This window comes from Pseudopodoces humilis, chromosome 19 (genome assembly GCF_049639895.1).
Source record: "Pseudopodoces humilis isolate 2021_Gansu_Grassland_sample_001 chromosome 19, ASM4963989v1, whole genome shotgun sequence".
NCBI classification, from domain to species: Eukaryota; Metazoa; Chordata; class Aves; order Passeriformes; family Paridae; genus Pseudopodoces; species Pseudopodoces humilis.
This window is the reverse complement of record NC_142218.1, coordinates 14019312-14161437: the sequence shown is the minus strand read 5'-3', so window position 1 is coordinate 14161437 and position 142126 is coordinate 14019312. Positions and strand designations below refer to the sequence as shown.

The 142126-nt window shown below is 46.0% G+C and overlaps 3 protein-coding genes and 1 long non-coding RNA gene across 15 annotated transcripts; 3 read left to right on the top strand and 1 right to left on the bottom strand.

The window, feature by feature from the left end:
• The first annotated feature begins 38147 nt into the window (after nt 1–38147).
• On the top strand, nt 38148–69668 carry PTPN1 (protein tyrosine phosphatase non-receptor type 1). The gene is made up of 9 exons (XM_005524875.3): nt 38148–38258; nt 59285–59375; nt 60983–61083; nt 62256–62354; nt 63834–63971; nt 64423–64632; nt 65051–65212; nt 65832–66067; nt 66563–69668. Exons 1-9 carry the CDS (start codon nt 38196–38198, stop codon nt 66765–66767), a joined length of 1305 nt encoding a protein of 434 aa, XP_005524932.2. The 5' UTR covers nt 38148–38195; the 3' UTR covers nt 66768–69668.
• A 502-nt stretch (nt 69669–70170) lies between these two features.
• Nucleotides 70171–111338, bottom strand: RIPOR3 (RIPOR family member 3). 9 transcript variants are annotated; one of them, XM_014254200.2, is made up of 24 exons: nt 111201–111336; nt 106086–106297; nt 105251–105564; nt 92966–93094; nt 89420–89566; nt 87232–87310; nt 86832–86855; nt 86644–86697; nt 85831–85980; nt 85335–85398; nt 84841–84884; nt 84099–84224; nt 82834–82979; nt 77783–77912; nt 76839–77420; nt 75838–75974; nt 75449–75581; nt 74899–75007; nt 73606–73770; nt 73291–73449; nt 72457–72659; nt 72112–72195; nt 71881–71971; nt 70171–71103 (listed from the first exon to the last, which is right to left on the bottom strand). In XM_014254200.2, the coding sequence occupies exons 4-24, from the start codon at nt 93064–93066 to the stop codon at nt 71006–71008; spliced, it is 2826 nt and encodes a 941-aa protein (XP_014109675.1). In that variant the 5' UTR covers nt 93067–93094; nt 105251–105564; nt 106086–106297; nt 111201–111336; the 3' UTR covers nt 70171–71005. The 9 variants fall into 9 exon arrangements, with proteins under 9 accessions (XP_014109675.1, XP_014109677.1, XP_014109679.1 ...); XM_014254202.2 differs by having other exon boundaries at nt 105360–105564; XM_014254204.2 differs by lacking the exon at nt 105251–105564.
• Nucleotides 105578–110570, top strand: LOC106628275 (uncharacterized). 3 transcript variants are annotated; one of them, XR_015774144.1, is made up of 4 exons: nt 105578–105726; nt 106606–106652; nt 109914–110126; nt 110226–110570. It is a non-coding gene; the product is annotated as an uncharacterized LOC106628275 (long non-coding RNA). The 3 variants fall into 3 exon arrangements; XR_001331586.2 differs by lacking the exon at nt 106606–106652 and adding an exon at nt 106515–106569; XR_001331587.2 differs by lacking the exon at nt 106606–106652.
• Nucleotides 111339–120717: 9379 nt separating the features above from the next.
• On the top strand, nt 120718–136815 carry PARD6B (par-6 family cell polarity regulator beta). 2 transcript variants are annotated; one of them, XM_014254247.2, is made up of 4 exons: nt 120718–120885; nt 125502–125724; nt 132300–133154; nt 134779–136815. In XM_014254247.2, exons 1-3 carry the CDS (start codon nt 120820–120822, stop codon nt 133127–133129), a joined length of 1119 nt encoding a protein of 372 aa, XP_014109722.1. In that variant the 5' UTR covers nt 120718–120819; the 3' UTR covers nt 133130–133154; nt 134779–136815. The 2 variants fall into 2 exon arrangements, with proteins under 2 accessions (XP_014109722.1, XP_005524930.1); XM_005524873.3 differs by having other exon boundaries at nt 132300–136815.
• The last annotated feature ends 5311 nt before the right edge of the window (nt 136816–142126 follow it).

The following is a 142126-nucleotide window of genomic DNA, read 5'->3' as shown; positions in this document are numbered from 1 at the left end:
AGGTGTTTCCACAGGCAGAGTGTGAGCACTGGGGAGGTGGAGGAGCTTTGGGTTTAACTGCCTTAACTCCTTGCACTCTGCAGCTGCAATAAAGGTACCTGGGCTCTGGATAACTGACCACAGAGTCACTGAGGAACTCTGGTGATCCCAGCACCAGAACCAGAGAACACCCAAACGTTCCTGCACAAGGATTCTCCACGAGGTTCTGGCACCATTTAGAGTCAGTAAATCCCCATGCAAAGCACAGCTGGAAACATCAGTGGGGACTTACAAAGTTCTGTTGCTCCAGGCACCACCAAGCTCTTTGCACACATTTGACTCCCTGCTGCCTTCAGGGTGGATGAACCCTCAGGGATGGACTCTCCACCCTCTCAGTGGAACATAACAGTTCTGGATGCCATGGGAAATCCAGGGAAATGGGCTTCAGAAAGTGGCCAGGCTCATGGCTTGTTCTGAAAAGCGTCTCCTTTCTGTGTTATCAAAAACATGCCCCTGGACGGGCCCAGGAGGGAATTTCCTCTGCTTGAACATTATATTCTGAGGTTATTTATTAAACACAGAGTATCTAGAGAGCTTTGCATCATAGCTGTCATTTTTATGTCCAATAGTTCCACTGTGAAATTAGTTTTTATTAAGATACAGAGTCACAAAACTTTTAGGGACTCTGTTCTGTCACGGAAAGTGATTCACCACTCTATCCGTACAGGCCATGACTCATTTGGGCTGGCTTTTATTATTATGAGTCTTATTTTAACAACTTGGCTATCCTTAATCCATTTGGGTTTGATTTGCCTGCCAAACTCATGCACGGGATAACTATAACCTGTCACACAGAGCACCCTCGTGTTGGGGGGGTTGGTTTTTATTTCAGCTTATTGAAAAATTACAGTGCATTTCTTCTCATTTTGTGTTTTCCATTTGACACATTATAGAAGTAAACATTATGTTGCATGTGCTTTTAAAAGAAAATTCTTTTTCTCATTTGCATTCAGAAAGAAAGTCACTTCACTGGAAGGTGCTCAGTGTTTCTGAGGTGCAGGGCCACAGGCTGGCATCGCACAGCAGCATTTCCCGAGCCCCTCTGGCACCGCAGATTTGCGTGCTGGCCCTCTGCAGCTGGAACCACACATCTGGGAGCCAGAATTAGAACCAGAAGTTGAGCAAGTTGTAGCTTCCCAGCTATGCAGCCAGAATTTCCAAAGTGACAGGATGTTGTGGTATCTCCCTGAAAGCTGTCCTCACCTTGCCGATGAATTACAGTTCCTGTAATTTTTGGCCACTTGGCATCACAGGATCCCATGATGTCAAACAGTTTCACCAAGAGAATCACAGTGGGATAACTCATCCTGGCTTGTGGGGGCTATGAAAAGCTTGTTAATCACTGGTTTACAGCGTGCATGTCAAAACATCTACTACAGCTGGGATTTGTGTGACTGGGCTTCTCCTTTACAAGAAGCTAAATATAGATTTAAATGCACTGGGTAATGTACTGAGCCGAAGTAAAAGTGTCCTGAATCAAAAATGGCAATGGAATTGGAAACATACAGTTGTTCCTACTGATCCAGTTGGATTTCTGTTCCTACTGGGCCAGTGAAAGGAACTGTAAAAGAGAAGTGGTGAGATGCAGGCTGCTCATATATTGCTTATAGCCTCATGGCAGGAGTTTGCACACATTATAAAAACTACAGAAGTTGGCATTCCTTTTGTTCTTTGGGGCTTTTTGGTTTTTCTTTGTTTGTTTGTTTGTTTTTAATGCTAAAAACTAGAAGAGGAAAGGGAAATGGTAAACTGTATATTTAATTATTTGTTTTAGCAAGGGTCTAACAGCCTGGTGTACCTGGTTCAGCACCTGCCTGCTCAGGGCAGTTTGTTATAAAAACTGGACTGTAGAGGTGTTTCTCTAAGCACCACACTGCTGTAACCAGCTGAGAATGGAGCTGCTCTGTGTGACACCACCAAAGAACTGCAGCAGCAGCCCAGTCTGCCTCTGTCCCCCCAGCTGCAGGAAGGGATGCCTGAACCAGGACAGGAATGGAACACCTCAGTAGTTCCATCATTTTGACAGTCTGCTTAGGAGCTGAAGCACTTTTCCACCAGGGCTTTGAAATCTGGGCCAGATGCCAGGTTAAGTTAACTGCAGTACCCAGCTCTTAAATCTGTTAAAATCTCAGCTTGTTAGATTTTGCATTTTTCCTCTGAGGAGTGCTGGTTCTGGGAGGAGATCTGGCAGCTCACCTGCAGGCTGGGAGCTGGCCCAGGGGAGTTTATCCTAAAGAAAGCAAGGTTTGCAGCACAGCACACAAACCCTTCCCTTCCCCTAACAAACCCAGCTCAGACTTCACGAGGTTTCCTGCTCTGGCCAAAGCAAGGCGTTTATACCATGGTTTATACCATAGTTTATACCATGGTTTATACAATAGTTTATACCATAGTTTATACCATGGTTTATACCATGGTTTATACCATAGCTTATACCATGGTTTATACCATAGTTTATACCATGGTTTATACCATAGCTTATACCATGGTTTATACCATAGCTTATACCATAGTTTATACCATGGTTTATACCGTAGTTTATACCATGGTTTATACCATAGTTTATACCATGGTTTATACCATAGTTTATACCATGGTTTATACCATGGTTTATACCATAGTTTATACCATGGTTTATACCATGGTTTATACCATGGTTTATACAATAGTTTATACCATGGTTTATACCATAGTTTATACCATGGTTTATACCATGGTTTATACAATAGTTTATACCATGGTTTATACCATAGTTTATACCATAGTTTATACCATAGTTTATACCATAGTTTATACCATGGTTTATACCATAGTTTATACCATGGTTTATACCATGGTTTATACAATAGTTTATACCATGGTTTATACCATGGTTTATACCATGGTTTATCCCATGGGCGTTCTCATTTTGTACAGAACAACAGCCAGACCATCAGGACTGAAGTGCTGGATGTCCCTTCTCGACAGGACATGGACATTGCAGAGTGGCACAGAACAGCTTGTGAAAATTCCTACAGACTTCCCAATGAAAACAGAATTTACAAAGAATCTTCTCGCTCTCAAGCACTCCAGGCAAGAGCATGGCATTATTCAGAGAGGAAACATACCCACAAACCAGACAAAGGGTACTGGCTTTAATCCTGCTCATGCTATAAACACCCCGTGGGACTTCAGAGAGATCATTTAAATCCAATTTTTATTCAGTTTGCTATGGATTTCTGTGACAGCCAGTATCTGTTTGATTTGTTGCTAGTTTGTGTGTTGTTTGCCTTTAAAAAACAAGTGACTGGGTCTGAAGAAATCCTGTGGAGGGAGTGAGAAATTGCTTCTCCCCTGGAGGAGCAATCGAGGCTGCTCGGGCCAGAGGCTTGCAGGGCAGAAGAAAGAACATGCCAGACAAATGGAGAGAGACAGGCACAGCAAGGAGCTGTGAGCCCACGGCTCCAGGAGCCCTGAGAGGGGCGATTGAGCAAGCACCAGGCTCAGAGGTGATGGGAAGACAGCAGAGGAGCTGCTGCCCAGGCTTGGGCAAGGAAACTCCTTTATAAGTTCTTTTATTTCTATTCTGTCTTAGCTAATTTGAAGTTTTCTTCGTTGAAAACGTTAAGCATTTTAATTTCTATTCCAACACAACTTGGCTTTTTTGGATTTGTTTTGTTCTGGCTAGTCTGGGTCACTTGGTAACAAGTTCAATGAAGTTATCACATTTCAGAGAGTGACTGGAAGGATTCATTGGTCCTTCAGTGATGTCTGAGCCCTGCAGATGGAAGAGCCTGGCTTCTCTGAACTCGGCCTCTGGCTGGCAGAGCTACAAACTCAGAATGCTGTTCCTTCTAAGAAGTATGAGATTGTACCATGATAAGAGTCTTCACTTTTAATTTCTGTTCTCTGAAACTGTTGGGTTTTGGTGCTGGTTTCAATTACTGAGATAACACGAAAAAGCTGCAATGAATTTCTGACAGAGCTGAGTGGAAGTGAGGACGAGGGTCTTGGCTTTTCAAAGCCTTCTCTCACTGCTCTGTTCTGCCTTGCTCTTGAAGCTGACTGAGAGGCTTGCCCAGAAATGGCCTGGAGCATCCAGCTTTGGCTGTCTTCTTTCCCTCAGTGACAGAGGGCATCATGGTAACAGACCCACCATGATTTTACAATCCAGACTGAAAAATGAAGCATTTGAAGAGCAGATCTCCAGCTGATGTTAACAAATGACTGCAGGCACTGGGGAGAAGCAGCAACTGTTCAGGGGGATGGAACTAAATCCTGGGAGATGATTCAGCTCTCCTTTTGCAGCTGCTATGTCAGATCACATGTTCAGGCTCCCTGGTGGCCCTAGGGTTATTCCTTATACAATTTCTGGAACACTTTTCCTTGGTTCTACATTATTATATAGAGATTTACCACAGCTTTCTTACAGGACACAGACAGACACAGCCTAGTTTATGCCACAGTCAAATAATGAAAGTAACTCAAAATTCACATTATGCTTACAAGAAAAGCCCATTGTGTTCCTCACTCATCTGGTGTGTAGGTCCTGTTATGATGTTTTTCAGGTGCTTTTTTAAAGACTGACCACTGTGAAGCAGGAAGCAAGGCAGCACTATGAAATCCCAGCAGGTTAGAGACTGCACAGAGCTGCTTCACCAGCTGCCACAGTTACTCGAAAATTGCTCAGTTTTCAAAGAACAAAGACTCATTTTCCCTGCAAAACACAGTGCAGTCATTTCCTCCCCTAGCTTTCCATGGAATTCCTGTAAACTCTTAGCTGTATAAAGTTCTTTTTCCAGCATAAGCAAACACTAGGGTAAAATTGCTTGTCTTGCCAATCAGTATGAAGACAGTATCAAAAATTCTAGCTCCTCAAATCTGCAAATATTTTTACAACATGAGAAGCAAAATCAGAGTGGAACTTCCAAAGAAATGCCCTGAGGAGAATTCAGCTGTATCCTTCCCTATCTTCACAAGAATCTTATCATGGCATTCACTACATTCCAGGTTCTTACACCACAAATGACCTGAGCTGATACTTGGAATATTTGACTCTTTATTCAGCAGCAGCCCTATTAAATGTAGCAGTGGTAATAAGTATGGCACCAGTGCAGAGCAATAAGAAGGCCACTGTAATTTCAAAAGCACAGACAAAGCAGCTGCTCATGGTCAATAGCAATCTCTCCACAGAAATAAACTTCACCCCTTGCTTTCAGATTAAAGATGTCTTGGATTCCTTATTCTCTTATTCAAGATGGAAGCAAAAATCCAACCCACCTCGATAAATTGAAAAATGAGCATCAGATAAAATTGGAACAACTTCTGTTTATTCTTTTATTTTTCTTGAACACCTTTAAATGTGGGCTTGATCCCCTTGCAGGAAAGGGAATGTTGAGACTGCCTGACAGGTGCTTTTGCCTGTTCCTCCTTCTTGCCTGTCTGTGTTCCCTGGGAGCCACCCACACACATCCTCCCTGCCAGCAGGTGCTTTAGGAAGGTGTGTCAGTCCCTGCCACTGCTGAATTCAGTACAAGCTCTGCAGATGGAAGTCCCACCAGAGCAGTGAACAGCCCTCGCTGTCAGCACAGCAATTAGGCTGTCAGGATTCTGATGTCTAACGCTTTTACACGATCATTAAATCCTTTGGCTCCTCCTTGCAGAAAATAAATGTTACTGTGAACAGTAAAACACATAGGAAAGTGTACCAGCCCAGGCAGAAGAATTTTCATTTCAGGGGGCATTGCTTTCCCCTGACTACAGCCTGCTGTTACCTGGTTCACCTTTCACTTCTAATTCAGTATTCCATTTCCTCTGCAGTTTAACAGACAAAGAGTCTTTAGGTCCCTCCACATTAAACCTTTCAGAAAAACTGTTTTGTGGTTTAGATTAGGGGAACAACAAACCAGGAGAAAACAAAGAGACCTGTATAAGGGCACAGCACACATTTGATATACATTTAATGTGCCACATCATGGATGGAGGTTACAGGCCAGTCTTGGATCATGAGACATTTTGTTAGGTCAGGAAAAAAACAGGAAAAAAAAAATTCTGTCTCAAAAAAGTTCCTGACATAAATCACAACATCCAGCATCTGATCTCTGTGTGGCCCACATGGACAATTCACCTTTGGGCTGGGAATTTCTGTGGCAGTGGCAGGCTCCTCCTGGCCAGGTGATTTGCCAGGTGCCTCCAGAGCTCAGCTGGAGGAGTGTGTGTGTTCTGTACAAGCACACTGCAGTACAGCTCTGTAAACACCTGCACAAACTGGGCACTGGGGACACAGCACCTCCTGCTAAGTGCTCCCTCCTGGCCACAGGGACTGCCACATGATGGAAAAGCCGTGGGACAGGGCCTGGCTGTGCCACCAGAATAAAGACACAGATCCCTGAACCTTATCCCCCTGCTGAGCTAAGGAAGGGCTCTGGCTCACAGCACGGTGCCTTCTGAGGGAGCACTCACCACAGCGAGGGCAAAGAGATAAAGGTGCCATCTGCTCTGCTAAGAAGTCTGAAAAAAACCTATTCATTTTTGTCTTGCATAAAAACACTCCCAAATCTCAAAGTCTGGCTTTTTTGGGTTTGTTTTGGGTTTTTGTTTTTGTTTTTTTCTAAATATCTGGACCAAAATGTCCATTCAGAGTGGAAATCTCAGTTCTGCAATTTCAGATGATGCACACACAATGATGTGTGATGCCAACCCATGGGAGAAGGAGGCTGTGTGAGAGGAGTAAAACTCCAAGGGGAGGAGCAGGAGCATCCTGTGTGACTGCACAGTCACCATGCCATCAGGGACTGCAAGGGACCCTTCCTGGAGAAGGGACATGGGGCAGGTTCCATCCAAAGCCACGTCTAGTGCAGCACTCTGCTCCCAGGCAAGTGGAGCAGCAGGAACTCACACTTGTGCTTCATCCATCCCAGCTGAGAAGTGGAATGAACGGATTGTACAGCACAGGGAAGATAAACACCAAGAGCAAACATTCCCCCCTCAACTCTGTCCCTCTCTGTCAACTAACAGGTTCCATGAAATGTTTCAGTCAGCAGGTCACCAAAATAAACAGGCATTTAAGCTAGAGCCTGATCCAACAGGATTTAGAGTAGTAAGTATTCATTACTACCCTTCTGTAACAGATCAGGACAATACCTTCCATTCTGGAAATACTTTAGATCAAAAAGTCAAAGCACCGAAGTTGATCCTCAGCCAGAGTGAGAAAACATTGCTGCAGTGAAGTCAATCGAGCTAAACCACTGGAGTGGTGGAAAATCTGGCCACAGCAAAGCTACAGCTGAATAAGATTATTTTTCTATACAAGCTCACTATCTTTTCCTAATAGAATCTTTTGGGATCACTATCTTTCCTAACAGGAAGAAACAATAGTTAAGGATCCAGTTGCAAAAGGAAACACACAAACTGATGAGCTGTTCTGTGGAGGTGGAACAGACCTTCATGTCTGATCTCTGACCTTCGCTTTCACTGCCTTCACTTCATGAAGTGCTGCTTCTTCCTCAAAAATATAAATATATTTATATAACAGTTTATATGTGTAAGATAGTCATACAGGCACACCTCTGCTTCAGCAGGCTGGGGAACAGATCTGGGCCCTGCCAACCAGCCTTTTTGTTCCTTTGAGCACTCTCCCAGTGCTTCTGAGTTGTGAGAATGTGATTCCTTCACGTCTGCTCTCCTTTCATCATTAATCTCTGGATATATTTACTGTTGACTCAGCCTTATATTTATCTTATTAAACATGGAGATCTATTTCTAAATTTAGACTTTCCCCCAAGCTGTTTTTCTCCCCTAGAAACTCCTTTCTTCTTCTCAGATCCTGGCAAGTCCTCTCAATAACTCTTCTCTCTGACTTTGCTGAGAATTTTCTGCTGTTGCATTGTGACTGAATTTATTGTTTGCACAACAGCAATAGCTGTGCATGTCAACAACCATAAACTCCAGGTGATAACATCTTCTCATTTCCAGGGGCTCCTGGTGAGCAGGAGGTGTTTGTCTGCAGCCCTGGGTCCATCCCTGCAGGCTGCTCAGTGTTTCTGTGTCACTGGGCTGCCACTGCAGCTGCCACCTGAGATTAGCTCCAAGCTGCTGATCACAAATACAGCAATTGAACCACTGGCACCTTCTTTGGGACTGGCTGCTCGCTGGCAAGGCTTGAATTTGGCATAAATATCTCAGAGAGAAGTTTCTTCACGGGAAACTCTGGGATCCTGTCCTTGGGCCTGATGCTGCTGTGGCACTGGGACATAAAATGACATAATATGATTTTCCACACATTTTGCTGGTGGAACAAACATTATTTGCACTTTCTAGGCTATTTCCTATGGCACACACGCTGGACCACCGTGGGTGCCCTAGGATGAAGCCTTTGGAAGGTCCTGTGCTTCAGAAAGAGTGGAGGACACCAAAGTACCAGCACGGGCCAAATCCTGACTGCAAGAACTTTCAGTGAGGCCAAACCTTACCCAGGAAGCTGAAACAGCTGTACCCTGGCATTTGCCTGCAATTATGCTCTGAGAAAAGCAGCATTCCAGGAGTCTGAAGTTGAACATTTTAAACTTTGGGAGACAGGGAGGCTGCAAAGTGGGCATAAAACTGAATTCGGTGTCACCACTGAGAGGGCTGCAGAAGGCTGGAATTGGCACGTGCTGCCCACTCCATAAATGTCCCCTGGCTCCTGCTTTGTCCCCTGGCTCCTGCTTTGTCCCCTGGCTCCTGCTTTGTCCCCTGGCTCCTGATTTCTTCCCTGGCTCCTGATTTCTTCCCTGGCTCAGTTTGAAGGCAAGACCTTCTATCTCTGTGCCAGGACTGAACCAGTGGATGCCATGCCTGACATGGAGGAACCCTCTGCTCCCACTGTCTCCAATGAGAAAGGAACCAACAACCCTAACCAGTAACACTGAAAAACTATGATGACAATTAAATTTAAATAAGCACAGTCTCAAGCATCAATTCATCCTTGTTTAAGGCAACTCTGGGTAAACAATTGGAGCATTTGGTAGGGAGCTGCAAGAAGGAGGAAAAACAAAAACCAAAACTAAAAAGCCAAAGCTGAAGAAGTTTTTTTTTAAAACAGCAATTTATAAGCACAAATTCTAATTAGTAAGAACCACAGAAAGCCTGAAGGAAAGGGCAAGGCAAATTCAACTGCTCCCAACAGAATCAGAAAAAAATCCATAGAATGCAGAGTGTCAGGTCTGGCTTTTGATTACATTTGCTGTTCTTGTTGTTTGCATCAGCTTGTTTTTAATTGCTGGTTGCTGCGTTACTGCGGCTTCAATGTGATTTCCCACAAACCAGGATTTCACCTAAAAGGCTTTCTAGCCAGGTGAGGGAGAAGGAATTCTATTAGACAAGACAGGAAGGGAACTATACCATTTTAAGGAAATACGCTTTCAGTAATTAAAGACAAATTAAGTATAATTTGTGTGTATGTAAAGGAGATGTTGAATAATATAAAGCTAAACTGTCTGAACCCATGTGTATAATAAGAAAGGCAGAGATCAGGGCTTTAGAGTGTTGGGAACTGTAGATATACATGATACAGATACACATGGATGTGTACATGCCAAATGTATTTAAGCACATACATGACAACACTTCAGAAACCTCTGCTGCTTTTTATTCTTTTATATTTCCTTAAATGCAGCTTCAAGTTGTAACAGTGCACAAAGTGGATCACATTGAAATATAGATAAATGAGAACAGAAAATTGAGAATATTGTTTTGAATCCCTGTTGCTTGCCATGGCTTTTAACACCAGCCTAAAGACAGTAAAACAAAAAGTTCTCCATTGCATCAGTAAGTCTGCTTATAGTCTCTCCATTATTGCAGCTGAATTTTCAGGAGTGACAGGAATTACGGAAGCAATTGTCAAAAAGGTAAAAACAAGACTCTGATTCCAGGCAGCTACAGAATGATGCAAACCCAGGAAACCACTTTTGTTCAGCTTCTAGTTTTGATCTATCTACCTTTTGATTTTTAAAATCCACCCCCTCACCCTTCCAAGTTTTGCATCCCATTTCATGTCAGCCCCCCAGGAGATTTTTTCATCCCATTTCCTATTGTTGTCCCCCCAGGAAATGCAGAGGGAGGGCAATATTATTCTGCAGGTGCTTATTCACACCTCTGTCTGCTTCTGAATCTCCAAATCAATCCCAGCTCTGCATTTTCCCAGCAGAATCAGTTCTGCTGTATCCCATCACATGCTCCCCTTCCCACAGCTCTCTGTGCTTTGGTTCCATTAATCCTCTCCACAGCAAGTGTTGCAATGAGGATGAACATAAAAAGTGAAAATCTCAGGAGTAGGGGAGAAGTGACCTTGCCCTAGATTCTGTTTCCCCCTTCTCTTTTCGTAAGAAAGTTCCCTGCTGGGACGCTCCTGAAGGAATGCCTGCCTCTCACTAAGCTGAGATTACCCCCAGGTAGGCCTGATCTGCTCCAGAGGGAAAAGCTTCTAACATGGCAAGTCCTGACTAGGTCCAGCCACTCACAAAACAAGACAGTAAATCAGCAGCATTTACAGCAGGGCTGTCATTCCCTGGGCAAGGACGCTGTGGATCATAAACCGCCCTGCTGGAGTCACAAACCACCATTTATATCCCAGAGACTGAGCAAACACAGCAACCTCAGAAATGTCAGTATCACTGTTTCTATCAACATCAATAAGAAATGCTTACAAGGACAAAAGTTAAATAAGCGATGTGAAAAATAATTGAATTGACTAAAGAATGCAGGCAGATGAGGAATGAAGACACACCACACATGACTCAAAGCTGATGGAAACAAATTAGTCAAACAAATACTTGCCAGTGGTATTCACCCAGCTCTTGGCCAGATACCTCACGATTTTGTTCTGTTTGGCAATATTTTAGTGTTTCTCTAAACGTGATCTCTCAGAAGTGTCCAGCTGGTTCCTGGACATAAACTGCTCTTGCAGCTCAGACTCCATCCTGCACGAGATCTGTCCAGCATGTGATGAGCACAGCAGGGACACATTTGCTCCTGCCAAGATGATGCACGTTCTGCCCACCTTCAGCCATTCTCACAGACCATTTCAAACTCCTTGGTCACACAGGTGGCCAGTGAGGGGTAGAGTGGCCTCTCCCACCATGTAAACATGGAAACCAACAGAAACTCTCGTGTTTCCTATAAGAAGTCCAGTCTTCATGAAAGAAAGATAATACTTAGAGTCAGTTTTTAAACTCCAGTCACAGAAGGTAAAGAACAAATCCCCATAATTGCCATCACTGAAATATCTTAAGGTTTTGAACCCAAATCAAAATATGATGAACCGGGCCCTTCCAATCAGAATGGGGGCTGGCTCCCCATATTTCATCCCTGCCTTGGCTACACCACCATGGGGCAAGAGCAAGTCTTGACACACATCTCATTCCCGTGGCTGTTTTGCTCTCCCTGCTGCCAGCAGGTCCAGGCATGGGTTGTTTCTTTGTGTACAAAGGGTGGTATTGATGGAAACAAACAGTTGAGGCTTGTGGGACAAGTTCTTCAGGTGGCTTATGGGAAGGTGCTTGGGATTTTCCCTGTTCCTCTTCCTCCTCATTGTTAGAACTGACTCCCAGTCTCAGCAGAATTTACTGAGAGACACTCCATCCCAGAAATTCTGACCCTGTGCCTACTGGAACTCAGGGGTGCCTTGTGACACTTATTATTGTTTATCCAGACATGGCTGATTTAGCAATTTAGACCAGATGTCCACTAAACAGGGTTTTCTCTTTCATCTTGTCAGGATTCTTCTCATTGTAATTTTTCTATCTGGAATTTCCACAGATTTAATTTCTCCTCCCCCAAACAAAACCTTTTGCATAATACATTATTTGTACCTTTAAATTGTTTTGCTGTAAATTCCAACCTCTAGTTTTATTAGTTTACACTGACATGACTCAAAGACAGAAAGGGCTATCCCTGTTGTGGTCTGACCCCTTATAAACCATGGGCCCTTTGATATCACCCCAGTAACATCTTAAGCTGTTTGGCCACAACATGCCTTTCAGAAGGGTTCCAGTGCTCCTCAGAGGACAAGTCATGGAGAATGCTCCCCTGTGTTTGACAGTTCCAAAGCTTTCAACACTCACTGCTAAAACCATATTTCTGTCTTAGACCTGGGTGACTGATTTAATCTTTTATTCAGTTCTTGTTTTAGTTTACTTCACATCATAAATATTCTACTACTGGTCCTTTTCCCCTCCAAATTCCTCTTGCACCCTGTTTGAAAAACAGGGGAGGAACATCCTCCAAGGCACCAGAGGTAGGTGAGCTCCAGCCAGCCCGGACTGTCAGCCCTTTGCTGGGCATCTCCAGCCTCGGGACACCACATCTGTCCAGCTGCTCACAGCCCCGTGCAGGCTCCTGGCTGTCCCTGAGCTGCAGCTGCAGCTCTGCTGTGAAACCCTGCCCCAGAGTTTGTCGGGAGGCAGCGGGAGCAGCAACCCCACTGCTGTGGGATGAAGCCTGGACATGCCCCAGGTGTGTGCAGGAGTGTCCCAAGGACACCCAGGACCCACCTGTCGGACCCACAAGTTGGATGATGTTTGACATGGCAATAGAATATTGTTTTCAAATAGAGCCCTTAGAAAATGCCCAGACAAACATTTCAAATTTTTTTTTTTAATGCTCCTACAAGGACTTCCATATCTCCTGCATTGCAGTCATTCTCAGTTATTAAATGATTCTTAATCATATACACACAGTTCTTTGGTGATAATATTTATTCTCTGGGAGTTAATTTGGAGTTCTTGTATGACATCATATATTCCAGCTGTAAAAGACAATAGACCGTGCCTTTCTCCTTCCTCTTTTTTTATGTGGACATGAGAAGTCTAAGGTCAGGTCCTCTAAGGAGAATTTGGCCTTTAATGTTTTTGTTTCAGACTCTGATTCCAATTATAGTTGTAGTTCCACCCAATCTGAGTATTTTTGTGTTTAAAGACAAGTTATGGGCTAAATTAATTTCTGGTTTAAATCAGTGTACATGCATTGGGATAAATTTGGTTCAGTGAAATAATGATGGCAAAGCAACTGAACCACATGATTTACTATGCTAAATACAAAGGCTGGATCTAACTGTTTCTCCCAATCCTTCATTCTAGACATGTGAAAGTAAGGAAATAAACAAAAGACCTGCCTGGCAGAAGAAACAGAGCTCTATCAGAGATGTCACATGCTGACTGCCAGGTGATTTTCATAGTCTTGGTATTTGCTTTTTCTGTTTGAAATACATGTAGAGTATGGTTGTCTTTGCCCTGATCCCCAGCAGATTATGTTAAATTATCCATATTTCTAATAAGCAATATAAATAATTAGGCAACAGTACATGACAAGAAAATTACATTTTGAGCTACTGCTGACATGCCTTTGGTGGTGTTGGCAGCAGCACATTATTGTGAAATGGAAATGAAGCTGAGGAGCCGCAGCAGTGCAGGGAGCACAGCGCGCTCGGTGCCAGGCAGCGCTGCCAGCGCGCATTTCCCGGGAGCCCAAAGTCCTGCCCAGCCCCAGCAGAGACACGGGCTGCCCAGGCAGGGACAGACAGACACAGCCACTCCTGTGACTGTCACTGGGCTGCTGGCAGCAGTGGGGGCTGCAGAGAACCGTGGACATGGGCTGGAGAGAGAGGGGTTCTCCTCTAAGCAGATGCTGCTCCTGCTTCAGCAGAGCGCTCCAGCTGCGCCCTGCCCAGGGCATCCTGCACTGTGCCCCCTGGAACGGGCACCAACACTCACACAGGGCCTGCCCCGAGCATCTGCCCTCACCACAGTGCATGAAATCTGAGAGATAAGTGCAGAGTGAGCCCTTGTTTCAGAAAGTTCTGTTCTGTTTTAAGCCACAAGGCTGCATTGTAAATAAATAATGAGGGCAAGCCAAGGCCATCACTACATGAGTAAAAGTGTATAGAACTGGGCCCTTCTACTCATGGCCTTACATAACCCCTCCCAAAAAACCTAACTAACCAAACAAACAAAAAGGAAAAATCAAAAACTAGAAGGAAAGTCATAACCAGTATGAGATCAAACACTGCAGCTGGCAGTCAGCAGGGCAGTGGACAATTACCCACAGCATGGCAGTCCTGCTTTCAATCACCAGCAGCCTTATGAATGCTGGCTGCAGTTATTGCACTCCCCAGACTGTCACAAATGTTGATCCTCCAAGTGTGGTCAGCAAATGGCCCAAGTCTTTCCTGCCCCCAGGACCAGAAGGGATGATGCAGCACAGAAGGTGTCTGTGAGATGTGACACGGCATTTTGTGCTTTCCTCTGCTAGGAAAACATCTCTCTGAGGCTTCCAAAAGGGCAGGAAAGGCTTCATTCACCTTTTCTCTGCACTGGTGTGAAAAGCAGGCCAGAGGGATCAGGCAGGGCCTGCCACAGAGGGACCCAGGCAGGGGAAGCAGCCCCAAGCCGTGGTGAGCAGCAGCAGCAGCAGCAGCGCTGGCCTGAGGCAGGGACAGGCTTCGTGTCGTTGCTGTTGTCAGGCACATTTACATGGCTCAGACACTATCACATCATGCTGACAAACTGTTCCAGTGGTTTTTGAGGAAAAACAAAAGCAAACCCTCCCCTGTGGAAGTGGGGGGGAGGAACTAGCTGATGCTTAAGGTCTCTTCCAACCCAAACTATTCTGTTTCTATGGAATTTCCTCATCTTAAGTGAAAGAACAGCTCAGGAGCTGCAGTCTTGCCTGCAGCTGAGTATTTCATAAGCAAGCCCCTCTGACAGACACCTTCAGGCATCCAGAACTTGCCAGCTTGGTACTTTTGTCTGTTCCAAATTATCTCTTCCACTGAATGTGCAAAAATGTATTCATCCCACAGGGACTAAGCAAGGCAGCAAAGACTTCAGGAGAACAGATTTGTTCCTTTTTCATCATTATCAGTTTCAATTCAGACCAAATAGACCAAGAATAAGATTATCATGGAGGAGATGAGTTCGTAACAGCCATTGTAACCCCCTGGTTGCACTGGGAAAAAAAATAGTTGTAGTGTTGTTGTTTTGGAAAGGCAGAGCCAGTCACTGCCTCACCAAACCACATGGATAACCCCAGCCACTGGTGGCAAGTTCTGGCTCCTGAGGCACGGGGAATGAGGCTTAGAACACAGCTCAAACAATATCCAGCAAAGTGTTAAAGTGGGACTGCCTTCCCATTCACCATCAAACTGAGAGGCTGCAGAGCCCAGCTCATTCCAGGTGCTTACCAATCATTTACCATTACTGTACCACAGTTTTCTCTGGCAGATGTTTTACTTCGCTTTGCCCCCACCTCTTCCCACCTCCAACAGATTTCCTCTTTGTCACAGAGAGCACAGTACCACCGGTTTCCAAGAATTAATGATTTATGTTAAACAAACAAGAGCATGTCACTGAAAATCTTATCAAAAGACCTGAAAAATTCCACGCACATGTCAGATTTTTGCCGAAATCTGCTTGAATGTGCTGGGCTTTTGGCATCAGGGCTGACCTTAGCCAGAAGTCACATGTAGCTGTCAGACTGCAGCAGCCTTCTGGAACACACTGCAAGCCTTGACATTTGGCACACTCTCACCTGAGTAGCCCCTGCCCAGTTTAAGGAGTGGCTGAGGGAGTGCACTTCATTCTGTTACAGCCAACTGATTACTAAATCTTATTTCCCAAACCAAATAAAAACAAACGTTTCATTTTCAAATCATTACCACAAGTGTCATGGCTTTCAGACCAATTTCACTGAGCTTTTGCTCTGATCATTGTGATTAATGCTCAGGACCTCGGCCACTGGCCTGAAGCTGAGCATAAGGAGAATCTAGTCTAAGCCTAGGATCAAGATCCTCACAGGCTTCAGTGATGTTTCACTGCACTCAGATGTGTGTGAGGTTTGAATCTTCTGTCTTTATCAATGCTCTCTATGAACAACACGCAGATTGAAACTGCTGTTCCACAGCTTCTACTTTCATCCCACTTTTAGAAGGCAAGAAATCTGTCATACACCTTCATAAAATTACTGTCATTTGAGGGTTTGTTTTTCTTTTAATCTGAGTCTGTGGCGAGGTTCAGGCAAAACAGGTCTAATGAATGCACGGCTTCCTCTGGTACTATTGACCGCTTGTCAGCACCCAGCACCCACAAATGTCATTTATTTACCTAGGAGGTGGCCTCCAGAGGGTTACATCAACACATGCTGTGCTAGATTATGGTGAACCTACGTCTCTGTGCTTATCTCTGGGGGAAGCTGACTCCTGGAATCACAAGCTGACACTGCCCCTCTCTAGTACAAGGTTCCTGTGTTGATACTGATGATTTCAGATTTTATGCCACATAAACATTTAGATTCTGAACAAATTTGGCCTTTTATTTTATTAAAAAACCCACATCACTATGAATTTCTCCTTTCAAATGCTTCAGTCCTCTTCTTAATTATTTCTGAATTCTGTGATTTTTTTCAGTCTAGAGCTAGACTTAGAAGGCTGATTTTATAATACAGACACCTTTAGCCTCTAGAAAGAGAAATGAGTCCAATTGTCTCATTCTGGCCCCAAAAGAGCTGTTCAATGAAGACTGCCATTTAGGCAGTAACTGCCTGTTGGATTAAAACTGATCAACTCCATACAAAAATGCTGTCCAGTCCATTACCAGGACTACTGAGCCACTTGTTCCCCAGCAGAAATTCTATATTTATTCTGTGAAAATCTTTTCCGTCTTAAAACTTTCATTGGAAATACTTATTTGTGAACCGAAACAGCTGAAATTGGAATAGGCAAGATTCCAAGCTGACCGTAAAACTGTCTTTAATTAAGAAATTGGTTGAACTCCAAATCCAGGGCATGTTCTTTGCATCAGAGACAAAAAAGAGGAACAGTTTTAAAGCCACATGCCTCTTGTGACAGATAAGCATTTCACTAGAAAGAGCAAAGCGCTTCCTTCCTTTGTTCTAATTTCAAACCAGAGCGATATTAAAAAAACTACCTGATCTGTAGCTCCTACACTGAGGTCATGATGAGAGCCTGTACCCAGTTTGTGACCTGAAAAGATGTCACACATGTACTCTTTAGTGAGCAGGAAACTGCCTGAGTGCTTCCTGTGGCTTTGAGCCTCAGATCACACTCTTGGCAATGGAGACAAGTTGCCTTTACATTATTTGGGGTTTTTTCCAGTCAGTGGCCTATTTTCTACAGCAGGGCAAGTGAGCAGCTTTACAGAGCTCCTGCACTGCAGTCAGAGGCACCATTACAGCTGCAGTGGGTGACAGCAGTGGGACAGCAGGGGTCAGAAATTCAATAGCACCTGTCACTGGTGTGCTTGCCCCACGTCCCCAGTGAGCTCAGACAATCTTTGGAAAGCTGATGCTGCCTTTGCACCACTGCTGTTGTTTCAAGGCAGCTGACCCAAGCCTGTACATGTCGCACTCATGCTCTGAGTTGGTGTAGACATACCCCCAGGGTTTGTTTGAATTAGCATCCCAGCCATGATTGCAGCTGAGTAAAGTCCAAGCACCTCGCACAGACGTGACCAAAAATCGTGCTGTGCTGGCTCTGGGGGCTGCAGTTACCCTGCCACAGCTCTACCTGCTGGTGACATCTGGGGCCAGGGACAGAGCAGCCCGGGCTGAGGGACTGCTGAAGCCAACTGCAACGTGGCCTGAGCAGAGAGGAAGGCTCAGCTGCTGAACGTGAGTGCTTACGGTGGGAGTTTAATCTCAGCAACAACCACCGTCCCAGTGCTCACAAACTGTTTGGATGTTTTTACTGGAAATAACCATGAAATATCCTTGGCAAGGTTTGCTACTCCTCATTTTCTCACGTTCAGAATACAATTTGAGAAGAACATCCCCATCCCATCCTTCCCTCTGCTCATAACTCAGTGCAAGAGCACTCACGTATCCTTGCATGTACAGCTCATTAACTCTGTCATTTACGGTGCTCTCCTGGCACCCCTGGAGCCCTTCTCCTTCCCTCTGGGAAATGCAGAGCACGAGGCCATGGCACAGCTCCCCAGGAAGGGCTGCACACCAAGCAGGGAGCAGTGCACACTACTCACAGCCTGCTCCATCAGGGCAAACTTAGGACACAGAACCTGCCTGGGTAGGGGTGGGAATTTTTGGCAGGTAACTAAGAATGAGCCAAACCAGTTTACAATGGGAAAGTAAATACAGTCAGAAAAGCAAAGAAAGGTTAGGTGCAGAGATATTAACTTCCTAACTTTTTGAGTCACATTCTAAAATATCCTTGGGGCTGAGAACTGCACCCCTTGCTATCCTCAGAGCCTCTCATTGCTCTACACTAAGATCCCACTCTCATATTATCCACTGTTGCTACCTCCCTAAGCCCCACATTCCCACCTCTCCAATTCTGTACTCCTTGTGTCTGAAGACAATTCCCACCTCACAGAGAAAGCAGGAATTCTCAGGCTATGAATCACAAATTCCATCTTTGGACAATAGTGTCCATTTAGTCCATAAGTCCCTGGGTGGAGGTGAACTCTGCCCTCCCTGCCAGGTGCAAGCTCAGCACAGGTGAGGCCACGGCCCCTTGCCCCCCTGGATCCCAAACATGGCCATTGCCAGCTATGGTTTAGGAGAAGAGCTGGGGGACTCTAGAAAATTCCTAGGGATCACATAACCCAAAAAGAATGTGATTTTACAATCTTTTTTACCAGTGGGGGAAGAATTTACTGGCACCAAGATTTGAACCCAGATGTTTTCATCAGGCACAGTTTTGTTTTTCTTTGCATTCAATCATGACACTGAGTACAGCCTACAGTTGTGTTAGATTAATGCACTTACAGGCAGCATTGCTTACACATTTTCATTTACTCTGCAATATGCATTTACTTAGTTCCAGCAGCACAACAATTCTCTCTGGCACCGGTTCAGCTTAACGGTTCAAAAAGACTCACATTTAGCTGATGGTAGATTTACAGCACAGTAATTTCTCCTGCCTTTCCCTTTATGTCAGCCCCACTGGTGGCCACATACAGAGGCATACAGATGTGCCTACACATGCAAAGATTTCTAAACTGGTCAGGTATTTAAAACTCAATAAAAATGAATTCTTGTTCCAAAATCCAGCAGCAGGCCAGAGTTAAGTAGATCTGATATACCAGAAAAAGAGGCAGTCAGGGGGATTACCCATACAAAGCTAAACACAAATTCTCTCAGTCCTGAGAGAATAAGCTTCAAATTCAATTTCTAAATGCACCCAGACTAAAAAATTTCCATAGGAAATCTTCTCGGGAACCCTTACTGAATAAGCATAAACCGACCAACTGAAAGACATTTAATGACCAAAGCAAGTTAATTCACAAGTGTCAGGAAAAAGATATGCAAATGCTTCATAGTTTTGCTTCAGCTAATAAAAAGTCAGGAAAAACATCTAAATAATTAAATATCTAAATAATTTTTTCTTTTTTTTCCTCACAGAACAGCAGAAAATTGTGTAGAATTCAACGTGCCTTTAAGAAATATAAAAGCAATGAAGAGAGCCAAGTGCAGGAAGCACAACTGCAGCTCCTGGAGAAAGCAGTTTGCCCTCCCAAAGCTGTGTTGTAAGCATAAGGTCACGGTGGATGTTGGCTCTGCAGTGAGACCTTCTGTTGCAGTTTTGCTGTGTGAAACATTAAACAGGCCCCCAGAGAGGGATCAACAGAAAAATGATTTTTTTATTGAGGAGCATGAAGATGATTGGAGTTGTTGCCCGCTTCTGTCACTGTCTGTACTGTGAGTCACGTGCTGTGACAGCAGCAAGTCAATTAGCAGGGCAATTAACAAAACCACTGGTGCAGAGCACCCTGCACCACGCTGCCAGGAGTGTCCTTGGAGGGGTGAGATGGACAACAAAGTAAAAGCGATCTTCATTTTAGAGAGCTGGGAACTCGTCTGCCTGAATTATCAAGCTGGACTTTGCACATGGTAGGATCCCAGTTTTAGCTCAGTTCTGCAGGAGGATGTTCCAGAGCAGGGAACTGCTGCACCAGGATTCCCTGGCATTCTGTGCAAGAGCTACAGCTCTGGATGCAGCACGGTGTGTGCAGTGCTGCCAATCCACCTTCATTTCTCAAAGATCCCGGGGATGTATAAAACTGTTCTGATGGCTTCCTCAAACTAGCTGCAACTAGTCTTTCGTGAGAGAAAAAAATAGGCCTTAATAAATCTAGTGTTTGTGCAGAAAATAACTTCTCTCTTCTTCAAGTTGTACCCTGGCTGCTTCCAGAACTGGTCTGTGCTTGTGCTAAATGCACTGAGAGCTAATAAAAACTGCCTTGGATTAGAAACAGGACTCTTTATTCAGCATTCCAAATGGAAACACTGAGATGACTGAACAGTTCATTTAGCATTTTGATTTCATTCAGAAGCATTGTTGCCATTGCACGCATTTATGAACTGGCAAAACCCTCCATCTCAGGATCCTACGATTGTGTTTTCTTTGCTGTTTCATCCACACCAGCAAAAATGATCTCTTCAATGCAAATATCCACAATATATAGTGGAAATGGAAGTGTCACCATTTGGGGTGAGCTCAGCTGGATCATGGCCTGCTCCCCACCACGCTGGGATACCCACGCTGTGGGTAGAGAGTCAAGGGAGTTTTCTTGAATTTAGTCTAGAACTGGACTTTCATTTTGCAAAAAGGCAGGTTTTTAGCCCTACTTTTTCATTTTCTGTTTATTGTAGCATCACCTCTGCCTGTAGACACTGAACACCCCTGTAGACAATCTCAACATTTCACGTTAAATTTTCCAAGCAATCAAAGCAGCCCATTTCTCCTCTCATTTATAGTGGTGTAAATGAGAGTGGCTTCAAAGTAGCAGCTGAAGCAATACATGCAGAAACACAGCAGAAGTGACTGGAAAACAATTCCCCACAATTTGTAACCGCTTGTAAACCAAGGAGTTCTCAATTTATACAGTTTAGAGTAGAAATCTTTGTCTCAACTCACAGCTCTGTCTCAAGTGACAGAAGCACTGCTTATACTTCCCCCATGGCAAAAAGCAACATAGGACTGGTGCTTTACCCCCAGGGAATTTTATCAGTCAGAATGGGTTTGTATTGATACAAACTAAAGCTCTGCTCCCACCCAGCACTGTCACACAGCTCTGATTTTCAGCTGTACAGCGACTCCTAACTCTGACTTACACAGTGCAGTGACCCTGTTTCAAGCAAAAGTTTGAACAAGTTTTCAATAAAGGCCCCCTCCACCCAGCATCCCTTGTTAGTCTCTTAGATAAACACTACACTGACATCTTGAAGAAAACCCCAAATGTTCATGTGTCAATAGAAAAAAATATTCATGTGTCAATATGCCAAGCCCAAATCAGGTGAGCAGTGGGCGTGCAGCCTGATTTCAGTAAAACCTGGGGAGTCTCAAACCACGTGCTCTAAACTACTGACATCTCCCATCTGTTCTGAGAGGCAGCTGCATTTTTCCCTCTCTCAAGGCTCACTATGTTGTAAGTCCCATTACTTGCACTTTGCATAGGCAAAACCCCCTATTACCACAATATTCCTCAATTACCATAATGATACATGTTGGAATTTGAGCACTGTGAGTTCACTTTGCAGCAAACCTCAAAGCACCCAGCTGCTCTGCTCTGCACTGCAAACCCTTGCCATGTTTTTTAAAATCACTTGGGGCTCAGTCAAATCTTCCCAATGCAGCACTCTGCTCATAATCATCCTACTTCTTAAACATTCCCTCCCTCCCAGCCCTGCCCTCCGCTATCTTCCCACAGGGGACACACCTGTACAGCTGAGATGGAAAAGCCAAGTGAACAATCATCCCATGGTGCCTGAGCTCCCAGGGTACAGCATGTGCAGCACTGCAGGGCTCACAGCTGACAGTGCTGCTTTGGGACACATTTGCTGATGAGGATGAATGAGTTTGTGTGTTTCCTCAAAAACTCCACATCCCATCAATCAGCACCTGAGAGGAGCGACCGGTCTGGCAATGATCCTGACACCCACTCCTCTCCTCAGCTTCTCCAAGAACATATTCCACAGAAGCGTGGAGTAATCCCATCAAGATCACCGGAATGCTCTGCTTGGGTACCTTTGGTGCTGATCTGGCTTAACACAGAGTTCAGCTTTTCATTCTGAAACAGCATCTGCCATCAGAAGGGGTTGGGAGGTTGCAACATATTTCAGGCATGTGGTCTAATCCATAAAGGTCTCATGTATAAAATTAGTTGGCAGTTTTAACCACTTTAGTGCTCCAAAGTCAGAAGACTGTTTTTTTCCGTTCATAATTAAAATAATCAGTGCAGTCCTCGATAAAACAAATTCACCTAATAAACAAGTATTCGCCTTTCAGTGTCTGTTTCCCTCAGGACAAACCTCGATATGCAGAGTTTACCTCTGAGTTCTACAGCAGCAGGAGGAGGTATAAGACAGGAATTGCTCCTTATCTCATTCATCATCTCATTATCAATGACATTTACATTTTTCAGTGGAGGTTGTTAAAGCAGGACACGTTAAATGCTTTGGCCTTTTGCAGGACCTGCCCAGCTAATTTTTGCACAGTTTGTTTGAGCACATAGGTATGTGAGGTCTGTGTGGTGATAAGAAATGAATGTTACACTGAGTGATCAAGGAAGGAAAGAATTCTACTTTGAGCGAGAGGAGGTGAAGCCAGGACGCAGTGACAGAGCCCAGGGTGGAGAAACTAAATTGCTTCTGCTGGGTCTCCATGGGCCCTGACTGGTCCCTGCAGGACATGGGCACACTGGGATCAAGCTCCTTTGGCTGTTCTGCTGCAGAATTCCATGCCCCACGGAGACTCGAGGAAATGATACCTAATCCTGATGTGAAGGTATCTGAAGATTCTGACAGAAGGCACATACAGAGGAATTTATCAGTCAAAACAACCCAAACTCTGTCTCCTTACATCATTTCATTTCTGCAGAGCCTTCCCCTTGATCATTCAGACTGATTGTTCCTCTTTACAGTGCAGTGACAAGAAAGGGAATACAGCTCCTGGACAATGCTGTATAGGTAACTCAGCCCTCTCTGAAGCCAGGGCAAGTGAAGTTTTACACCTGCCCTTGCAGGAGGCTTCTCTGGGGCTGATTACCTGACCTGTTACTCTCGTCAGGATCCAATTTCCAAACCACAGAGCATTCAGCAAGCAGCCATCAGTGCACACAGGTGTAATACACTCATTCTGAACACGGCAGCCTCAGCTTCATGGGGATTTTGCTAAATTTGTAAGAGATGCATTTGAAAAACAGAAATAATGCTACATACACTTTTAAGGACTCTGTCCCACTGATAGTGAGCAGCAAAAGGATAAATAATACCATGAGTATCTTTTACAAGTACAAATGATGAGACAATGTAGAGTTAATGAAATCTCAGTCAGCTATCTCTCTTAAAACATGTTGCAAACACTTGAATTTCTTCTTTTCCCAGCTCCACATTCTCTGAAGAATATTATAATTTATTGTCTCAAGCCATATTTGGTATTTAGTGCCTCAAGAAGCTTGTGAAAAAAGATCTGTTTGTTACATGAAAATGAAAACATGTTGTGGTTTCACCTCAATTTCTTTCCTTCTCCTCCACTTCTAAAGAGAAGAGACAATTTTAAGAAGCAGGAAAAGTAAACAACTCAGATATAAAAAATATACAAACACAAATACAAACAAAAACAACTCATAAGTTAGGAAAAAACTGGAACTTGTGCCTGGGGTAAAGCATGTAAAAAGTGGTGATTTATTCAAGGGCAGAATTTTGGCATTTTCTTTAGCTTCAAGTAAATAAATAAGACAAAGAAAAGTCTTTTCATCTGATTGTTTTGCAGTGCCTGGAGCTATGTACGTTGGACGCTGTTTGCAACTGTTTTCATTTAGGGATGAGTGAAGTGGTTCAATTAGAACATGAGCAGCTCTGAACCTTTGCTATGAATAAATCAGAGTATTTCTGGGAAGGTTCAAGGACGTCCAGTTAATTGTCATTATTTACCTCTTTGTAGTCATGTGTTGTGACACTGTCTGGATTCAAAAGTGCCACCATATAGTCCAGCCCTATTATATTCTGCTTAATTCCGCTGATCAAAACAGCTTGAATTGGTTGGGCCAGCAGCACGGAAATTTGGGGGAACTAACCCAAATAAAACACGAAGTTTTGAGTTCCACCCATTACAAAATTCCCACACCCACAACTGCGCCCTTTACTTCTGTGGGAAAGAAGGAGCTGTTGCAAGCTCTGAGGAGAGGAGCTTTGCATTGCTTGGAAAATTTAACATTTCACTGGAGCGGTGAAGGCCGGGCCTGCAGCAGGGCCTGTGAGGAGGGGAGAGGGGAGAGGGGAGAGGGGAGAGGGGTGTGAGGGGTGACAGGTGAGGGGTGTGAGGGGTGACAGGTGAGGGGTGACGGGTGAGGGGTGACGGGTGAGGGGTGTGAGGGGTGTGAGGGGTGTGAGGGGTGTGAGGGTGACAGGTGAGGGGTGTGAGGGGTGTGAGGGGTGTGAGGGGTGTGAGGGGTGTGAGGGGTGTGAGGGGTGTGAGGGGTGACAGGTGAGGGGTGAGGGGTGTGAGGGGTGACAGGTGAGGGGTGAGGGGTGTGAGGGGTGACAGGTGAGGGGTGAGGGGTGTGAGGGGTGACAGGTGAGGGGTGAGGGGTGTGAGGGGTGACAGGTGAGGGGTGACAGGTGAGGGGTGAGGGGTGACAGGTGAGGGGTGACAGGTGAGGGGTGACAGGTGAGGGGTGAGGGGTGAGGGGTGAGGGGTGAGGGAGGAACACCTGCAGGAGCCATGGGGGAGAAGGGGAGCAGCGCCCAGCCCCGGCCAGGAGAGCTTTGGCTCCTCAGGATTGCTCCCCAGGAAAGGCCTCCTGGTGGGGACACGAGCCAGGGCCACCTCCCTGCCAGGTGCCTGTCCCAGTGAGCCCAGGCAGGGCTGTCCTCTGCCCGGCCACCTGCTGGGACTGCTCCCCACATCGCCATAAGGTTCTCTGCTCCCTGCCCACTCACAGCCCTCTGTGAAGAACCATCCTCCGAGCTACGATGTCAAAACACAGAAAATTACAGCCCTGCTGACAGACAGGAGTGACTGCCAGCCCTCGTGGGGACCCCAATTTCTTCTGGTTCCCATGGGAGCCCTGAGACTGGCTGTCCCCACAGGAGCCAGTGCTGTCCCACAGCACACACACCAGCGGCCTCCAACACCTCCGACACCTCTGCACGGTTCTGTTTGCTGCTGGATTCTCCACGGGACAGCTGTGTCACACCACATGGGAGGAGATCCTCAGCCTCGAGAGCCCGAGGGGAGCTGGGATGGATGGAGAAGCTGCCGGGCCAAGGCAGCAAACATTCACTGCAGCCCCGTTTAATTTGCAGAAGAAGGTGCAGAAGCAAATGGTATCACTCCTTGCTTGAGGGACTGTTGCTCTCTTCATGATCATCCTTTTGTCATCTGAATTGGAAAAAAAAGGATCACAAAAGATCCTTTTCCTCCATTGTGCTGACTGATCAGATGGATACTGTAGAGCAGCACACGGTGCTCGTGTTTAAACCAGGCTTTTCCAGCTCACTGCTGCAGATCCTTCCCTGTGTCCTTAACTCTATTACAAATACTCCCAATTTCAAGACCATAGCTCGGGTGAGGGAGGCAAGTGCACAGTAAATGTGCATTATGCCTTAATTAGAGAATTTAATCACCTATGTGGAACAATGAGTTTTTATGTATCTTTGGATTTATCTGGCACGAAAAACGTATTTGTCACTTTACACAATGCTCAGGAAATCATGCTTTCTCTCTCTGAGATGCATGAATCCTTTCAAAGAAACATGTAAATACGTCCAAGAATACAGGTCTTTTTCTACAACAGGGTATTGTGCGTCTCTTGGGTGCCAAAATAGTTATAATTGTTACACTGCTGCCTACTGAGTGGAAGATTTAGAAGTGCACCTTTATATTCATGGAAGAGTAGCAGCAATTAGCAAAATTAATTTAGAAATGTGAATTCTTTTTAAGTCTGCATTACAGTGTCTTTTAATTATGAAACAGTAAAACATTTATTATAATACTCTGAGTGCACAGACATGTTCAATGCTGTTCTTTACTGTGCGTCATGAACAACTCTGAGCACTGCTAGACGTCCCAAAATTCATCAGTTCCTGGTTTTGCACATCAGAAGGGCCCAGCTGGCATGTTATGCCACATCATCCATCCGTGTAGCTTCCATATGTGGATTCCCTTATCCCTTATAAATTCAAGACTGTGCTCTGTTCTCCTGCCAAACCTAAGCAGCAGCTAACTTCTGAGGATGCTCTAGCCATTCTATTTACTCTTTCTGTGCAAGCAGCTGTTGAAAGCTCCAGATAATGCAACTGAAGGCAAGCAGGTACAGTACTGTCATAGAAGGAAAGATGATCTCCTCCATGCAAGGCTGGGCATTAGAGAGGGCATGGAAACCCACTGCGGTAACTAAACCTTCATACAGACAATGATGGTGAATCCTGATTTGAATTTTGATAATTGTGATCCCTCAGTTTTGCAAATGTACAGATAACAGAAGCGTATTGTCATGCAGAGATAAGGATATTATTTTAAAAATAAATGCATACTACGTTAGCTCACAGGAATGTTTATAATTTGGGATGTGTGGTCTGTTTCTGTTTCTGAGCACTAGACAGTAACTATTCCAGGCTCAGGCTTCTTCCACTTACTATATTTAGAATTTAGCAGCCACTTTGCACTGAATCACATCTTTCTTCCTTCATGTTTCTCCAGATCGTAGCCAGTTCTGACCCTGAAGTTTACACAAGATTTTTCCCGAATTGCTGTCCATGCTGTGAATCCCCACTGAAGCTCCTTGCAGTTCTATTAAGGAACACTGATAAATGTCCATTACCCAGCTGACTGAACATTACACGAGGATTCCTGGCTACAATGTCAGTTGAAAATCCATTCATTCATTCACTCCTTCCCAGCAGCATTCCTTGGCCTGGAGCCAGATGCCATTTGACGTCACGGCTCTAACCAGGAACATAATGTGCTGGCACTGGGACAAAACTTCTACTATGGAGAAAAAACAGCAACAAGTAGAAATTGATCACAGTGGCTGCAAAGAGGGAGTTTAGAGAATGAGGCTGAAGGCAAACCAGCAGAAATTTCCATTAACTATGTCAGGTCCAATATTTTGCTTTTGTTTTTCTGCACAGCACCTTCTTAGGTTACTACTCCAAAGCACCAATCTTATTAACACAGAAAGCACACTGCAGAAAGGTGTCCTAAAATACTTAATACTTTCCACTCTACTTTTTGCAGCACTTGCTGAAGTGCTCCAAAAGGTCTGTTCTTTCTTGCTTTTTCACTTCAAATTATTTGAAACACAATAATCCAAAGATTTATTTTTTGGTCTGCAATAGATTTGTATTTTAAAAAATCTGTGTTCTGTTTATTTGAGTTAAATATTAAACAGGTCTTTAAGTAGGGACTTTGCAGTGTTGGTACATAAAGCTCAGAAGGTGGTTTAAGGACAGAAAAACAATCTTGTCTCTTCATAACCATAATTAAGGTGCTGGGTAAAAAACAAAGACCAACAAGCTTCCAAACTAACTACTAAGCACAGAAATAAAATAATAATAAATATGAAAAAGACTAGGAAATATTTGAAGAGCAACAACTGCAGTGGGTGTTGCTGATACGAATTTAGAATGCCAGACTGACAACCACCAGAGTTCCATCACTGATACCCAGAGCTGTAGTGCTGCAGCCATTGACTTGTAAATGTTCATAGGAGAAATTTCCTGATCTGTCTATGAGTCCTATGGTAGTCTATCACAAAATTAATACTGGAAACAGATGTATATGATGGTTATTTAAAATGTAATCCTCAAGAAAATCTTCTGAAGATGTCCATCACCTTCCTGTTTGTTGGAGTTCTTGGGCTCTTCACAGAAAATTCTGAGTTTTAATTACTCTGGAATTTGAGGCTGCTCAGCCAATGCCACCAGACAGCTCTCTGAATTTCAGTGCCTCTTCAAGGACTCTGCTCCTGCTCACTTCAGGCTGGAAGCACATCTTGGGAAATGAGCTGTGCTCTTCCTCAATGTGAGGCTAAACTAGAATCATGAATGTCTCTCAGTTTCAGCAATTCCTTTTGGCCCAGGTCATCAGACTCACAGCATCAGTAAGTGGAGTGTCCAAACCCCTTTTCAGCTGAATATACCCAGTCATCAGGGACATATGAAGTGGAAAAAGTTCACAAACATTGTGTTTCATTGAAATCTGGAACTACTTAAGCTGAAATGAGACAAATCTGGACAATAGCATCCCCACTCTGCATGGAAAAAATGCCCTGCCCAAGCCCACATATTTGTTCCATGGAGAGTTTTAACTGGGGTGCCAGAGTCTAATCAACCTCTCAAACCTTATCTCATATCCAAGTAGCTGCTAATCAGCAGGAGCAATATGGGCACAGTTAATAATGACACCTGATAAAACTGAGCTGAAATAGCACTGGACAGTGTCTAGAGTGAAGTGCAAGCTACACCTACCCACACCTGTACATGGGTCAATGTCAGTGAGTTCTTGTCAGGTTACATTATCACTGAAAGATTATCCTGGCTTCAGAAATGGTAGTTTGAGTTAAAACCCCAAATGGACAAAATATTACCTATCAATTTGACATTAGTACATAATGACTAAATCAGAAGTAATTTTAGTTTTCTAATCACATAACATTTAAACCATAATTGTAACATTATTTTTTCCATCTCCTTTGTAAGTTGTTCTTATTGACTGCTCTTAGTTTGAGCAGTAAAGAGGATTTTGAAAGTAGCCACAGATTTATCTCTTAATTTGTAATGGATGCTCTGCTACCTTCATATCTCACTGAGCCACTTCTCTTTGACCAAAGCTTCGTTACTGAACATTTACCACTCTTTGGTCAACAGTAACTGCCCTCAGGCTCATATATCCATCCTTCTCCCATGCCTGGCTTTACTTTGATAAAATCTGCTTCACAAGAGATAAAAAAAATTTAAATATAAATATATATATATATATATTAAAAAAATATGACAATTATTCAATTCAATATTTTTCATACTTTTAAGCTCTAATGCAAAACTTTGATCTCACCTCAGCTGGATTTTGCCTGCCAACAGCTTGGATTCTCTCTAATCCCTAAAAAACTGCTGTATTGCAAAAGCAATTGGTTGGATGCCTCTTATGAAATCATTAATTTTACAAGTTCTATGATATTTTGAATAACTTATTTAATGGATTTCCCCTTGTTCATTATTTACTTGGGATCAATGGCTTATGTGCAGAATGTGCAAACCTAAACACAAACAAGCCCCAACTGCCTCATTGCCCCAAAACGCAGCTTTGGTTTTGGGTGTGCGCAGCCCCACCTAATCCAAGCAGGGACACGGTGCCAGAATTCCAGGCCATGGATCTCACATCCCAGGGCTCTGCTCATCTGGGCAGCACATGCAGGACAAGCAGGGTACAAACACTGCCCAGAGAGGAGGAGTGAAACCAAGATCATGCTCAAAGGCCAAAAGCCATTGGATGCAACCCCTGTTTGAACCACTTGAGGCTGGTCAGGAATAAATATCTGAGAAATATCCTGAAGCACCAAAATCTGGCTGCATTCCAAACTGGAACAAACTAAAGATCTCCCAAATCTTTTCCAAGAGGAGAACAGCTACACATAACCCTTATAACAGGCAAATCTCAAACAGCCAATTCTTTAAGACCCTGCTCTGAGACACAGGAGGCACAAGGCAAAGCTGGGACTGTCAGCACTGACCACTGGACCTCCCCATCTTCAGGAATGAGAGGGTCCCTCACATTCTCTTCCTTTGGCTACAAATTCCATCTGAGGCTCAGATGTTTTTTGTAAAAAGTACACATCCACAAGTGTTTTCAAAAAACAGTATTTCTAGACAAAGAATGCTGTGCTAAAACATTCCCAGCCAGTGCTCAATCCCTGTTCTTCCAAGCTCATTTACATATTTCTACTGTAGATAAGGAAACTAAAGCTTGAACCCCAGGCTGTTGTGATTCACTGAAGTGTTGCATGGTGGAATGAATTTCAGAGATGCTGCTTCACTGAAAAACAGCAATTTGTTGTAAAGACACCGCCTTTTCCTGCACTTCAAACTACGCTTTGGCAGCAGAGATTTTTCACTTCATAAAACAAGATGTTCTAATTGAAAGCATTGAAAATGCTTTGCTGTAGCAGAGATGAAGTCCCTTGTTCCATCTTAAAAGTTCCTTGTGGGGAAAAAAAAATAACAACAACAACAAAGCTAAAATGACCCTGAAAACAACAGTAAAATAGTATAGAAATTATCCTGTTGGGAACAAATCCTCTGTGGATAAAGATGGTTTCTGGTTTTTTAAAGGACCTTAGTCCCTAAAATACGTATTAGTTTTGGTTGCCATGCACACCTGCTCCCTGAGAGGTCACTGTGACCCATTCACATTGATCTACATGCAGATAGGAGCGAAATGTTGATATTTTGTAAGTGTTCCATGTTTTCACACACAATATCTTTCATAGGAACTAGAATAAATTGGTTTGGTTAAATTTTCTCCTATTTTATCAGCTACAAAAGAGAGATTAATTCCTGCTGGAAGGGTTTTCTTTCTAAAGAAAAGCTTGTGATTCAATTCTTTATCATGAGCACTCAGACAGCATTCATATGTGGCATGCCTGATGCCACAGACAGAGAAAGTAACTGATTTTTAAAGACACTGAACAGGCACAATCATTCTTGGATTGAATGAGAGCAGCTCTGAAAGCCAGTGGTGACAGGTCAGCAAAGAACACAAACCCTTAGATTCAATAAATCAGGTGTTAATAGGCTCAAAAGGAAAATTGCAGGTGAAATAGAACCATTTCCATTTCCATTCAGCATTAAGGGAGTTTGATGTCTGCGCTGAGAACACCGGACTCAGGCGGGAGGGTGGAAGCACAGAGCAGATAATTCATCTCAATCATCAGAGAGTGCACACCAGGAAGAGGTTTGGTTTGGGGTTTTTTTAGTACTTTATAATGTTAACAAAGACCTGAAAACTCTGTTTCTGTTTCACACCTTTCAGCAGGCATTTCCCAGGCTTTGCAGAACCAGATAACTGTCAGCAAATAATGACACAGTTGTTCTCCAATTTATATGACAATTGTTTCAGCTACCTGGCGGGCCAGGGAGAGCACCAGCAGCTCTCCACCACCACAGCTATGGATTGTGCAATTCTGTTGTCACTTGAGAAAACACTGGATAGAGCCAAGAGGATTTCAGAGGAGCCAATATGGGTTAAACCATTCCCTCCCCAGTCCCACCACCCTGCCCATTCTCCACCCCAACGCCTCCTCCTGCACACGCACAACTTCTCCCTTCTGTTTATTTTTTGTTTTAAACACTCTAAGCAGAAATTGACTTTGGCTGCTTTTCCTGAACTCTGAAGTGTTTGAGCAGATAAGATTCAGATAACCCATCAGAAGAAAGTTTCATAGGTCCCTCTTCTCCTGGCAGGTGGTCACCAAGGCCAGCCATGCACTCAGGTTTCTTTGCCCAGCTGAAGGATTTTTCTGTCTCATTTACTTTTCAAGTAAATTTACTTTTATCCAGATTTGAATTTTTTACAGTATCTCACTTGGAAAAAATGTTTCAGCTGAAAGATACTCGTTTATATACAATGCTGGGGAAATACAAAGTGTAAATCTCCCTGCTGCCATCCCAAATGTGGTAGTAGTTTCCCAAGCAGATTTAGTGAGCCCCTCAGACTCAGCAAAAGGGAGCTGATCTGAGCTCCTCTTCCTTTATGGGAAATAAATAAAGAGTGATAAAACTCTCAGAAGTACTAAGATGTGTCTCCAGAAATAACTGCTCTTTAGAGGACAGTGTAAAAATAGTTACATTTGTTTCAAGGAAATACTGGTTAAAATGGATAAGCTTTTATTTTCCTATCACTATTTTTTCCACTTAAAGACTTACCTGAAATGAGAATACTCGTAGACAAAAAGGAATTCAGGCTGTTCTTTCCACACAAGATATTTGTTATAACTACAATCTTACTTATGTTTGGCATGGATTTTGTCACCAATATAATAATACTAATACTACTAATTATTATTATTACTACTACTACTAAAAATAATAACATTTTAGAACAAAGTTTACTGCGGATCACTGAAATTGTAGAATTAGCTGGAGTGTCTCAGGATGGAGTCTTGAGTGGTAATACTGGTTTATGGTACTGATGTTAATCTTCTGCTCTCCTCCTGCCCCAGCATCAATGTGTTCTAGAAACATTGATATGTTATTCTAGATAAATTGATCAATATTCTAGAAATACTGTTTATGTGCCATGTAGTTCACTGTACTAGAGACCTGATCTTGCTTAAAACTAATCCAGAAAAAAAACTCCTTTTTTTGGGGGTGTGGTTTTTTGGTGGTAGTGATGGTGTTTTTGGGGGGATTTTGTTGTGTTTTTTTTAAATAGCTGTGTTCCCAACTCCATTCCCAAGTGCAGCTGCATAAACACAGTGGCTGGGAGAGCTGCAGGGGTGGGACACCACAGAAACCAGCAGCAGGTGGCAAAGGAGGTGAGGCTCAGTCGATATTACTGCCACACACTCGGATACCCAGCCTCAAGTGCACTCAGCAAATATAACTAGAACTCACTTTGCTGCAAGCTAAGGCTGCTGGCAGCAAGGAACTCAGGGAAGACTGCAAAACCCTGCAGGAATCCCAGGAAAATCTGCAGCTGGCTCGCTTGCCCTGACTGCCGTGCTGCGCTCACACCGAGGACACAACCCCTCAGTGGGAAACCCGTGCTGGAGCAGTAACTCACACCTGAGCTAATGCTCCCCTGCATTTGTAAAACCATCAGCCACACCTTGGAATGAAATGCAGACATTCCCTTGCACATTTGTATTTTGAGTGTGAAGGGGGAATATATTTCTGCTTGCCAGACCACAGATGTGCGGGCTGAGCACTCACCGTTCTGCAGCCCTGGGAAGCGGAGGTGAAGGCGACTCCAGACTCAGGGATGCTGTATCTGCTGCAAGGAAAAAGCATCATGTAAGGAAAGGGTTGCTGAAAACATTCTGTCATTAATCTAAAATACTGCATGAGGCATAAAACACTGACTGAAAGGCTGGGGGGAAATTACCTTACAATCATAAACACATGCACATCTCTCCCAACACTAGAGAGCACATCCCACCTGAGTCCCTTGTGACAGAGCCAACTGCATCTGGAAATCTTTATTTAGAAAACTAAACAATCTGACAAGATTTGAACACAAACTTCCTAAAGCCTAATGCTGTGGAACTAAAGCCAGATCTGCAAGTGTCATTTCATTCTATTATCACATTAGCCATAAAAAAAGTCTTCTTATTAGCTGCTACTTGACTTAAAAATCCTATGCACGAGTAAAATCCAGGCTGTGATCACCACGAGCAGTAAGGACTGGAGTGCCATCCAACGGTGAGACAGTCATTAGCAGCTCTGATTAAAGATTTCTGCCTCTACCTGCTCCTGCCACAGAAGGATATGAAACACCCTGCAAACCCATGGAGGCTCTAAAACATCAGCTGAAGGTGCCCAGTTATTTTTACTCTCCTTTAACAGAGGCAGTAAGCAGAGTTTTTGATATCCCAGTCTTGTTTACAGCATTCAGGTTATCCCATCCCAACCAGGACTTGTGTTTCTCAAAAGGTAAAGCCTGCCAGCTGACAGAGCAGCTGAGGAGTCACATATCCTGCCACTCCACTGCTTGTGTATTTGTGTATTTGCAACCTTCTCCATCAAGTTGCTTTGAACTGTGGAGGTTGAAGAGAGGATATTAAATGTAGGATTGAGTTTGGACAAGCACCTGCCCTTTTTATGAAATAGAAATAAATCACACAATCCAACCCTTTCCCCTGGATTCTCATTGTCATTTCAAGGGCCAGGCTCTAGTGGACAATTTGAAAATCAAAACCTCTGAATCAGACTACACTGGGATGAAAAAACAATGTACCTTAAGTTGCACAGGTTGGAATTATTTTGGGAAGGGACTACCTTCTTCTGTGCAAAGTGCAAGAAGGGTTGTGTCCTGAGACCACAGAACATTTTCATTTACCTAATCCTCCATTATTATATGGATCTAAGTCACCAGTAATACTTTTAATCTCTTCTGTGTTTTTTTTTTACTGCAACGCTTTGCAGATTTTGCAACTTTTAGTATTTTGTAAGGTAGATCATAAATTTCCTAAAGGCTGTTAGGAAATTTTTTGCTGCTCTGCATTTGTTTGGAGGCACAATTTGAGGATTAAATTTCTATTAAAGGGTGAACATGTTTGTAGGGCACAGATGTCTGATCCAAACAGCCCTTTTCAGGCCATATTTTTGGCTGGAATATATTTCAGACCTTCAACTCTACTGGGACAGGCACCCTAAAGCATGGAGCCAGTTGAGTCCAGCTCAGCATTGGGGTAAACAGGTATTGCCCTCTCTGGCTTCAGCTGGAGTTATAAACCCGGAGATTAATTTACCCTTTTTCCATTGCAAGGCAGGACTGGAAATGTCATGAAAATAGACCTTCCTGTAACAATTCCAATCCAGACATTCCTATTAGCTTTCCTATTCTATCCCAATCATCGTTAAATTGTGTCGTAAGATTTATATTTCTTTTAATTTGTACTGCTTCCTACTAAGGAGAAAATAGTTCAGAAGCCACCAAAGAAATCTTACAACACAAGCCAGACTATGCCAGGGCCAATTTTCCCTGCAGAAGCATTTCAGACTGAAATATTCTGCCAGTGGAAAAGTACATCTTCCCAGCGAGGAACGGAACGAAACAGTGTAAAACCTTGCAGGAGGAGCTGCGCCCGTCCGCCCCCGGCGCTGCTGCGGCACGGCCGGCGAGCGGGGCCGGGCTGCCTTCGCTCGCCGCGGCTCTCCCGATGGACGAGTGACACCAAGCGGCTCCTGCCAGTGCTACGGGCCCCGAGCCTGCCGCAGGGCTCCTTCTTCGGGGGCTCCTTCTTCGGGGGCTCCTTCTCTCGGGGGCTCCATCTCTCTGGGCTCCATCTCCCGGGGGCTCCTTCTCCCGGGGTTCCTTCTCTCCGGGGCTCCTTCTCTCCTGGGCTCCTTCTCCCGGTGCTCCATCTCCCTGGGCTCCATCTCTCTGGGCTCCATCTCTCTGGGCTCCTTCTCCCGGGGCTCCTTCTCCCTGGGCTCCATCTCCCTGGGCTCCATCTCCCTGGGCTCCATCTCCCTGGGCTCCATCTCTCTGGGCTCCATCTCCCTGGGCTCCATCTCCCTGGGCTCCATCTCTCTGGGCTCCATCTCTCTGGGCTCCTTCTCCCTGGGCTCCATCTCCCTGGGCTCCATCTCTCTGGGCTCCATCTCTCTGGGCTCCATCTCTCTGGGCTCCATCTCTCTGGGCTCCATCTCTCTGGGCTCCATCTCTCTGGGCTCCTTCTCCCTGGGCTCCATCTCCCTGGGCTCCATCTCTCTGGGCTCCATCTCTCTGGGCTCCTTCTCCCTGGGCTCCATCTCCCGGGGCTCCTCGCCGGAGCTCCTCCGGGCACAGCACACCGGCTGCGGTGTGCGGAGAGGGACCCCGGCCCTCGCACACCTGAGGGACCCCTCACACACCTGTGTAACCCCTCAGCCCCCACACACCTGAGGGATCCCCCCAACCCTCACACCTGAGGTACCACGAGCATAACGTCGTTCCCTGACACGTTGACCCCTGGCCTGGTGTGGAGTCCCAGTCCGACCTCTGATGTCGCATCTCCTTCTCCTCAATCTCATTTTTGCTCACCTGGCCCCTGGTCCCAGCCCAATGCTGCTGCCAGGCTGTCCCCGCTGTCCCCGCGGCCAGGCTGTCCCCTTGCCGTGTGGCACTGCCCGGCTCCTGTCCTTTGCCGTGTGGCACTGCCAGGCTCCTGTCCTTTGCCGTGTGGCATTGCCAGGCTCCTGTCCTTTGCCGTGTGGCACTGCCCGGCTCCTGTCCTTTGCCGTGTGGCATTGCCAGGCTCCTGTCCTTTGCCGTGTGGCATTGCTCGGCTCCTGTCCTTTGCCGTGTGGCACTGCCAGGCTCCTGTCCTTTGCCGTGTGGCATTGCTCGGCTCCTGTCCTTTGCCGTGTGGCATTGCCCGGCTCCTGTCCTTTGCCGTGTGGCACTGCCAGGCTCCTGTCCTTTGCCGTGTGGCACTGCCCGGCTCCTGTCCTTTGCCGTGTGGCACTGCCAGGCTCCTGTCCTTTGCCGTGTGGCACTGCCCGGCTCCTGTCCTTTGCCGTGTGGCACTGCCAGGCTCCTGTCCTTTGCCGTGTGGCACTGCCAGGCTCCTGTCCTTTGCCGTGTGGCACTGAAGCGACGTTGGCCCCTCACAGCTGCTGCTGTTCCCACGCTCATCAGGTCACAAAGGCCCAGCAAGCCCAACCCACGAACATCTCAATTTCCTCTCTAGGTTCGGGGTCTGAAGAGGTAAAGCTGTTCTGGGGGCCATAGAGATAAAGGTGTTATGCAGGAGTGTAACCACAAAGCTGGGAAAGGGTCTGGAGTGTCCTGTGAGGGGGCTGAGGGAGCTGGGAAAGCTCAGCCTGGAGCAAAGGAGGCTCAGGGGGCCCTTGTGGCTCTGCACAAGTCCCTGGCAGGAGGGGACAGCCAGGGGGGTTGGGCTCTGCTGCCAGGGAACAGGGACAGGAGGAGAGGGAACGGCCTCAGGCTGGGCCAGGGGAGCTCAGGGTGGACAGGAGCAGGAATTTCCCCATGGAAAGGGAGCTCAGGCCTTGGAACTGCCCAGGGGGGTTTGCAGTGCCCATCCCTGGAGGTGCCCCAGGAATTGCTGGAGGTGGCACTGAGTGCTCTGGGACAAGGTGGGCATCGGGCACAGCTGGGACTCCGTGGGCTGGGAGGGATTTTCCAACCCAAACGACTCTGTGATTCTATGATTTGGCATAAATTGGCATCCACATATTGTGAGGGTCCCAGTTTTCTAGCCCTAGATATCGTTGTATGTAAAAGAAAAGACAGAATTCTGTGGCACATGCATCAGTTTGCTGTGCTTCACCAAAATGAGAGTCACAGTGTGCGCCACTGCTGCAAATTGCTTCTTACTTATTTCATATGGGCATACACAGGTAAAAGCAAATATTTATAAAGTAATGTACCCACTCAAAAATTTCCAGTTATTTAGCAAAATCATTTATTGAACCAGACTGACACATTTAAAATGTTACTTGTCACACATATTGCCACTGTGATGGACAGAGATTTATGAAGAAATATGAGATACACTGATTTTCTAGGTTACTCTGTGAAATCTTCAGCCAAATATCAATTTACTTGGGATATTTATGTCTGTATGGTTGGAATATCTGGATTTCAAATCCAGGAGTAAGGACAGGGCTCTCTGAGATGCGTAGGCTACAACTCCATTTGGAAATTGATGGCCTTATGAAAAGGCTGAGGCAGAGTTGACAGCTTTACCTCCTGGGACAGGACTGTAACACCTGGATAGTAATGGCCATCCCAGAGTAGGAATGCAAGAGCCGAGAACAGACGATCAAACAGCATCCGGAGCTTGTTCATTTCCTTACATCAAAAGGTATGGGGCAACTGACACAAGTACATTTCATTCCGCGGACCGTAAGAGCGAAAACCCTGTCCATCCTCTGACTGCAGCAAGGTAGAATGTCTCGCCGGTCGCTAAGCGAGCCCACGACCGGCACCCTCTGCACAACCACATCTGGCAGTGCCACCGCTCCGCCGGCTGGCTCAGCCCCTTCCTCTGCACAACGCCGGGGCCGCGGGTGCTCCTGCCGGGGACCAACACGGGACTCGAGCCGCTCCCGGCGGCCACGAGAGGCCAGCCCGGGGCGGAGCGGCTCCGCTCCGCCGCGTCCTCACCATCGCCGGGGCCGGGTCGGGGTGGCGGGGGCTGGGGAGGCCGGGGGGCCCCGGGTCCGGCCCGCTGGTGGCCGGCACCAGCCGCGCTTCCCCGGCCCGGCCCCGGAGCCCCGACCCGGCCCCGCTTCCCCGGCCCTCCCCCGCTGCCCCGGCCCGGCCCCGCAGCCCCCGGCCCACAGGGCGGGCGCTGTCCCGCTCCCACCGCCCCGGACGTCGCGTCGCCGGGGCGGGTGCGCAGTTCCGGCGGCAGCGGAGGGCGGGGGGCGGGCCCAGGCGCGGGCTCGGCGGGGGCTGCAGCCGGAGCGGCGCGGGGGGCCAGGCCCCCGCCATGGAGATCGAGAAGGAGTTCCAGCGGCTCGACCAGGCCGCCAGCTGGGCCGCCATCTACCAGGTGAGGGGCAGCGCCCGGCCGGTCTGCCCCCGCGCCGGGCGGGGAGCGCTGCCTCCGGCTGCCTCCCTGTGCCTCCCTGTGTCTCCCGTGCCTCCCGTGCCTCCCTGTGCCTCCCGTGCCTCCCTGTGTCTCCCGTGCCTCCCTGTGCCCCCGCTCCCCGCGATGCCGCCGGTGATCCCCGAGGGCCAGCCCTGCCCTGCCCTGCCCTGCCCGGGCACCGCTGCCCGCCTCCCCCGCCTCAGGGACACAGGGAGCTGTCCCCGCTCCCCGCGGCGGGCGGGACCCCGGCCGGGCTGTCCCGGGAGGAGCTGCCCCGGAGGAGCTGCCCCGGAGGAAATGCCCCGGGGGGTCTGCCCCCGGAGGAGATGCCCCGGGAGGAGCTGCTCGAGCTGCCCCGGAGGAGCTGCCCCCGGAGGAAATGCCCCGGGGGATCTGCCCCCGGAGGAGATGCCCCGGGAGGAGCTGCCCCGGGAGGAGATGCCCCCGGAGGAGATGCCCCCGGAGGAGATGCCCCGGAGGATCTGTCCCGGAGGAGCTGCCCCGGGCACATCGGTCCGGGGGAGCTGCTCGAGCTGCCCCTCCCGAGCCGGGGGCAGCGAATCCATCGGATTTGTCTTTGGGTGGAACAGAAAAGCAGCGAAGGGGGCATCAAATGCATTTAGCTTTGCAGTCACCCTAATCATAGAACAGAGCCTGAAACAGCGTGTTAGCAGTACTTGTGGAACTGGAACTGGGTTTCTATTGTGCCGTTTGCTGCATTTAGATTTTTCTGTGATACTTAAAACAACCCTGTGACAAACGTGAATGCTTACAATAATATTTGATTTCTGGATCCAGCTTCACATACAAGCCACAGAAGTTAGTGCTTTTATCTTTAAAAGTTCTTCACAGCTTTATCTAAAACGAAGCTTAAGAGAAGCTGAAATACATGAATGACTGGGAGGATGTGTTCAGTCAGATCAGGCAGCGTTGCTGTAACATCCATTTGAATGTTTAAGCTGGTGTATTGCATAAATGAATGGCCTGAAGTTCATGTTTGCAATATAGACGTTGAGCTTCGCTTCTTTCAGTGTGAATTTCTCTGGCAATAGACCATTGAGAGAAGGAGTTGTATAAAAGTGAAATAAACGGACTTCAGTTTCAGAATCACAGCAGGCGAGTTTTAACAGTAATAGCTTGCAGCGTGAACATCTTCAGTTGTCTGGCATTTAGAGAATAAGCGTGAAATGTTAAGGCTGCTTTTCAGAAGGTCCATTTCCTACATTTCCCTTCCCTGCCGAGTGTCAGTGCTTGCTGACTGTATGAAAGTCATGTGGATATATGACGTTATGTTTTTGCTGAACTGTTCTGCATGATTTGGTGTGTTGCAGGCTTAGTGCTCAGGAAATGATTTTGGGTAATAGAGCTTTGTAATTCAAGTGGTACATTTCTACAGGTACAATTTAATTACAGCAGTGAAATATCTAGGTAGAATGAGAGAATGGCCCATTTTCAATGAGGGATCAGCATTCAGTGATATTTTTGTCCTGCTCTTTTTGAATGATATGACTCAGTGGCCTGCTCAAACTGTGGCACAGCAGGAGCTTTGACTGCGGACTAGAATTCAATTTAAAAAAGGACTAAAGTGATTCTTTGATTTGTATCCAACTATTGACAAGCGCAGGGAGTGGGTTTTTACTTATTTTTTTCCCCTGATTGATTAGTAGATATGTGCATCTATGTCATGAAATTCAGTTTCTCAACTGCATCCTGCTTTTAAATAAGCAGTTGGAAATGGCATCGTGGCAGGTCACGTCTGGAAGAACAGTGCACTCCTCTATAATCTGGGCTTTTGGTGTCTGAGCTGTGACATTAACAAAGCAGTTTTCCTGCAGCGCTGGTTTTTGCTTGAGGAGTGCAGTAAGTAGAACAATGTATGTGATTGGTGCAGAAAAGCATCCTCCCCCAGGGTAACTGGGGCTTCTGGCACCTCAGTGTAGCTGCTGAAATGCACAGCTGTTCAGCAGTGCTGCAGGTGAAGCAGACTGCAGCTCGCTCCTGTTCTTGTCTCAGTCTGTTATCTCCAGATACAGCACAGCATCTCCAGGAGGAATTGGCAGTAGACGGGGAGGTGTGGCTCAGGGGGACTTGTCTGGGTGCCACATGACTCGGAAGGGTTAAAATTGTCCGTGCTGCTTTTTTTTTTGGGCAAGCGGAAGCTGTGTTCAGCTATGATAGTACAGTTGTGAGAGAATAGAATTTAGGTTGCCTTCTTTATTCAGCAAAAATAATCCCAGGATGGGGACACAAGCATTTCAAAATGAAGACCTTGTTTAGGTGATTTTTTGACAATCATGTCTTGGGCACTGCACAGCAGTGGAACCATTCTCTGTACAGCTGGTCAGAACAGGGTGAGCAATGATGAAATTCTTCATGTTTTGACAGTCTGGGGTTTCTCTGAATGTTTGTTTGGTTTTTATTACCCATTTCTGTCCCTTACTTTCCTCTAGATTTACTTGCTACAAGAACTATGGACCATGAGATCCTGTGGAGGTTGTTCAGTGACCCAAGTGAGAAAAAGAACTGCTCAGGTTCCGACTGTTGCTTGTGTTTTAGAGAAACATAAGCATAAAAAAGGCACATTCAAATTCAAATCCTCTCCCATAAAACAGTAAGTTAGAGGAATGTGAGCTTTACCATGTGCTAACTGTGGTAAAGGTGGCAGCAGAAAGCAAATGCTTAGGGGTAGGTGAATGATATGCACCCTGCAGAACTGTCATTAGAAGTAGCTATTGGAATGAAAAGCATTCACTCTGGAGATGTCACAACAAAAAACCCATACCCCAAAGCTAAGGAAAGCACAGTGTAGGCTTTTAGAGCAGGGAGGAAAAGTAGATATTTGTCCAGAACATCAAAGCAACACTGGATTGCCACTTGCTCACAGTGAGTGCAATGCTGGATTTTCACAGTGGTTTTACAGGCAGAAGTCTTTCAGAAATTTAGGAGATATTTTAGTTTCTAGCTTCTTACACAGGGTGATAGAATGAGATACTATCTTAAAAACACAACCCTCAAATACAGGTAGAGTTGCTTCTTGTGTTTATATAAACCAGATATGTTGACTTTAGTTTGTTGGCCAATGATATTAACTTTGATGTGCTTATCAGGAGCAGTAAAAATACCTCTGAATTATTTACTGATGTACCATTCAACTGGGGATTCCATTCACTATGGATGGAGGATGACATCTGGGGACAGCTCATGCAGAGTTTTCCATGTGAAGGTAGCAAAACGAAATTAAAATGTGCACTCTTCTCTAGTTTTTATCTTTAGTGGAATATATAATAAGAAAGAACTGGATATCGTTTGGAAGTGATGTCCTGAAAACAGAACTGTCTCTCTCTGGAAAGCTGAATTGGAGTTGGAGTTGGGTTTGAGGCCTGTAAATAACTGTTCTCAGTTTCTTTATTAATTTTTGAGGGTCTTTAAACCAAATATTAATGTGAATGTTAGTTTTTCAAACCTCTCTAAGCTAAACTGAAACACTACAAATTATGAAAATGAATGAACTTCATTCAGATTATGGGAGGAAGATAGAAAGGTATTGTGGACATTTTGGATATCCCTCTGTCAAGAGGGAAAAGGCTTGGGAATTTTTTTAGGTATTCACTGTCTCTGGAAAAATATTTGTAGAATATGTGGATGGATTTTGATGCTGAAAGTAAACCGTGAAATGGTTGACCCTGAAGACTTGTAACAGTGTGGTTGTGTTGTGTATTGACAGTCAATGGACAGGAAGCTCTTCAAGAGGTGTTGGTTTATAAGCTGCAGCAGGAGTGCAGGCTGCAGTCTGGAAGCATTTGGGTTACTCCTTTGCTCAGCTGCTAAGCAGCAGATAAATTGTGGCTCGAACATGACTTTTTATAAATGAATCTTTGTGTTTTATTCTGCCAGTTCTAGCTGCAGGTCTCTGCATGCACTGCCTTGCCACTGCTTAATTTGTGCTCTGTTGATTCATTTGAGGCTCAGCATAATTGGCTCTGGTTGTGGAAAGCTGGTTTAGAAGTCAGGGTTGCAGGGAGGCTCTCTGTTCCTTCAGTAAGCTGAAGATACTCCGTGTTTTCCTGTGCTGTACGCTGAGTCCTCCCAGCCGTGTGCAGGGTTAGTGATGGAGAAGCAAAGTGTGTGTGGCTCACAAAGTCAGGATCCTCCTGAAAGCCAGAGCTGCTGTTCGGCTGCAGGTGATGCCACCTTTGTCCCCTGGGACGGGCTCAGGGCACTCTGTGACTGGGTTAGCTTTTGCTGCTGGCTTTTTCAGAGCAGCACCGCTTGTGTCTACTGCTGGCAGATTTGAGATTGGGTAAGTCCCATTTTGTACAGCTACTGAGCCACCTGCTCTTGCTTTTTCTGCAGAGTTTAAAATCTAAATACATGAACCCAGAACTTCTGTGATAGTCTAGCTGGGAGCAGAACATGGAAAAATAGAGCCTGTTTGCTTATCATTTGCTAAAAAAATTAGAAATCATACAATGTGCACAAAGTGCTCACCTGCTTCTGAGCATTTTTGGAAGGGTTTCATGGTGTTAGTGTTCTGAGCATTTTTGGAAGGGTTTCATGGTATTAGTGTGTTCTTCCACACGGTACCCTTGCCTCCTCTGGGTGCTGGAATCACACATGTATGGAGGGAAAGTGGTGAGGAGAAAGAGTGTTGGCCACATGCCAAATGATGGTAAATTCAAATAGAAATAGCCCTTGTAAGCAGAGAGTAAAATGTGGTAGTGGTAGACCAAATATTTTTCAAACTAAAATAACTTTCTAAATACACTGGGTAGGTTTGAAATAACAGTTCATCCTATAGTTAACTAAACATTAAAATTGAATGCTTTCCTGTAGTGCCTGCTTTGCAAATGGACTTTCTCCAAGGGGTCTCTTTAGCTGAGACTTCGTAAGATGTGGCTTACACTGAAATATCGCTGCTGCTTTCTTGTAAACATGAGAATTGCCAGGTTTGAAATCAGTGTCACTTGCATAACCCAGGTTTGGATTGTGAATTTAGCTTCATTAGGTACCTGAGGATGCTCAGTGATTCCTTACTCATTGCTCTCTGCGGTGTTCATAATGAACAGGGACTCCATCTGATCTCTGGGCTTGGATGTTTGCAGCGCTCACCATTGAGGTTTTCTGGGTTTTGGGTTTTTTTTAGTCATTGGTCAACATGTTTCATGTTGATCTGCAGAAGAGGTGTTTTTTTTTCTCTCTGGTGCCAGGAGACATGCCCTTGCTGGTTTGACTGGGAGAGGCACTTTGGTAGAGCATCCAAATGCCTTTGTGTGTTCACTTTGTAGATCGTGTAGTACAAATGCCAATTCATTTTCTACCAAAGCCTGTGAATTCAGATGTGCTTTTTCTCTCACCCACGCAGAATACAGCTAAGATTCAACAGCTTGCCTGTCATATTATACCAAGAAAAACTGGTAAAAGCGATTCTTGGAAATGCATGTGATTCTGCTAATAGTGATAGCTGATCTACTTTCAAATTGGGTTGCATTTTCTGCATTTAAGAAAGCAGGTTCATAGAAGAGTAGCAAAAAATTTCTATCCTGGTTGGGAAGGAAAATGAGCTGGCATAATATGAAACTTTTAGAAATGTTTTTAATTCTGTTTTTTCTTATTTTGAATTCTTTGAATGTACTCTTTCCATGTGTAAGTTGTCCCAGCTCTTGGTTGTTGTTTAGGAACATGTGGTTAAGGAGTCAAAAGTCACCTTTGGCACTGAGGGTGAAGATTTACCTGTTTCGCTCATGATGAAGAGATCATTTAGTCAGATTTACATTGTTTTGTGCAGCCTTTTTCTTCTCCTCAGAAGGTTAAAACAGTTTCTGCATCAACAGAAATAGAAAATAAGGCAACAATCCAGCAGGTTTTGCATTCTGCCAGTTTGGGCAATTGCAGAAAGACCTCTGTAGAGTTTAGGGGTGAGTGTGGAGCTGGGCAGACCTCGCTGCAGGCAGGGGAAACCCTCCCCACCCTCCCCTCTGGGCTGAAAGCTCTCTGTACTTCATGTACTAAAATAATTGCTAGTTCAAAATGCTACTCCAGAGTCCTATTGTGAACTTAAAGCAGCTATTATATCTGTGATCTCTCAGGTGCTTTTGCTTGTATCTGGAGTTCCCAGAATTTTATGCTGCTTCTGTCAAGTACTTGATTCGTCAAGTCCTTGATGCTGAGAGCCATCCTACAAAAGACACTCTGTTTCTCAGATTCTTTATATTTATATGGAACAAGTGTTCTACACATAGAGAGGAATGTTCTCATAACCTTCTTCCCTTGTGCACAGTTCAATGAGAATTGCTTGTTTATACCATTCCTGATCCCACAGTCACAGGTTACAGTAACATAAACAGCCTGACCTTTTAATGTGATGGCAGGAAGTAAAATGTGAAATCTATTTTAAAAATGCATCTTTGACTAAGGAAGAGTATACTTCCTTTTTCTGACTTGAAAAATAACCCATGCTCGTTCAGAAGATCTCAATTCCATTTTTATTCTGTGGGGACTGTTTTTTCCACTGTCTTCTGTACAGTCATTGCAGCTCCTTGTAGGACTAAACCTCTGCCATCCTCATGTGGGATTGTATCTCCTTCCTTAACATTTGCATAGCCATCAGTGACTAAAGATGGGGGCTACAGGAAAAACACAACTCTGACACCAGCAAGAGGTTTTAGTAAGAGGAACTTCTTTTGGAAAGAAGGAAAGGGTGGGTCATTGGAGCAAGAACTGGAAAAATACTACATAGCTTATTAAACAGCTAAAATACATATTGACACATTGGACAGAATTTCTGAATATTTCCAGAAGTGGAAGAGATATGGGGAATTTTATCTAGTAAAGGAGTGGGGGTGGACAGCTGCCCAGCTCTGGAAAATGTTTTTATTTTCTTCCTTAGGAGTTTAATTAAATTGCAAATCAACACTGTCACTTCTTTCTTAAACTTCTGCCAATGAAGGATTTTTCCCACTTAATAACAGTTGCTACCTGGAACTTCATGGGGGTCTGTGGGATGTCATGAACAAGAATTGTGTTTCATCCTGTACTGTTTTCATTGCCAGTACTGAAACCTTCTCAGAAGCATGTTTCCTGAGCAGAGCAGATGTGCCCTGGTGCTGTTTCGAAGCTCCTGCAGGGAATGTGTGCTGGGGAGCAGCAAAGCCCTTCCTGTGACCCCTGCACGTTCCCACCGAGCTGGGTGGCACTGGCAGAGCGCTGAGGACGCAGGGCTGGGCTTGCTGTGAGCGCTGGGCAGTGCTTCTGGCAGTCAGCAGGTTACCTGCCCGCTCATTAATGATTGCCCTTCCTTCTGCAGCCATCCCTGGTGAGTGCCAGCTCCTGAGACATGAAGCGGGAGAGCGTGTGGCAGCTGGCTGGTGCTGGGAGCAGCAGGGCACAGCAGGTGCTGGCCTGGGGAGAGGGAAGCTCTGATCCTTGGAGGTGCAGAGCCCACGGTGCTCAGCCCTTCTCTGGAAGGGCTCAGGAGCAGGGCTGTTTTCAGGGGCCCCCAGCTTCTGGAACTTCTCTGTCCTGTGTCCATCACACTCGCCTGGTGCCCAGTAGAGGTGAAAGATTGGAACAGGAGGTTGAAAATCTGTGAAGTCTTTAGAGCTGCTGAGTTGCTGGATTTATTAGCCCACGTGAGAGCATTAGTGGAGAGTTCTAATCTTACCAGTCTTTTTAGAGCCTGTCAGGAAGCAGACAGAGCAGAAAGGTTTCATGGAAACTACTGACTTAGGTCTTATTTGTCATTGATTTCATGTTTATAACTTGTGTAAAGCTGACCATCAGGAGCCTCCACTGGGAGCCAGGCCCATCAGACAAGGCTTTGCTTGGTCGCCCACACAATCCAGTGTACAGGATACTCCTCTGTGAGTGACTGGCTGACAGCAGGAAACTGCTTGTGTGCTGCTCTGCCTGCAGAGTTCTCAGCCACGTGAAATTTGGGTGGTAAAACTGATATGTGCTTATTATTGTCTTTCAAGAGTAGCTAAGTTAATATTGCTACCCAGTTAGGAGCAGGCACTCAAACATTTATTGCTTTCACATAATAACATGTACATCTTTTAGGTTTTCTTATACCAAAGTCTTCACTGACAATGTGTTCTGCATATTAAACTCTCTCTACAGGCAGAATTGTGTCTTGAAACACTTACAGAAGAATAATACAATGTAAAAAGCTTTGTGTGATTCTGATAGTTGTTAACCTTTATTTGTGGATCAGCGCTCAGAAGCCTTTGGTGTAGCTGTCCTTTGGGGGTGGGGAATGGAAAGGGATGTGATAAGGTGTGAAGGGTTTATTGAAAAATATTTATTGTGTTTCTTAGTGTTGTTTTTTCTGTAGGTGTTCCTGATCTGTTCCACATCTGTGAATGAGGATTTGGGTTAGACATCAAGTGATAAAGCATGTTTAGTCACAAGGGATGACTGGCTTTGGCTGGCAGGAAATGGAACACGGTGATGAGCTGTGGTGGGCTCGGTGCAGAGCTGCCTGGGCTGCCAAGGAGTGCTGTGTTTCTAGAGAGGATACTGCCCCTGCAAGATGTACAAGTTGTGAGGGTTGCTTGGCTTTGCTAAATCAACTGGTTTAGTTCTCAGAATTAATTATTTTAAGCTAGCAGGATGAGTGGATGTGTGAAGTGGCAACACTGTTTATCTCATCTGATCCACACAATGACTCTCTCTGCAGTCTGTTTCATTAGCATGGGGAGCATTCCCCAGTCCTTTGAAGGCCTGGCTTGTCAAGTTTTGCCGTCTTTTTCATGTGCTGGAGTGCAGAGTGCTAATCTGTCCTGCACAGGATGTGTGTGAGCCCTTACCTTGATTATGTGATGTCCCTGTTTAACACTGACATTTGTTTTTATAAACTCTCAGTTGCTTTCAGATGAGAAGATGTCCTGTACAGCTGGGCATGAAAGCTCTCTGTCCCCGTAGTGACACTTAAAACATCCTCTAAGAACACAGGATTGCTTCTTTCAGTGTCTTGAAGCATTGCTTTGCAGCTTGGAGAACTGAAAATACTGAATATATTTTAGCTTGTAAGGTCTGGCTGGTTTGGGGTTATGGGAGGGTTTGTCTTTATGCCAGTTCCCAGGCTTGTTTGCCATAGGTGGATTCTCTTACACATTTCCATCTCTGCTGTAAGTATTTAATGGTTAAGTTTCCTTTTCCAAAAAGCATATTGGCTTTTTCTCTCTGACCCTTAGAGCAGTTTACTGCTCTGGAAGTAGTTGCATAAACATTGTGCTTTTATGTGCAATTTCTGTTAAACCTTGGTGCAGAACAGAGGTGTCCAGGCATCCATCCTGCCCCAGAGCCAGGCAGGGGCTGGGCAGTCCCTGCTGTCCCCATCAGTGCCACCATGCCCGTGCAGGACACACCAGTCACCCCAAAACTGTGTTTGGGCCATGGACTGGGAGCTGAGCAGCTCGGGTTCAGAATGCTGTAAGGTTTAATATTAACCTCGCTTAGTTAGATTGCTTTCCTAAACAAATTAGACGGTCATGTGGAAAGCCAGGAGTATCCTAATTCTGCTTTATCTAACATCTGTTTTCAGCAGTACTGTTTGTTCTCAGCAGGTTTTTGTGTGCATTGCAGTAGCTTGGCAACCTGTAGGTTGCACCATTCAGTGAATTCAGTATGCTTTTAATCATCACTACGATTTTCCTTTCCAAATTTGAATATTCTAAGTACAGAGAAGTGGGCATGTGTGATTATAACTTCAACCTCCATGTTAAACAGATCCCAACAGAAACAAGCTGCTCATGCAAATTTGTGATCCAGCAAGTTCCTTCAATTGCTGTCCGAAAGTCTTTCTTAAGAAAAGATACTTTAAACTACTTTCTGGAAATGGTAGTTAAGCAGTTACAGCTAGTTCAAGTTCCCAAAGAGGGATTTGGGCAGTGTGCTGAGAACCAAAGCTGCTGAAAGCAGGGCTGGTTGCTGCTTCTGCTGCAGGAGCAAAGCTTGAGTTTGACCTTTCCCTGCATGCAGAGGCATGAACCTGCATTGTGCAATCCTGGTAATTGTACATTCTCTGTAAACTCTTGGAATCTTGTTAGGTTAGAAATGATAAAAAGCTTTTAGTAGCAGTGTAATGAGCTTGCTTTGGCAGAATGAATCTGTGGTTCCATTGCCTGTCTACTTTCCAATGGCCAGCATGGTGAAACACTCTTCTGCCATAGATTAGAACTTGCTGGAATTTGGTTTTATAGCCTTAATTATAGGGAAAAAACAGAATGTGGGGAGAGACCCACTTACATTATGGAGCTGGTACCTGTGTAATGTATGGTTCATCAGTTTGAATGCATGAGGATCCTTGATACTAAATAGATTGAGTTTTCCCTTTCACACATCTGGCTTAAAGACTGCATCTCAAGAGAGCCAGTGAAGCAACACACGCTACAAACACCTTCATGGGAGTGAGGTTTGCCACTGAATAAGATGTAGATGATGATATTTTTTTAATAGGTAAAGAAGGGTTCACAATTTCCTGTATAACAATTCTCCACTCCCTTTCTGGTGTGTTTTTGTTCTACATACAACCTTATAACTTGGAGAATTTTGATGGAATTTGTAGAAAGTTGGAAATATGGCTGATGCTTATCCCATAGTGTTTTAAATAGAAAAATAACATTGACATGATCTGAACATGTGGCCCTCTGTAGTCCTGGTGTGACTATTTCATTAATGTGTGTCTATACATGGGAAAGTCCAGTTTAGCTTTTAGATTCACGTTGGAGTACCCAGTGTGAATTAAAATTATTTATGCAGAAGGACACCCCTTAGCCTTGAGGGAAGAGAAATTTGCTTTAAATTCTGCCTTTGCTTGCTCAGTGTTTGAAAGTAATGAGCAGTTTACTTGTGTTAGAACCAAGACCTTTCTTTCTCTGAAGCAGCTGGGAGCTGGACCTTGTCTCTACCTTTCGAGGCAGGCTCCTCTGAGTGCTCCGGGTGCTTGGCATTGCCTTATCAAATGAGAATATTTGCCTTTATAAATGAATCATTTCAGAAAGAGTAGTGGGAGGTCTCTAAAGTCTGAATATTGTGCTGCATCTGGTGTGGTAGCAGCATTGTGCTGTGAAGGCTAATTTAGAAGGTTTTGGAGAGGGAAAAAAATCTTTGGGGCTCTTAGAATATGCAAACTAATTAGAGGTTACAGTGAACACAGCTGTTTCTGGCCAAGCTGACTAAGCTAGGAATTCAAATTACTATTTTTAGCCATCTTACAAGGTCTCTAGTTTTCAATGATACCCATGTTATTACTTCTAAAAATTACACTGTTGTGTATTTATCACCCTGACAATAAGCATTTTTAGTGCAACCAGTCCATTGCTTTTTAAATCAAACAAGGTGTTTGAAGTTCTGTGAGATATTGTGAAGATAGCTTCAAAATCACATTCTGGACTTGTTTCTTTTTTCTACTAAGCTTTGTTTGGAACTTTTTGCAAAGATTACTGGATGAGAAAAAGCATTCCTCAAAATCTGAGTGTACTGAATAGATCTACTTCATGCATAAATTTGTTGCTTTTAAAAAAAAAAATCAGTCTAATTTTAACATAGCATATGGCAAGCTGGTGTCTTAAAACTGCTTTAACTGGCTGTGCTTTCTAAATGCATATATAACTTGTTTAACTCCAGGTAAGTATTAAAGAAAAACCATTGTAATTTGTATTTTCTATGAATACCAATAGCTTGCTTACTCTATCCTATAAATGATAATAGATAAGATCTGAATTTAGTTTTAGTCAGAGCTGGGGGTAGAAAATGAGGTTTGCAAACTTATTCTGTTTTCACAAAATCCTGTTTCCATGATGGTAAGAGACTTTCAAACCAACTCAAATCAAGAAAATAAAAACGAGGCAAACTCCAGAAGTTCTGATTCCTAAGTAAGAATCCTTTTTTTTCTGGCTTTGTGTCATCATGGAAAATACACCATTGAGAGTTAATCTAGCAGTGCTCTTGTGTTTCCAAGGAGTTTCTGAGCAGCAGTGCAGGAGGAATGCAGGATTCCCAGGCCTGCCTCTGGACGTGCTCCCTTCTTCTCCACAGTGCTCATGGTGGGCTCAGGGAGCTCATCAAAAGCTTTCTTGCCTTGCCTCCAGGAACCAGGGAACAAAAAGCATTCCTACAAAAGCCTAAAAAACTGCCCCAGAGAAATGGCCCCCTCCTGAAAGGAGAACTGCAGAGTTCTGTCCCAGCTGTTGGTTACAGCAAAGGGCTGGATTCTGGAGATGGTAGTGAGAACACTGACTCCTGAGCTGGAAACAAAGGAGCTGGAGCATCCCAGCTGAGAGCTGATCCACTTGGAGACCACAAGCAGCATCTCCTACAGCAACCAAGAGGTGTCTTCTGCCTGTCCTTGCTGGGGACTGCCCCGGGCACCACTCCTCAGGGAGGACACGAGAGGCTGCTTGGAGGAGAGAGTGTGGATCAAAATCCCTGCTTTGGGATAAGAGCTCGTTCTCATTGAAACCTTTTAATGTTTTAGCAGTCCAAGAAGACAGAGATGTTTATTTTGGAATGTAATGACAACAACAAACTTGACATTAGGGTATTCAAAGGACAATAGCAGTGATGTGAAAAAATGTGTGGTATTTTGCTTTGTAAACCCTGGAAGTATATTTTTGTAGCTCCAAGTCTCTGATGAGCAAAGGATTATGTGTGTGCACGTTTTCACAAGCAGCCCATGTTTTCCTTTTGCAGTGAATGCTGACGGTGTGTTAACAGCATTAGAAAAAGGAATTGATGATAAGTCTTGGAGTGTACAAAGTCTCCTGCTTCCCCTGCTACTCACTGCATTGCCTGTGGTTTTGGGAGGTGTTGTAAGGTGCCAAGTCAAGTTGTTGAATTTGTAAAGAGTTTGATAAGTAAATATGGGGAGTGTGGAGCTCTTTAACATCTCAGATTTTCTGTTTTCAGGCACATGTGGTTCTGTAAGGCCTCAGACATCGGGGAAGTTTTTTGCTCTCACATTGTCTCTGTGTAGACATCTCTGATTCCACCTGGTTTGTGATACTTATTTTGAGCACCCACCAGAATTTCTGAGGTCAGATTATTTCCTGTTTTCAAGTAGTAATGTAAACTTCTTTGGCCTTCATTACTGGTAACCCCTTTGGTGTAGTCAGTGGCACCTTTCAGGAGAGGTGTCTGTTTCCTTCTCTTGGAACCTCTTCATCTCTCTGAGCTGCAGAACAGGCTGAGAAGTGTGAGAAACATTGTCCTGTTTGCTAAATCCAGGGTTAAAAATCCTTGTGATCTGATTCAGGGAATCACATGCCTTCCAGGGAATTGTCCTGGTGCTAAATGGATGGGTATAAAATCAAACTGGAAAAACCCCAACACCACCAGTAGGAGACCATTTAAAAAAACCTCTTTTTCTGACTTGTTAGGACTGCCTCGAGCATTAAAGCTATAGAAGGTCCCAAAGCTTGACAAATAATTTATCTCTACTGCATAAGCAAAAATGATGGATTTAGGGGAGATGATGACTTTGTAGTATCTGGAAGTTTTAGCCACACACAGGTGCTGCTCAGGGCTTGTGTGTTTGTAGGTCCTGTCCCTGTCCCTGCAGGAGTCACAGCCTTACACTGACTGAACTCCCTGCTGCTTCCTGGCTGCTCCAGAATGGCTTTCAATTGGGGACGGGAGGGAAAGCTAGTGAGTTGGTGAGGTTGTGTTCCCAGGAAGGTGTGGCTGGTGTTTTGGGGGTGCTTTAGAAACACTGGTGCTTTTCCTTCAGCTCCTTTGGCAGAAGAGAGCCCGGGTTCAGCAGCTCAGGGCTGGGGAGGGAACACGATGCTGGTGCGGCAGCTGCAGTGTCTGGGGAGGTTCTGCTCCGTGTTCTGCTCCTGGGGCTGATTCCACAGCACAACTGAGAGGGGCTGGGAGCTGCTGTGGGCCCTGTGCTGGGAATGAGCTGGGAATGCAGCTGGGAATGAGCTGGAGCTCCTCTGGCTCTCCTGGAGCACCGCTGCCTTTGGGGCTCTTTGTACCCTCTGGTCCTGCTGTGTGCTGGGCAAGGAGCTCCTCATGTACAGCACCTCATGGGGAAAATCATCTCAGCAAGGCTAACATCACTTGGGAATTGCAAACTGCCTTTTTTCTTTGTCACTTGTGGCGTTTTAGTGAATTCTGCACGTCACAGATGAGCAGACACGGCTGTAGATGGGGAATACTGGACTTGTCTAGTTATCTGTTACTGTGACCTGCATTTTTGGATTTACCAGAGACCAGCTGGTAACTAGACATGTTAAACTCATGTAATCTCCAAAAGGATTCAAAATAATGCTGTGATAGTTCTGCAACTCTGAGTTTAAAATGCTGCTGAGACAACTGCACAAATGTTGGCATTTCATTTTTGAAAAATAAATCAAAAATTTGCAATCTTAGTTTGTTTCTTTAAAATGTTTGTCCTGAGTGAAATGATTGCGGTGTTTGTTAAGCAGCTAAAGTGCTGTGCTGTTTTTTGGCTTTTAGTCACCACACTTTCCAGGAAAAGGTGAAAGGACACAAACACCACAGACGAGTTTCGGTTGTAGCTCAGTGCATGTGAAGTGCACGTCTTAATCTAAAGTGAAGACTCTTTAAAAAACTTCATGGAGGCTTAGTAGGAAGAGTGGAACTCAGATACTCAGGGCTGGTTGTTTTCAAACTCACTTGTGATATTACTCACACAGCGCTTGTGTGTGTGTGTGCTCCTGCTCATTGCAGAGGTGCTGGCACAGTTCATTAGAGGAGTGTGTTAATGATCTTCCCAACTGATTTAGGGACCTTCAACTGGGACAGCAGATGCAGTACTAAAGGGCAGCCTGGAATCTCTTCAGGCAGAAGGTGATGATGTCCTTCCCTGCTGGTACAGTACCTTGCAGTGGCCTTTCAGATTCCTGCTCAGCTGCAGGTAAGGCCAGATATTCTGCAAATTTGTATTCCTTCAGTGAGCTGTGTGCCAGCATGCCCAGCTGAATAGAAGAGCAGGATGTGTTCAGAGCCAGGAGTCTTGGAGCAGATGCATACTCTGGGACCAAAAATGGGAGGAAAGGAAAAAGCATCTGTAAAGGTTCAGCTTTTAACTGGTAAGGCTTTCTATGTGTTACCTGGTGAGGAAGCAAGACTTCAATTTGATTATCTTACTTACTTATTAATCAAATTAGTTCATTTATCTTAAGATAACATGGTGGTAATGGATTATGCAAGATTTGGGGGAATGGTGATAATGGATTATGTGAGGTGTAGGGGAGATAGTACAGTCTTGCTTTCTTAACATTAACTGAGGTTATCAACACCGTATCTCTGAAAGAGAGTACAGGACTCTGAGTATAGGTAAAAATTCCATGGTAAATTATTCCATGGTTCCTATTTCATGAACCTTGAGGAACCAAGAGATCCCCTTGAGAAACTGTAAACTGTCTGCAGTGGGGGGCATTTCTTGTCCTTTTGTTTCCCATTTGAAACATACCATTTGCAGCTTGTCTAAATTCTAGAAAATACCTCGGTTATACAGGGCATGGAAAGGTGTGAGAAGTGTTTCTCACCCCTCCCTTACATTCTAGTATTTGCAGGGTTCTTTTTTCCTCCCCTGAAGCCTCCAAAGCCTTGGGTTTTGTTTGTGGTTTTTTGGTGGTGGTAGCTCTGTAAAAGCTATAATGCTCTTAGACGGCTTTGTAAGATGTCAGAATGAAAATATTAGGTAACTAGGAAAGCAGGACTGTTTATAACCACAGTTGTCAGTCTGTGAAGCCTGGAATACCCTACAGGCCAGCACTGATACATTTTTAAACTCACACAAAACCCATACTGCAAACAAATTAAGGGCTGGATTTGCTATGCAGACTGAATTCCTTCAGGAGTTATGTGGATATCTGGTCTGTGGGATGCACCAGTCTATTTGAGATGAGGTTAAACCAAAACTCTTCATGTAGAGACCCCCTAATGTTTGGGCAAATCAAGATCTGGATCTCATCTCGGTGGTTATTTTCCTTACAGAAGAAGAGCAACTGAGTTAGAACCTCTTGACACTTTAATGAGAGTGTGGTTTATTTCCTGGCACTGACTTTGTTTGATGATACAGATAGCAAAGCTTTGCTTTTGCACAACAGCTGTCAAGAAAAGGCCATTTCACATTCCCAAACATCTCTATCCTTCCAGTAATGTCCAAGATGCACTTCTGGAGCAGATTGAGTATCTGGGAGGAAAAATAGAGATGGATGTGAAGAAGAAGAAGGGAACTTGAGTTGTTTTCTGACGCTGACGCTCCATTCAGTTGTTTCCTGTTTTGGCACTGAGTACATGGCTACAAAACAGCAGAAGTAGAGTGTTCCTGCCAGCAGCTCTGAACTTCTTCTGTTATGGGTCATAAATTTCAAGGACAAACTATATTTTGAACTTACTGAAATTTGAGAAGTCTCATGTAATTCTTTAACCTGATACTAAAGTTAAGCTCTTTGATTTCCCTGTCTCTGCTGCAACATTCAAAAGAAGCAGAACTGAAAAATCAGTTTTTACCCATTGCAGATGACACTGAAGCAATCCAAGAATCTGAATTGTGCAGTATTGCTGTGGTTTATTGACAGCAGTGCCTTCCTTTTGGGAACACACAAAATAAATGTGCTGGTAAGGTTTGGAAGTGACACAGGTCGGAGGATTTCTGCCTCCTGGAAGCACAGCCAAGCCCTGAGAGCCATCCAGGTGCAGGTGTTAAATGGAGTTTTACAGTGTGCAGTTATCTCCCTGACAGAGAGGGAGCAATAAAGGGCTGCAGGCTTCGCTGCCAGAAGCCTCTGGGTGAGGGATGTTGGAGCTGGGCAGTGGTGAGACACAATCTGTAATACCTGCTAGCTGTGATAAATGCACCCTGGGGAAAACGAGCCCGCTGTGCCCGTGTTGATATGATTTAATAGGGCAGCCATGGCCAGTTTACATTCTCCTGGGGGGTTATTTCCGTGCTCCCAGCAGCTGACTGGTGTCACAAACCCTCTGACACCGCTGTGCCACAGCCTGGTCACGGTGCCAGGGCAGTGCTGAATTAGCAGGGGGCTTTCTAGGAAACCGTGTTGCAAGTGTGTGATTTCTTGTTTATTTATTTATTAATTCTAACCTCCTGTAATAGTGGTGTTGAACTTTAAACAAGCCTGTCCTTTCCTCTCTGTGCTGCTCGACCTCAGGAAGAAGCTTGACATAGCAAGCAACTGGTTTTCTTTTATTTTGAGGGAGATTGGTAAGCAAATCAATACTACCATATCTTAGTTGAAAGCAAAACTAGGAGACCAAATAAAATGTTTTTAAAGGGTATTAAAATCCACATTTATTTCACTTAGCTGGCCAAAATTCTGCAGCTGCTTGTTAAGATTTATGTAGTGTGATGCAACACTCTCTTCATTTATCTGTTCTTTAGATGACCTTCCTCTTACCTACGAGTTATACCCTCATTTCTTGTTCTTGCCCAGATATCCTGATGTAAAGCTTAATGTAGGGTAAGAAATCAAATCTTCCTTGTCAAAGTGGGTTACTTGAGCAGTTGTGTGCTTTATATCTTCATCAAGTTCTTTGGTTAGGGAGTGAGTTCAGGGCCTCAGGTTGCTCTCTCCCATGCTGAATCTGAAGACCTTTTCCCATTTGTGTAAAGTAGGTGTTTGTTGTGGATCTCTTGGCACTTTTGCTCTTCTCTCAGGTCTTTGCAACCTCATTGGATCATAGGGGGATCTCCATTCTGAAAGTGACATCTTGGGAAAAGAGCACCTTCCACTTGATTTTATTGTAACTTTCTACTCTTCCACCTTTTCCAGCTCTATCATGTGTCACCTTTTTTTTTTTTCAGTGGCAGCTTTAAGAGGAAAACCTGTTTTTTTAAGCTACGATTACTTTTTAAATAAGTCTTTATATAAATTTTGTGAATTGCTCTCCATAGTGCCGAGTGCCTCAGTAGATGGATTAGGAGCAGTTCTGTAGCCCCTGATAAGATCTTGGCATTTGCTGCTTCCTGTAGGAGCAGAACTGCTAAAATGCCAGTAAATTGTTATCTGTGAGTCTGGGCTGCTCCAGGGTTTATGGTGCAATTAAAGAGCGTGATGAAATTGAGCCCTGCTGCGAGGGAGGGAGGCTGGCTGCTGAAGCTGAAGCTGTTGAGGCTGCACCTTTAGTTCCTGTTCTAAACACTGGTACACAAATCTACACGGTGTGCTCGAAGGGCTGATGGCATGGCCACCTCTTCCTGTGGTCTTAATATTTACTTGGAGATTTTGAGGTGCATCTTGTCTTTGTGAAGCTCCTGCTGGTGTCTGAACAGGATGGGGAAGGTGAAGCCCAATGTGCTGCTGTGCTCAGAGCTGCAGGAACTTCCCATTTGAAGAGCAGGCCTTCAGCAGACTTCCTCTTTCCACCCCTGAAGTATTTGGGGACAGGGTTTAAAACCAGGAGATGAGTGGCATGAAGTGACTCATGCTCCAAACCCAAAGCATTTGACTTTGGAAAAGTGCCTTCAGTTCTAGCCCTTCCTCTTTAAAGTTTTATATTGCACGACCTTTTAAATGAAATGTCGAGCTTCCTTTTTGACAAGCAGGATCTCTGCAGTGTGACTGGGTGTGATTCAAGAAGGTGTTTTGTAACTTCAGAAATCCCTGCCTTCATCAGCTACCTTGGGTTCTTGTGACATCTCTGGCTTCAGGTTGCTCACAGCACAGTTCCATGCTGTGGATGTCTGCTTTCCCCAGCAGGGAGACCTTGTGGTGCTGTTGTGGCCGTGTTCTGAAGCTGCCCTTAGAGCAGTCAGTGGTGTCAGTGAGGATGGGACTCCAGCAGTGCTGGACCCACACAGCTCCTGTGGGTGACTCCTGTGGCCACTGCCTTGTTTCTCTCCAGCCATTTTCTCTGTTGAAGGCAATTGTGTTTCCACTAAAGTCAACTTCATATCCTGGATGCCACCTTGGATGATAAATTTTCTTTGGTCACTTTAGATGTTCCAGCAACTTCTGTATCCAAAAAAACCCAACCAAAACTCCAAACCTCTTTGCTCCCACCGTGCTGAGGAGAGTGAGGAGAGTATGTATGCCCTGTCTGATGTGCAGGCACGCCTGCTCTCCAGGATTTTCTGTTTTACCGTGTTCTCACACTCAGCAGTGAAGTGCTGCTGCTGGCTGGGTTCTCACACGAGGCAGCAGCTTGCCTGTTGCCATGTCTCCATCCCTCTTTTGTTACCATCCCACCCCCATCCCGTGGTTTTTCCTGTTTCTTGAAACATGCTCCAGAAATACACTGCTGTTTTTAAATAGGCTGCTGAAGGCACACGAGTGACTTCTTTCTTTCCATTTTCTCTGTGCCTGTGGGAGTTCAGCATCTCCTAGAACTCCATTATTCTCCAAGTACCTTCAGGCACCGTGGCATCTTGAAAAAGATCTGATATTTGCTGGTGAGGTAACAGCCAGCTCTCTGTTCCCTGCACAATAAATTGCCACTTTCAATTCCTGAAATGCTCGATGTTGCTGTTTCAATCTGTGGAACTCCTGGGGACTGGCAGTAGTTTGTGTGTGCACATACATGTGGATGTTTCAGTGTAACATCTTTGTATTAGAGTTCCTTTGTATAATTCCATTTCTGTAAAGAAGCACTTGATCCACTTAGTTTTACAAGAGGGGACATTTCTTTTCAAATCTGTTAACGCTGTGAAATGAAACTGTGCATTAGTGCTGCTGCTAAAATAGCCCAGTATTTACAGAAAAATTCCTTGGGGATCTTGGTTTGGTTTGCATTTTGATGCTTTTATAATATGAATCTAAAGTGGGAGGGGGGAGCTGTGTTGGTTTTGTGTGTTGGGGATTTTCAACACTCATTTGGGAAATGTGGTTAGTGATCTAGAAAACCATTTTTCCCAGTTCCCTGTTTTTTTCTCATGTTAGTCCTGTACAATCAGTACAGAAGAATAAATCCCTGTAAAGTACAAAGTTACCAGCCTAGTGTCAGAGACAAATTTCTGAAAACACCCATTTTAGCTACCTCATGTTTGAGATATTAGACTGTGGCAGTCCAGATCATGTTCTCCAGACTGCATTCTTCATAAGCAGAAATACTGGCAGCCATGTGCTCAGTTATAAAAAGCTGGCAGCTGATGTCAGCCCTTATTTCAGCTTCGGAATACTGTGCTAATTTTGGGCAGGTTTATGTAAATCAGAACTCTTCTCCTGACATGTAGCATTCAGGGTAAATTGGTACATAGCTGAATAATGCAGCAGAAGAGATAAACAGATAATGTGCTGCAGTGGATGGCCCACTGGAAAAAATCTTAAGGGTTGTACATGATTCTTTATATGCAGAACTGTGCTTACACAGGATTTATTTATGATGTGAAATTCTGTTTGAGCAAATTGGGACTAATGTCCAAGGACAGCAGAATTCTTTTTTACTTCTGAAATTGTCTCAAATAGCTGAGCTATTATGTACATCTGAAAAAGCTACCTGGGAGAACCCTGGTGATCTGTTGGAGATGCTACATCTGTTTCAGCTGAGCTCATGAATTGAGTACAACTGACTTTTACCATTGCAGCTCTGTGACATTTTGCTGATAACTCAAGATAATGCTGAAAGTGGTCTCAGACAAATCACCTCTGTGTGTGTGTGATGCCAAGGAGGGTAGACAAGTTCTTTTCTACCACAATGGATGTTTTCACTGCTGCTCAGTCAGAAGCAGGGTTGATATTTTCACTGATGCTGCAAACAAGGGCTTGAAGCAGTTTATGTGGGAGTGCTTTGGGGCAGAGACCCTGCTGCTTCAGGAGCTGAAAGGCTCCTGGCTGGTGGACATTGTGCTACTTTATTATGCAAGCTAATAATATTTTTAAAATAATGTTAATGTTGTATTCTGAGAAATTTAATCTGAATTCTTAATCTGAGGCCCAACGTCCAGAATTCCCTCACATGAAGATGTGAAATCAAATGGGTATCTGTCTTAAAATAGCTAATGGCATGAAATTAGTTGGATTCATACCTAAAAGGATTTTTTTTTGTTTCAGGACATCAAGCATGAAGCCAGTGATTTTCCATGCAAAGTGGCCAAACATCCCAGAAACAAAAACAGAAATAGGTACAGAGATGTCAGCCCCTGTAAGTACACTTTCTTTTCCATTGTTTGTAAGAGTGTTGACCTCTAATGACTTCTCACAGCTAAATGTTCTTTGTAAGGACAAGATTCTGTTAGATTGATAAGCATCCAAGACAACTCTCTTTGTTATTATATTTATTTATTTGTGGGATTGGTGTCACAGGATCCTTTTATGTCCGTAGGGTTATACTAGAGCAGTGTACAGCGGTATTTGTGGGCAGAAATCTGAAGACAGAAACTTGCTTTACCTTTGACTTCTTCTCCTGGAGATGAATGGTGGCTGAAGTAGCCTTTCTAAAGTTGCAGGGGTGGTTTCTGTGCAGTTCTCACCCGGCAGAGCCTCCTGCCAGGCAGCACAGGAGGCAGCAGTGCCCTTTCTGGGGGGTGGGAGCAGTCTGGCACAGAGCTCTGCCAGAGATAAAGCCAAGCTCACGAGCTCCTTGGAGCAGAGAAGGGGCAGAGGTGATGCTGCCAGGCCACAGCTGGCTTTTTGGGATGGCTGTGTCCCCTGTGCTGGGGGAAGTGGCTCTCTGAGCACAGGTGCTCTCTCCTCCTGTCATCCCAGGGACAGGGACAGTCCCAGTGCCACCTGCCCACGCCTGGCACCCAGGGCTTTGGGCTGCAGCCACATGGCCAGGAATGGTGCTCCATGGATCTGGGCTGACATAACATTTAATGGATCTGGTCAGAGCTAAGATTTAATGGATGTGATGCTGCAGGCAGCTCCCAGGAGGTCTCTGAGCAGCCTTCTCTGCACAGGACAGTGCCAGTCCTGAGCCACGTGTCCCCTCATGGCACAGCACTCCCTGTCCCAGGGCACATGTCCAGCTGCTGTCCCAGGCCAGAGTGCTGCTCTGGGGCACAGAACTTCTGCCTTGGTGCTTAAAAGCTACTGAAGCCTTTGGGGCACTCGACCAGAACAGTAATGTTGCACATAGTTTGCTTTACTAAGCAGTTCTAATATTTGAGGTTGTGAGTAACAAATTCCTTCTTGCCTTTAGATAATCCTGTTCCCAGTCTGTTTGCTTTCTTGCAAAATGTGGGAACCTGTGTGTGTACTGAGATTTTTAGTTGGTGGTTTGGTTTCTTTAGTCACAAGTTGAGCGAGGGACTAACAACAGAGCAAATAATTTCCATTTGCTGTATTTCTTGAATTTTGATAATTTTTTCTGTACATGAAAAGGTGTTTGGGGTGGGACCAGTGGCTAAATGTCAGTAGGAGTAAAAGGTCTCTGTCCTGTTTGCCTGATACATGTTTAGACAAACCTTTAACAACCTTGAACAAGCTGTATTTGAATGTTTAAGCTGAAAAGATAAGCAGTTGTGTAATTAGATTTATTTTAAAGCAGCAACCTGATAAGTGTATAAATAGGTCAGTGTGATGGGGTTTGCAGATTGCAGTGGGGATTATTTCAGCTGCTTCACCCTCGCAGTGAGCTGAGGTTTCACAGTGGCCGTGCTGAGTGTGGCAGCCAGCTCTGCCCTGCTGGGACTGAGCCCTTCCTTCCCCAGCACAGCTCAGCTCTGGCCCCAGCAGCTGCTGAGGGTGTGCAGGGATGGATTGTGCTGTGTTCACATCACCAACCCGTGTTTTCTCCTTGTGCCACAGTTGATCACAGTCGGATTAAGCTAAACCAAGGTGACAATGACTATATCAATGCTAGTTTGATAAAAATGGAAGAGGCCCAAAGGAGCTACATCCTTACCCAGGTAATGGCTGGCAATAGAAAATAAAAATCTTACGGTGGCTGGAGCTGTTTTTCATGGGTTTTGTGCTTGTTTTCTTTATTGTAAAGCTACTTAAGTGCAGACAAACGTCTGTGTGTGTAAAAAAGTCACTGCTTTTCCCTGAATCTGTCAATTCCACACCTATCGAATGTAAAACAAATGTATAACAAATGTACAAGTACCCACATGCCCTGTTTTATTCTGAGGGCCAGCAGCTGTGCCAGGGTTCTTGTTTGTCCTAAATGTTCACTTCCCTGGAGACTGTCCTGATCTCTAATCTTGGCTTTTTTTTTTTACCCCTTCCTCCCACACACTTTAGATAAAGGTAGACTGGGATTAATATTTTCAAGTGACAGCTCTTCCTTCCTGTTTCTAAAGAATAAAGATAAATCTGCTCAGGAAGAAATGGGCAGAGCAGTGTGCAGTTGCCCTTACTCAGGGCAGGGGGTTCTCACAGGGGTGTGGAATAGTCTCACGTGCAGCTGATGCTGGTTCCTGTCCTGCTCCAGACTGAGGGGCTTTGAATGGCTTGATTTAAATCCAGCAATTCTTTCTGAGGATCTGCTGCTCCATTTGAGCACAGAAATGGATCAAACCCAAACTTCAGAGCAATAGCTTCAGAGTAGAAAATAGCAAAGGAACATAGCAGAACTAGGAAGTTGTAAGGAAATCTGCTTTGGGAATAGTCTTTAAAAAGAGCCACCATTTCATTCCATCCCAAAGCAAATCTGTGAAGACTCTGGAAAACCATACAATTTGTTACTGATTCTGCATCCTTTCAGTCTTTTGGGTGTTTATCATTTAGTCAAGTAATTTTCAAGTATCATGGAATAGGGATTGAGGGATTGCAGGGTAGTTTGACACAGATGTTATTTTTGCTTTCAGTCAGTGGGGTTTATTTCCCCATGAGCTTTGTATACCTTTCCTGAGGAAATGCAGCATTTTTCACTCCCAGTTCTGGGGAGTAAAAGATTACCCATGCTTTCATGGGTAAATTCATAACCTGGAACTTAAAGCTGTCTCACTGCATTTTTTTACTGTTTTAAATGAGAAGTTTCTTGTTACTTGATTGCATCTATTGCCTTGTTTCTGGGGAAAAATGCACTGACATTTACAGAAAATAATGCTTATTTCTGGGGATTCTGTCTCTGCAGGGACCTTTGCCAAATACTTGTGGTCACTTCTGGGAGATGGTTTGGGAACAGAAAAGCCGTGGTGTTGTCATGTTGAACAGAGTGATGGAAAAGGGATCCGTAAGTACTCACCCAGTTCTAGCTATGTGTTCATCACATTTATGGTTTTCTGTAATAAAAAACTCAAGTAAAACCAACCCAGAGAATGGGGTGGGATGACTGTGAGTAGTTTTGTCTAAGAAATGGTGCCTGGAATTGAGTACCTGGTGAACTGATCTTACTGCAGTCAGCAAATCACTCGCTTTGTAATTGTAGCCCCTAATTGCTCGTGAATTTGGCTAAATAAAACACAGACACGACATGAATCCTCACAAATGGAGGTCTCTGGTGCTAACCAGGGGGTCTGGAGTTGTTCTCAGTGTACACAGATGGCACCTCCCAGGGCTCTGCAGTGTGAAGTGGCTTTGCAGTAGAGAGAGAAGCTCTGGGGCTGCAGGTTTCCATCACACACTGAGCTCTGATCGTGCAGTGGCCCCCAAGGCACACCCTCCCCTCCAGGGTCACTGCTGTACAGAATAAAGTCTAATAATGTATAAAGACATTTTGGAGGAGGGCAGTGAGTGGATTGGGTATCCACCAGGGATAACTGGGTGGTACATGCTTTTGCATCATCAGGAAAACAATTCTTGGGCTGTGTTTTAATAAACTGCAGTCTAGATTTGCTGGGTTTTGTATTGCAAGTGAAATTCATTCTTCAAAAGAGATGTAGTAACCGTATTTTTCAATAGTTTCTTCCTTTCCAACCATTCCTGATCTCTCTCTGTGCTGCTGTAGTTTTGAACAAAACAAATTACTGTGATCCCTTAGGGCAGTGCTTACACTCCTCAGCAAACAGCAGTGGGAGATTTAGAGTGGAGCACAACAAAATATTGTTTGCAGACACATTTGTGAAGAAATTAGACACAAAGGCAATTGCTATAACTTTAACATTAATACAAATCCAAACAAAAAGTGCATTCTACACCCTGATAAACAAGAGGATGTATTTTCAAAATAAACTAGAGTAAGTTTGAGCAAAACCACTGTTAGTCTACCTATGAGGAAAATGCTGAAGGGGTTTACTGTTCATTAAAATTATGTCAAAAATCATCTTAGCCTTGAGCTTGCTGTTGGTTTAACATCATTCTTCCACTTCTGGTTTGGCCACATTGTTTGCCCTAACAAAAGAGGCCTGAGCCATGGTGCAGAGGCTCGGAGAGGGAAGGGGCATGTGGTGATCCCGATGCCAGGGCAGAGGAGTGGCTCAGGGCCAGCAGGAGGGGGCCAGTGCTCCCAGGCACAGCATCCACAACATTCTGACCTTTCATTGGCACAAGCTTGGGTGCAGACTTTTCCTTTTCGTGCTGCTGATGAGCATTTTAGGTCCAGGTTTTTCCTGCACACTTCAAAATGTGCTGCTTTCCTATTTGGTTGCCTCAGTAAAGTCCCTGGCGTGCAGCAGTCTCAGCAGAGCTCATCTCTCTGGGAGACCTTAATCAGAAAATTGCAATTCAGTCACAAGTGGGAAATGACATTTCTGTGTCTCCTGCTCGGTTTTAGATCAAGTGTGCACAGTACTGGCCACGGAAGGAGAATAAAGAAATGGTTTTTGAAGATACAAACTTGAAACTAACATTGATATCTGAAGATATAAAATCCTACTACACAGTACGACAGCTGGAATTGGAAAACCTGACTGTGAGTACCAGATCTCATCCAGTCCCGGTCCTTGTTCTCCTTGAGGTGAAATTCATCTCCTCCCCAGCAAGGGCTTGAAATTGGTGGTCATGAATTGTCCTGGATCTGATGATTCTGCATGAGATGTCATGGAAATTAAACTCTTGGATATTTATGAGATGTACCTGGGGACCCTCCAGGCAGTTTCGGGTCTCAGCCATACCCAGAGTGACACAAGCTTTTGAGCTGTACTGAGATAACTAAACTCTAAAGAGGTAAATTTACTTGCCCAATTCCCTTTGCTCCCAGTGGAGACCAAGAGACCACTGCTCATTATTCGTTTCTTGGCTGTGCAGCTATAAAAGCTCCCTCAGACTGGTGAAACTTTGTCCTTGGAATTTAAGTCAGCTGTTCCCAGTCCTTCTGACTGGTGTACCCAGACTAAGAGAGTTCCCAACCCCTGTTGTTGCAGACCCAGGAAACTCGAGAGATTCTGCACTTTCACTACACCACCTGGCCCGACTTTGGTGTCCCGGAGTCGCCGGCGTCGTTCCTGAATTTCCTGTTCAAGGTGCGGGAGTCGGGCTCGCTGAGCCCCGGGCACGGCCCGGTCGTGGTGCACTGCAGCGCTGGCATCGGGAGGTCGGGCACCTTCTGCCTGGTGGACACCTGTCTGCTGCTGGTAAGGGCTGCAGGGCCAGCTGTCCTGCACGGGGAGCGTGGGACAGCCTTCCAGGAGCTGGGGCAGGGGCTGGGAAGGGTTCCCTGCCATTTGCCATTGTTTACTCCCATGTTTTGGGAGTGTATTCCAAGGCAGGTCTCATTCCTAAGTGGCCATTTTGAGTCTGGGGAAGAGAAGTCTCCAGTTTTTCAGAGTGATTCACGAAGACAGGCTTTGCCTTCAGGCAAAGCAGCATTTTTGAGGCCCAGTGTTTTCCCCTCTGTGTTTTTGGAGAGCCAGTAACGAGCTGCTGATACCAGTTGTGTGTGAGTTCATTCATTCTGTAATGTGGAGGGTGGTGTGAAGGCCCTACCACAAAAATGAGTCATCTGTAATGAACCTCAGCAGAGCAGAAAACGTTTCACATTTTTATCTGCAGATGGACAAACGGAAAGATCCTTCCTCCGTGGACGTCAAGCAAGTTCTCCTGGAAATGAGGAAGTACAGGATGGGGCTGATCCAGACTGCAGATCAGCTCCGGTTCTCCTACTTAGCTGTTATTGAAGGTGCAAAATTCATCATGGGAGATGCTTCAGTGCAAGTGAGTGCTCCTGGCAGCTCCCAGGGAACTGCAGCAAGTGGGTGGGAGGAACAGGATGGAAAGAAGCTTCAAATTTGGTGCTTGCTTCAGCTTCAGTACATGTTTATATTATGGGGGTTTTAGGTACAGTACTTTACAGCCTGCCACGACCTGAAGTGCTGTATTTTATTTATTTCCAAAAGTACCTGTTATGTAGCAGGTGCCTCCTGTGCTTTCCTGCACAGTGACTGGGTGGAGCTGCAGCATCAGCCTCCCCTGACATTTCAGACAGTACAAGTTTCCTAATATGCCTGAAGTTCAAGTGTCATGATAAATTAATCAGGGTTTTTTATGGTAAGCAGAACTCCAGCAAGATAGATTTTATTTTGCGCTGCTTAAATCTTTTAGAAGCAGATTGGAATTTCTTGCTTTTAAGGCAAATACGTTTTGTGTAGTGGATATAACTTGGGCTTGGAGTTCTTGTGTCTGGTTTTCCTTTCTTTTTTTGTCAATGCAAATGAAGAGCCACTTTAAGAGTCAATTAAAAGGCAGAGAATAAAGATTCTGCCATAGTAAAGTTTAAAGTTAGAGCAGCTTACATGAAAGAGAAAATCTGAACAGGGCTTGTCCTTCCCTGAAGGAGCAGTGGAAAGAGCTCTCCAATGAAGACCTGGAGCCACCCCCTGAGCACACCCCCCCACCTCCCAGGCCCCCGAAGAGAACCTCAGAGCTGCACAACGGGAGGATGCACGAGCACCCCGAGTTCTCCCCGAAGCAGCAGGCAGCAGAGGAGGAGAGCAGCTGCTCAGTGGGCAGCGTGGAGCCGGCGGCTCCGGACGGCAGAGCCTGCTCGGCCACACCAGCGAGCACAGACAGGTAAAGCACTCACTGCCCCTGGCTGCTGGGGCTGCAGGCAGAGACACAGGGCAGGGGATGCTCGCTTCCACCCTGAGATGCTCTTTGGGAGTTAGAAACGAGCAGCCACATCCCGTCCCTTTCTGGCTTTCTGGGCAGGTGCTGGAGTTTAGAACTTCAGTGTTCCCCTGACCTGGCTGTGGGTGTGAGCTGGGTGCATTCACTGCCTGTCTTGGTGCAGATCTGTGATGAGCAATGAAAGCTGCTGGTGGTTAAAGCTTATTCTTTGAAGGGCACAGAATCCTCCCAAGCCCTTCCTAAACCTTTGTTGAACAGCCAGATGCGTCCTAACTGGAGACAGGCTGTGCTTTGGTGGCTGCTGCAGCTCCAAGAGCTCTGTGGTGTTCCCTGCCCTTGGAGCACCTGCATGGTTTCTCTCCTCCATGGCCAATCCAGCATGGAATATTTGTTCCTACCCAGCCCTGAGTGTCCCTCCCTCCCTCCCTCTGTCCCCAGCACTAGTCACGACACTGAACCCCGGAGGAGAACTGTTGGTGAGAACCCGCGGCTCTCGCCCCGCAAGGAGGAGTCCGTGAAGGAAAACTCGGAGGAGGAGGATGAGAACGTGGTGGCGACTTGGAAGCCCTTCCTAGTGAATATCTGCATGTTCACTTTCCTCACAGCAGGAGCTTATCTCTGCTACAGGGTGTGTTTCCACTGACCAGTGCCCCGGACTCAGCTCAGCTCCTCGGAGCCCCTCGAGGCAGGGCAGCCTTGGCTCAGAGCAGGTAGATTTAAGGGGAAAGGCCAGAACTTTGGGTAGGGCTTAATGAGAGAATTGATGCACTAGGGTTTTATCCAGCCCTGTGGTCCCAAGAACATAATATTGTAATCTCAGGGCCTTGAAATATTCAGGAGTAAGCAGAGAAAATGCCAAATAGTCTGTTTTCCTTTTTTGTTTTTTTTTTTTTTAAACTAAATAATAGAATTACAACACATTGTTGTTTTTAGCCTTTTTTAAAAAGCCAGTTCATTTTCTTTTGTTTCAGAAAAACTAGGCACAAGTGAAACTTGCTTGTACTCTCCAAGTGTTGTAACCAAATACATGACTTACATTGACAAGTTCCCAAAAAAAGAAAAAGAAACCCACATACCTGAAGAATGTAAACTTTTGGAAGGGGAGGTGTGTTTGTGGTTGGTTTTTGGTTTGTTTTTTGTCTTTTTTTTTAAACTTGCTTCATCTTTAAAGACTGAGTTGTGGGCAGTGCCTGTGGTATTGATATATTTAATCTTGGCATAACTGTTCTTAAAGAGCTGATTGTTTTTACTTGTGTTGATAGAACCAGGCTTCTGCATTTGCTCAGGGTATCCCAACATGTCCAGCTCTTTGATTTTTTTTTTATTTTTATTTCTTTACTAAGTGTATCTCTTCATTGACTTTTGTTGCACTCTACTTGCACATATGCCTCTTTACATTGCACCATCCTTTCTAAAGCTGTTTTTACTTTTATATTCTGGGTTGGGAAAGGTCGAGGGGAGGGAGAGAAACAGGAAGGGAAATTCAACCAAACCATGTCCACCAGCAGTGGGGCTGTGCCCGTGGCCCATGGAAGGACCAGTCCTTAAAGCTCAGCATTTGGAATGTAAAATGCAGTTTCACTCTGCTCCCCTGGCCCAGCGTGGCCCCAGCGAGGGGCTCTGAGCAGGGAAGGGTTGGGAGATGAGAGCAGTCCCTGCTGGGGCCGTTCCCCGGGGCAGGAACAGGCCAGCAGGAGCTGTGCTGGGCTCCCAGCAGAGCCCGTGGCTGGGCTGGCAGCGTTGGTGTGCCCTGCTCGGTTGGCAGCAGAGATGCCAGTCCTGGCTGGGTGCTGCAGGGCTCAGGGGGCAGTGCTGCTGAGGGAGGGCTGGGCACTGGAAGGCAGCATTGCACCAAGCACCCAGTGCTGTTCCTCGGGGTAATACCAAATTCTCAATAGTTTAAACAATAACAGCAAAGATTTCTTTGCTCGTGTCGTGGTGCAGAGGACAGGAGCAAACTCACTCCTGGGAGCTGTAGTGATTGCACTGCCCCATGACAGCTGATCTGCAGCAGTGTTACTGATCTGTTTCATTTCTAAAGTCTTTCTAGATTTATAGCACTTAACCACCCTCAGTGCAGCCCTCGCTGTGCAGGAGCCCAGGGGAGCCCTCCACTCCGTATTTATTTCTGCCAAGCTGGCTGTAGGTGTAGCTCTCCCTTCAGTGGGTGAGTAGGTGAAGGGGTGGGTGGGGGTGGGAGTTACTTCTATTTTGTGTTACATTAAGCTTGCATCAAGGGCTTTTCAAGAGTACAATAATAAATCCTCAGGTAGTACTGGGAATCAATCCTTTACCTGTGAGACTGTTGGTCAGACCAGTACTTGAAAGGAGGAATGTTGTAATCAGTCAATATTTAGTTATATTATTGGAAACAGGAAAAATGAGTATAGAAAAATGGTAATATATAATGGCTCATCTGTGTATTTAAGATACATTCTGTGATTGCTTTGTCCCCACTGTTCTCTGCAGCGTGGGCAGGACCCTGCCCTGAGGCACCATTTGTACCCCTTTGTATTAAAGTGCATGTGAAGTCTGCGGTGTCCCGGTGAAACACCACGTGCTTGAAAGGTGACAGAACTTATATTCCTGCTTCCTGATGTGCCCAAATGATACTTGCATGACCTGATCCTTAGTGGCTGTGGTTCAGAGGGTGTTGCTGAGTCTCTCTGTTCAGCACTGGACTGATTGGTGTTTATCAGAGCCCATGTACTCGCCTAATCCTTGGCATGACTTCCCGTGGGATCCCGTGTGCTCCGTGTGCCGGTGGTAGCATGTTCCTTTCAGCTGAGTGAGTGTAGTACAGACATTCCAGAGAGCTCAGGCAGCCCTTCCACACCTCCCCTGGCACTGGGACACCTGGGGAAAGAAACAAGCCCAACCACCTCTGGCCACCTTCCCAAGAGGGAGTGTTTTAAATCTTAGGTATGGCAGGAAAACAAAGGATCCTTCCTTTGAATACAGAGAGTTACTTAATTGCAAATGATTCTACCCAGACAAAGTTCCTGCAGATGCCAGAAGAGCTTTGAGCATCCTCTTCGTGCCTGTTTCTTTCCTGTGTTCCAGGCCTGGCTCTGACCTGTGGGGCACGGTGAGTGTGCCCAGAGCCCAGGGAGGTGTGGGCAGGCTGGCAATCCTGAGCTGTGCCCATTTTGTTTGCTGTCCTGTACTGTCTGTGGTAGTTGGGGGGTGTATATACCGTAGCACAGTGGGGTGTTGGGTAACCTGTTCTTGGAAATGGACAAACATCCATGTTAGACTCGTTAGAAAGTTAGTGAGCTGCTCTGCTATCTGCCTTAAGCAAATATTTACTCATCAGGTCTTTCTTTTTTACAGATTGCCATAGAATAAACTTTTATAAAAAAAATGTAAAAACTCAAGAAAAAAGCTGAATGTTTTGGTATAATACAGTTTCAGGTATCTTGTCTTTTGTGTAAACCGCTGCTGGGCCTCCCAGGTTAGAGTACAACTGTACAGTTTTTCAATCTCCCATACAAGTTTTCAGTTCTCATTTTAGTTGTAACAATAAAACTCTTTTTTTAAAGAACTCACTTGAATGTGTCATAGCTTCTGGGCTGGATCCATGGGCTCCTGCTTGACCCATGTGCACATGAGGGCTGGAGGGGATGGGGTTGTAGAGTAAAGGGATTTAAATGTTTCTGTAAGAACTTCCTGGAGGCAGAGCTCCAGTAAAAGAGTAGAGGATCCCCATCTCTCCCTGCCACCTCCATTTCCCTCTTCTGGTCTTTCACACTGAACATTTTAAGGGTAAGAAGTGCAGGCACTCAGGCACCCTGGTTGGTCCCTGCAGGAGCTGATGCTGACGCTGGCTGCAGCTGCAGCCTGCACATTCTGCTGTTTGAATTCCAGTACTTCCCTTTGGTTTATATTTCTAAGGAAATCTACAGCTGGAGGAGAGAGTTCAGCAACATGGAGCAGGACAGGGCAGACCAGGGCCCTGTCCTGTGGGGATTGAGTTGTCCTTTGGGGGTTTAGTGTTTACCTGTTCCGGGGCCTCAGGCAGAGCAGTAAGAAACACTCCCAGGAGCTTGTCTCAAAAGGTTTATTAGAACTTTAGAAAACAGTATGAAATCCAACAAATAAATACCAAATAGAAAAGTTTTATGTGTATATATATATATATAAATATGTACACACAAGCCCAACCCTTTCAAGTATTACACCTGAAGCCAGGCTGCTCCCCATGGCACCCTGCCAGCCAGGGCTGGGGGATGAGCCCCACCAGGGGTGGAGGAGAAGTCTTGGTCTATGACTAAATTCAGCATTTAAAAAAACCAAACCTGTCCCACTGTCAGTCAGACCTGCACATGGCAAACCCCTGCAGCCCTGCTGCTGAGCACACACCTCCTCCAGAGCCTGTCAGGCCCTGCTGCACCTGGCCTGGCCTGCAACAATTATTAAGAAAATTACTTAGGGAGTACCAGGTATTCCTTCTGCAGCTAAATTGCCCAAGCAAAGGAAACCACCCAGCAATGGTGCTGGATTTGTTCTACTGACAGGGCAGGTGATAGTGTGGGAGGGTGATCATTTGTCTCCTTGGAGAATGCCAAATTAATAAATTGCTTCCTGGGAAAATAGATCATATTGGACAGAATTGGAGCAGGGACAGCTAATTCCAGCAAGATGGAGACTTGAACTCCAGTTAATATGTGGATCCACATTCTGAGAGATCCCAGCTTTCATTTGCCCAGCACTTGGTATCTCATGTGTTAGACTGAGAAAATCATGGAGAGCACAAACTGTCCCCTTTGGAAATAAACCTGTCCTGGGGCAGGAGGCAGTGAAGGAAACCAGACAAAACCAAACCCTCAGGTACCCGTGTGGCTGTGAGGACAAGGGGATCCAGCTCCTCACATTCCACTACTAAAACACTGTGATTTCAATCTCGGCCTCCTGAGCTGTTTCTCTCAGTTCACAGCAGATCCTGTCCATCTTCTCGAAGGCTTGTCGGCCCCGTTCCCCTGCGGAGAGAGAAAACAGCCCCTGCTGAGGGACAGGCAGGAACACCCTGAGCAACGTGGCCAGCTGGGGACACTCCTGTCACACAGCCCTGCTTGGGAGAAAGGACTCAGGAGTGACAAACATCCCTCAGGGAACAGTTCTCCAAAACCAGCTAGAAGCCACCATGGAAAATCAGGCCTCCTGCAATGATTTCCATGAGTAACAGTTTGGATCGTTACTGCTGGAAAACCTGTCATGTGTGTGAGCCTGAGTGCTCCGTGGGGCAAGGCTGGAGAGCCCCAGAACTAAGCCTGACTCAAAGTGGGGTTTGGAAGAACAGAACTGGGAAATGGTCATCTCCTGCATGACCTGGCCATGCTCTGGCAGCATTCCAGCCATTAAGCCCCCAGGAAAAGACAAATACTGGGCAGTCGGAGGTGGGGAGCACTGACATTTTATCAGGTCACCTCCACTGTCAATCTACTTGGATTCCAGTGAAGTAACAAGTAATGAACCAGCATAAAACTGTCAGTCCTCATCTGTGAACTTTTCAAAAGGTCCAGTGGTTCCTAAAGCACTTAATCCTTCAGGATCTCCTTGGTCTGGTTCTATAAACTTCATCAGAGGCCCTTGGCTGTTATGTGTGATGTAAAGTTTATCTTCATGGTATGAAGCAGCTGTTTATGAAATATTTCCGTTGTCCTGGATGTGTTCTGGCTGAACTTGAGGCCCCTCTTGGTCCTGCACTATTTCACATCCCTTTTTCAGACCATTTGAAAGCTGTACAAAAGCCTTACCAAAGGACAGTGTGGTTTCTCTGGCTGCATTCCTGACTTCCTCTGTTTCAGACTGGCACAGGTGGGCAACCTGCTCGATGCTCTCCACAGCCTGTCAGAGAAAAGAAGAACTTGCCTCAGCAGCTTTTCAGCAGTCTGATGGACACTTTTACAAAGCAAACACAGACACCAGCTCCAGCACACATCCTCGGGGCAGGCAGGCCCTGCAGCAGCAGAGCTGGGAGCGCTCACCCTGAGGTTCTTCAGAGCCAGACACGCAGCCTGCTGAAGCCTCGTGTCACAGTCGGATAAAACATCGGTGTAAAACAAGACAGCCTGAATGAAAAGAGAGGAAAATAAAAAAAGTTGGAAGTGTAACCAAGCAACCAAACCCGAGTTACAGGAGCAGTTTTGCCCTGGTGAAATGGAACAAGACAGAGACAAATCACTCGAGCACTGCTGTGTTGAGGGGTTCGTTCCCAGCGAGAGCAAGGCAAGGAAGGCAGCGCTGTTTGGGGGAAGCTCCCTACATTCCCTGCTGTCCCTGCATTCCCCTCTGTCCCCCCATTCCCCCTCTGTCCCCCCATCCCCACTCACCCGTGCACGGAGGCTGCTGCTGCCGCTGGCCCGGGCCAGGCAGGCGGTGGCCGCTTTGCTCACTCGGTGGTTCTGGTCCAGCTGCAGCAGCCCGAGCAGCCGTAGTGTCCGTGGCAGCGGCTGCAGCCGGCTCAGCCTCTTCCCCTTCAGCCTCTTCAGCGTTTTCAGCCTGCCGGGGCACTGCAGCTCCTCGATCAGCATCGCTGTGGGGCAGGACCGGCCTCAGGCAGGGAAACGCTCCCGGCCAGGCCAGCCCTGCCCAGCTGGGACAGCAGAGCCCTGCTCAGGCTCTCAGACCCTCCACGAGCCCTCTGCATCAACACAAGCCTGAAGATGCAGCCAATACCAGGACTATTTTTAATTCTTTTCTAATACTGAAAAGTTTTGAAGTACTTTCACATGTTGGACAAGGCTCCAGTGAGGCACTGGCTACCTCAGGCTACAGAGTACACACCAGTAACCTCTGCAATTGTACTGCTCTTTTCTGTGGCTGAGTCCAGCTAAACAGTGAACCCAATTCACCGACTGCACTCGGTCCTTGGATCCAGCTGCAGCCTGCTCCTGTCTGCTTCAGCTTCAGAATATCCAAAAAAAACACTTTTCAGGGCACTTAAGATAAGCCCATTCTTCACACGGGGTTTGTTTGCACATGCTCAGATATGGGAGTCAAGCATGCTTTTCCTGTTCTGATTAAAACTACATGGTCATAAGAGGAATAAAAATGGAAACAAGTTGTCAGTGCAAGGGCTGGGCTGTTTCCTGCTCTGGAGTTGTATCTCCAGCGGGACCCCGGAGGGCACCAGCCCTGCAGGAGGAGCCAAGCACTGCCATTACCTTCTTTAGCAAGTTTTGCCAGGTGTTTCTCCAGGCTGCCAATGCGGTGTCTCTCCAGGTAACGATAAAACTGGAATAAAGTAACCGGTTCCGTTTGGAAATGCGAGGAGGGGAGCAACCCGTCACAGGTGAGGATCTGCTCCAGCAGCCTCTGCAGCACTGCAGGGAACAGGGGAGGGACACAGAGGAAACGGCAGCTCGGTTACATGGAAGCTGCTGAAAACGAGCGAGAGGTTTGGGTCTGGGGTTTTCTAAATGCACAAGGACAGTTTTGAGCACGGCACTGAAATGAAGACAGCGTGCCCAGGTGCTCACCTGTCTCCAGGTGGCTGGGGTACTTCTCCTTCACTTTGAGCATCATTGTGTATTTCAGGGCATGACGGAACCTTTCTGCTGAGGTCACCAAGATGCTGCTGCCAGGCTCTGCAAGATCACTCCAGATTTTCAGATACTGCTTCTTCTTTTTAGTCTTCTGAATAACTGAAACCCAACATTTTAAAAAGTCAGCAAGCTCTAGCATATTTGGGATTTTACATAAGAAATTAGGCAGCAGGTGGCCTGCCTGAACTTGGGGCAGCATTAAATTGTATTTGCATTAGAGATGGTTTTGTTAAAAACGAGGTATTTGCTGCCCAGACGTTCACACCTGCAAGCACTGATCTCCCCTTGTTGGGCTGAGCTCCTAAACTGCCATCAGCAGCTCTTCTTGTTCCTCTCATTGTTCCCTTCATCCCAGCACCTGAGTCGGTTCCAGAACGTTCTGGGAGTTTAGGTGGTTGCCCTTCTGTCAGCCAAGGAGGTGCCACTGCCTAAAACCCTTTCTAGGGATCCTGCCTTGTGTTCCTTGCCCAGGGCAGAGCTCTGACCTCGGAGCACCATCAAACCCTTGCCAAGAGCACATGCAGCAATCCCTGTGGTTCCTAATCCGAACCCTTCATCCCTCAGTGTACCTGCAGACACTGAGCTCCTGCCTCTCCCACACTTCCCCTGCCACACTCAACCAGCCCTGTGCAGCTCTGCTCCAGGGAACAGTTTATTCTCACATCCTCCAGGGCAAAATCTGCCAGCAAACGCTTCCAAATAAATTTGCATTCTTGCTGCTGTATTTACCAAGATGAGAACAAAAGCCTTCCAAGCCTCTCATTTTGCTTTATCACTTTGTCATGTCCAACAGCCAACGGAAGGATTTAGTAGTGGGAAGACTTGAGATAGAATTCTGTGCCCACCAAACTGTTCTGGCAAGTGAGCACAGAATTCGGGCTGTTTGATTACCAAGGAAAAGCACAGATAGAAAAGAGGATTTTAAGGCCGCTCTGCTGCTCTTTGCAAACTCCACCATCTACAGTATCCCTGTTTAAGACATATCAGTTCAGCTATTCTTTCTCTGAACCCAACTTCTCCAAATTTTTTCCTTCTGTGTAGAACTAAAAATGATCCAAAGAATGAGCCCTGTTTTTCCTAAGACTCCAGATAAAAGAGCTGGTTTAATGATGTCAATGTTTGCAAGGAATTTAGAGTGAAGCCCCTGGGTCTGGGGAGGCTGGAGCAGACACATCAGGAGTGCACCTCTCCCAGCTCTACATGCCTTGGAGCAAGGCAGGTACTCACTTTTCTCAACAGACAGATCCAGGACATCCCCCAGGACTCGTGTCTGCTCTGACACTTCTTCCAAAATGCTCTCCTGGACCACCTGGGCTACATTTGGTGTCCTCAGTTTCTGAAATGCAACAGACATAACTCAGGGGCTCAAACAAGAGCAGGATCAAGCTCCAGATAAATGAGGGTTTGCTTCTTAGAGTCAAACTTTTAAGACAGGTGAGAAAACCCTGTCTGCTCTCAGAAGGCCCCTTGCCCATCAGACACCTGCCCTCTGTTGTAGCAGTTTTTCATTCATTAAACACTACCCAAGCCAAGCCTGTGCATTTGCTTTGAGCACTGAGGTACTGCTTAAAGCTTCAGCAAAACCCAGAGGCTGAAAAGAGGCAGCAGTTTTGCATGACATGTTTTGTGTGGACACACGTGTACACTGCATTAATACACCCAATTTCCATTCTGAATCTCTCTCCTGTTATAAAACAAACAAAACATATAAAATTCTCCTGTAATCAGAATCAACAATGACAGCCAGTGCCCTGGAAACCCCCAGGCTGCTCTGTACCTGCAGGAGACCTTTGCACAGCCTCAGGTGTGTTATCAACAGCGTGTCTAGGTTGTCATCCCCAGTAGTTACATCTCGTGCTTCTGGTCTTGTGTCACAGCTCAGGGACTGGAGCACATTGCCATTGTATGTGCTGGTGAGATGAGGGGAAAAGAGAGTTAGAAGCCTCATCACTAAATAAAATTGATGAAGTACAGCCTCAACAGGGAGCTGCAAAAGAAACCAGGTGGCATTGAACAGAAACCCACCTTTTCTTTAATTGCATTTATAACCCTGTAAAAACATGGGGAGATATTTCTGTGCTGGATTTGGCACCACAGCTGTTTCCCAGCCCAGCATGGCTCTTGGGGACCCCTTTGCCTGTCCCCAGCAGGTGCTGCAGCACATACCTGACACTGCCTGTCCTTACACTCCCAAACAGGGACAGCTCATCAGCACTGCAGTCAGCGTTCAGGAAATCAAAACTCTCCAGCACTGTCTCCACCATCAAACTCTCCATAGACGAGTGTTTGTGAAGTGTCTTGAGCTGTTGATGAAATGGAAGCAGAAACACTGTTATTTGTAACCATTTTGCAGTTGTTCTTTGTTGGTTTTGATAACATTCCTAATAATAAATCACTTTGCTTTTCTGATTTCATTCTTAACACATCAGGGAAGTCTGCTCTTGGTGCAGCAGTCTGACCCCAAAATGATGTTGCTAGTTAAATTCAACACATGTTTCAATATTTTAATCTCTGTGGAGTCCCCTTTATCTTCATGCCTGCTAAGGCTGCTGAGAGCTGATATTCTCTGCATCCTGTCACTGCCAGAGTTTTCACTCATTCCCTGTTTCTGAGCAGCAACCTTGGGTGGCTGCTGCATTCCAGCACAGCACCCAAGAGCTTCATTCCAACAGTGAATTCCATGGAGCCACCACCTTTGTGCCCCTCAGAAAGGCTGCTCTGAGGGTACCTGGTTTGGGTTTCATATTCTGTTTTTCCAGGGGTTTCACTGAGGGGGAGGACAGTTGCGTTAGCAGTTCTTACTCCAGCCCTCGTGTTCCTGCCCCAAGCCCTGCTGTTCCCAGGACGCTCCGTGAGGCGAGGAGGCTGCAGGGTGATGTACCCAGCGCCAGGCCTCACAGCCCAGCTGCAGCCACCCCTTCCCCAGGATTGAAAAACACCCCAGGACTCGTAGCCAGCCCAAAGGCTGGGGCTGACACGCAGGTTCTGGGCTGACAGAGCCCAGGTTCTGCTCGGCCCGGAGCTCCCTCCCCACACGGCCCGGCTGCTCCCCGAGCCCTGCCCGGCCTCTGCTGGCCACAGCCCGGCTGGGCCTCCAGCCAGCCACCGAGCCTGTCCACGACTAACAGAGAGCCACAGCTCCTCCCGAGGGTGAAACTCAGCCCTACCTTCAATTTATCCCTCAGGGACGAAACCTGGCATTCCAATTTCTCCAGCTGGGCTTGCCCCTCATCGCGCCATTTCAGCAAATTTAACACTTCCTGCAGAGTCCTGTCAATCGACTTTGCTCGCCCATCTGCTTTGAGGTCACCTGCCACATTCCAGCTTTTCTGGCTGATGTTTTCCTGCTCTGCCAGGCGGCGATTCCGGGCCTGGCCGAAAGAGTCCGTCCTGCCTTTGTGACGGGTGGGAAAGGTGGAGGGGCTGGGGAAGCCACCCGCACACGGCGTCTTCTTCAGGATGTCCAGAGTGCTGTGGTCTGCCAGAGGATGCTGCAGCTCTTCCCCTCCAGTCTCCCGAATAATCACCAGCGGCAACATCCTGTGGTCCAGGGCTGGCGTTGTACTTCTGGATTCTGCCCCTTTCTGGTCCTCAGAGCTGAGCGAGTCTCCCTCGCTCGTCTCCACAGGGTTGTGGGGCTTGTTCCTCCCCGGGACATCGAAATCACAGGCAGCCAAGTAGCTCAGGATGCTGGGAGGCTGGGATTCCTCCCCTCCATCCCCTGGGCTCTGCCTCTGCTGCAAAACAGACTGCAAAGAGATGCCCAGGTGAGCCTGGAGACAGCTGGAAAGCCCCAGCTGGGAGAGGGGACTCTGCTTCCCTGGCTCCCAGTTTGATTCCCAGCACACATTACTGCAGCAGACACCCACACCCCATCCATCCCAGCTGCTGAGCAGAGTTTTGTTGAGGGTTTTTTAAAATGTTTTACAAAATCTAAAAGAGAACTCAAAAGAATAGGGGTTAACAGAAAAATATAACAAAGCCCCAAAACAAACTGCAAAGGCAGCAGAGTGCTGTTTTCACATTTCTGAGTGAGCTCCTGAGCAGCCTGACCCAACCCAAAACCCAGGCTCCAGGTCTGTGCTTCACCCTTTGCTCTCCAGGCACTCACCAGGTAATATCTCTCTCTGAAGCTGGGGGTGTTTGGGGGGGTCCAGTTGTACAACGAGCTCTTCCTGCTACCCACAGAAAACTTGGCAGTGCTTCCAGGTGACAGAAACAGGTTCTCTGTGTCAAAGGGGCTGCAGCAGAAAGCAAAGGCCCAGGTGTCAGTGAGAGCAGAGGTGTTTGGCTGTTGGTAGGATTTGAATCTTTAGTCAGCAACACACAGAACAGAACGAAACAGAAACTGCCTCTCTAGCCACCATCCTTGATTGCTACAGCAGAGAAAGACACAGGCTAAAAGGCTGTGGGTTTTGCACAGACTTCTCAGGACCCTTTGACAGAAATCCATGCCAGTCTTTGGAAGAGGAGCCCAGTGGTCCCAAAGGCTGAAGGGCTCTGTCCTGACAGCGGCGCTGGCCCAGGCAGTGACACAGGCACAAAGCCATAGAGGAAGGAAATACAACACATGTAATAAAGGAGAAACTGCCAATTTCCCTCCTGCAGAGCACACACCACCTGGAAAAACCAATAAAAGCCCTCATTATCCTTCACCTATTAATAAATAATTCCTCTGGCTGGCAGAGGAGGCCTGTGCAGAGCTACTTGGCAGGTTCTGGGGTTCATACAGGCAAGGGATGAGCCAGTTACAGCCCCAGAGCATGTTGGCTGTGGTCTGCAAGGGTTCGTCAAGTGCTGCTCCAAAGACTTCCTAATTACCTACTTCATCTGAGCCATTAGTTTCTAAACTTCTTCACAAAGCAGTCTAAGGAAACTCGCATGAATGATGCCCTGGGATGGAACTCAGCTAACCAGGAGATGGAAAACACATTTCAAGTTAAGAAAAGCAAGTTCAGTTTCTGTATGTGTTACTTTTTGTTGCCTATTGAGGTGCCTTGTGGCACAAAAAGAAAGTTTGTTTTTCCATTTGAGTACTGGCATTTTGAAAAAAGTGAATTGTTCACTATAATCTGCAGCCTCAGTGATTGAGTATAACAACCAAAGAGCAGGATAAAATCAGCTGAATTCAGCTGTACATTGCAGAGATCCAAGTGATAATGAGGACTAATCAATTGCAGCAAAATGAACTTCTGCTCTCTAGCAAAAGTTGAAAAGCAGAGTCCCAACCCTCTCTGGCTTCTCAGGATGCCCTGGGACAGTTGTGCAGAGCATCCTGCAGTGCAGCACTCTGCTCTTCCTGAGCACAGAGGATGCTCTGGGAGCTCCCCTAGCCCAGGTTAATTGGCTGAAAGAGCCAGTGTCACCCAGCTGGGCTCCATCACAGCCCCAGCAGCACAGGAACAACCATCTGCACTGACTCTGGGCAGAAATAAATCGGGGTTCTGACAGCAAGAGCCTTTCAGCCAAAGCCTGCTGTGTTTACTGATGAAAGCAAATTACTCCTACCCACGGCATTCTTAACAAAAGTTACAGGGACCCATTCCTCAGATTTTTCATTTCTAGCTTTTAATACTGAGATGCAGTAATGGAAAATGACACTTCTAGGGGAGGAACAAGAACACACAAAATCTGCTTTGCCTCTGACAATTCCTAAAAGCCTAAATACTTCAGCTGGCTGCAGACATGCACTAGCTCCTGGTCCTGAAGGAATGACAGAGGGCAGAGCAGAGGGGGACAGCAAGAATGGAGTCTGCTCTGGAGCTTCTGTTATCTCTTGGCTCTGAGCTCCTTGGGCAAGATCCATCATCTCCCTCCACATTTCTCCAGCAACAAAGCCTCATGCTGGGACAGCTCCACGAGTCCATCTCTCCCAGCATGCTGACACAGACTGAGCCGGTAGGGGATGTTCCAGGGAAAGCCAGAGGAAGCCAGTCAGATGGGGTTTGAGACAATCCATAGCTGGGCTCTGTCACACAGCACACTTTGCAAGCAGACTATTGTCTTGAATTGTCACTGGTTTTTCCTCAGTTTGTTTAGTCACTTCCTGAAATCATTGACATAAAACCTCTGCGTAGGTAAAAACTATGCAGGAATGTCGTTGTTTAACCTTAAACTGTGGAGTAAGTACTTTGATGGGGTGTGGGGGGTGCCTGTGGCTGAGCTGAGAGAAAGAGTGGCTCCACATTTCCTGTTCACATTTCCCAGCCAACATCCACATGCCTGCACAGGATTATTCAGCAACAGCTTTTCAGGACTGAAAAACTCTATTAAAAAAAAAATAAAAATCTAAAATGACCCCCAAGTCTGATCATCTTTGCTGTCCCCATTCTGTGCCCCAATCACTCCCCTCCTGTCCAGCCACTCCATAGAGCCAATACCCCCAGAGCAGAAGTGTGGATGGAATTCCCTGCCTGAATCCCACTGCTCAGCCTGTGAATCCAGCCTTTCACTGATACCCCCAAAAAAAGCCAATTCTAGTCAAATGGACTGGACTCACTGCTAATAATGAGATTTTTCTTTCCCCCATTAAGCCCAGGGGGAAATGCCCATGGGATTTAGCAGAGAGGTGCTTGTTGGGTCTCAGCCACCCCTTCCAGCCTAACAAGCACCAGCGTCCAGGGTATCCAGCTGAGAGAGCACAGAGATGCACCAATGCATCACTGCCTGAAGGTCCTGCAGCAGGACCTGCCTCTCCACCCAAGTCTGCATCTGGAAGAGCAAGACTGGCAGCAGGTATGCATCCCAAAATAAAAGCCTTTTTTACACTCCCTTAGGGCTTTGTCCTGCTGCTGCAGGAGGCCCTGTGAGCCAGGCCAGCACTGCTCAGTCACCAGGGTGCTTTGACTGGATGGTGCCCCTGGATCCCAATGCAGGGCACTCCTGGAGTTCTGGAAAGAGAATACAGCTCTCTCTTTATCCTGCATGTGAGACACAGAATTCAGACTGCTGTTTAGATTGGCAAAAAACTCAAAGCCTTTTGCCAAACTGGCCAACAAAGCTGTTCTGCAACGGCCCCAAGCTCATTCACACTCCTCATGGCACAACCTATAAAGGAGCTAAAGGCACTTTTGTTTAAGCCCAGAAGACCAGAGGCCTATTTAAAGAAAATATACATTTAGAAGCAGAAGAGAGATCTACATTTGGATTTCTCACAAAGCAGGTCTAGACTGAAAGCTTGCCTCTCAGGGAACTTGGGTAAATCAGATGGATTTGTTTAGTTATTCTTAAATCAGAGGAAAAAGCAGCTGTTATTATGAGAGCTCTATCTCTGGAAACAGAAACACCCTGAGTTATCACCACAGCTTCTCTTTTCTGTAAACAGCCTCAGCAAACACTGTCAGAGAGGAGAGGCCAGCTCTGCACAGAAGAGCTCTGGAGAATCCACTTGGTGAGACCCCAACGCATCTCACAAAATTTAAACACAGCAGAGACACAGAGCTGGAGCTCTCATGTGCTGAGGAATTCCAAAGGGGGATTAACTCCCAAAGAAAATGAGTCACACCAGCCCTGTTCCCAGCTCAGCTGCTGCCAGCTCCAAGGGCTGTGTGATGCTGTCCCACATCCCACGGACGTGCTCCTCTTGCCAGCCCAAAGCTGCACTGGGGACCACAGCCAGAGAAGGTCAGCAGCACCAGGATGGAGTTTTCTAGAAGGTTTTTCCCCAAATACAATTTTCTGTGGAGATTCAGGTTGTGAGGAGCTGTGCAATAGCCCCAAATAGGAGGGGGATTTCCTCATCCAGGTCTTTTGTAAGAACAGTATCTATGCATGATTGATCCTGAAGCTCCTGACAGTGGGGACAGGAAGAGAGCAGATCCAGCAGTGAATGAGGGGCTCCCAGTGCCACTGCTGGGGGTGCACAGGAGAGAGCAGAGGGGATTTCTTCCAGGCCCTATAAACTCCATATGCTGTGGCCACTGTCTTATCTCAGGAGGAAAAAGCATCATAAACAGGGGCAGGCAAAAGTCTGCCAAGGTGAGTTTATTTCTTACTGACTTTGAGCAATCTGTGTTTGAAAATAACTTTCAGCTGCTGTGGCTGGGACACATTTCTCAGCCCTGCTGCAGGTACAAGTGTCAAGAACCACAGCACGCACAAGGGATGCTCAGAAAATGGTGCTGGTCCAATAAAGCTTCTCCTTCCCCAGCCCCAGCAAGGGAACCAGAGCTGTTTCTGATTTTCCTGGTGAGAGCCTGCACAGGTCACAGGGCCTTTCAGGGAGCTCCTGACACCGAGGGGTGCTCGGAGGGCTCTGGCCCTGCAGGGTTGGGAAGAGCCCAGGCTGCAGAAAGCCAGCACAGAGGGACCTGTGGAGAGGGTCCCCTGCTTCCCTGGCACCTCCCCAAGGTGCTGCTGTGATCCTGGACAGTGGCAAATGAAAACAGGTTTAAAAGTCTTGATTTGTTGCAGATGGATCTCTCTGTACAGGACAGCAGCACCATAAAGCAGAAATAACAGAACTACCTCAAAACCCTGTGCTGTGAGTCTGGAGGGAGAAGTAAGTGCCAGTGCACTCAGAACAGTGAGAATTTACTTTTAATAACAGCAGTAGTCCACTACAAAAATCAAATTACAGATTTAAAATGTGAAACAACTTAATCACAGGCACCATGACAATGCTCAGCTATTTAAAAGTACATCTGTAAGCAGCTTCCCTGGAGTGCACAAACCGCTTTCTATCCATAACTACTCACATATGCAAGGTGCCAAATCTTTGGGAAAGCTGCTTTTTAACAGATCATGTCTTGGTAACAATGACTGTCCTAAAACTTCAGCTATGTATTTTTATCACTGTGTCCAGAAACTGCCACTTCCAGTTTAGTTCCATCACCTTGAAGACATTCTTTGTGCTTTGCAGACACATGCATTGCCTGGAGTTAGACTGAACGCTCCTTGTGAGGAGCAGAGCCAAGTCAGGCCACTGGTGAGGTGCCATGGCTGTGGTGACACCAAGGAAGAGCTGAAAGGTCACAGGAACAGCTTCTGTCCCCTGCCCTGCCCTGCTCCCATCAGCTGCTGCCGGGGGTGGCTGGGAGGGAGCACGGGGCTGCTCTCTGCCCTGCTCTCAGACAGAAAGAGGACCATGGTGTTGAATGCAGCCCAGGGACACACCTCGAATCATCTGCTGTGTTTTCTGTTGCTGTTTGAGGCTGTACTTACTTCCAGAGGACCTCCAGCCGCAGCTTGATGGTGCCCAGCTCAGTTATATCCACGACGATGGCCTGGGGCTTGGTGCTGAAGAAGTTGATGCTGTCACACGTCACCACCCCCACCAGGATGGTGGCCAGGCCTCGAAGCTCTGTCACCTGCAGAGACACAAACACACCCAATTCCACCTCAGCAGGAGATCCTAAACTGCCTGCAGGGAAGGGAGAAGAGCCCAGGGCAGATCTGCTCTGGGAACCAAACCCCAGCACACAGCTCTGTGCTCCCAAACCTGTGAGCCTCCATCCTCACAGGGAATGGCTCACAGGAGGCTGCCACGGAGGGGAGGTGTCCCAGGAGTAGGGACACACAGCTGGACAGCAGCTGCTGGCTTTAAACCTGCTCCTTGTTTGTACGGATTAGCGAGCACCAAGCAGAAAGAGCAGGAGGTGTGGAGGACATTTGTCATCAGCCGGCACAAAGAGTAAAACTGTCATTGTCACACAAAGTGACACGAGGTTTTACAACAATTGTGGTAAAACAGGGATCTGAATTAGCTTCTCACTGATCCTCATTGTGCAGTGAAAGTAAAGAGCCACCTCATAAAGCCATTTCCAAAGGCAAGATGCCAGAGAGGGTGCCCAGTGTGAGGCAGCTCCTGCTGGCAGGGCAGGGAGCTCTGCAGGAGCTGCTTTAACCAGAGCCCAGAGGCTGCACTGGCACAGTTTCCCACTAGGACAGGATCCAGCACAGCCTCAGCTCCCTGCAGGCTGCAGAGCCCAGCTGTGAGTGGTGCCAGGGGCCAGGCTGCCCAAGGACTGACCCCTGCCAGGGCAGGGCACAGCCAAGGCTGGGCTTCCCACAGGGGGAATTCTGTCCTCCAGCAGAGAGCAGGACTGCAGGTGCTCAGCATCCACAGGGGGGATAAGAATAATATCTACAGGCATATCTGTGTCTCCACCTCCAGGCCGCGTCCTAGAAATTCACAGATATTGATCTAGGACTTGTTTAATAAAACAAACAAAGAAAAACTCTCAACACAACCACGTATCCCAGGACATGGAAAATCAGGTAGACTGATATGGTTACTAGTACCAGTAGCAAAGGAAAATCAGAAGTAACGTCCCTTCACTAGGCACAACGTGGATTAACTGTAATTTTTTACATAGTTAGAAAAATAAAACTATTTAAGAATTTTGAGAAACCCTTTGTAGCCTGAGAGTGGAATAGCAGAAAACCTGCTAACCCACAGCTTCCAATCCAACCATTATACACCACACCTTGATTTCAAACTTCTCATGCAGATTGGGTATAAAAACCTTTTCTTCCTCATCCCATGTTTGGCTGTCATCAGTCTCAATTTTGCCTTTCAGCCTCCATTTTTGGCGCCCCAGTCTCACAAACACCTGGACACCAGAGAGAAAAGAGGATGTTGGGTCAGCATGTCCCAGACTATTCCCTTCAGCCCACAGGTCCCACACTGGCCCAGCTCCACAGAAGCAAAGCCATTCCCTTCCCTGGGACACTGGGATGGATGCAGCAGAAAAGTGGAGGCAGGAATTGGGGTGCAGGTTTAACCCCTGCAGTCAACAGCCAAAGGCACGTCCCAGCCACTGGAGAAGAGCCCAGGCCACTGCAGTGAGGTACCAGGCACTGGAATTCCCTGGGAAAGGTGAGAACAGGAGGGCACCCAGGGGGACACAGAGTGCATTCACCCCGTGCCAAGGGCAGGCTTCCAGCGAGCAGGCAGCCTCTGGCTCCAGGGCAGCTCTGCAGGCAAAGCCCTGGCAGCTGGGTTTGAAAGGCAATCACTGAAAGCACCCAAAACACATCCCTGTCCCTGCCCAGCCTCCCAGGGCAGAGCCAGGCACCACTGCTCTGCTCTGTCCACAACACATCATGCCTTCATCACACACCCTGCCTCCTGCTCTCCTTTCCACCTCCCAGCCTCCCCTCCCGCTGCCAGGCACTCTCACTCCAGGAAAGGGAAGGGCAAAATGCACAATGAGCTGTGAACTGCACCTCGTACTGGTCTCCTGGGCAGAGACGAGCAAAGCCCACCAGCCCTGAAAAGAGAAGGAAAACTCCTAAGAATGTTTGTAGAGCTTTACAAAGTCCCCCAGCACCTCAACCTGCAATAAATCCAGTGACTCTCTGAGGAACACCCCCTCCTGTCCTCAGCTCTGTGCAGAAGCTGCACCACCAGCCCAGCACACTCTTATAAGGACAACATTTAATTGAGCTGAAAAAAGAAAGCTTGTCAGATTTGTATTCAAGTATAAAATACCATGGCAGGTCTATTTTATAGCACTGGGGCAAAAACCAGCATTTTATTCCAGGTCTCTCTGAATAACTGTGGATGTGATTGCTACCCAGAAACCCCAAATCAATGAATCCATGAAACCCCAAATCAATGAATCCATGAAACCCCAAATCAATGAATCCATGAAACCCCAAGTCAATGAATCCATGAAACCCCAAGTCAATGAATCCATGAAGGAAAGAGAGGAACCTACCTTTCATCTTCACATGAAACTCTCCCAAGTGCACCTCCAGAGCTCCCTCTATAAAGCACATGTCCTAAAAGAAACACTGCAGTCACCAGCACTGCAGAGGAGCTGCTTCCCCACACATGCTAGTTTGTTTTTTTTTAAAGGACACACAAACGTTTTCACCAGTAAAGGCAGATAAAAGTAATATGAATGGATTCTGTAAAACAGAAAATCTTTCACAGAAGAGTGGAACTCCTTGAGCTCATCACTGTCAGTTGCCTTCCATTACTGGTTTTGTAAAAAATAGCACAGCTTATCCCTTCAATTCTCATCCCACACTTCCAGTGGAAGTTGTAAGAGACCCCAGCACTAAGGAATTTTATACAGTGTACCTGTATTTTATTCACACACATGAAGTTTTTAACCCACACCTTTAAAAAAAAAAAGCCAGCAGCACCTCCCAGCACATTTTTGTGAGGGAACAGGCAGGTCCTGGTTACGAGTGGGAAGGATTTCCTACCTCTGTGCACTCCTGGACGTTCTTGTAGAGCTCCACCAGGCTCTCCCTGGAGGCTTTGGTGGAAGGGGACAGGGAGAAGGCGTGTTTCATGTTGGTGGCCCCATCCCTCAGCCTGCACTGGATGCAGTAAGCTTCATAGAGCTCTTCTACCTTTGGAACGTGGGAAAGAAGGAACTGGAATTACCCTGGCATTGTTCAGGAGTTTTGGAAAGGAACATCAGCAGTGTTTCCTGGCAAAACAGCCACCAACCAACCCAAATGCCTGTGTCAGGGCACTGCAGAACGCTGCAGCTCCTGCATTTTACAGAGTGCAACATTTGCTCCTCAGTATCCCACGCTTCTCCCAGGAATACAAGCAGCTCTGCTTTCACCAGAACAGAAGACAAGAAGTAGAGCAAGTCTTTGCTGACAGGAATTGCAGAGCAGGAAAGCCATTCCCTGAGCACAGAGTGAAGCCCCTGCAGTGTGAGCTGTGCCAGAGAGGCAGCAGACACAGAACTGCCCCTGTGGCCCCTCGTGGGGAGAACACATCAGGCTTCCCAGAGCAGCATTTTCTGAATAAACTGGCACAAAATGCAAACTGCTTTCACAGGAAAACTCAGGTTGGGTCGTGCCCAACATTCAGCCTGAATAGAACCATTCAGGAAAAGAAATAAATAAAAATCCCCTCCTCCTGTAAGAAGGATGGCTACAGCTCTCGGCAAGTCCCCAGCACTCTCCCCTTCAGATGAATTATAATCCATGTATTTCCTTGTGGGTAGATCACTTACAAAGCAGTGTGAGCCTGACAGGTACAAGGTATAAACCCCTTACCTTGCTAATGTGAAACTCCAATTTCCTGATGTATCTCTCCACAGAGCGGATTTGCTTTTGATGAGGGCAGAGAGAGAGAAAGGGATTTAAAAATAATTTCCTAAATGTGTCATTAGGTAACACAGCAGACAGAAAAGCACCCATTTTCCTCTACCTGCAACATTCCATGCCATCCCCAAGAGCCTTACCTTATCCAGGTCATAGTAGAAAGCCTGAAAGAGAAATGGCACAGGCTGAGGAGGGGAGCACCTGGATTTGTGGCATTAATAATACTTTTGTATGCACTACAAGACTCCTAATTTACACTAATTCCTAATTTACACTAAATTCCTACTGCAAACACTGATCACTGACACAGGGAGATTCAGCCCAGTAAAGAAACATGAGCTGAAGAGCACTGCTGGCTATTGAAAATGAGAAATTTCAGGCTAAATTCTCCATCAGGGGCTACCTTGCTTGGGAAACGCCTGATTGTGCTGCTTTGCTGGATCCCACCTCAGTGCTTTAACTGGACTGGGAGTCCCAGGGGGGAGAAAGCACCTACTTTTGGGATTCTTATTCAAGTATTTAACATTGAAAGCACCTTACCAATCTAGAGTTCCTTTTTGTGTCTTTGTGCCGACCAGAGAGATAATCCAGCTCAGCCTGATGTGCTTCCAGGTATTCACTGGAGAGAAAGCAAACCCACGTTAGAGCCTCCTGAGATTCCCTAGAGATCCCCTGGGGAGGGCTTCCAGCAGAATGGCAAGTTCTAACACACATCAATCACAGAGCTCCCTCTCAGATTTCCCTAGCTGCTCCTACCTGACCCTTTCCTGGAAGGCAGCAGGATGGTTCATCCTGGGGAATTCTGCACTTCCAGTGACTGAGGAGGAGGAGGAGCTCAGCAGCCAGCCTTGCCACATGAAACACCTGCACAGGTAAGGTGGGGCAGATGCTGCCCAGGGTTTTAGCAAACAGAGCTGAAGACTGTGTTAAGGCAATTCCTTAATGCAACTATTCCTTTTTCCAGGAGAACTGTTTTGCAAGGTGTGAAGCACTCGGTGCCAGCTGGCTTCTCTAGAGCTGCTTGCATGCATGGGTTCTGCCTTAGCACTTTCCACAGGCCCTAAGACCTTTTCAGCTGAGACTCTTCCAGCTTTGCTTTTAATACACAGCAGACTTAGGTAACTTTTTCCTCTGATGTTTAAAAGGGAGCCAGAATCACCTGGTAAACACTACATCCTTAGACACAGCCTCCAAGCAGTCAAAATAACTTCATTTTAGACAGCTACACTTCCTCACATTGGCTTTGATGCATTTCATTTTCTCACTGTTCCAAAGCCAGGTCCCCCAAGACATGCCACGTCTCCAGCACTCAGCTGCTCTTAACACCTGCCCAGGAACAGCTCAGTGCAGAAGCAGCCAAGGCTGGAGGCAGAAAAGCACTCACTCACCTTTTACAAAAGCTTCATCGCTTTTAGCTTTAAGTATGTTAGAATTATCAGCTTGATGCAATGGCAGCCAGATGGTTAGCAGAATAAAGAGTTATTTTCTATAGCTATAAAGAAACTGGCACGTAAAATATGTTCTGTACTAAAACTTCAAGTCACTCCAGCACCGAGTGGACTTAGTCTGCATTTACTTAAAATTTGGCCTTTGCATTGCTATTTGATCCAGTTGTTTTCTGTAGGTTACTTCAGTCCATTAGTCAGCCACTCACTCCTGGCAGGAGGCTGAGCATGTGGCACTCGCTGCAAAACTGGGAACAAATTCTGACCCACTTTATAGTTTCTCCTCCCTAAGCTCAGATAAATTTTCAGCTCTGCAAAAACATTTGGTTTCTTTGTTTCTTTTAAATCCAAATCCTCTAATAAGACATTGGTGGATATTTTTAGGGTGAAGATTTCATGGTCTTTTATTGGACTAAAAATGTGACACATCTGACTTTATAAAGCATTACTACACTGCATTTGATGTTCTTTGCTTAAGAAAATAAACTATGACCAAAATGAATAGAGTAGCAAAATGTGGAGGAGAGCAGTGGCACACTGCAGGAAGTGTTAGGAGGGTGCCAGCAGAAAGAGCTGCAGGGTTTACAAATCCAGGGAAAGGCATTTTATCTTCCAATAGCAGCTGCAGGGTGTAAATGAAATTTCTGTGATAATAGAACATTCTGGGAAATCAAAAAGCTCAAGTTTTCAGGTGAACCTGCTTAGACATTTGCCTTACAAGACACCCAGAGACCACAGAGTAATTTTGAACTTTGGAGTTTAATTCTATTAAAAGAGGGAGAGAAAAAAAAAATACAGAAAACCCCAGAAGGCCCATCCTGACACCCCCCTAGAACAGCTCACTGTAAGGGCTCAGTAATTAGCACAGGGAGAACAGAAGTGCTCCATGAATCAGCCTCCCCACTCTGCAGGGCACTCCCTCATTTTCAGGTTCCATTTTAAGTCAGCTTTTTGATTCAAAGCAAACTCCACACAGTTCCCTCTCCAAGAAGTTTTTGCCACCCCCTCCCCATGTCTGGCTGTCCCATCCCTGCCCTGCCAGCCTCAGTGGCTCCCCTGGAGATGGGCAGTGCTCACTGACACTCTGCAGAGTGGAATAAACCAAAAGAGGAACAAAACAAAAGAGAGCCCCGTGCTTGAGAGAGTGAATGAAGCTGATTTTAGGTCTGGGGCAGCCACCGCACACGTTCAGAGATGTTCAGGATGGAGACAGAGCACAGTGACACACAGATTTAAGCAGCACCACCGAGTAAAGCAAATTACAGTATTGAAAAAGTCCTTACTTAAGTCCTTTCTTCAAAGCTTCAAAAATTTTCTTCACCTGCAGTGGCTTTGGATCCCAGATGAGTGCCCCCTTCTGCAGGGAGTTATAGGCCTTGGGGGATTTCAGTGACATCCTCGATCTCACTGAGCTTCTGCTGAGGGATTTGCTGCAGGAAGAGAAAGGAGTTTCAGAAAGGGGTGAAGCCCATCACTTGGGAGATGCCTGGGGCACAGAACTTCAGGGTACCGGTTCTGTCCAGTCCCACTCCCGCTCGCTCAGTGGTTCTTGGGCACCTGAGAGCGCCCTGGCAGTGACAGAGCCCAGCAGGGCAGGGGGCACCCACAGAGCCCCAAAGGCAGCCCTGCTGCAGGGCCAGGGCCCTCTGGCTCCACCTGCACACAGACAGAAAACCTTGGGCTGCTCAAGGTTTGAGCCTTTAGAACTTGCTGTTTCTCTGCCACCCACCATCCCTTTAAACCGTGCCTCAGAGCACCACTCACTTGTGAAAAGCCAACTGCCAGGCCCAGATTGCACACAAGATAAAATTAGCAAGGGTTTTTTTTCAGCATCTAACACCTCAACTAATTATTTTTAAAAGCAACTGCAAAATCAAAATTAAATATTGTTTCTACCAGAAGTCCCCCACACAGAACTTTTTGTGCCAACCTAAGCAGTTAGAACACCTTGAACCATCAGTTGGAGACACCTTTAAAGCAGAAAATGAGCTCTCTGCAAATAATTCCTGCCTGGCTTACCTCTCTCCATATCCTCCCCTAAGTCTTGGCTATTTTTATGTAGGTTTGTTAATAATCCCCCTAAGTAAAGCCTCTAAAATAACATTACCTAGAGAAATTTCCCATCACCAAAGCAAGCCAAACCAGCCAGCTGCTCTCTAAACAGCTTTCTACCTTCTCTACAATTTCCATCCTAAATTCTACTCAAAATTCTACTCACCTGGAGAAATGATGAACTCCATCAGGCCCCCCAGTTACCCCCTGGCTGCTTTCAGTTCCAGGCTTGTAACTGAGGCCTAATGAGATTATTGTGCTGGGTGATGAAAGCCCAGGCCCAACACACCTGAGAGCTGTCCCTAGTCCGATTAGAGAAGCCCCTGAGTACCTACTTTAATTATCCTTGTCCTAAATTTCCACTTAATTCCAGGTTTTAACATCTGTTCTGCAAATAATCTGATAAACTAGGTGTTGCCAAACATTGCTGGATACCTAATTTCTTCACACCGCTGATTACCTTGTTTTTTTATGATGCCTTAATGGAAAGAATTAATTAACCAAACCATTTGGAGCTCAGGTTGCCTACAAGGAACATAGCTGTTAAATTAGAACCTTACATTAATATTACTTTTCTTTATTATGATAATGTATTTTGGGTATCTTTGCATGTATCCATGCAAAGTGAGAGACTTTCAACAGGAATAACACTGGAAGGGACAGTCTGACCAATAAGGGCAGTTGAAAGAGTCTCATTGCTTGAAATTCTTTCTTTCATGCCAAGAAGAAATAGCATCTAATTCCAAGCTCTCAAGTACTTTAATTAGCAAGATACCAAATAAAAGAGACAAGATAATTCTGTTTTGAAATTAAAAGCCTGAATTACTCCAGGGTTTTGTTTCATTTTAGAATTTACCTTCATATTTTTGGAGTGCAGATCCTAAATTCTGGCAATGACTTCCCTTGCACCTCAGTGCTGCACACAGAGGCTGGGATCCCCACTGCCCCTTCTCCTCAGCATCTCCCAGTGGCTGCTGCAGCCACTGAGCCCTGATGTTAAGAATCCCATTTTCATACATTTCACACATTTTCATCCCATTTTCATACATTTCATACGAAAGTGAAGTAGCTGACATGGCCTGGAGGGCCAGTAGCTAAAAGCTGAATGTTCTCATGCTGCTTTCCCTTGTGAACCTGATAATTTAAGGATCAGATTTCCCACTTTACAGATAACAGGAATAACATTTACTTCCTGTGGAGACCATGGTGGGGAAATACAAAATTGTGTCTGACTGAGACCCAAGGGGAAGTTGCTAAAGAAAAGCAAAAGTATATTTAGCATGTGCTGAAGAATGTCCATGTGGGGCTGATTTGTGTGTCATCCTTGGACAGACCTTGCACAGGGCCCCTGCGAGCTCCTGCTGAGTTTTGCAACAATGCCTGAGGGAGAGAGAAGTTAGGAAAGGGTGATTAAAAAACTCCTTGTCTGTGCCAGGGCAGGCTCTCATGTTCACTGGGCTGTGACTGAGTGTCTAGGGCAGAAATCTTCCTTATTGCAGTGATTCCTGAACAAAACTGTCTGTCTAAACACTCAAATAATGAAAAACAACATCAGGAAAGTGCATAAAGAGAGGTACTTGGTCAGGAAAGCTTTGCAGCCAGATGTAAGAGGATGACCCTAAGGGATGCTGAATTATTCTGTCTGGAGCTCTGGGACCCCACTGGAAACCCCTGCTCAGCCCTGCTCCTGGTAGATCCTTTCCCTGCTAGAACTCTCCCTCTGGACTGCAGCTCAAGCCTGCCTGTGTCATCTGACAGAGTTTTTCTCCAGATCTTAGCAGTTGGTGGGATTTTAGATATCTGATCTTTGCTAGGGGTAACATTAATTTTCACTTTCACCAACAAATTAATGTATCCAAATTGAAGACTCAGTTGCATCACAACCATACAAGGATTTCATTTGTGGTTCATACTTTACCGTGCTGTGTTCAACCAAAAGTTTAATTCAGTCATCTGGTTCTTTGAAAAGATGCTTCATTCCATGGGTCAGGATTTTACTGATACACAACAGGATTCTTTTTGAGTACAATGTTCCTGAGGCACACTTGCCAATGCTTCTATAGGGTGCAGCTAAATGATTCACTTTATTATTGCTCTAGCATGCACTGGCAGTCAGAGATCGTATTCATTTCCCATTTATAGGTCGTATCTTCTAAAAGCACTCAAGATTTACAGGGATTTGCAGGGGTTGCTAAACTCACAAAAAGCACAGGATTTTTTTGTGGAAAAGCTGCAGTGACTACACAGAGCAACGCTGCCCAAGGAGTTATGGAGAGCAGAATGGGAGCAGCAGTGCAGGATGCTCAGCAGCTCCAGAGGCCAGCTGGGGACTGAAGGCTGCAGCCCTGCTGGGCTCTGGGCTGCTGTGAGAGCAGGGAATTGCAGTGTTTGATTCCTGCCCTCCTGCCAGGACCCTGCCCTTCCTCCCTGTGCTGCTGCCCTGCCCCGACAGCTCTGGCAGGATTTGTCTGGGGCTGCTACAGATTTTGCCAGGATTCACCAGGAACATCCCCAGGGGATTTTCAGCTCCTTGGCTGCTGTGAGAGCTCGGTCAGAGCTGGCCAGGGACAACAGCAGGGAGTTATTTTCCCTAAATATCCCTAAAATCCCCCGTTTTCCCAGCAGAAATGGCACTGGAGCATCCTGGCAGTGCTGGGGGCACAGCTCTGGATCTGCGACACCACAGCTCCAGCACTTCAGCACAGAGGGGCAAAAGCAGCAGCTGGAAGCTGGGGTGCCCTGCCAGCCTCCAGCCAGGCCAGGCCAGGGTCACTTACGCCGCTTTCCTGCTCTGCACCGTGCTGAATCCCGTGAAGGAGCAGCTCCTGCTGATCCCAGCGCCGTCCCCAGGGGACACAAACGTCAGCTTGACCGACATGGCTCCCGGTCACAGAGTCTGCTGGCTCCTGAAAAACACAAAAACAGATGAGGCCAAACCTTCCTGGCAGCTCTCCTGCTGCTGCTGCAAGCCGTGAGCTGCATGGAAGTGGAAAGTCAAAACAACACGCAGCAGAATAAATGGGAAAAAAAGACTTGTCTGCAATTCACGTTTCCTGTGTTGCCATCCACGGTGCAATTAATAAGGGATTGAACAGTCTAAAATGAAATCTCTCATGCCCTCTTCGATTTCTGATGGATTTTACAAACTCACTATGCAAAAGCCAGAATTGCCTCAACTCAGGGGCTCTCTACATTTCTGACTTTTTAAGAACCCTGTAATTGTCCCAGTGCTTCAGGAGCGCAGGCCAACCTGCACATTTCCAAACCAGTGGCGATGCCAGAACAATACTTCAGCTCCAGACTCCATTGGGTCCAAAAAGCAGCTCCTTGCATCTGTGCAGAGCACTCTGCAGTCACTGGTAGAATTGGCTGTGTGGTGCTTAAGCCCAAGGCAGAAGTCTGCTTTCAACAGTAAATTTCAGGTTCATGCTCCTCCTCTGGCAGGGTTTCTCTTGGATTGCTCTCTTGTTTTCCATCAGTCAAACTCTTTTGCTTTTTGGAGAATTGTGTTCTCTGCCATATGTCCATAGAATCCAAGTCCCAATATAAGTAACAGACATATCCTTCAAAGCAGCTGTAGAAAATCACCCAGACAGTTCATATACAGAAAAATTCCCTTCCTTTCCCCCTCAAGCTGGTGTAATGTAAACACCACAAGTGAGTAAATCTGGGTATAACAAAAAGCTGGAGGATGTGTCTGGAGGGAGAAGTACAAACTCCAAGAAGGAGCTATGAATGCTCCATGCAGAAGTTTGTCCCACATTACAGAATGTGCTCTGAAGAACACTCTTAATCCATCAGAGTGGATGCTGGACAGGAGCTCTGTGCTCAGAGCCTGGCATTATCCCTCCAGCGTGGCATTACCCAGCCTGCAAGCCCAGAAATGTCTGTGTGAGACTCCTGGCTCTGCCACTAACTTGGAGAGCCACCTCCTCCCTGCCTGCAAAGAGCTGGATGGTTCCATACATCCCAAGAGGAAGGGGATTTGAGAGTATTTTGCTAATTCTGGGCTGGTCTACGAGCACAGGGATTACTGACAGTGACCAGGCTTTAGGTACCATCACCTACCAAGGCAGGAGCAAAGCTGGCCTGGATTTCCAGGAGCAGAGATCCTGCAGGGATCCTGCCTGCTCAGAAGCCTCTCAGCCATTCCCTGGGCTGGTCCCAGCTCCCATCTCCCTGCCTGTTCTGTGCCAAGCTCAGCAACACACCTGGGAAAACCAGGCAGAACGTGGAGAGCAAGATGTGACAATGATAAATCCAACAGACACCTGCTTTGCAAGGTCTCCAGAGAGGTGCTGGCCATGGCCAGGTGTTCCTCTGCTCAGAGAAGCAAAGTCCACAGCACTCCACAGCCTCAGGAGGATCCACAGAAACCTGACATGGAAAATTCAGGTGCCTCTTCCCCAGCTCTTAAACCATACAGCACTTACATTGTCTTGCTTTGAAAAGATCCTCCTTAACACTCTTCATTAGAGCTCAGACTTGCATCATACCACAGCTGAAGTTTCAAAATATTTTCCATTCTTCCCTCTAGTTTTCAGATGTTTGTAAGTCTCTGAACTGTCACCCCATCAAAAGGATCATTAGCCTGAAGAAAGCATGCAACTTACTGAAAAATGTAATTGCATAACAGGCTGTCAAAGGAAGAAATAAAAGGAATAGCCTTGTGGTTATTGACCACATCCCTCATCAAGGCTAAGCCAGATTCCCAGGATCTGTATTTCAGCTCTTTAACCTGGGAAACTCAGTTCTTGGGTATAAGGAAGGAGGAAAGTGCGGGAGCAGCTGCTCTAAAGCTGCCTAATGTGACACTGAAAGCCTTTGGAGGACAAAGATAAGGAACAAACACAACCAGACCCTTGGCAGGGAACAGAAAGTGGAAAATTATGAGAAGACTCCTGGAGTAAAATCTGTGGGACTGAACTCTAGATGTGAAGGTCAATGTGGGAAATGTACACACCCCCAAAACTCCTGAATTGCCCAGATTGCCTGGACCTGACCATGTGTGTTTACAAACCCATTGTAATTCTGGATTTCCAGGGGATGCACTGTTGGAATTCAGTGGAAGCCAGAGATGCCTTGAGGGCATGGCCAGAAGCATTTCAGCCCCTCTGGGGTCATTTGCTTTTTGCTGCTGCCCAAACTCTGAACCCAAGGCCACTGACCCTGCCCTGCTCTAATGCACTGCTCCTCTCTAAAGCAACTCACAGGCACATCTTCCCAGCTCCCTAAGAATGAAGAGAATTGAAATAAAACACCATTCAAGGGCTTATTGCTTCAAAATAATGCCAACAAAGTCAATGCCTCTCGATACACCCTGCATATGGATTTTTTGTTGTGACCCAAAAACCTTATGGCTCATTTCACACTCCTGAGCAGAAGAACATAAGTTGGATGTCAACAAAACATTTTATTTGTAAGAAAGACTTATAAATGCAGTTGTTTAAACAGAGGGTTTGCTAGCTGGAGTGTCTCTATAAAAGTGCTGAGTTACACAAGTGACCCTGAGAGGAAGTATCCTGACACATCTCAAATTCTACCCTCCCTTTAGGGTAGAAATAAATCAGATAAAGACCCTGACAAAGCTCAAATCTGCCTTCCAACCTGTGAGCTCTGCTGTGCAGGCCAGTGTGTCCAGCTCTCACCAAACCAGGGATTATGCCCTGGGGAGCACAGGAGCTTCCCCCCTTTTGCTGCTCCCCAGAGCAGGAGTGTGAATTCAGCAGGGCTGCACAGGCAGAGCACAAAAAGAGCAGGACAAAATAAAGGAGTCTATTGCCAGGGGCAACTGGAACACCAAACTGCTGGGAAAACCACGGAGTCTTTTAAAGCTTGTGGGTCTTGGGCAGAGCTCCCCTTTGCCAGGGACTCGCTGGCTGTGATGCTTTAATTCGGGTGATTTGTCCACTTGAGACCTCAGGCCTCAGAAGTGCATCCTTAAGTCAAGACACAATTTTTTTTAGATGAAATGAGTAGGTTTGTTTGGCTCTGCTCCAGGGGTCCATCTGCCATGAGAGATTTTGGTGTTTGAGCCCTGGTGTGACCAAGTGTCCAGGTGGGCTGGGGCTCCTCTGAGCAGCCAGGACACACAAACTGCACCTTCTGCTCCCTCTCGCTGAGGCTGAGGATGCTCCTCGAGCCAAACCACCTCCACCTTCTACAAACAAAATAATGCTGTCTGTTTGTGTTTATGGCTAAACTTTTCCAGCCCTACTCACATCTTTAATTGTTTCTGGGCACAATGGTTTCAACAATTTTATGAGGAAAATATGACTCACCGACTTGCAAAACATTTCTGCTCGTGTTTTGTGCTTTAAATTAGTGGCCATGTTTTTGTGTTAGCATCTCTGAGAGGTCCACTGGCTAAACCCCTGCTAGAGGAAAGAATTCATGTTCCCCTAGAGTTTGTAGTGTTCCAGCTGGGAATGGGCAGTGGGTAGGAGACACTTTCTCCTGGCTGTGTTTCTGTACAGACTGCAGCAGCTCCTGCTTCCCCAGCTGTTTGTCTGGAGGGCTCCAGAGCTCACCAGGGCACCCACCAGAGCTGGGCTGGAGCCAAGGACTGTCCCTACAGAGAGCAAACACAGTCACTGCCACACATCACTGCTCACAGCTTCTGAGGCTCTGTGGCTGTGGAAATGTGCTCAGGACAATTTGCCTTCCACTGCCTGGTGCAAACTTTCTGCTTTCAGGCCCTGTTAATTTATACATCATTTCACTCACAAATATCACACCCACTTCACTTGGAAAGACAAGAGAGCCATTTTATCTTCCAGTTCTGGGATCCAGAGTTAATCTCATTTTGTATTATCACAACATAATGTGGCTTAATTCAGTATCTGGGAAGCTCAACAGTTCACTGGAGGGACTGGAGCCTTCCTGCTAAAATCTGGGGCTCAGATTTGTGCCTGTCAGGAGACTCCCTGGTGGATTTGTGCACAGCAGAACACATGAGTTTATTGCAGAGTTGCCACCCAGAATTTGTCTTTTATATCATGGTTTTATAAAATTCACTTCATGACAGCCAAACAAAGGTGGCTGTGCTGGCTCTGCATCACTCTGCTGAAACTCAGCTTTCACTGCACAGGACCAAAATCAGCAGAGATTCAGTATATGAACATTTAGGGTCTTCAGAGACCTTCTCTGGACTCTAGGAAGGAGCTGTGATTCCAGCTAATCACCAGCTGTTTAAAAAATAAGTTAGCCAAAGCTGCAAGGTTTTCATTCTGCTCCCCTGAATGTATTATGGATTCCACCAGAAAAACTGTTTCACTGCTGTGACTGCATCAGGTCAGGGTTTTAGCTGAAATAAATATATACTGCCAGCACTTCATGGGTGGGAAGACAACCCTAGCATAATTACACCAGAAATCTGTAGCATAAGTTAAATTATGACTGATTTTGCAAACTGGGCTATGTTTGCCTACCATCACTTTGATGGAATGACAATTATTTTTCTTCTTGCCTATTTCCAAACACAGGGACAGTGGGTTCAGCTGACCCCTGTGGATGTGCTGACGAGTGGGATCCAGAGATGCTCCAGCAGACAATGGCAACTTGTCTTTAGTGAGAAAGAAAAGATCAGGTCCCCACCCTGGGTTACAATCCTGTCCGAGTCCCAGGGCTGCTCTAGGCCTGCCCCACTGAGGTTTTGTGATTTCAGGGCACTGTGGAACGGGGGGAAACTCCTGGGCCTTGGCACCTGCTTGGCAGTGCTGGCCATGGCAGGAGCCCAGGCCATGGGGAAGGAGAGGTGCTGAGGCAGCCCTGCTCACCCTGAAGGGGGCTGTGATGAAGGCTGGCTGCAGCAGGGGTGAAGTGACCCTCTGGGCACAGCCCTGGGCTGAATCCGCTGGGAAAACACACTCTGAGCTCAATCTCTGCTCTCCAGCATTCCTCAGCAAACCACTGACCTCAGGAGCAATGTCTACTGTGCTACATAAACATTCCGCATTTATCATTCAGACCCCTTACATTTTAAGTGGTTTTGTTCAGCTGTTTGACAAACATTCTATTTATACAGTTAGGGGCAGAACTGAGAAAAAAAATTCTTTTAAAAAAAGAAAAATAATTTGAATTAGGGAGACACACGGTGCCCTTGATCTCAGAATACATCTCAAAATAGGTATTTTAACACAACATCACACCCAAATAGGGATCTTTTCTTCAGGCAGATCCAGCCTGTGGCAAGAACTCCCAGCACAAGGGCTCCCAGCAGAACCTGAGCAGGTTGGGTGTCACTGCCATGGAAGGGGGCTCTGAGCTGTGGCTATCGTTGCTGTGAAGCTGGGTGAGCTGGAAGTGCCCCCACACTCAGGGGAGAGCCCCTGCACACACAGGCAGTGTGGGCTCGATATCCAGCTTTTATCTGCTCAAACAGATCTGTGAAAAGGGAGACAAGGGACACAAACTGCTTCCACCCACTCATCAGACATCTCTGCTGGGTTAAGATTGAGCAATATGAGCAATTACATCACAGTTTTGCTGTGGATGGAAGCTTTTGCTCCCCTGTGTAGCTGCACATGTTCCACAGAACTTCTTGACCTGAGCCTGTTTAACTCAGATTATGAGATGGGCCCTTTGCTCTGCACCAAACTTACATCTGTCAGCTCCTATTTTGAAAATGTCAAATGATTCAGGAATAGGATCCCACTCTCATAGGTACTTTAGGCTCCAAAGAATTACTTCAATCGATTTTTTAACAAGAATTACATTCAGAGCTTTCATTACTTAGAAAGACAGGACTTCAGTGTGTAACTAGTTTTGGTACTTCTGCAATTTTATCTATGCAGATTCAGCTCTTGAATATATATTTAAATATTGCACATCTGACATACTTTCCTCCTAGCCATACTTAAGCCATTAAAAGAAAATCAGATAAACAGCTTTGATCCAAGTTATTGCTTTCCTCATTAGGCCCTCCCAGAGCTTCATGCCAGCTTCTGGAAATGGCATTCTGGAGTCCAGGCTTCCTAGGCAGCAAAAAATCTGAATATCACAGGCACTGCTGTCAGACAGCCTGTCCCATGCTGGAGGTCAGGTCTGATGGCCCCATTTCTAGGGGGTTCTTTGAACACAGGACTCAAATTTCAAGTCCAGGGCAAGCTGCTTTTCAAGCCTGCACCCCAAATGTTCCTGTACTTCCAATCACTTTCCATCCCAGCACTCCAAGCGCTGCTCTCAGTGACAGTGCACACATCCAGAGGAAATTAATCAGCCATTTATTCCAGATTCCCAGCAGAATGCAGCAGCAGGAGTCGGCCTGACCGAGCTGATGACCTGGAAATGATTTTCCAAGACACGATGTGGCCGCTCGGTGCCTCCAGCAGCTGCCAGGGAGCACCAGGGGAGCCCAGCACGGATCACCCCAGGGCTGTGCCCCTTTCCCCAGGGAAATGTGGCACTGGCAATCAGGGCTGGCTGTAAATGCCACTGTGGCCTTTTGGCAATGCTGGGCTCGCAGACACGGCCGCGGTGACTGCCCAGAGCCCGCTCCTGGTTTCCATCCTCTGCCTGCCCACCGCACAGCCCTTGGCACCTTCCCGTGTCTCAGCTCCCCCAGGTGCTCCCTCTGGGCTCTGGTTTTCCTCCTGGGGGAGGCACAGGACATTCCCCCAGTGCCAGCTGGTTTATGAGCACAGCTCTCAGAGCTCCTCTGGTTTCCATTCGCAGTTTGTGAGCCTGGATTGGGGATTTGGGAATGTGGCAGCCCCACGCTGGCACAGCTGCAGGTGCAGCTCAGCCTCACTGGCAGAACACCACCCAAATTCCAAGCAGGACAAGCAGATGGAGCTGAGGCAGAGCAGTTTACAAGAGATGCACAGGCTCCTCCTTTGGGACAAAGGAGAACTTGCCTGGCAGCAAGGCACTGCATCCCACCAGCTCCGGCCTCGAGAGATCCCCACTTATTAATTACCAGCCCCAAGGATCATTCCCCTGTAAGACTGACCTCGTTCTCCCTGTTTCCCCAAGCTGTGCCCCAGTGTGTGCTACAAACACACCTATCAGGGGTGATCGTGTCTCCAGCCAGCCTTCTCATGCAGGAGCCCATCTCCAGGTTAATTATGACATAAGGAAGGTCCTTCATCTCAGCCTTAGGGCTGTGGAGAGTCCCAAGGCTAAGTTTCAATAGCAGCACCATCATGGGCAGATAAATGCTTTGATTATAACACTGGAAATGGTATTTAACCAAATCAGATGACAAACTTCCAGCAAGAGTGAAATCTGATGTCCAGCAGCATGAGGATGTAATTTGTTATCTTCAAAAACTGAATTCTGTGAATCACAATATCCTGGTGCTTCTGAAGTGGGACAAACCCTGTGTCATTTACCTGTCTGACCAAGAAAAATGTCCCTTTACTAAGGACTGAACCATCCAGCCCACTTCCTATGGTGACCATGGTTTATTCCCATAAATGTTACCAAGATAATCTCGTGCCACAGAAATAAAGAAGTTGCCAAGTTAGGATCAGTATCCCAAAGAACACCGGAAAAAGAGGAAAAATATATAAAATTTCACAGAAGAGAGAAATAGAAGGGACAAAAGGTTTATGCTTTAAAGCCAAATATTTACTTGTGGAAAAAACCAAGAGCTTTGAATGCATGCGGGTACATCCAAACTTTTCCCTTCACTTCTTACCAGTTCCTAACACACACGCTCTGACATTCGTGGCCCACATTTTTTACTCTGTTATTCTCTGCTTTTATTTGCTTTGGGCTTGTTTTTAATGAGGTGAACTTTGCACGGCCCAGCTCTAGCTCCTATAAAACCTTGTCTTAAATGGCCAGATTTAGTGCTTTTTCTGTGGAGAGAAAAAGCCCTCCATCCCAACCACACAGCTGTACTTGGAACCAGATGTCTCACCCCCTTTAAACTGAGCTAATGAAGACAGGAATACTGTCAGGAAAGCTCCTGTCTGGGTCTTGCCTGTGGAATTATGGAAAGAGTGCTGCAAGGCCTGGTGCTTCCCCAGGAGGGAAGGGGAGGAGGATGGCAATTCCTGCAGGAGGAAAATCCTCAGTGCTGCTCTTGCTCGGGGGCACTTGTACCCCCTGCCCTGCTCATGCCAACCATTCCCACAGCCCTGAACCCTGAATCCCATTCCCCAGGGATGGGAACTGCTCAAATTCATCAAACCAGCCCAAATCACACACCCAGGGGCTGCCCCTGGTCACCTTCACAGCTCTGAGGGACTCTCAATTACTCCTCTCAAGACTTCTGTGAAACATGAAGCAGACCAATGCTTGAGGGTCAGACGCTGTGAAAACCGTAACTTCTGACAGAAATCTGACTAAACAAGAACATTTTTTAAACTAACTTTGCCCATCAGTTGTTTTTAAACTACAAAGGGTGCTGTGCTGCTAGTTCAGAAAGAGGTAAGATTTTTAGGACCATCACTTCTCTTCCCAGTCTTGCTCCCATTCACTGGGAGCTTTGCCATCACTTCAGAGATGATCAACGAGACCTTGGAGATCATGATTTGGCACTCAAACTGGAAAAATACATAAGTGTGGCTTTTTTTTTCTTTTTCAGAAAAGATGCATCAGATTCTCCCTCTGGTGCCTAGCTTAAGCTTCTTTAAAACAATGATTCTTGATTTGTTTTTATGTGTTCTTCATCAGTCCTTTCCCTGCAGTGTGGAGCAGGTCCCTTGCACTGAGACACAGCAGCAAAAAGGAATCTTCTACTGAATAAAGTCTTGTGAGACACAGTCATTACATGCAGAGGAAACTGGGTTTAGTGGGGCCCTAGTTCCCCTGGGGACTCCCATAATATAAATTATTAATAATAAAAATAAACATTGGCTAGCTTGAACTTCTCTTCATTCCCTTAGAGCTTATTTTTGTGATGGAATTAGCTAAATAAAGCCCACTTGAAAGAATGTTTAATTGCAACCTATCCAAAGAAAACAAAATGGAACTAATTGGTTCTTAGATATTAAACATTCAAAAGGAGATGGTTTTGGAAACAGCTGAAAGAATAATGTGCATTAGGATACAAATGGTGCAGTGAGCAGCTGAGGAAAATGCAGTCTAAACTGGACTACATTTACTTTTAAACCAGACATTCAAGTTTAGTCAGTCTGGCCCTGCTTAGCAGACAGCTTTGGATTGTTTCAAGCCTAAACAGAATTACAGCAACACTCTCTGCAAAGTTATAAAATCAGAGGAGGCAAACCTGTGCACTGACTCCTGGGCACCGTTTGCCCAGGAAACACAACAAAACCTCCAGTGATTGCTGCTTCCTGGAGAGTCCCTGCAACCTCCTCCAGCCTAAAGGAGACATCCTGGCAGGGGCTGCTTCCAGTGGCATTTCTAGAGCAGTTGTTTTCCTGCAAGTCTGGTCAGGAGGGCTCCCAAAACCAGTTCTGACAGCACATCTGCAAAGGAGAGTGGTTGTGCTTCCATCAGAGCAACCGAGATCTGCCTTGGCCTCTACAAACTCCCTTCCTTCAGCCCTGGCTTTTGTTATTGCTGTTTAATTCAAGTATTTCACAGGCAGCAAATAGAAAGAATCTGTTTGGCCATGTGAAAACTCCCTTTTCATATTCATTAGAAGTTAAATAGTTGCCACACTAGTTTCAGAAGTATTTCTGCCAGGCTGGGAAGCGATGGCCCTAATGTGACTGAAATTTGTAAACAAGAAAAAACCCTCTACATTAAAAGGGAGCAAGAAGTAGGTAAGTCATAACAAAAGTCATACAGGAAAGACAATTTTAAAAATTAATGAGTGGTAGAAGAATTTTCCTCTGGAGGACCAGGGTGTCAGCCTGGTGCTCAGGCACTGAAGGGACACTGTCTCATCAGCAACATGTTTACTTTCCCACTTATCAATGACTGCCAGTGACGAGGCCTCTGCCAGAGATAACAAATTCCTGGAAATGTCAGGGCCCCCAGAACACCCAGCCCCAGCACACGAGAGCTGCTCACTGGAGAAAAAAGGCAGACACAACTGGAAGTGCCAAGCAAAAGTTGCTCAGCAGGATCAGTTAAGATCAAACCACTTCAACATTTAGGCCAAAAGCTAATGTAGTCTAAGGTCCCTTGAAATGTTATGAATACCATCAACAAACACGGCAAGAGTCACTCATGAAAGTGCATTTCAGCTTTGTGCACAGAAAAAATCAATCAGCTCTCTGTCTCAGACTTTTCCAAGACTGTGAACCCAATTGTTTGCTCCCTGAGGACCCAAAGCTTTTACTGCAACTAACACATCTGCTTAGTGTTTCCTATTTTCCAGCATCACAAGGAGTTTTTCTTAGACCTTGGACCGGTCTACTCAGCATCTCTGGAGCAGTGATCTCCTAACCCCCACTGGTGATCCTCTGCAGAGCTGCCAGGGACAGTGCACACACCAGAGACCTTCCTGGCACAAAGTCACCCTTGGCTTATCTTCAAAATTCAGAAATGGCCTTTCAGATAGAAAACATTGACAAGTGATTCCAGCAATACTCTAATGCAGAGCCAGGATTCAATCCACACTGACACAATGCCAGCAGCAAGGGCAGGCAGCGCATTCCATGTGCTAACACAAATGTGGAGTTTTGCTCTTGGTTTCCTCGAGAGAGATATTTTACAAGAAGATACAGTTTTACTGTATTGTAAACATAATCTGACAATTGCAGGTCAAAGTATCCTCACTTATTGCTTTGAAAGGAACTAAAAGTTGTCAAATTCATACATACACACGTGGGGGGAAGATTCATCGTGTGTTACTGGAGCTCTGGGGAAAACAGCACAGAAACCATGTCTGAACTGGAGACCCCAGCACAAGGTGCAGTGTGTGCTCTCACCCAAAGCCTTCTCCTGCAGAGCATGTTCTCCTTATAATCCTGGTTTTGTTCTTGAAGAACCCAAGCTCAAGCAATTTTGAGATACTTTGCATTGCTACTTAAATGTTTTGCACTTCTGCTGTTTGTTTGCAGGCAGCTGGGATGCCCACACTGATTTTCTAAGGTTATTTAAATCCTCCTTTATTTGTTAACAAATTAGGTGGTTGCACAACACATTGGCATGTGAAGCCTTCAGAAAAAGGGAGAGGCACAACTCAGTGGAATTAGGAAGGAGCTCCATGACCTCAGCACAGTGACACAAAGGACAGCTCTATGGTCTGGGTGCCTGTGGTGCCTGACTGAAGGAATATTTCTGTAGGTCAGGGCTCTTCAGAGGGGGCCTCACCTTCCAGATCAGTGTCTGGGGCCACATTTCAGACAACAGTGACACATTTCCACCCAGCCTGGGCTCTTGGTGCTGCACGAACAGCACCAGCAGATGTGCAGTTACTTTTACACCAGACTTGCAAGCACTGTGTGTTGCTGAAGGACTCAAACCCAGGCATCTCCACACATGATCCATCCACTGGAAATGCTCTTCTCTCGTCTGCCACTGTGAAAAACCAGATCACTGACTTGCTACAGGCCCTCACAGCTTTAGAAAAGCCAATGAATGTCCTGTTGGATCAGGTCTCGGGTACATCCATGCGCTGGACTGCAGTGATTGCTCAAACAGCCACATTTGGAACATCCCTTTGGAAAACCCTGGCCTACTATTGCAACTTGACACATCTCACCAAACAAAATCCTTCCTTATCATCTGCAGAAATCTCCTGCACTCTTTGTGTAAAATTTCAGTTACGTAATGGAAACATTTCAGAAATTCAGTGCCCAGGGGAACTGAAGGTTACTGAGGTGGTGTTTCCTCTGCACTAGCAGAAGCACAAACAGATTCACACCAACATTAAAGCAGCAAACATTCAGATTTTAAAGCACTCTGAGGCCTTGGAATTGCCTCTCTTTTTATCTGTTCAGGCTCAATATTGGAAAATGATATTTCCCTCTTCAAGTCTGTAGCAATTTCAATAATAAAGCAGAGGTTATGTAAGTGCAGAGAATTATGGAAAATATATAAGTGGAAAGTACATAGTTTTAGAATTCATTTGAATAACTCCAATGCAACTGAGCTGACTTTATTCACACTTTCCAGTCTTAGTCAATACTGGATTGAAAGCAAGCACAAGACATTTCGGGCCCAAAGGAGGTTTTTAAGAAAATGCCAAGTACCTATATTTCCAGTTTGCACCGCCTGTCTGGGAAAGCTCTGCGGCCTGAGGAAACACCAAGTGCCCTCTCCTGGGATCAAAGAGCAGAGATGTGAACTAATTAAAGGCACCTTTGGATCAGGCTGTAAACACGAGGGCTGGCTCCACCGCAGAGAGCTCCCAGGGCAGAGAGCTGGATGGAAATGCTGTGGAGTCTCAGGCAAGCAGGGCTGAGGCTCCGAGCCACCCTCACCCTGCGAGTTCATCCCAAACTGGGCAGGCACCAGCTCCAGACACAGCTCTGCATTCCTTCCACACCCAGGGCTGCAGCTGGGCCTGAGAAGGAATGCAAGACAGAAATGAGTTTCTTATCAGATCTTGTTGGGTGATGCAGATGCCTGTGGAGCTGCCAGAGCTGCAGAGTGGGACATGGCACACAGCCCAGCTCCACAGCCCCGAGACTTCAACCCACCGCCCTGGCAGGGCACTGGAAAAAAGGTAAAACTGCTTTCTAAGGCACAAGCAACTGCTCCTAACTCGGGGATACATGGATATATTTCTGTAATAAACTATTTTCATCAAAGGAAAAGTGAAGATAACAGATTTGTATGAGAATGAGTAAAAAAGGGAATAAATTATGTACTTCCAGACTCAGGGGCATTTGGAAGTCTGGCTAAAAGAAAACAGATTTAATAATCACAGATCTCACCGAGGGGAACAATAAACACCCAAAGAAGGACAGGAGGTTTCCCAGGATAACCCTGTGTGCCCATTCCCTCCCAAACCAAGGGCAGCATCGTGCATACAACTGCACATGGCAAAATCTTCCCATCACTCCAAAGAGACCCAAACTTCACCTTGGCTTTTGGTGAGGTAAAGCAGTTACAGCTCTTTCAGTTCCACAGCATTTCAAAATGTGCAGGGACAAAGACCTCCCAAATGCATGAAGCACACAAAGGACTGTGGAAACAAGCTCTTCATGTGGGCATTGTGGCCTTTTTTCAATTTTGCCAGGGCTGGGACCTTCCTGGATGTTCCTCTCTTTACTCTCCCCAAAGAGAATGAAAACCTGTAGGATAAAGATGCTGTCAAAAATGTCAAAAGGACATACTGAGGTAATTCACATTGCATTTTGTCCAGAGCTGAGAGAAGAGTGTGTTGAACAGTGCATCTACTGTTTCGAGAAAAAGAAATACTAGCTAAAATTAAGGGCTTCGGCTACTTTAGGGCTTCCTAGGCAAGATTAAATCAAAACATTTCCTGTAAACATTCCCTCTTTTCATCAGCATGTCAGTTGGAGTAAGGAGAATGTGATCCTAATTCTCAGCATCAAAATATTGGGTAAGTATAAAGTCAAATGTTTTCTTACTTTCACAGAAAAAACTGTGACTGGAAATATTTTCCAAAGCATGTTGCAAGTGGAGGTAAGTAAATCAGCTAGAGCACAGCACATTTTTAAAGGAAAAAAGTTTCTAAAACTGAATCAGGATTTAATAAAAAATGTCTCTGAGGTACGCAAGTCATGCCCATAATAGAATATTTTTCAGTTTTCAACTCTGTATAGAGAATTTTAAACCACTAGCAGATGCAGGAAACAAAAGCAAAATTGTCCCTTATTCTCTGCTGTACACACACAGATAGAAACAGGGAACACAAGGAGAGCCTCTCAAACATTTTCCACAAGACAAGAAATTTGCTCACAATTCCTTCTCCCTTTAAATTGTTTCTGTGGCAACACATCTGGTGCTGTAATTCTGGGCCAGCACATTAACTATCCTGAAAGAAGAAAGTTATGTTGTTGTTCTGTGTGCAGGAACGTGAAGCAGAGAGATCTGTGAGCACACGTAATCAGGTCACCCCTCCTGCCTCCCCAGGCACACAGAACATCAGATAGGGATATTTATGCACAGCTTCAAATTGCAACTTTTAAAACATTTCAACAATGGTTAGAGAAAACTCTCATGGTAAACACAGTCTGTAAGCCAGGGGTTTTTGAAAATAAAATGATGAGTGCTTTGCTGTTGCTCCTACTGTGTGAAATAAATAAATTATCCAGCTAAGAGGGACAAGGTTCATTTCCTAATCATAAACATAACTCTCCCTATGTAGTGGAGCAAGGCTGGTGTTGGTTTCTGATCTCCCAGCACTGCACAGACTCTGCTGTATTATCACCATTTCACACGTGAGGTGTCAGCAGCACGTGAGGCCACAACGCCTCAAGTGTGTAAAACTCAGCTGCCCCAGGATGAGCCACCCCTCCCAGAATCACAGAATCCCTCGGGTTGGAAAATCCCTCCCAGAACATCAAATCCCAGCTGTGCCCATCCCCTCCCTGTCCCCAGAGCACTCAGTGCCACCTCCAGCCCCTCCTGGGACACTCCAGGGATGGGCACTCCAAACCTCCCTGGGCACTTCCAAGGCCTGAGCTCCCTTCCAGTGAAAAAATTCTTCCCAAAACATGCAGCCCTGGGCTCCTCAGGCTCGTGAGGACCAACAGATTTTACATTAGGGAAACAATGGAAGTAGATTTTTGCTACTTCATCAAGCAGATCAGGCAGGGCTGGATTCATGGAAAGAACATATCTGATGAGCAATAAAACGTCACACAGTTACTGTCCCAATAATAATTGCATATGTTCTCCATAAAACAGCTATTATTATTTAATTTGAAATAGCTAAATTCTCATCCAGAGCAGTTACATATAAATCTGTTTGTTAACTACACTTAGGGTATTTCTGTATTAATGACAAGATCATCTTAGTGTTCTGATCTTCTAAATTACTGGTGATTAAATGCCTTGTCTGTCTGAAAACCAAGTTTTTGCCCTAAAAAGTTGAATTGAATAAAAACTATAGTTTTCAGGCATTCTGTCTTTGAAGACATGCTGGCTTAAAGCAGTCTGTCCTCAGGGAGAATAAACTGGCAGCAGAAATGGAAAAGTTGAAAAAAAAGTGGATAAAACCTGGTATTTCATAAATATGTACGTCCCTTTTGTGCTTCTGGAGGCAGCATCCGAGGATGGGAATTAAAGCCAGGGCCCTGAGCACCTGTAGCCATCACAGGCTGGCTGATGTCCTGTGCACGACTCACTGTCTGTAATTTTGGATTGTCACCAGCCAATCACCTTCCAAAATCCAGTGCTGGCAACAACAGTCTGGATAATTCAACTCTGTCTGTTCCCTCTTTCTCAGCCTTTTGGCTAAGATCAAGTGGGCAGATTTAAATAATATTATACTATTTTACACAAATTCTCTCCTTCATTTCCAGTCTATTTATTTCATCCAAATGGAACAAATTAATAACCCTTCTGAGACAGTTCCCCCTCCCTTGCTTTATCTTGGATAACCTTCTGTACCCAGAGCCTCTGCCTTGTCCTGGTGCTCTGGAACCCCACATTGTCACTGCTCAGAGACACGTGAGGATCAGAGCTTTCCCCTCCTCACAGACTGAGCCTGCTTTCCCTCTCTAGCCAGGGTGGCTCTGTTCCACTCCTCAGGCTCTGTGTGAGGACAAGGCAAAGGAGGGTTTGTGAAGGAATTAGCTGTGGAAGGGAATAAAGTGGCATTGGTGGATGTGCTGTTACAGGAGCCAGTTCCCTGCCTGGATTGCTGCTCAGGAGCCCAGGCTGGGGAGAACATTGCAGAACATTGCAGAACATTGCAGAACATAGCAGAACATTGCAGAACATTGCAGAACATAGCAGAACATAGCAGAACATTACAGAACATAGCAGAACATTGCAGAACATAGCAGAACATTACAGAACATTGCAGAACATTACAGAACATAGCAGAACATTGCAGAACATTGCAGAACATAGCAGAACATTGCAGAACATTGCAGAACATAGCAGAACATTACAGAACATTGCAGAACATAGCAGAACATTGCAGAACATAGCAGAACATAGCAGAACATTACAGAACATTGCAGAACATTACAGAACATTGCAGAACATAGCAGAACATAGCAGAACATTGCAGAACATAGCAGAACATTGCAGAACATTGCAGAACATTGCAGAACATAGCAGAACATTGCAGAACATTGCAGAACATAGCAGAACATTGCAGAACATTACAGAACATAGCAGAACATTGCAGAACATAGCAGAACATTACAGAACATAGCAGAACATAGCAGAACATTGCAGAACATTACAGAACATAGCAGAACATAGGAGAACATTGCAGAACATAGGAGAACATTGCAGAACATTACAGAACATTGCAGAACATTACAGAACATAGCAGAACATAGCAGAACATTGCAGAACATTGCAGAACATTGCAGAACATTGCAGAACATTACAGAACATAGCAGAACATTACAGAACATAGCAGAACATAGCAGAACATAGCAGAACATTGCAGAACATTGCAGAACATTGCAGAGCAGCTGTTTGTCCAGCCAGAAGGAAACCATCCCAATCCTCACCCTGTCCCCTGGGGGAGCCAGTACAAAACTCCCTGCTCAGCCTCTCTCTCCAGGCTCCGTGCTGCTGCCAGCACACCCTGCAGCTCCTGACGGCCTCCAGGACAGAGCCCTAGCTCAGGATGCAGGACCTGGAACCTCAGGAAAGCCCTTCCATTGCTCCCAAGGGGATCCAGGCTGTAACTGGAGGAGAATGCTGCAGGTTAGCTGCTCACACTGTTGTGTCTCACACGTTTCTCTCCACACCCAGGGCATGAAGAGGCTGGGCCTGCCCTCCAGGACAGCTCCAGCCCATTTTGGCAGGGGTTGTGCAGCTTTTCCTGCTGTGCTGCCACACGTGCTGTTGTCATCACTGTGCAGGACTCAGAGCAGCAGCAGGGAAGGGATGAACTGCACGACACAGGAATACAACAGAGAGGGAGTTTCTCACTGTGCGCTCCTGTAGCCACAGCATCTCTCTCAGGTGAGCCTCATTCAACATGCAATATTCCCCCAGACACGTTTTGCACTCTTTGCTACCCTTGCTAATGATCTTCCTCTGCTTTTCTTGTTTTTAATTTAGGGCTTTCCAAAAAAAAAACCAAAACAAACAATGTAAAGCACCTCATCAATACGTGTAGCTCCCATTTTGCAGCTGTGAAAACACAGGTATGGACGGATTAAGTCTTGATCCCAACAAAGGAAATGACTGAATCAAGAGCTTGAGTACTGGTGCTGGTTCAATACTCAAGAAATTGCTCCAGAAATATACAACCTTATTTTTCAAATTTCTTAAAGTTCCTTTGGTTGATGAACAACTCTACTTCCATATGGCCCAACTTATTTAAAACACTTTTTAAAGGGGGAAATTAAACCCTGTCTGAATCAAAATGTAACTGGGCTGTGACCCAAAACCTCAACTTGTATTTACACGAATAAGCAATAAAAAAAAATAAATTAAAAGAAAAAAAAAAAGGCAAATAAAATGTAATCTTTGCACAGACAAAAAAAGTCAACTAAAATATAACCAGCTCATGCAACACCACCTCCAAAAGGCAAACTCTATGGGATGGCATAAACCTGCTGCTCTTACTGTTCCACCTGCTCCAGCCAGGTGCTGTCCTGCCGGGGACTCCGGGCTGTTTCCTGCCGGGAACGCCTTTACCCCGGATAAAAAGCTCCCGAGCCTCTCTGCGCGGCTGCAGCCCCTGCAGGAGCCTTGGCATCCTGTGAGCCTTGCCCTCTTACAGATGCTCGCCTGCCCCACAGGTGACCGGGTCCCACCTCAGGTGTCCGCATCCCCCAGAGGTGTCCACATCCCCCAGAGGTGTCCGCATCTCCCAGAGGTGTCCGCATCTCCCAGAGGTGTCCGCATCTCCCAGAGGTGACCGAGTCCCGGCTCAGGTGGCCGCATCCCCGCTAGGTGACTGTCCCCTGCCGGCACCGGAGCTCTCCCTACGGGCGGTGCGGATGCCCCGCGCTCCCCGTGCCCAGATGTGCCCCAGATGTGCCCAGATGTGCCCTACCTGTGCCCTACCTGTGCCCAGATGTGCCGTACCTGTGCCCAGATGTGCCCAGATGTGCCGTACCCGTGCCCAGGCCGGCGGGCGAGGAGCGCGGCTCGGCTCCGCTGCCGTGGCGGCTGTCGCGGCTGTCGCGGCTGTCGCGGCTGTCGCGGCTGTCGCGGCTGTCGCGGGTGGCCGGGAGGGCCCCGATAGCCGCCGCTTATCGCCGCCTGTCGCCGCCTGTCGCCGCCTGTCGCCGCCCAGCCGCGCTCCGCTTCCAGGAAGCCGCGGCTGCGGAGCGCTCGTCTGCCGCTGGGTGCCGGGGGCTCCGTCCCGCTCGCTGCTTCCCTTCTCCCTCCCTCCTTCCCTCCTTCCCTCCCTCCCTCCCTCTCTGCTCGCTCCCCCTCCGACCCCCCTGGTGCTGGCAGGGGGCTGGGAAGGCGCAGCTCCAGCACATGCCGAGCCGGCGGTCACGGCCCGGACCCTCTGCTGTTAATCAGGAGCATCCCAGGCTCCCTCTGGCTCGCTCCGGCTATTCCCCCGCGGGACACCCGGCCCTGCAGCCCGGTAATCCCCCGCTCCCCTCTCCCGGCTCTTACCCCTTCTGCTCAGACCTTCTCTGCCGTGCTCAGGGCCCGCCTTTGCCTCCTTCCCCATCCATTGCTCCCTCCTCCTCTGCCCTTACCCCACACTGCCTCTTCAGCATCCCTTTAAAAGTCCCCTCCTCTTGCAGCCCTCGGCCATACGCTAATCATCATCATCATCATCATCATCATCATCATCATCATCGTCGTCGTCGTCGTCGTCGTCGTTCTTCCTCTCACTGCCTCCTGCCGTTCCCCATCCCGCCCTTCCATAGGTTTGCTGCTACTCGGGAGATGTAATTTGCTGTCTCTGATTCTCTGTTGACCAAAGCCTGCTCCGAGTCCTCCCTGCTGCCCCCGCTGCTGACCTCCTCCTCGCTTCTGCGGCTTTCCTTCCAGGAAAACTTCCTTCCAGGTGACGGCGGCAGGGAGAGGTGAAGCTGTCATTGGAAAGCAGGCTGGGATCTGGCTGTTCCGTGTCTCACTCCGTGCAGCCCCGCACTCACACCTCTGCTGAACCTTCTGCAAACAGCACACACAGCCCAACCCGGGCACAGCACCCGGCCTTCTGCCGTGCCTCATCCACCTTCCATCGCCCCCTGGCACTTCCCCGTGCCGACCGACTGACAGCACACGAGGGCAGACACTCCCCACGGGGAAAATGAGCTGACTGCATGGAATTCGGCCATGCCCTTACCATAACATCATTTGTCATGGTGTTTTCTCCCTTTTGGACCATGCCCCGCAGCATCCAGCACACACATCCCAAAACCCACCCCACTGCAGGAGGCTGGAACACAAAGTGAAGTTCTCGAAGCTCCAGCTGACCAGAGATCCCACACAAGAACCTCTCAGGGCAGAGCTACTGGTTTCTTTCACAGTTCTTTATGAAGTTGGTCAGGATTTGTATATTCCTGTGCACGTGTTGAAAGGAAGGTCTTGAAGGAGGCAGAGGAAGATCTCTTGCACAGCTGAACACGCTGGCAAGGAGGGAACTGACACACATCAAAGTGAGAGCAATAAGACACAAAAACAGATGGGCAGATGGAGTTGCCTGAGCCAACAATTCAAGCACTCTGGGTTTTAATTGTATTAGGAAGAGCTGTACTGAGATACAAGCAAAAGTGGGTTTCACACCAGGTCTTCAAAATGCTTGGGACTTGGAGCACTGCAAATGGCAATGGTGGCACACCATGGGTGTCCCAGCTCGGGTACCTGGCAAACAGCATGGACATGCAAATCCATGGACTTGTACAGGTAATTACATTCATTCCAGTCATCACAACTCTACTCTTTGATTTTCCTGGGATTTGGGGGTTTATGACCACGTGCACTGGAGAATCCGCCCCAGGGAATGCAACTGCAGCTGTCCTGCTGCTCTCTGGGCTTTCTGGGCTGAGGAGGAGCAGTGGCTGTGTGCCCCAGCCTCAGGCAGAGCTCCTGCAGCCCAGGACAGCGCTGCATCACTGCTGCCACTGCAGCAGCTCCCTGGCCCCAGCGCTGGCCCCGCAGCAGGCTGCGACAAGCTGAAATCAGCTGGATCTGTAGGAGGACATTTGTCACAACACCAAATCTCTGCAGGAGATCCGTGCAACCAGTTGGCCAAAAAGTCATTACTGTTAATGTCATTTCCTCCTAACCGTGAGCCTTTTAACAAAATTTAACAAAATTCACAGAGTAGCCCCTCAGCAAACACCAATGACCACGGTTCCCTCGCTCCTGGTGCAGATGTCCCCACTTACTTCAGCTGGAGAATGGTTCTATGTGTTTTTATTCCAGTTTCCTTTTTATGATCTTCATTTGCTCTGTCTTCATCTGGTGTGTTTATGTGGCTGGTGCTTGGTTTTCATTATTTTTAACTGCATTTCAGATCATTTGCTCTATGGTTTTGTTCACATTCTCCTTTTCCACGAAATTCTAATAAAACACTTGGCTACAGTTTTCCTAAATTGAACACTGATGTTTAGTGCAGCTAATTATGCAGCAGGGTTCAAAGCGAGTTCTATAATGTAACAATTTACATATTCCTGAAAACAATGGACACAAACCTACAAATTATTGCTACAAGCTAGTTTCACATTCTTCTGGAATTTCCTTTAGAAATACATATGTTTAGTATTCTCACGCATATGAAAAGCAGTAAATACTGCATTGCTGGCACCATTATAATATTTACAGTGAAAAAATAAAACACACTCTGATGTGTCTCAGACCTAAAGGGACATGAAAAAATGCCAGTATGTTTCCTCCAAGATCTCAGAGCACTTCCCAAATTCAGCCACTCAACATCCATCAGTATAAGCCAATGATACACAAAGATGATTTTGCAACAAAGCATTCACCGTGGTTGCAATGACATTACACATTTGGTGTTTCTGCATCACCAGTGTTCTGGCATAATCAGATTAATCATAACTTTATTGTTTAAGCCCTGAATAAAGTCAGTTTTGTTTGTTTTGTAAATGGACTGGATTGCAGGCAGCCAGCCCTGTGAGCAGACCAGCCCAGCCTTCTCAGGAAGATCCAGACTAAACTGACTTTTAGAAAGGCTGCTGTAAACCATAACTCTGTTTATAAAAGCAAGAGCTAATAACTCAGTAGCTGGGCCTATTACTGTGATCCTTTGCACCAGGCTGACTTGGAGAGACAATAATTCTTGCTGCTCTTAATGCAAGCAATATGTATGCCAGCATTTGCCTGTGGCTCCACCCCACCCTTTCCTCATTTGTATTTTTTTAATTTTAGGATGCTACTTACATCTTCCTAATGTGGAGTAATCTGCATAGGAGTGGATTATCTCTCAGTCTGCCCATATTGACCGGGCACTTTCATTGCTGTAACATGACAAACTGCAGAGCATGTTCCAGCAAACCACCCCTGCACAGAGCATTTGCTCTGAGCCCCTGAGGGGGTTATAGTGAGATTAAACTGTAAATACACATCCCCAGTTCCAATCAGATGATTATTTTCCCTTCCTTGTACATCTATCTGTGCTGGAGTTTTTAGTTTCTGGTATTATAACTCAGGAGGGAAGCTACGAGACCTGCCAACAGAAGCAAAGAGTATCTTCTAAAACTTCAACACGACTGGGACAGTGGCTAAACTTAAAGAATTCAGTATTTCCAAATGTGATATGCATGGAAATTTTGAATTACTTTTCAAGTCTCCTTGGCTTGTACTTTTGTAGCTCTACTTATGAGCATTGCACCAGTCCTATCTGGTTAATATCAGGGGCAGTTCTGCTGCGTTCATGTGTACACACCTGGGGAATCACAGGGGCTTGGCTTGTTTGTGAATAGACACATAAAACACCGAGAGGAAAAAGCTTTAATTAATCTGATCATCTAATTACAATAAACGTTTCATATTTTCCTAGAAAAAAACCCGTTCCTTATAATGGTTTTACATTTTCTTAAAATGTTGGTAACTTCACCTTATGATTACAAATCAAAGAAATCAAATGAGTGTGCAGCATCACTGGGAACGTTGACCCATCCCTGGAAGTGTCCCAGGCCAGCTTGGATGGGGCTTGGAGCAACCTGGGGTAGTGGAAGTTGTCCATGGCAGGAGGTGGAACGGGATGAGCTTTAAGGTCCCTTCCAACCCGAGCCGTCCTGTGATTTTATGAATGACATTTTAAAGAACGAGAGTAACGTGATACAGCCATTACAAACACAGGTAAGGCTGTGGGAGCAGTTGATGTCCTGGGCAGTCCGGTGCAGTCAAGGCCGCTGTTGTACTTAATTAATAGCGTGATTAGCGGGGTAATTAGCGGGGTAATTAATGGGGTAATTAATGGGGTAATTAACGGACTTCGCTCCGGCCGCAGCGCGGGCACAGCGCCCTCTGGCGGCGGCGGCTCCCGCTGCACCCGCCGGGACGGACAGCGGCGACAGCGGCGACAATGGCGACAATGGCGACAATGGCGACAGCGGCGACAATGGCGACAGCGGCGACAATGGCGACAATGGCGACAGCGGCGACAATGGCGACAATGGCGACAGCGGCGACAATGGCGACCCCGCGCCATGGAAACGGCCCATCCCCAGGGATGCTTTCCCAAGTGTCCCAGCCCCTGTGTGCCTCACAAGCTCTGAACCTGTGCGAGCACTCCTGCGTGACTCGTGTAGTCCAAGAGTAACTCGATCCCAGCAAGCAGCAGCTCGTTATTTTATAAAAGCTATCATTATTTGTGCAGCCGGACGAGGAATCATTCGCGAAATGAGTGCATTGTCCCGGTCAGACACGGGAACAGTCCTCTCCCCGCGTTCGGCACAGCGCTCGGTCTCGCAGGCGCAAACCCGCTGCAGCAGCTCTGAGAGACATAAAAAAACAGACATAAAAAACCTGTCAGCTCAGCAGAAGGGTTCCGTGCAAGGTTTCTGGAACAGCAGCTACGAAAGCGTGGGGCAGGAGGGGTTTGGCCATGAGAGCACGACAGAAAGTCCCCCAGGGAGGTGAGAATAACAGCCCGATAATGTCCCCAGCACACCTGGGGACAGGGGACACAGCACGGACAGCTCAGAGGGAAAGCCAGGACAGTGGAACAGGAGCTTAAAAAACATTAAAGCAGGGACTCCACACAGCGTACTTCACTTGAATTTTGAGGTCTATCAACCACCGTTAGTGTAAAAATGTTCCCTAGTGGTAAAAGGTACAAGTGCTCCTTATTCAGTGCTGGCACTCAAAATTCTCACTTATGTCACGTTTACTGGGTGACAGTCACTAGCATTGGGCAGAGTTTTCTTCACAAATAGCCATAACATGTTTTCCAGAGAAGCTTAATACCAGAGGTTTTATTCCAAAAGGCTTATTAGGCAGAGCTTTCTATCTAAGAATATGACAAAATTAAGATCCCAATCTGTACTAAAAAAAAAAGTAAAAGTAAATTTTAAAATTACATTTAAAGTAAATTTTGCGACAGTTATTCCTTTGATTTGCCCTTTTTTTCCCCCAAAAAAATTCTGGACTAGGAATACTCGGTGAGTAGTGGAAAACCAAACAAGAAATGTTCAGGAATTCCTTCATGTAAAGAAACCCTGAAGTGTTACCTATTGACCTGGACAGCCAGCAGCAGCACGGGCTCTCTGAGCAGGAGAGTTAAATCATTAAACCCCACACACGAGTGCAAGTGTGAGGTGTCAGCTGGGCTCACAACTGCCTGTTTAAACAAGGGGGAACTTCAAAGTAATTCAGAGTCATTGGACACAAATGGATTGCTAGATGAAGGGGAAGAAAAAGCTTTAAAAGCTTTTCATTATTTTAGTTAGAAACCTCAGAGAGGATAAATTAATGTATCAGTATGGGCTTTTGACTTGCTAGGAAAGTATTTTCAGAAAACTTCATGAGTTTATCACTGGATCTAGTTTATAACTGGATTTATAAAATGCCTGAAATAAACATTTTTTTGGCAGGTAGAATGGTATGAAGACAACCTTTCCCATAAAGCCAGACAAAATAAAAGTACAAAATGAAAGAACTTCCCCCCCCCCCAACCCCAGGAAACTATAAATATTTTATTGGAAAAGATCTCATACATGAACTTGAAAAACAATCATGTCACAGGTAAGTAAATATTGCATCAAACAACGAAAAGTTTCTGGAGGAGGAGTGGGGAAGAAAAAAAATGCTGATAGTTTTCCTGACAAGAAAGAAGAAAGCAAAGGAAGAAAGAGATCACAAAAACTCATTACTAAACCAACTATTGTTCCCCCACTACCCACCAATAAAATAAAGTTTAAGAAACTCTAACAAACAAATAAAATTTCAGAACAAGAAACAAAATTTTTATTACATGAGTGCTATTTAAATACTACTGGTTTTATATTATTATTATTATTGTTGTTGTTGTTGTTGTTATTTTTATGTTATTAATAAAGGAGATAAGTTGCCACGCACTGGGGTTCACTTGCTGAGCCTTGCTCCTGTGTTTTGTAGAGCTGTTGGTATGGAGAGTTTTCCATGGAGATAAAATATAACAAGCTCCCCTTCTCAGATTCTTCCTCTCTGATGCAGCAGATGTGAATTCACACATTCTGCCTCAGGATCAGCACTGTCAGCAGAAAGGTATGGAATGTATTTCCCAGGATTCATGGGGACCTATAAGTAGTGTTCTACAATATTATTTGTATTTAATTTGAACATCACATCTGTGAACATCAGATGCCTTCATGAAAGCACTGGTCTGTCTGCACCACTCACTCACCAAGGTGAGGGCAAAAGCAATTTGAGGTCACACTTGTCCCTAATATTCTGAAAATGGAGTATCCAAGTGCATACACTGCTGTTGAAAATACCTCTTTATAGGGAAATGTACACAAGATTAATGTATCAAAATTACAGAAGCTATCAAAAAGAAAGCCTGTAAGTACAGAATTTATTTTTTAAATAAACCAGGACCTTCTTATTGTAATTTTGAAAATAAAGCTTCTCTTTTTCCCTTTTAGTTTCCTCTACCCATCAAAAAAACTCTTCAGTCTCTCATCAACTCCAAGGCAAGATCAGATTACAATTTAGTGCATGTAACAATCGCTCCTCTGAGCTGGCACTGACAGTGCCAATAAAGACTACTTTATGTTAAATATGAAATCAGTATAAGCCCTGAACTCTGCAATAAAAGATTAGGTGGATCATCAATAACAGTCAACTTATGCTGACAGAATTTTCCTATGCTTTATTCTTGGAAGTACTCTGTGAACTCCATCCCACTTAAAATGTGGGAAATCTGGGCTAGGAAAGCAATGTCACAGCAGATTCTCAGTATACTGCACGGTGGACCTGAGTGATGGAATTTCTGCATCAAAACAAAGAAAAAAAAGGCCTCCCAAAAAAACTTCCCCAGCTGCTCAGAGATGAGGAAACCCAACCTGTCTTTCAACTTCACAGAAGCTGAACATGCCATGAATAGCTTGATCAAGTCTGAATCACAGGTTATACAGAACTTGGGACTAAAATAGCTCTATAAGCTTGCCTTACAACTGGCACAAAGAGCTTGCCTCACTCCTCACCTTTATCTGAGATCAAATTGTTTATCACATTCCTTCCTCATACGTCAGCTCCTTGTGATGAAAGCTAGCCAGTGATTAATACATTTTATTAGGTTGGTTCCAGTGACTTGAAATGAATTTGCCCTGACTCCTCAGGCTCGCTCCCACACCCACTGCCTGGCACTCCAGCCATGCTAGGAATGCACAATAGAAAACAAATTATCTTAGGCGATACCTCATAAATCTATAGCAATAAAATTAACTGCACAACGGCTCCAAGCAGAAATCAGCTTCAGGAGGCTTTTCCTCCCTTTCTCCAGGAGAAGAGAGCTAACCCAACAGCTTTAAAGCCCCAGAGAAATCACTGTTCCCTTGTCTCTTGCACTCTTCTCTGTGCTCAGCTCATTAAACAGAGCTGTAGAAGACAGATATGGAAAGCAGTCCAAACCCTTTTCAATGTTATAATTACAAGGTGACAGAATAAGAGGTTTTATCCTGGTCTTGTTCACATAGCTGTAATCTGCCTTCTACTGCACCAGATCACAGATTCTATCTAAATTTACAGGCTGAATTCTCTATGTATCCTTCTGCAGGGTAAAACCAAACATGTTGGATAAAGGACGAGAAGACTTGAATCAGCCTAGACACCGTCTGGCAGCAAACTATACTTAACTATTAACAATATCCTCTGTGCTAATTACAGCTTGTCTTGGCTCGAGTGAGAGCTGCAATTCCTTCGCCTTTGGCGTGATGGGAGGCAGATCAACTGTACAAAAATCAGCACCGACTTAGAAGTGATTCAGCACTGGATGCTTTTTATTTAATTACTGATTACCAGCTGAGACTTGAGAACTGACTAGACACCCATGGCTTGTCTCAGTTGCAAGGCATTGTTTGAGTTCCCGTCACAGCCGTCCACACAAGATCTACACGATGAGACCTCACACCACGTTCTCTTCTAGCAGGTTTGTAGATTATGGAGAGACCTGTAATTCAAAGGTCTGTTGACATAATGAGATTAATGTACGTGCTTTCTTCTTGCCCATACACACGTGAGAAGTCATTTTTATTCAGACAGTTTACCGTCTCTCCACTCGTGGATTTTGTACTTTTGTCAGGGTAGTTTAACTGGACTCTAATGGAAAATAATTGATCTGTCTCAGAATTAATACAGTAAGGAAGGTTAGCACTGACATTACCAGATCCTGCGATCATATTTGTGACTAAAATGAAAACAAGCTCCATGAACACCTTTACGTTCAGGACACAGAGCCACATCCTGGGAGGGAGACTTCATACTTTTGTCTTGACCAAGGATTGTTTGTGTAATGTATAAACATCAGCAAACATTGGTGTGGTTTGTGTGTTATATCCGTGGGATGCCAAGATCCCAGAATCCCAGAATGGCTGGGGTTGGATCTGTGGAGATGCTTCAGCCCATCCCCGAGCTCGATGTCTGAGGGGTCCGAGCCCTCAGGGCAGCCCGACCCCGGGCAGCTCCCGGGGCTGTGAGGGCAGCGGGATGGCGGCTCCTCAGGGCTGCGGAGGAGCGGGAGCTCGGCACGGAGGCTCCGGGGGCTGTGGGAGTGTTTGGGTGAAGGCTGGCTCCTCAGGGCGGCGGAGGAGCGGGAGCTCGGCACGGAGGCTCCTGAGGGCCGCGGGAGGATGCGGAGGTGCGGGACCGGAGGTGCCTGAGGAGGCAGCGGGAGCCGAACCGCGCTCCAGCCCCGTGCGCGCACATCCCCGGCCGCTGCGGGACACCGGCTGCGGGGGCACAGCCCGCACCTGCTGCGGGGACAGCGGCACAGAGCCCCGGCAGCCCGCGCCCCGCCGCCTCCATCTTGCCGAGGCTGCGGCGGCAGGTGCGCGGCCCCGCCCGTGCGCGGCCCCGCGGAGGCGGCGCCGGCGCGGCGGCGGCCCCGCCCCCGGTCCCGGCAGGGGCCCGGGCCGCGCGGCCCCCCCCCCGCCCGGCCGCGCTGAGGGCGGAGGCGGCGGAGCGGCCGCGGGTGCCGGGTCTCTTGGCTGGGGCGCGCCGCTGCCCGTCCCGCAGCGCTCCGGCGGAGAGAGGAGCGAGAGCAGCGCACGCAGCGACCGCGCGCGGCATGAACCGGGCACAGCGCGGCGCCGCGGGCAGCCGCGGCCTGGGCACCATGGAGGTGAAGAGCAAGGTGGGAGCTGCCGCCGCCTGAGGGCCGCGGGCGCGGGGGGAAGGCCGGGGCCGGCCCTGCGGGGCCGTCGGGCCGCGGTGTCGCTGCGGGCACAGGGACGGGGACAGCTGCTGACTCACCTGCCCGAGGAGCCGCCGGGGCACGGCCCCGCCGCGGCCTGAGCGCTCCGCAGGCCACCGGGCTCGGCGGGCGGGCCTCGGCGCTCACTCCACACCTGTGCTTCTGGCCGCCGGCGCCACGGCTGCCGGAGGTGCTGGGGTCGCTCGCTGGGTGCGATGTCTGCGGGGAGGAAATGTAGGCGGTTTTAAAAAAAAAACAAAACAGGTAATTGGGGTTGGCTCCTAAGTTTCTGGACAGACTAAAAGACTTACGGAGAAATATGTGTTATGGGGAAAGCGTGAGATCACTGGGCCAAAAGAGGTGATTACAGACATACTTGACACGGTCTCCAGAGGTCCCTTCCAGCCCTAACAGTTCTGTGATAATTCCCCAGCGTCAAAACCCGCTCTTGTCCGAATTGCAATGAGTGCGTTTGTTAGTGACTGTTTCTGTAGTTACCTTTTTCTCCTTAATGATCATGTCTTTCTGTAGCTTTTTGTGCGGTGCAGTGTAGGCTTACAGGAGAGGTAGAGGCGAGCCTTGGCTACCGTATCCAAAAGTGGAGTTTGCCTTCTCTTCGAGGCCCCGAGAGACTTTTACCCTGGCAGTGTTTCAGGAGTGTGTACCTGTGTGTTCTTGCAGGGATCACCGGTGTCAGCTGCTTAGAGCTTTGTCCAGCTCTGTAAATTCTCCCGTACCTGTATCCCCATCTCTTCTGTTTTTAGTTTATATTTACTGATTAGGTAAAGATTTCTGGTAAAGCTTTGATATTCTGAGGGAGATTGGATTTTTTTTTTGTTCTGCTTCATATTTGTAATAATTTCCAGTTGTAGAACTGCTGAATGTACAGTTTGAGGTGGAAGGTCTATTAGTTAAAGAAATGTTGAGTTAAAACTCCTTTTTCGTTGCCTAGGTGGATTGCAAGTGTATCCATGTGGAAATGTGCTTTCCATTGGTGGACACATGGATCTCTTGGGTTGTTTTTTAGAAGTGGGGAGCAGCCTGTGTTCTGTCCCCTCCTTTCCTGCTAGTGAAGTGTTAGAGTAGCAGTGCAGGTGAAGCAGTCAGGACTTGAGCTGTGTGGAAGGTTAAGGATAAGGCATCGTAGTGCTGGAACTTCTGAAGAGTGTGTGGATGATTTCTTTCAAGTGTTCATTTTTCATGTGGCCTAAAGCAGCAAGCACAGGAGTATCTGGTAGCTGTTATTTCAAATACCAGTTAAGTTAGTACTGTGATGGTGACGTCTTTCATTTATGCTTTTATAAGGTTGAAAACAATCAGTATGATGTGCTTACAAACCCAAATCACTTGTTTCCTCACCCCAAAACTCTAAGATTACTGTTTCCTCACTGTGTGTGTTCCGTGATTTAAAATATATCTAGGGAGTCAGCCATGTGATGTATTCCAGGTGTTTGTAGAGAGAAGTGCATCCCTAATGAATAAGGATTGTCCCTCAAGTGCATATTATGGAGCAGATTCAAGGCATTCCTAGAACTACTTGTTGCTATTGCATTATTGAACAGCACCTCAATTTAATACTGCAGAGGAGTCATCTTCCTTCTATGAAAATGAGCAATTCTGAAGAGAAGGAAGAAGGGCCTGTGGGGGAGGTGGAAGGAGCCATTCCCGTGGAGTGGCCTGGGCTTTGAAGGCTGCTCGGTGATGTACAGCTCTTTATTTAGATATTCCAAATCAATAATTGTGCCTCAGCTGACAAGGCTGGGCCAGCACAGCCCAACTGTGGTTGCAGTTATATGAGCACAATCCTTTTGTTAGTTTAGTTTATTCAGTTTGGGTAACTGCTCTGAGCTCACCCTTGCGATTCCCCATAGTACTTGAATTCCAGTCTGCCCATTTTCTTGTCATGGAAAATAAAACTTTATACCCTGGTCTAGAGTTCCTAGAGATGGTATGGAAACCCCAGAATAAGTTCTCTATATAGTAAAATTCAGGTTTTCTCCCTCTCTCATGATTTGGAATAATATTTTTTTCTGAGTAAAATCTTAGTAACTGGTAAGTCAGAGAAGGTCAGTGCAGCTCATGCTCTGTCAGCAATGGAGTCTTGCATAGAGCAGCTTTATGTTGTGTTTCACAGGACTTAAAAACGTGACCCATAAATGAGTGTTGAACGAGCATCCCGGGTGCCTTCCTGGTGTGCTGCCATGGCTCCCTGGGGAGTTCCAGGGGAACAGCACAGGCTTGTAAAGAGCTCAGGTGGCAAGGAGCTTTCTCTGCTTAAGTTACTCTTCCAGTGTCTTGTCTCTAGAACATCCAGTGCAAGCCTCTTCCATGGGATGGAGTGCAGCATCTGATAGAAAATGCAGACATTTCAGGGATTCAGATAATGGAATTGTACAGCTGGACTTGTCTTTTACCTGCTTTCTAATAGTATTGAGCAAACCGTGTTAGGAAATGCAAGTGGGTTATGAGTCTCTTGGTATTTGCACCAAATATGTATTAAATACATATTAATAACATTACATAACATGGAAAAACTAAAAATCACACATTTGAAAATCTGGCCCTTTGCTTGTTGTAAGATTCAACATTTATTCCAAGCTGAGGGTGAGGTTGTTGGCTTTTTAAACTTTTATTAGTGAATTATGTTTAAACTATGTAATCCTTGAAAGCCAAACAATTTCGATTGCTGCCATGCATGGGGAGTTCCTATGGGGCTCACGCATCCCGCAGCTGGGGAAGGATCTGGGACAGGATGAGGTCCTGCATCCATGTCGTGATTAAACTGTGCTGCCTCTGACGTGTGGGAGTTCCTCCTGTGGGCTGGGCTTTTGTTTGTAAGCAGCTGTGAATCATCCCTTCTGCCTTATTAGTTAGCGAATTGCAGGCTTTTTAGAGCAGGAATGTTCCCAGATAACTCCTTTATTTGAAGCTTTTTAGGGGAAGGTGTGGTGTTGAAGGTGTAGCTTGTTTTGAGTTAGCACGGTGTTAACGGGGCCCTTGTCTCCTGATTTTCAGTTCCTTGTTTGTATGTGAGAACTCCCAGGCTTTTATTCTCCAAAAGATTGCAATCAGGTCTGAGATAAAGTGCACCTCTGCATCTCCTGTGTGTAACACACACCAAAGTATGTGATACCGAGGCTCACACTTGCACTCAGAGCATTTTGTTCCACGTGTCCTTCTTCTCTGCTTAAAACTAAACTTGCTGAAGAAATTATATTTAAAGTCTTGATTTTCACTGTAGGTCAGCAATAGAATTCACACAAAAAAAAAAAAACCCAGCCAACTGAGTTTTTTTGAATTATTAGCTTATTATCCTTTTAACTCATACAGTCTGTTCTGGTTTTTGTAACCTGGCTGCTGCTATCTCTGAATTACTTTTGACATCCCTGGTATGTTGTGTATGTGCCTGATATGGAGGATTTGGAGTAATTTTTATCCAGTATTCTGTTTGCTTTGGGTCCTGCCCTTGTTAGGCAGAACACCAACATTTTACTAGCTATGTGTGGTAAAAATCACAATTTGTCCAGTCTACATCAAATGCTCATCCTTTTCTTGGCACACAGTTGAGTCTCCTGCCTGCCCCCGCTGTATCATTGCCTTAATAAGCAACCTGTTTTTAATAAGTGTTTGCTTCAGAGATGATTTAGGAGACTGAGCTTGAGTGGATCTGTGAGCTGGGTTTTTTGTTGAATGATTATGTTGGCTACAAGCAAATCCTACCCCTGAAAGTAGTGTCAGTGACTCATTTATATTTATTTATTTATTTCGTATTTTCTGAACCTTGCCACGGTCGGAAAATCCAGGTTCTATATCCTGGATAGAACCCTGATTTGAAAGACTGTTGTAATCAAGATTTGAGCCTTGCCCATGCAAGCGAATCTTCTGAACGCTCTCAGAGGTAGTGGCTGGTTGCCTCTGTTACCTCTCTTCAGGCAGGAGCAGAGTGGACCTGAGATCAGCTCCTCAGAGCTGGGCTGCACGTGAGCTGGACTGAAAAGCAACAACAGTTCTTTGTGGTCTTCACACCCAAGTGGCATTTTCATTTCCTGCCCTAACAGCTGGGGGTGTGAGGGCTGCTCAGCCTTGCATGGGTGACCCGCAGTTGTGTAACAATCTCTGTGCACTGCTCTCAAGGGCACTGCTAGTTCTTGGAACCAAATTCCAGGTAGTCACATACCACAGGATGCTAATCACAGCCCTGCTTTGAGCTGCCGCAGCACTGCTGCCTCTCAGTTCTGTCCCTTGCCCAGCATGGTTGCTTCAGCAGCCTGTGAGAACCTGCAGGAATCCTGCACCGGTTTGTCACCTTAGTGCTGATGAGCTCTGTTAAATGGAACAATGAGACAGCCTTGGCATGCTCAAAAGCACTCGTTCTACCAGGTACAAAACTAGCTACAACTTTGGGGAAAAAACACCTGTTTTAACCAACTGGTTATACCGTGTCAAAATAGTTTGTTGTAGGTTTTAGTGCGCTTTCAATTCTGTAATGTTTCTCGTTTAACATAAAATAATTCTGTTGCTTCCATATTAATGACGTAAGATATATTTTGTTGTAGTTTGGGGCAGAATTTCGACGATTTTCTCTGGAGAGATCCAAACCTGGAAAGTTTGAGGAGTTCTATGGATTGTTGCAGCACGTGCACAAGATCCCAAACGTTGATGTTCTGGTGGGATACACGGACATTCACGGAGACCTGCTGCCTATCAATAATGATGACAATTATCACAAAGCAGTCTCTACAGCCAATCCTCTACTCAGGATTTTCATTCAGAGAAAAGGTAAGAGCACTTGAAGAATGTGAATCATCTGTTTATCCAGTTACAGTGTGATGTATGGAGGAAAAAACCCTTCAGTCCTCTTTCATCATGTCAAATTCCGTAATAATTATGAGTCACGAAAGGTATTCACAGCTTGTCTCTCTTGCAAGGGCTTCCTCAGGCAACCTATTTATACTTTGTGATTTTTTGCTTGTCTTTAGTTGAGTTAAAATCAAGTTAAATCTCTAGCAAATGCTTCTTTCTGGTTTTATGTAAGAAAATGAAAATAAACTTTCAGCCACTAAGGTTTTCTGCTCTGTAGTTTGGACACTTTTCACTTAAAATTCCAATCTCGATCAGACAAGAGGAGAGACCGTTAAAGGATGGAAAGTAATATTAGAAGTGTTATTACATGAAGTGTTAAACGCAATATTAAAGTATAAATTCAAGACTTTGTAATATGCTACTCTTATCACACTTTCCTAATAAAACAAGCTTATATCAGTTAGCAAACCTCAGGAGTGAGGACAGCTTGCTTTGTTGGTTTGCCTTTGAAAGTAGTGTGTCTGCTCTGGTTGTGTGTTCCTACTGTCTGCTTTTGTTCATGAAGGGCAAAAATCCAGTTAGAAGTTAGTATTTGTTCCTGTGGTGTTGTTCCTGGCTGTTTCTAAGATATCTTTTCCTTGGAAAATGCTTGGGCATCAGAACCTTTTATCAACTCCCACTCCTAAAAGTGAACATCTCCACAAGAGCATGACACAAACCCAATATTCATAATCAGTGTTGCTGCTTGGCAGCTGCTGGGTGCTGGCAAAATGTCTGTTTTGTGTTGATAGTATAGGCTGGTAAGGGCTGTGTTCTCAGTGCTGAAATGCCAAAGGCATGAACCATTTGCTTTAGCAGAACCTGGAGGGAGACAAGGCCTGTGATTCCACCTAATCCCCTACAGTAGCCATATGACAGGAAGGGATAAGCCACTTTGTCAGACTGGGATTATTCAGTTTATATTTTTACACCATATGTTTTTAGATCGTTCCTAGTGTGACAGGTCTGATGTTGCCTGTTCCTAGTGTTACATTTGTAATGCTTTCTTAGTTTCCTACCACCATTTACCTTGATTTGGTCCAGGTGGATTATTTGTCCTGGCACTTGCCAGGAGGTGCTAGGAGTTGATGTAATGCGCAAAAGTAGAAGATGAATCCATTTTAGTTTATCAGAACAAGAATTGACAAGCAGGAAAAGCTGTGTAGAAAGTACCAGGTGTCAGTGCCTTCCCTTGGACATGAGAGCTTTCTGCCTGGGGAGTTTCAGGGAATAAAAAACCCAGGCTGGCACCACAGTCTCCACTGCACTTTGTTGGGGATTAGTTGTGGCCACACTGACCACAGCTGTTCATGAAATTGAGGCATCTTTGCTGTATAGAGCAGGTGTTTGTTCGATGGAAAATACAGAAATAACTTTATTCTGTATTTTATTTGTGATGCTTTCCTGTAACTGAGGCTGGATTGGTGGACTTAGGGATGGTTGAGATTTTGTGCAGCATGATTTAAGTGTGCTTAATTCATAGATTGCAGCAGCCTTACTGGCTCTGGGATGGAGAAGAAATGTCTGAGCAAATACTTGCTATTGATGGGGCTGGTTTGGAGCTATAAGTGGTACAAGTTACTTTTCCACCTGCAACGGTACCTGTGGCTTTCATGCATTCTCTTAAATCAGCTGAAAATTTTTTGTGGGTTTTGTAATGGAACTTAACTTCTTTTGTATTTCCAGCAGCAGTAGATGGGAATTTAGATCTTAGATAAAAAGCCACTGTGGGCAAGAGGGAAAGTGTTTTGGTGCCTTATAGGATATTAATTTTTTATCACACTGTCTTAATTGTTTAGAAATGACATGTAATTTGTGCAAAGCTAACTTGAGGTATGAGCAGACTGCAGTGAAATCTAATGTAAATAGTATTAACTTCTTAGTATATTGTATCCAAGGAACACCTTGAGGGGTTGGAATGGGAGCTGCAAGGTTATTAATAAGCAATGGTTGTGATAATGGGACTCCAGAATTTGGGAAATGTTATGCCAGAATAAGAACTCTTCTCTCCTGTTTGATTTAGACTCCTCATTTCTGAAAGCTCTGTTTGTCCTGCACATTTATGTGGCTTGGTTGATCATGGTAAAAAACCTAGAGATCTTGTAATGAAATCACATTATTCCCCTTAGACTTCTCCAATTGTATTTCACAAAATTCCTTTAAAATACTTTATAAACTGCTCCAGTGCTAAATCTAAACTGGGGATTGATGTTGCACAAGTCACAATTGGCTGTCAGCTTGCAGAAAACATTCCTCGCTGGAATTTCATTCTGCAGTTTAACAGATTAACAGGTACTGTTGACATCTGGTATTTAAAGGTTAAACTGATGTTTTGAGATTAAATCCAGATGTATGGGAGTCACTCTGTCTGTGAGAAAAGCCCTTCTGAAGAGAAAATGGAGGGGAACAGTCTGCACAGGCTGAAGGGCAGCTTGATGTGGAGAACTTTGCATTGTAAATACAAGAACAATAGAGATAACAGAAGATACATTTCATTATAATATCCTTAGCAGTCCCTCACAGGTTTCTAAATTACAATATCCAGCTCCTGCAAGTTCTGCATGTATGTGGCTATATTTAGTGGGAAGTGGATTCTTTGGTTAATCCACTTGTGCCTCTTGAGGAAGCCTTTGTCACTGAGAAGCTTTATTTTGGTGAGAAGTAAGAGCAGTTGGCTTTTTAAACAGCTTTGTGGACTGACCTGGCTATTCTGAGGCCTCTTGCTAAAAACACAGGTTAGTTTCCTAAAACCATATTTTGTGACTAAATAAGAGGAGATTTGTTGGGTCGTATTCAAAAAATGCTAAATTCCATCTCTTCAAATATACTAACTACTTGGGGGTTTTGAAAATTTAATTCTCGAGGGGTAACTCTACATTGATTTACAAATGGATCAGGAAAATATTTCAAAAATCTGTCTTCAATAACATTAAATTGAAAGCAGATTTGGCATCTGTGGGCTTTTGTTTCCAATTCCGTGTAATAAGTCTGTACAGATTGGTGCCACCTTGAGCTTGAAGCTGCTGGGGCAAAAAATCCTTCCTGCACAGTGTGGGCCTTCTCCTTCACACTATCTGTAGTTAACACCTTGTCCTTTGGCTTTAGGCCAAAATATTTTTTGCTGGGGCTTTAAACTGATTAGTGAGGTGCCAGAACAAAGATGCCTTTGTACTTGAGAGTATTGCTTTAGAAAACTTGTTCAGCAGTGGAAGAGAGGTTACCCAGTGCGCTGTTCTGCTGAGATTTGGGGAGATGAGTTTATCAACCTTTCACTGTTTTTTTCTCACAAATTCTCTAACCTTAACTGTATATCTTAAGATTCCTGCTAGTTCTGAATTATTAAACTATTAAGAGCAGTTATAATGAAAAAAAACTTTCCTTCTGGTGTATGAGAGTTTCTTACGTGTCTTAACATCTGGCTTGCAATTTTGGGATACATTTATTTCAGCCATGTGTTCTGTAACTTAAGTACTAAAAACAAAATCACCAGCTCATTTTAAGATTTCTGATTTGTCTTGTGAAGGAGACTTTTAAAGTTCTTCTCTTTTCCAAGAAATGTTTTTCTGCTCTTAGTTTTTGTTTAAAAAATCCTTTTGAATCTGTTATTTCATATACAGACGTTTACATAATATTTCTTTCAAAGCCAGTCCTGTTGGAGCTGATTTCATGTTTATCTGCTAAGTGGAAAAATTTGATTTGTACAGAAGTTACCAGCTGATAGTTGTGGAAGGTGGGCTGGGAGCTGGTTTCTGTGAAGGAAGTTGGGAACACTTCTAAATGATTTGAGTAAAGAGCACAAACTGTCTTTGATCATTTACAGGACGTGATAGATCTACTTGGATATAATAAATACGTGTTTGTATATCCAGTCCATGCCAGACTTCCTGCAGGGTGTGTGGCCTGGTGAAGAAGCCTTATAGCCACTGTGGCAAGCTGAGAACATTGAATACTTTATATATTTGATATGGCAGAATGGGTAAAATACCACAGAGTCTGATTCTCTGAATATGTGCACTTGGAAATTAAGGAGAAAACCCCATCAATTGAATACCTTTTAATGTTGCAATGCACCTGGGAGAACACTTGTACAAAAATCAAAACAAAGCTTTGCTGTCATGTTTTCTCGTGTGTTTTCCAAAAGCAGCAGGAACTGAGTGCTTGACTGGCACCAGTCTGTTGGGACCTGGAGCTGTCATCAGCAACTCCCACTGCAGCAGGAGTGAGTGCAAGTATTACCTTGTGTTTAAAGCAGCAACAGGTATTTAAAGGTGGACCTGTCTAGGATCTGATTTCATAGTTGACCTTTCCAGGTTGTTTTGTAAACAATTGTAGTTCTAAGTAAAAAAAGAGAAGTTATTGCACCTCATTGAATTGCAAAAATCCTTTCAATGGAACACCAGATGTCTGACTGGAAACTGGTTGGATGGGTTGTCAGGAGAGATAAGGGCAAATCTTCTCTCACTTTTTACTTTGATCATAAATTTTTAGCAAAGATGAAAAGAATTGCTCCGTGTTGTCTGAAAAGTCAGCAGGTTAGTTGTCAGCAGTGGAGTACAGGGGCTTAACCAGCTGATCTTAGAAGGCCCTTTGGGATGTCTGACTACAGAGTAAAGGCTGAGTTTGCATTTTTGTAGGTGTTTTATTTCAGACACAGTTCACCTGTTACTGTGCTTTGGCTGGGGAGGTTGAATTGTTTTTTAAGGTACCAACTCTTCAACACAACTGACCTAACACCCTTAGATTTGTGAAGATCAGATTTTAGGCTATTTCTAGAGCCTTTGTGCTTGATGTTAAGATCTACTGTTATATTAATTAAAATTTCAATTACAAAGTAACTGAGATTGCTATGGAAGTGACTTTAGGCTATAATAGGGCTGTGTCAATCAGGTATCTTCATATTTCCCAAGTTATTGGGAAATAACTCCCAATTGTGTCAATTAAATTGTTGAACAACTTTAGCTGTAAACATCAGTGCAAAAGATGCTCTGTGTTTAGCAAACAGCTAAGCAAGAGCTTTGCCTTCCTTATGGTGTAATTATTTTTTTCAACAAAGGAAATAAAAAAGAAATGTAAATGAGGCCATCATCAGGACACATTTTTCTAAAACATGTTGATGAACTATTGTGTACACACAAGCCAGGAGCTGACAATAAATCCCTTTGAGGTTTTTTTGTGGGCTAATTTGAATTTGTTTCTTTTCCTCTTGTCCTTTATCTTATAGAGTACTAGGTCCAAGGCTGCCTTCCTAGAGCAGCTAAAGGACTGTTCTTGTTTTCAGCAGCCCTAAAGGCAGGGAAGGGAGGAGTTGGTGTTACATGCTGCAGTAGTGCTAGCCTGTTGCTCCAGGAATACTTTCTCTGTTCTGTCTTGCTTAAAGCATCTGAAGAGTCCAAATCTCACTGCTTCATGTCTGTGTATCTCAGCCTCAGAAACAAGTGCACTCATTGATTTCCTCAGCAGCTGGCAGCTGTCCTGAAATGCCACCAGGGCAGCATTGCCACAGTCAGCCCAGTCCACAGATTGAAATGTATAGCCATTCTTCCACTTTCTTGGCTGTACCAATGGCATCTGAATGGCCTAATACAAAGAAATCCCAACTTCTCTGGGTCCTAGGGTTACTGCAGTCCAGTTCTGCGTGATTATTGGGGATTTTCCCCTGTGGGACAAAGATGTGTGCAGTAAGTACAAGTGTAATTCTGAGGAAGCTCAGATCTGAATATATTTAGGTTCATTCTTTTTGGTGACTTATTGCATATTAAAAAGAAAAATGGAACCTTTGGTAAATAAGCATTTCAGAAATCAGTATTGCTTCCACAAAACATGTTTTCTCATCCCTTACAAGTAGTTGTAAGTCTAATATACATGTTTTCTTTTGGGTTTTTTTTAAGCTCTAAGCCATTTGCCTATTCCTGTATCAAATTGTGGCAGTTACGGCATTGCATGAACAGTTTTGCTTGAAGTATTTGTGTGCGAGGTCTCTTTGTTTCTGCTCCACAGCCATTTTACCTCCATGGCATGGGGGAGGGAGGAGTGCAGAATGGAATAAGCTTTCTGGAGTTTGAATCCAGGTCACTTGGCTGGCTCCCAGTAACTAGGCAATAATAGGCACACTGGCTGCTTTCCCTTTTTCATTCTTTCTTTTCCAATGATCTGAAACCTGAGGAGAGAAAACTAGCAAGTGGAATTACTCTGAATAAAATTAAAATGTTTCTAGGAATGTACTCACTCTTTCCATTCTGCCCTTTCTCAGGCAGCTGTCGCTCTTTGTGTCTGCTGCTGCTAACTTGCTTCAATTTCTTTTGTGCACGCTTTTTCCTTCGGTAGAAGAAAACCAAAAGTATTCCAAACTTTGAATCTCATGACATTAAAGCTTTTGTTTTGTGAGTGGAGAGAAAGGTTTCTGTGATAGTAAGGCTGCCAGTGGATGGGCTGTTGGCCTGTGCTGGGCTAACACACGTTAGCAGCATGACCTGGCCGTGCCTGCTCTAATCCCCGTGTGCTCTGTCTTACAGAAGACGCAGACTACAGTGCCTTCGGGACGGATACCATGACGAGGAAGAAGAACGTCTTATCCAACGTGCTACGTCCGGATAACCACAAGAAGAAGCCCCACATTGTCATTAGCATGCCCCAGGACTTCAGGCCCGTGTCCTCCATCATAGACGTGGATATTCTGCCCGAGACCCACCGCAGGGTGAGGCTCTACAAGTACGGCACCGACAAACCCCTGGGCTTCTACATCCGTGACGGCTCCAGCGTCAGGGTCACCCCGCACGGGCTGGAGAAGGTGCCGGGCATTTTCATATCCAGGCTGGTCCCCGGGGGGCTGGCTCAGAGCACGGGCCTGCTGGCTGTCAATGATGAGGTGCTGGAGGTGAATGGGATAGAGGTGTCAGGAAAAAGCCTCGATCAAGTTACAGACATGATGATTGCAAACAGCCGCAACCTGATCATCACGGTCAGACCTGCCAACCAGAGGAACAACGTCGTGAGGAACAGTCGGACTTCGGGCAGCTCCGGCCAGTCCACTGAGTCCAGCCTTCCCAGCAGCACTCCAAACATTCTGGGAAATCTGCTGCAAGGAGAAGAGGAGAGCGATGAGGAGGACATTATTATTGAAGACAGTGGTGAACCGCAGCAGATCCCGAAAGCCGCGCCTACCAGTGCAAGCATAGAATCCTTATCACAAATTGAACTCCTCCACGAGTCCACACAAAATGGATTCCTTCCTTCCAGTGAGGTGAACTTGAATCACTCAGCAGGCAGCATTAGTATGGAGTATGAAGTACCAGAGCCAGGGCGTAAGTCCTTAGAAGAAGATGGAACTATAATAACGCTATGAAATGACATTGGTGTACTTTATAGAAGTAAGGATGCCATACGTGTTTTAATTGGGCTTAATATGTAACACATTTTATACCTCTCCATCTACCAAGCACTGCAGTTAGATTAAAAGGAGGGAAAAGAGTAAATACAAGAAATTCAAAATTATGTAGGTTGACTAACTTCATTAATTCTGCACTTCAATGTAAATAATGCACAAAGCTGGACGATAATTGATAAATAGCTGAAATTGAACGAAGAAAATTTAAATTTAAAATGAAGGATAGCTAAGAGATGGCTGTGAGCTTTCTTTTAAAGGTACTTGATTTTTCTTATTTTTTTAATGCTGTATACTACTGGTTCTGTAGAAGTAAACTTCCTTACGTGTGAGGCTGAGCGTCTCATGGACTGTGGTTTCACGTTCCTCTGAAGTGCTGCTTACGTGGGATGGAGCTGCTCCAGCCCCCTCACTCCTGTCCTGGCTGCTGCTCCGCTGGCAGAGCTGTGTGTGGGCTCTGGGCAAGAGGAAACTGGGACAGAGCCAGAGGTGGGCTGGGAAGAGATGGGGTGGCTGCTCTGGTCCTGGCTGACACAGGGACAGCAGGGCTCTGTGGGCAGCACCTGCAGTGGGGCTTTGGAGGTCACTGTTCCTTTGTGAGTGAATGTGCAACCACAGGCTCGTTAGTCAGGCACCATTACTAGTTTTAATGGCCAGGCAAGTTTGCTTTTAATGACTCTGATTATGAAATTCAAATGTGAAAGTATTAACACTAATGCATCAAAGACCTGTTCCCATTCTACTTTGCAATATTTAAGAATATCATTGGATTTAGTTACTAATCCCAGGAAGTTACAAGCAAAACAAATACAAACTTAATGCAATAGAAATAGCATAAGGTAATCTCTGTTAAAATTACAGTAGAAACTGTAAAGATTTCTACTAGCAAAGGTTTGTTGGAATGAGTCTGGATTATATAAAAGTGACTTTCTTCAAACCTGAACGAGTTAGAACAGTCTAAATTAAATCCCTGGATTAAAACAAGTTTTAAATCAGAATGAGGCTTTACTACACCTTGTTTGAGCCATGTGATAATAACTTACTCATTTTTAGGAGCTGCTCTGTAAACGCAGACCGCTGTGTGCCCTGGCTGGGTGTTGTGGGTATGACAGTGTTGCAAGTCCTGATGCTGCAAGAGCAAAGGGGAGTGTGTAACCACTGCACTCACTGGGACAGCTGCAGGGGAGGCTTCTAGCATTGTTTTTATCCTTCCCCTTTTTGTATCTCCTGCTTTGGCCCTTGATTCCCAACCTGACCCTCCTCTGGAACAGACGTTGTGGCAGGGAAATGAGCTGGGGACTAATAGGATTGTGGAGAAGGATCTCCCCAGGGATCCCATGGCCTCTGTCAGCCCGGCAGGAGGGGCAGGGTGCTGCCAGTTCTGTCCTGTGCTCCCCAGAGCAGCAGTCAGGTGCTTGGGAGCATGTTCCACCCTCTGGGAAGATGTGATGAGTGGGAAGGGAGACTGACCCCATTCTTTTTTTCCCCTCAGTCTATTTTTGAGGAAAATCTACCTCTGGTAACTTCACTAACAGGAGACCAATGTAAGTTTAATGTAATCTGTAAAAGTCATTACAGACTGTCAGAGGCTAAACCTGTGTTTGTTTCAGGTTTTTGTGGTGATGCAAACAGTGCTGCAGAAACAAATCCCTGCTGTTTGGTGTTACAAAGTGCACATTTGGAATTAGTATCTGATGAGCAGTAGTTTTCTCAAACGTCCAATGCCATTGGAGTCCAGGATGCCAAGAGAGGCATTTATCCCCCTTAGGATTTATGGAGAATGAGCACAGCAAGCAGTGATACTCTGCAAATACAGGTGAGGGGCTCTTTTGTCACACTTATTTATGGTTTCTTTGTGTGTGTGTGGAGAGCCCTGGGATCTTTTACAAGAGCAAGATCTTTCAAGTGTTTCACTTGTTTTGCTAGTTATTAAAAATGAAGTAACTACATCCACTTAGTGTGAAATGAGAAAAAGAAGTGTTCATTCTGCAACATGGAGACTTTACCTGTACGTGTTTTCTCTCAGTGCTGCTCTACACTTCCTTTCTTTGTGGAAGATTGTTTACTTTGAAAATATCTTTTATTTTCCTTTGTCAAAATACTTTCCTTCCTGTATGAAATCACCAGTGGAGGGTGAGACTCTTTATTCTGCTAGTTTGCACTTCTGTGCCTTTGGTTTACTTGAATGTATTGTGAATAATCAAAGGAATAAAGGCACTTGGATGGGAAGAGAAGAGAGGTCCACAGGTACAGAGAATGAACTGGAAGTGCAGGTGTGATGTTTTCATTCTGTGCAGATCCACGTGGGGCTGATGGGTCCATGAGGATTTTGCAGCTGGGGTCACAGCTGGGAGGATGGACTTGCCTGGGAGGGCTCAGTCTGGCCAGGAACCTGGCAGGGCCCAGCCCCGAGGCTGCTGTGCTGCCAGGCACGTGCATGGGTACTTTGAGTAATATTTATGCCAGTATTAAGGACTTGTAGAAATTTAACTGGGGTCCTACTCCAAACTGCATGAGACTTCATCTCTTAGGACCTTTCCTGCAAACAGAGTAATCTAAGCAGGAGATAATGTTCTTTCTGATATACATCATGTTCTGTTTCACAGAAATTTGGTGACATAATAAAACTAAGCATTTGGGACTTGATAAAAACTTTAAAGAATAAATCTAAAAAATGTGTATTTACAGTTACAATGACAGACTGCACAGCATGTAATTGCTTAATGCTGCAGTTACCATAAAGTTTCTAAAGTTCTTCCATATCTTACTAATACCTACACTGTTAATTACAAAATATTTTTAAATTGCTACTTCAGGATGATCAATGGTTGATTATGTGTGGCTAAATTTAATTTTATATATAAATGATACTGGGGTTCGGTATAAGGTTTTTTAAAATATGCTGATATTGTTAGCCTTTCGTTCACTACCTCCTAAATTTTTAACATCTATACTGTTTTCTCCCTGGAAGACAATACTTAAAGGCTTGACTGTTTTATATAGATTTTATCTATAGCTAAAAAAAGGAGAAAAATATCCAGAAGTGATAGTGAGGATGCTGTGCATGATTGACAATGTTACGCTGCTATTGATGTAATCTGTGTATTAAGTATTCTCTGTGTGTAAATTGTGTTTTCAAGCCAGATTTTATAAATTAATTTATGAAATACCCAAATTATTTCAGAATGGAATGAAAAACTAAAATTCCTTTGACTAGTGTTACATGTTGTGTACATGCACAGAGGGGGAAAAGTGATTCCTCCCTGGTGACTGGGAGATCTAAGTGCACCTTAATAGGAAGAAGAACAAATTCTTAATAGAATTAAGATGCATTTACTTTAAAGTTCTGCTGTGGTACTGGAGAAGTCAAGCCTAACTGTGAATCATACTTTTTTTTCCACACCTGAATTAAATTTAGGACAATGTTCTCACAAACTGTCTTTAACATGTGTATTTTTGTGAATATTATGTATTTTCTAATTAAATTTTACTTGCAATGTGATTTTTACATGAATGAACTTGTTTAAAATGTCAAATATCAGTATTTTTCTTACAACTTTAATGTATAATGTACATTGGTATCTCACCGAATGAATATTTGATTTTACAAAAATCAAGCTAGATGTAGTTGTATATTAGTCTTATATTTTTACAGACCAAAATAATAAATGGATATAGAAATAAAATTGTTTTTTCTCAATTACTTTGTCAGATAAGTCAAAACGAGGAAGAGCATATCCATTTTCTCCAGTGTGACAATGGAGATGCCATTTCATTTTTCCATGCTGGCCAGGGAAGCAGGCTGTTTTCCTGCAGCGGCTCTGCGGCCCTTGGTGCTGCAGGTGTGCTGTGCTGGGCTGCAGGTGTGCTGTGCTGGCTGCAGGTGTGCTGTGCTGGGCTGCAGGTGTGCTGTGCTGGGCTGCAGGTGTGCTGTGCTGCAGGTGTGCTGTGCTGGGCTGCAGCTGTGCTGGCTGCAGCTGTGCTGTGCTGGCTGCAGGTGTGCTGTGCTGGGCTGCAGGTGTGCTGTGCTGGGCTGCAGGTGTGCTGTGCTGTGCTGCAGGTGTGCTGTGCTGGCTGCAGGTGTGCTGTGCTGGCTGCAGGTGTGCTGTGCTGCAGGTGTGCTGTGCTGCAGGTGTGCTGTGCTGGGCTGCAGCTGTGCTGGGCTGCAGGTGTGCTGTGCTGGCTGCAGGTGTGCTGTGCTGCAGGTGTGCTGTGCTGGGCTGCAGCTGTGCTGTGCTGGGCTGCAGGTGTGCTGTGCTGGCTGCAGCTGTGCTGTGCTGGCTGCAGCTGTGCTGTGCTGGGCTGCAGCTGTGCTGGGCTGCAGCTGTGCTGTGCTGGGCTGCAGCTGTGCTGTGCTGGGCTGCAGCTGTGCTGGGCTGCAGGTGTGCTGTGCTGGCTGCAGCTGTGCTGGGCAGCAGCTGTGCTGGGCTGGGCTGCAGCTGTGCTGGGCTGCAGCTGTGCTGGGCAGCAGCTGTGCTGTGCTGCAGCTGTGCTGTGCTGCAGCTGTGCTGTGCTGCAGGTGTGCTGTGCTGCAGCTGTGCTGTGCTGCAGCTGTGCTGTGCTGGCTGCAGCTGTGCTATGCTGGCTGCAGATGTGCTGTGCTGGCTGCAGCTGTGCTGTGCTGGCTGCAGCTGTGCTGTGCTGTGCTGGCTGCAGGTGCCCTGTCCTGTCCTGGCTGCTCCCGGGCCAGCTTCACATCTCTCCTGCTGCCACCTGCGGCAGGTGCTGCTGCTGCTGGGAGTGGCTCCAGAAGTGTCCATGGGACGGCTTGAACTCAAACCATTTCACCTGCAAATGTCTCACCTCTTTTGCCTTGCCCAGGGGGGAGGCTCGGGCTGTGCTCAGCCCTCTCTGCCTGTGGCCTTTGTTGCTGCTGCTTTGACTTCTGCTCCGCACCTCTCTCGTGTCTGCAGGACTGGTTTGGTTGTGTGCTCGGTGCTTTCCATCCCCGGGACAGAGCCCTGGGGAGGGGACAGCAAGGCTGGGCTCAGCACTGCCCCGGGCTGCTGCCCTGGCCACTGGAGCGTGAGTGCCTCGGAGCCGTTCTCTCTTTGCACAGGACACTCGGGAGGAGCGCTGGAGTCAGAGTGGCATTCCTGGGATGCTGTGAGCTCTCTGCAGTGTTCCCTGGCTCGGGCAGGGCACTGGGGTCATCCTCCGAGGCAGCAGGAGCCTAAGGCTGTCCTTGGGAGTGTCTGTGTGTGAGCACAGAGCACTGAGGGGCTGGCTCTGCAGAGGGAATGAGGCTCCAGCGCGCTCACACAGGTCAGCAATGCTGCTGCTTCTTACCTACAGCAGTTTTCTTAAAGCTCAGAAACTCATTTAAAGGAAGACTCTAACTTTCCCTACTGCTGCCTCCTTGAGGAAGGAATGCAGCTGTTAACTCTCCTTTAAACCCAGCAGCATTTGACTTTTCTCAAGGTAATGAGCTCTTAACAAGGCATTAGGACTTGGGTTGTTTTATGAAACTGAAAATTCGCATATGCTTATAGATACAGGATTTTCATGAGTAATCAAGTGAAAATCCTACTCTCCCTAGTATACTGACAAGAGAAAGAATACCCCTTGGAAGTTTTATTATCTTCAAATTATCTGTGGCATTCCAGTTACAGACTTCCCAAAGTCTTCTGAGCACGTGTTCCTTGCAGTGCAGGTGTCACACTCAGATACTGGGATGTAGTTGCATGTGGTAGAGAGGAAAAATCAGCTTTAAGGTAGCTTCATAAATGGCTTCCAACACTAACAGGAGGGAAACTGTGTTGGATGGTAACAATATTCTTGGATGCTGTAGAAGTATGCAATAAATGGCACAGCTGGTCCTTGGGGAGGTGAGACTGCAGCCAAGATGTAGGAATTCAGACTCCTTGTGCAGCTCTGACAGATCACTTGTGTACTTTTCCTCTCACAAACGAGATAAATTTGCCTCTGGGGACTTAATGTCGTGTGCTTGATTTAAAAGTGCTTTAGAGCCATGAAGCACAAAGCGATTAAAGAAGTGCTGTGCTATTAAGCCAGAAGTTCTTATACCGAGTTCAGAAGTGTTGCTAATAAGATACCATTTCCTGTCCTTCCAGTTAACATTCCTTTCTATTGAACTGCTGTTTTATTACCTGATAGCATAAGGAAATACCTTGCATTTCATCAGGGAGAGACTTGTTGCAGGCTCTGTGGTGCTGTGTTTAAGGTGTATAAGAGTGTATTTATTGTCCCCACATCAGAACATGGTTCTTGTCCTGTGTGGAGCAGTGACTTCTCCAGAGCTCTCCCGGGAGCTCTGGCAATGCCTGGGTACCGAGAATGGCTTTTTTGGAATCACAAAGGGAACGGCAGCACTCAGAACTGAGCAGCAGAGGAGAGCAGCAGCTGTGAAAGGAGCCGGGGAAGGTAGGGACACCACCCAGGGCAGGGCTGGTGCTTTTTTAAATGACATTTGGTTGGGGTGTTTACAATACACAAAGCTGCTGTGTATCACAGTCTGTCCTGCCTCAGTCGGTGCTGAAAGTGGCCCAGCTACTCACAGCTGCAGGGAAAATGGAGATCAAAGTCAAGAGCAGGAGGCAAATAGGAGATTGACTAACGAAGGAGGTGAAAGTCCCAGCACGCTGCAAAAAGGAACACATAATTCTGCAATGGCCACAAGTTTGTCCATTCCATGAAGCTGTATAAGCTGCTCAAAGAAAAGATCCTATCTCGAACTGCAAGCCTGGTCCCTTTAGACCCTTATAGCTGTAGCAGTAAATTCTAGGTGTGAGAAGAGTAATCTTGTGAGACACTTGAATTTCTCAAGACTTTTTGCCTTTTTTTTTTCATTTGCTTCTTTGCTATTTTTCTGGATATTGTCTACCCAATTTAAAAAAAGTGGGATTCTCTTTTGTGTTAGAGGGCACAAATTATTTGAAATTCTTAAAATGCTGAGGAGAATGAGTTGAATATACAAACAGATTTCTCTGACTTTCTCAGTGCTGCATGAGGTGATGCATAAAATGCTAGGTCTTGTAATTCTGAAATTTAAAAACTTTAATAGCTTAAATCTTATAAAAGCCTTGTTACTAAGTCTGCCATTCATACTCTTTTCTGTCCTGTGCAGCAAAATGAGTAAAGCAGATATATTTCTGCAAACTCACGAGTTTAAAAGTGAGCTGAAAGCAAAAATCTACTTGCAAAAGACCATTTGGGTTTTATTAAACATCGAAATGCTATTAACTGTCTTTCAGGTATGCTTCAGGTGATTGATGACTGGATTTCTCTAGTGTAGAAAGGAATGCAGGAAGGAGGAAGGGGTGAGGAGCTGGTGTCAGCTGGCCACGTCCCTACCCTCGCATCCTTTCCATACCCACACTGGGACACAAATTCCGAGCGCCTTCGAGCTGCGTTTTCCTCCGCAGCCCTTTCATTTCCCGGTGACTGAAACCAGAGCCGGGCCCGCCCCGCTCCAGCCCCGCACCGCCGGGTACCGCGCTCGGTGCGCTGAGCTCAGCCGGGCCGGGAGAGCCCGGGATGCACCGGGAGAGCTCGGGATACACCGGGAGCGCTCGGGATACACCAGGAGCTCACCGGGATACACCGGGAGCGCTCGGGATACACCAGGAGCTCACCGGGATGCACCGGGAGCGCTCGGGATACACCAGGAGCCCACCGGGATACACCGGGAGCGCTCGGGATACACCAGGAGCTCACCGGGATACACCGGGAGCGCTCGGGATACACCAGGAGCTCACCGGGATGCACCGGGAGCGCTCGGGATGCTGTGCCCGGAGCAGCCCCGGCCCGGGAGGAGGTGGGTGCGGAGGAGAAGCCGCGGAGCCTCCTGTGCCCGGCCCGAGCCCGCGGCGGGGCTGTGCCCGGAGCGGCCCCGGCCCGGCCGCTGCCCCGGGATGAGCAGAGCCGGGGCTGAGCCACTCCTCTGGCGGGGGGACAGTGCCGGGTAAAACTGGGCTGCTGCTGAATAAGTATTTGGTGCTTCTGTTTGTTCAGAATTTTATTTTCTTGTTAATTACTGTGCCTAGTACTGGTTCTTTGGTTTGTAGGAGTGAAGCCTGCTGGTGTGTGAGGATGGGGCTGAGCCGTGTGTAGCCAGCTCCCCTCCGGCTGCTGAGCTCCGCCCGTAAGGAACAGGGCACACCTGGGATGTGTCTTTCCATGAAGGCAAAGACAGAGGTTTTGAAGTTGCCCTTTGTGGGCTGAGACACTTCCCCACCGCCAAAAAAGAGAGGAAGGCTCCAAACCCCAAAGTGGGGAACACTTAGGAGTGTTCCCTTTGTAAGCTGTAGGAAGCTGATATCCCACCGATCCTGGCGGTGATGTAAAGTTTGTAATGTTGTCTTGGAGCAGTTTGTTTAAATTTTTCTCTTGTCACGGCAAAAGGTGCACCTAAACCAACCTTTTAAATCGCTTCCCCTCACCCCCTTCCTTCATTTTGACAGTAAAATGTCGATGTGATTTATTTCTGTCTCCAAGAAAAAAGGGAAACTTGTTCAGTTTCATTATTCAGAGATTTTTTTCCCATGCCTCTTCCTTGACATTTTCTTTTCATACGTGGTTGTCAATGATTTGCAATAAGTCAGACCACTTACACATATCCACATTTTGGGATCTTTGTTTTGGTTTTGTGTTTGACATTTTCCAGGTGATGACACAATGCTTGGTCCAGGATACCCACATCATTTTCATGCGGTTTAACCACTAACAGTGTTTGTCTTCTGTCATCTACACATCTGCAGTGGGCAGGACACAAATATCATTAATGCTGTTTATATTTAGAAAAAATGAATAAAGCTTCACTCCTGATGAGCTTAGTAGGGTCCTGTGGAAGATTTGCGCAGGGGAAGCTCTCGGGGCTCTGCTGCAGGACACGTTGAGTGTCCCTGGGCAGAGCTGGGACAGACACAACCTCCGCTATGGAGGCACCGGGCACTTGTGCTCGTTTTGTCCCCTCAGAGCAGCGTCTGGGTGGGCCCG

Bases quoted from the DNA above. Each gene is read 5' to 3' on its own strand.
- PTPN1 (XM_005524875.3), top strand. From the start codon at position 38,196: ATGGAGATCGAGAAGGAGTTCCAGCGGCTCGACCAGGCCGCCAGCTGG. The intron at 38,259-59,284 runs GTGAGGGGCAGC...TTTTTGTTTCAG, and splicing joins GCTGGGCCGCCATCTACCAG to GACATCAAGCATGAAGCCAG. The intron at 62,355-63,833 runs GTAAGTACTCAC...GCTCGGTTTTAG, and splicing joins GAGTGATGGAAAAGGGATCC to ATCAAGTGTGCACAGTACTG.
- RIPOR3 (XM_005524874.3), bottom strand. From the start codon at position 93,066: ATGTCGGTCAAGCTGACGTTTGTGTCCCCTGGGGACGGCGCTGGGATC. The intron at 86,856-87,231 runs GTAAGGTGCTTT...TTTCTCTTTCAG, and splicing joins CAAAAAGGAACTCTAGATTG to GCTTTCTACTATGACCTGGA. The intron at 82,980-84,098 runs GTGTGGTGTATA...GTGTCTCTGCAG, and splicing joins ATGAGAAGTTTGAAATCAAG to GTGACAGAGCTTCGAGGCCT.
- PARD6B (XM_014254247.2), top strand. From the start codon at position 120,820: ATGAACCGGGCACAGCGCGGCGCCGCGGGCAGCCGCGGCCTGGGCACC. The intron at 120,886-125,501 runs GTGGGAGCTGCC...ATTTTGTTGTAG, and splicing joins CCATGGAGGTGAAGAGCAAG to TTTGGGGCAGAATTTCGACG. The intron at 125,725-132,299 runs GTAAGAGCACTT...TCTGTCTTACAG, and splicing joins GATTTTCATTCAGAGAAAAG to AAGACGCAGACTACAGTGCC.